This window comes from Harpia harpyja, chromosome Z (genome assembly GCF_026419915.1).
Source record: "Harpia harpyja isolate bHarHar1 chromosome Z, bHarHar1 primary haplotype, whole genome shotgun sequence".
NCBI classification, from domain to species: domain Eukaryota; kingdom Metazoa; phylum Chordata; class Aves; order Accipitriformes; family Accipitridae; genus Harpia; species Harpia harpyja.
The window spans coordinates 39,091,517-39,235,695 of NC_068969.1; the positions used below are offsets into that span (position 1 = coordinate 39,091,517).

Consider the following 144,179-nt stretch of genomic DNA (forward strand, 5'->3'; position numbering starts at 1 on the left):
GGGGACAATCACCTCCCTGCTCCTGCTGGCCACACTGTTCCTGATACAGGCCAGGATGCGATTGGCCTTCTTGGCCACCTGGGCACACTGCTGGCTCATATTCAGCCGGCTGTCAACCAGCACCCCCAGGTCTTTCTCTGCCGGGCAGCTTTCCAGCCACTCTTCCCCACGCCTGTAGCGCTGCATGGGGTTGCTGTGACCCAAGCGCAGGACCTGGCACTGAGCCTTGTTGAACCTCATACAATGGGCCTCAGCCCATTGATCCAGCCTGTCCAGATCCCTCTGTAGAGCCTTCCTACCCCTGAGCAGCTCAACCCTCCCTCCCAACTTGGTGTCATCTGCAAAACTTACTGAGGGTGCACTTGATCCCCTCATCCAGATCATTGATAAAGATATTAAACAGAACTGGCCCAAATACTGAGCCCTGGGGAACACCACTTGTGATCGGTCACCAACTGCATTTAACTCCATTCCCACCGCATTCCCCCAGGGAATTACAAAGAAACTGTGTGGTGAAAAGCACCTGGCGTTTACCTTGTAGCTTAATTCAGAGATGGTTTGGGCTACCTGGAGGCGGTGCAGAGAAAAGCAACACAAATGAGGAACTGGAAGGGCTCTTTGGAGGGCTGACAAGAAAGTCCAGCAAGACGTTGGTGTGCAACAACTAGAGGGAGGAGCAGATCCATAACCATGTAAAGGCTAAGCAGTTAAGAAGAGGAAGGCTTTAGACAAAAGTGGAAGAGGCTCATTTGCATCTGCTCCTGCTGGGACCAGCTCATCTGCAGCGGTCCTGTCCTCCCAGCCACGCCTGGCCTGAAGGGGCAGATCTCAAAACACACAAAGCAGGATGGGGGGGCTTGGCCCATCCAATGCCGGGGAGTGCACTGTGGGCTCTGGGCACTGTCATCCCAAACGTGCTGGCTCTCCAAGCTCCTACTCTGCGTGCTGTCTACTGTGTGCTGAGGCTGCATCTCACGTTGCTGCACGTGTTGTGCATTTAATGTTAACAGATCGCCATATAAACAGTCTGACTTTGTCAGCAAATGGTGATCCAGGGCTTAAAACAAAAAATCCCAAAGGCATTGCAGTGTGTTTTCACAAGGCGTGATTTATTTAGCAATTGTGTATTTTGGCTTTCTGCTCGTTATGTCCAGCAATCAAGCTCTATGGGGCTGCTTTACATTACACATGCCATGTCATGGAAAGCCCAGCACCATGGCATTAGGCATGAATCACCAGGGGTTGGGGAGAGGAAAAAATCAAACTCTTCCATTTTTATTTTTCTACCTAATAATGCCCTCAGTGATTAGTACTGCAACTTTACCTTAGGAATGCCAACTTTTTTTTCTGTTATTTTGCTGAAGCAGACACTTGGTTTTTCTCAGTACCTAAGTGATTAGCTTCTCTAACAAAAGGCAGGGTGTTAATCAATCCTTTACCTAAGACCTCTTTTCTTCAAAATGTGAAATAGGAATTAGCATAAAAAAAGAGTCTTAAACCAGTTATGCCCAAACAGCATTGAAATAATACTTTTTTTTTCAGTACTTCCTCCTTCCTATAGCTTTGTGTGTGTGGACACATTCATTTCTATATATAAGCTAACCAGCTTTGGTTTAGTCAATGCATGACCTTCTATGGTTAAGTCAAAACTGGGGACACATTCTAGGACAAACATGTCCACGCTTAGCAAAAAAGGAAAGGGAGTAGAAGGGGAAAGGAGAAGGGGAGAGGGAGAAAGAAAAGAAGAGGGAGAGGGAAAAGAAGCAACAGGTTTTTTTCGTCTGTGCAGGAAAACTTTTCTATGTAGCAACAAGAGGAAGCCTGACGTTAAAAGGTGCAAATGTGGACTTGAAAGGAAGGAAGGTGGGCAGGTAGGAATCAGGAACAGAACTGATTATTAAGTGATTTACTTGAAATAACCCACCCCTTCATTGTCCCTGTGTTTCATCCCTATGCTATCTCCTGGAACAGACCGACCCATGCCCCTACACAGACATGCTTTTTGAGTAATTTCCCTCCATATCCAAAATACCAGCTCTCCCAACAAAGGGTATTATTTCTTGCACACTCCACATTGCACATGCTAAATACTTTATTGTACTAGATACAACCTCTAAACATTTACAGTAAGTGCACTTAATAGCAAAATTGTTTGCCAAACCTCATTGGCTCTCTCCATACTTGTGAGTGAGAAACATGGTTTTGTTTAAACAGGAAAACAAATGAACAGATTCCTGAGTCTCCCACATACACTTCTGGTTATCAGAAGTTTATCACAGGCAAACGGGAACATTTCATGGAGGCTCTTGCTAAAATCTGGCAGCTTATTAGTGGGCTGGATTTCCATGTACCACAGAAGACAGCAGCATAGTTTAATATCCTTGGGTTTTGGTGTTGGTTTTTTTTTTTAATATCATCAACCTCTTTTTTTCTCCTTGATAGACTTAGAAAACTGGAGCTGGGTGAATAACTTTGTGGAAAATCCTATAAGAGGAGAAAATGGGAGGAAAGAAAAGGAGCCTTTTTCTTGAGGTGGCGTGGCTGCACAGGTGAGAGAGTTAATACTCTTTAAGCTATCTATTGGAAGTGGCCTTTCCAATCAAACAGTAAAGCCTGGGAAATTCGGCTGAACAAATGAGACTGCAGTTGCAAATCCCCTCCATACAGACACTAGCATATAGCACAGACTGACTGCTAATGGCAAGAACTGATCAGAAAGGACACGATAGGTAGACTTGCAATTGCAAATTGCTCAACAGGAAAGCCCTTAAGAGGACCAGAAAGGAAAAGCCTGTATTTGGGTTACATTACTTCTGCAGCAGGTGGAAAAGAGCCAGTCCGCTAAGGCTGACCTCTGCCAGCTCCATCCTGTCTCATGGTCAGAAGAGACCCAAAGGAATGACAGGTGCAACGAGGACGGGGTCACACCTTGGCGTGGGGTGGGGATGATGCCCTAGAGAAACACCTTTGCCAGCTCTGCTTTGCATCACCTTGATTCACAGTGATAGACAGGCTACGGGTGTTTGCACCAAAGCCTCTCCATCTGGTGGTGTCTTCTTTAATCCCACCTGGGGAGAACAACCTGCTGGGTTGGTTTTTATTTCTTTCACAGAAAAAGCAGCATGGTTTTAGTCCGTGGGAACCTGCTGCAGTGAGAACAGACAGAGCTGGTGGTGGCAGTGTCACAGAGAGCAACCCCAGCTGGCTTTACAGTAGTTAAGCCTGGTATCTGGTAGCATTCTTTTGGGGCAACGTGCAGGTCAGAAGCTACAAAACTTGCTTCAAAAGCAGAGCCCACTTGAGTTTCCCATGACAGATTCCTTCTGGGACCCAGACTGGCCATGGCCAATCCCCCCCGACCACCACAGAGGTACAGACCAGAAGACATACTCCTCAGAGCGACCCGAAAAGTTTTATCTCAGTGCAATGCCATACTGGGACAAATTTATGCTGATATTGAAAAGTTACTTTGGAGGGGAAGCAGAACTAAGATACTGGACATAAAAATATATCCTTTCCTCTTTGACACCCAAGTTACCCAGGCTTAGTTTGCACCATGAACACAGCATGCCTGCCCTTTCTTTTTCACCAAGTGACCTATGTCAAGCCTTCGCTGCCAGCTTGTTCAAGCAGTGCCACAGCTGTGACTAGTTGGGAAAGACATAGTTAAAAAAACAATGGCGGATCTTGGGGCAACTATTTAAAAACCACTGTTACTGGTGCACTATGGACAGACAGGTGTGCTTGGTTTTAGGAATCACTGAAAAAGCTCTTAATTGGTCTGCCCTTTCTCCCTGTGCCAGCTATCTGCCCAGCTTTGAGCATCCCAGTTAGCAGCCAGCGTGAAGCTACCAGGAGATCTCGGAGAACATGAGCAAAAAAAGGGTTGACAAGAAATGCAATGTGTGTCAAACACAGAATATATTTTCAACTTTTCATGTAAATGCTGTGATTAACAGCTCTGTGGACCAATGGGTCACCCAGCCTCTCTAAATGTGATCACAACAGGGAGTTAAAATTCTACTTAATAATCCTTTATTGAAAGACAATCTTTTCAATTAGGTTTCAGACTTGTGCTTCCACTGAAAAAACAAAGTAGGAAAAACACATATTTTTTGACCTGCGAATGATTTAATATCAACCATATTTCTTTTAATACACAACTGCCCAACTCTACAATTGTTGAAACAAACACCATTACATTTGAACTTCAAGAGGATTTACTTGGACCAGAGGCAGCCAGCAGCAGAAGAATTTTAATGACTGTGGGAGGATCGTTGGTATTTTAAGAAGCTTCTAAAACCTTTTGAAAGATTTGAGATAAGTAAAAATAAGTGGAGCAGGTTTTTTTCCCCTAAGTACTTTGCACCATGTTTTCACATAGCAAACTGAGTTCTAGAACTGCACAATGAAGCTGGAAAATCTGAACGGAGAAGCAAAAGTTAAAAAAAAATCTAAGATGAAACCAAGTGGTTTGGGAACCACACTAAAGAAGAGAGCAAATGAATCCTTCTATTCCCAGCTCTGGTTTTTATTCTCTTTGCTCACAGCAGCTTTAATTTCATTAGCTTGCAAAGAAACACTCAATCCACAGATCAGATTTCTCAAGGATATAGGGAGATCATGTCAACAAAACAAAGCACTAATTAAATTTTTAAACAGCAGCCACATGCTCAGTGAGTTCCTCCAGTGGAATCGTACAAGCAACATTCACGTCCTGTTGCCTTTGATCGAAAGCATTGCACTTCACCTTTTAGAAAAGAAAAAGCCACCTGCTGCCAGAAGCGCTCCTGGATTAATCTACCCCATGACTGAAATTTAACTGCTGTTAAGCATTCAAAAGGTCCAGCTTCTTGAATTTTCGAGTGCCTCTCTGGAGAAGGGCTGATCGGTGTACCTGGGCAGCAACTCCCACCTGTCGCAGTTACAATGAGAAAAGCCTCTTTGGGCATCCATCTTCACCCTCTGCACCCACCCATGTGTCATGAACAATCACAACCCTGGTTTAAAATTATTCACCCACAGCTTCTCCAAAATCACCACAGTAAATGAGGGTGAATGATTTGCTGCTATTTCTTAACATCATCTTCCCACCCTATCCAGGAGAGATTTGATAAAGAGCATGCAAACAGCAGCAACAAGGTCACTTGGAAAGGGCAACCCTCTCCCCACCAAAAAGTGTCTATGATGTCCTTCTTTTGTGGGGAAATTCGGGACAGGAACAAGTGCTCTCCATGGATCCAGGGAAGAAAGCAACTCCGAGCACTCTGGAGAAAAAGAAATTGTTTTTCAGTCAGATGTCCCCTGTCTTTGGAGGCACTCTTACCCTCTCCTTTCTTCTGCTTACCTGCGCCAGCTCAAACATCACGCAGGCACTAAAAAATTTAGGAGTGGCTTAGTAAGCAGATGCTTTTAAATGATAAAGTTCATACAGCCTGTTCTTCTCTTTCTCAGTAGTTATGTGGATATAAAATGAATCAACTTACATTCACTTGCTCTCAAACACAGTCAGAAAAAAGAGCTGTTTGCCCAAAGCAAGTGCAACATTCAATACCTCGGTCAACTGGCAGATAATACTGTGTTTATCCTCTCTGCCCACTCCCTCTTCCACATTGTCCACACAAATTTGGCTTGACAGTACAGGTGAATTTCAGTTTTACTGAAAGCAGTGGCAAAACTCTCACTTTACTGAGTGGAGACAGATTTTGCTGACTTGCTGCTCTTCCCTTCCTCAGCAAGGAACTGTCTTTTCCAAGCAATTTTATGCTTGAAAGTGTAAAATCCAAGCACCTCTTACAAGCAAGACATGCTAAAAACTCTGCTTTTTGGTGGGCTGACCCTACCCCCTCCATTTCTTCCCTGCCCAAATAGGAGAATATTGTCCCTTGTGTTACATTCCAGTACGGTACATTGAAGGATACACCTCTGATTTTTTTGTTTTGTTTTGTTTGTTTGTTTTTCTTTGTTATAGAGGCAAATTACAATGAGGAAAATGGCCCCAGGAATTTACTATTGATATATTTTACATTGTTAGGAGAACACGCAGTTTCCCAGAGAAAGGTCCCAAGTTTTTTATCAGCAAGATCCCATCTTTGCTCATATTTACCCCTATCAAGGAGTTTTGATTAATGTCACTGCTTCTTGGTAATGGAGATTCACGAGTGGCATTCCTCCTCAGAACAGCCGTATATGAAAAAAATCCATCTGTTAGCTTAGCTATTGATAACGTGTGGCTGTTATATTTAGCATGGTCTAGTCATTTGCAATAGACAACTACCTATGTTGTCTTGACTTTACAAAATAAAATTGTACCTTAGTAGTTCTTAGTAGCCCACTGTTTTTGAAATGAAGCGTACATCATTTAAAAGATACCTTACAAACATTTCTCAGTGCAAAAATGCAGAAGATGTTTTGTTTTCAATTACAAGAAAGGTTCCATAAAACCGCATACATTTTTTTCACATTAAAAATCCCTTTGCTTTCCACCATGAACAAGAAAAGCATTCCAATGCCATAAGTACTTTTTTTTTTTAGATCTATCAACCTGACTGTAGCCCTTTAAGAGCATTAGGGATTTGTCCTACTTTAAGAACTTGTCCATGAAAAACTTGGGACCCCTCACATGTTACACATTTCATACCGCACTTCAAAGAAGGACGTTAAATACCTTGTAAGTAGAGTACTGTTTATTTCATAATCTAAACAAACACTGGAATACAGTCTATGCTTTTCTACTTTCCTGCAGACTTTACAACGAGCTTTTTTTTTTTCATAATTAAAACAATCTGCATACACACAGAACATGCATGCTCTCTAACAGCAGTAATGAAGGTAAGAAGAGTCAGTTTCCATCGTCTTCTTGTTGCCTGTATTAGAAAAAAATACTTTTGTTTTTACTGTAGTTATGGCAGTGTGGCTAAGGATACGAAGACTAGAGCACAGTTTTACTCCCTGCACAGAAAATGTTCATCACAAGCATGCTGATGGTGATAAATATTACATGTCTATTAAATGATAGGCATACTTTTATCCCCTTTACTCCCTTTTTAAAAAGACTAAGTGGCTACATGTAAATGCAGTGAAGCAGGTATAAGCTTAATTAATCAGAGTTGACTCAGACTGGCACCAAGATGCAGCGAAGTCTGACAAAGTCTCAGCAAGGCTTTCCATGGGCTATCGATGACCTCTGCCACAAGGCATCTGCCTTCTACTTTTTGAAAGTAGAAATCAAAGGCCTTGCAGCACAGCCAGTCCTGTGGACGGGATGGACTCCTCCGGTGTGTCGGGCTCCCTGGAAAAGAAGCACTTGTAGTCCATTAGTGTTTGAGAAAACCTTGTGAGTGGGTTACCTTCCCTGGGGCCGTGCACCCCCCCCCCACTCCACGGCGTAGCCTGCTGCTCTTTGTCGGCCAGGCGGCCGGCTGTGGTTTTACACCACTGAGTGGTCATTGCTGTGGACGCCAGCCAGGATGGTGTGGTTGAGCGAGGATGCCGACCGGTCCGAGCCTTCGGTGGGGCCGTTGGCGCTCTCGCTGCGCTGGCAGCAGAGGATCTGCTTGAAGGTTGCGCTCATCTCCTTGTCCCGGTAGGAGTAGATGATGGGGTTCATGGCAGAGTTGAACTCTGCCAGGAGCAGGAAAAATTTTTCATAGGCCAGGACGTTGCACTGGGGACAGCAAACATCGAGGAGCAGCAAGACTAATCCCGGGGTCCAGCAGATTATGAAAGCACCTATGAAGAGAAAGAGTGGACAAAACACAACAAAACCCACAAATATACTAATGCACCATTACTCATCAAAGCACTATGAGAACCACCCAACTGGAAGTGACAATTGTTAATTTTCTCTTTCAAGAGTATCGTTCCCACACTATTTCTTCACCGACCTGATGAGAAGGATGCTTTTTAAAGATCTGTAAATGGTTATGGGCAGCACATCAGAAGAGCAAGACATTCCCCCCCCCACTCACCATGTGAAACTTTGCTTGGCAAATACATTTGCATTTAAAGTTGATAATGAGGAACATTTTTTCCCTTCAGCTAGAGACCTCTGACTAATCAATCTCTTGATCAGGAGAAACAATGCTGCAATTCTCAAACTAATAACAACAAAGAAAACCTTTCTGTGAGTGCTGTGACTGAAGCATCAGTAACAGAAAAAGAGTGGTGCAGGCAGCAATTCTCAAGAAAAAGAAAGCCTGGGTCTTGTTAATCCATTTCAGCCCCATTATGTAATGGAAAGTCCTAAACACACATCCTTCTTGCACTGAAATGCCATCCTTCAACAGATCTACTTCTTTTCTTAGGGCTCTATTCAATAGAAATTCAGAGGCTCCTCAGGCTTCAATAGTGTAAATGCCAAAGAGCCTTACCCTGATTAAAATCCTTCCCCCTCCTTTCTCTGCTTTTCAAAGCTCTGAGGGGAATAAAGCCCAGAACAAAATTCAGGGTTAAATGCAGAAATGAAATCCAATGCCTTGCACTTTATTTGGAGTACTGAGTTAAACGAAGATGATAACTCCTTGCAAGGTTAAAGAGGTTTTAAATATAAGCACTGCTGGGGAAACCCCTACACACCCACCAATCATGCCAGAATGAAGACAGTGCTCCTGAGATTTTCCAGGCTGACATGCTTGACTGAGGTGGAAACCAAGGTCTTATCATCAGTGGGCAGGCTAAGTGCAGGCAGCGGCAGTAAGGGCTTCCCAGCACTACCCAGTGAGTGCTGTTTTCACACAGGTTCTCCTGTCACTGTGGTATTTATTTGTTAACATGCTGCCTCTGTTTTTTCTGCAGTAATGCTCTCTGCAGGTCTAGCAGCTGACTACAGTCAGTTTCCATGGCACACAGACTTTTTGCTGTGCCTGCCAAGAAGATGCCAGCTATTTCCACCTTGGGCAGTGGCGACTGTAACCTATGCAGACACCTTTCTGTTTGGATACCAAACCTGCCTAGATCAAACAGAAGAACATTTTCCAAAGGGCTTTGCAAACATGCAGGGTGTGCCGGACTACAGACACTGGTTGCCAACCAGGCAACCACACACAGGCTTTCTACATATCCAAAAGCACCCCTAAACCGAGCTTGCTTGCAACGGATGGTGCCACAGTGCCACTCAATGCCTATCACTTTGCCAACCAACAAAGGGAAGGAAGCTGGGACGCAAACTGCCAGCTGCCAGTACAAAGCACCGACGTGTTTGGCCAAATGACTTTGTTAGGGTATGGCAGCAATTTTACAGCATAGGGATGAAACTCTCCCATGCTGAGGTGGCATCAAACACATGAATCCACTTCATAGCTTTTGTCTGCAGCTCTTTCAGATTCCAGCAGTCCTAGAAAAGAATACTTGAAACCCATGCAAAGGACTACAGTCTTTTGTCCCTTCCTTGTACCTGCTCCCAGAAGAGTAGCAAACTGCATCTCTTTATTTGCAGGATCGTCCAAGTTGATACAGAGGCTGCCCTCTGCACAGAGCAGCTCTGCTGAGCTGGTTTCTGCAGAAACAAAGCCAATCTTTCAAATTCAACCACTCACTGCTGAAACTGTGCATGTTGTGTTCAACCTCCTAGCTAGCGAGGCAGCGGTGGACTTTGTTCCAGCTTGAGCATGTATTTTCTTCATTACAGGCTGCCTTGGGAGAACAACATCAGAGACGGAAACACTGCGAGTCATGGGATCTACAGTCAAGGACAAAAGATGATGACAGCATCCTCACCAGGCCTGTAGCAGAAAAGTCCAATGTGGGAACAATGGATCTGACAGGAAAGCTCTCCTAGTGTTGTTCAAAGTTGCAACTGAAAGCTTCCAATTTTCCAACAATTTTTTTGGTTGGTTTTTTTCAAATCTGTTGTTGAGAAGCTAAATATGCCAAACAGAACGTTCTGTTGCTATCGTTTTTGGGTATGTTAAAAGCAGCAACAACAAGAAGCAAGTACGGTGAGGCAGGTAGGCATTTACCCCTAAGAAAGCCCCAAAGTCTTTGACAACAGTCCACATGCAGGCCACTGCACTGAACACTGGTCTCAGGTGGAGTTTCTGAGCCTCTCTGAGCTCCTCAGTATCTCATATAGGTCCAATAACCTATATGCTGAGGCTTGATGTGGTTGCACTCAAGAAAAAGTGGATGGTGGTTGAGCAAGCAACTAAATGCTCTGTGCAGCTCGTGCTACACTGAAAAAAGATAAAAACAAAGGCTTGTCTTCCCACTGAGCTCTGGAAGAGAATGGAAGTCATTATTCTGCAAGTTGTCACTCTGCTGTTCATGACAGGCCTGGAGCTGGGTCAAAGACGTGCTGGCAGCCCGGGTGTCAAAAGGAGAAGAAACCCATGTTGCACAGCTCCAGACCTGCTTTGGTAATGTGGGCTTTCTGCTGCCCCGGCCCCCAGCCACAGGCCAGGCTGACTTTCCAACCTGTGTCCTCCACGTGGCAGTGGAGCACACAGCATCCAGGACTGCACCTTTGTGCAAACAGGGCAAGCTTCCAGCTTCTGAATAGATGGCTCACTTGTTATTGGGAACTAAAAGCCATTGAAGCCAGTCCCATTCAGTCTAGTGGGTTTTGTTTTACTTTAGCTGCTGGGATTTTCCTAGCAAAACTTCCCACCATGCTAATGGCTCCTGTGGCTTATTAAGTTAAGTGCTTGCAAAGGGTGACACAAACAATGCCTCAAGTTTTCTCACTTGTTATTTAACTGTGAGTGCCCTGGAAAATACTGGAAAGCATCACTCATGTAAGGGCATGTTTGAGTTAGGTACAATGCAAGGAACATAAAAATGTCAGACTCCTGTTACTTCAGATTTAGGAAACATCATCTGTTAAACATGGAACTCTTTCCCTGGAAGGAAAAAAAAGCTTGAAATTTATTTTTTCTACTTCTTACTTGGAACATTTGTCAAAGTAAAGTGATACTAAGCTAAAAGTGAGGTTAAATTCTTCCCTTTCCAGAAATCTGTTGTGCGTTGATTTCACCAAGAATGAAGATCTAAAAATATAATGTCTAACAGAATAATTAAATCCAAAAGCTTCCTGCTGCCATATACTGAAAAGCCTTAAGCATACACCAAAATCTTGACGTATTTTTCTGCTCAGGAACAAAACTGAGAGCAGTCCAAAGTACAGTGTGAGTAATTTCCAGGTGCATCTTAACATTTTACAAACTTGGTCAATGTTATCCATGTTACAATGCCATACAAAGCAGACTACTGCATTCATTGAATCAAATCTCGTCATCTTTGTGGATGTGTCATTGTCAGGCCATGGTACTAGAAGAGCCCAACATGCACAAATAAAATCACAGATGGTATGTCCTTCGGTGGCTGAAGAGCACTGTTGCCTGGACAGATAGAGGGGTGACACCTCCAACCCTGGCTGTCCTCAGAGGCGCTGGCACCACACAAAGCTGACCAAGCTGTTCAATTGCAGCAGAAGGAACATCCCTGTGGTCCACAGCCAAGGTCTGCCCTGCAGTTCTGGCAAGAGAGGGCCAGGTGAGGAATAATGCCTATCAGACTGAGGGGAGAATGACTAGCCATGAGACAGGAAAGCTTGAGGGAACTGGAGAAATGGCACTGCATCTTTTAAAAAGATTTAAGGAGACAAGATGGGAAGGGTCTCTGTAGACCGAGAAGCATGTTTTACAGTAGGAAATCTGAGTTACAACAAAGCAGTTGTGACACTAATATAATTTTCTGTTACTGTGTGATACCTCTCACCCAGGGCTGAAACTCCAACTCCTCAGGCATAGCCTGTCTTGCTGCACTGTGGCAGAAATCCACTGGGGGCTTTCCAACAACCACAATATGACTTCATCACATCTGTCCTGAACCCTCATCTAGTGTACCAGTGCGAATTGTATTTCCGTGGTAGCTGGATGCTTGGAAACTCCTGGGTAAGCATGGCATGGCCTCACAGCAAGATTTGATGGCAAGAGAGTAAAAACTGTTGTGGGCAATAGGCATATGAAACCAACCATGATAAATGACACAAAAATGAGTGACTAGAAAAACAAAAGAGGAAACAACTGCAAAAACCAGCAGTAGAAAAGAAACAAGCTACATGATAATAAGCACCGATGAACCAGTCATTGATTACTAGGACCCCAGACTGGATGGCTACTCATAAAATTTCTCAGGTTAGCAGGTGAAGCATTTCCTAAGCAGCACTGGTGGGGGTTTTTTTTTGGCCTTTTGCCTTGCCCAGGGTAAGTCTGCTTTTATTCCATGAATGTTTATTTTCCTCTAACTCACAACAGCAACATAAAAGAAGCACTTGTGCTCCTGCTAAGTCACACACCTCTGTCCCTCAGAGGCTGCAGTGTGATGTGGCTTTTGTCAATGCACACCTATTCTGAAACACCCCTTTTCTCCTGCTTAACCATATGGTGTCCCTTTTGTGTGCCCTCTTCCACCCATCTTAGGTGTTGACCCTGACTTTACTGATTTCTGGCATGGCCTTACACTCACCCTGCAAATTCCTCATACGGAGAAGTCTGTATGGAGGGGTAAAATATGGAAAGGGCCTCTTTTAGGGAGTGAGAGAAAAGGGGAAAAAAGATCTCGCTTGTGTTTGCAGTTTTGTTAAGATTACAGAGATAGGATAAGGCAGAGAAGACCCACTCCAGCTGAACTGCAGGGACATTTACATTCTGCTGCTGTTGCCCATCTCCCCTTGTTCACCTGCTGTCCTCTCCAAGTCCCCTCCTGTTCTCAGAATGACACTTGTATAGTGCCACTGTGGGTGGTTACACCATCTCTTCCACTGGGACAACGGTGACTGAGAGAGGAAAGGACACTGAGCATCACTGCCAGCTACCAACAGGGAGAAGGGTCTTGCTGTACTTTTTGCAGGCTGAAAGCAATGCTATGGGGAGAAGATTTGTTTTATTTAAAAAAACCATAGCCAAAACGGGCTACAGAAATGCCTGGCATTTTCCACATCCTGATACAATCCCACCCTCAGCAGGGAAAGCCACTTGCTATGCTAGCTGAGAAGCAAACTCAGCAGCTGCACAACTGCACTTCTTCACGCCCTAGCCATCTGTAAGCTGTATCAATAACCCTCCTTATCACACTACGTATTATCCTGTGCATAGCATGAATAGAGATAAGTACTGCATGAAATAGTGCTTACTTATAGCTATGTATTGTTTTCCCCAGATACAAGTATTAGAGAACGAAATCTAAAATGAATGCTGAATTATTATATATGCAAAAGATCCATGAGGATCATTTATCATGCTGTAAACATAGTGTAGGAGTAATTCTTCTAATTCTAGTCTGACATCATTTTCCCCAATTTTGCCACAACATTACTACAATATAGCTTATAGTTCTTGGTGGATGAAAACACAGTTGTTGCTGTTTTTTGTAGTTTCTGCTGCAAATAGTCAATATTGGGGTAAAGTTTGCTTCCATCCATGGAATTTTTATGTGAAAAAATAAAATGTGACTACCACATATGGACCAGATGAACAAATGTAAAATAATCCTATGCTAAATTTGGTAAATTCTCAGAACTTCAGATACGAAAGGCTTGACTGTCAATCCACAGACTCCAAAAGGCTCGGGGAAGATGACAGTCAAAGACAGTCCTTGAAAAATACCCCAGGTGGGGGAGAGCAACATGCAGTGTGCCAGTAAGAATGGTCTTGTTGAAAAGGCTATCAAAACCCCTTCACTTATTTAAGGTGTCTTTATTTAAGGAAGCTGTATGGATTTTGAATGAGTGAGAGATTCATAGCACACTCCTCCTGCAGTTTTTGATTGAGTGCAAAACGCTGCTTTCTCTGACGCGTGTCTGGGAGACTTTGACGCAACAGCCCCTTTGGGTTTCAAGCCAAACATTTCTCTGGTGGGACTGTGTGTGAAAGGAAGGGGGGATATCTCCAGGAGTGTAAAATAGGAAATAAGAAACAAAGCAAAGCCAAATAAAATCTACATTCATATTCATGCAACAGTATCTTACATGTACTTCTCGTAATATGATTTGGAGCAAGAGGTCCCAAGCAAATACGAGAAAATACACAAGTAGGGGGGCACACGGGAAGATCTGGGCGGTATGAGCTATCAGCCTGTCTTTCACAACACTGCAAGTGCCCCATCCCTGGGCACCTCCATCCAAGTCTCCCCTGAGCTGAACAACTCTGAATGCGCAGGTTATAGATAAAATCCTGACCACAGCTCTTCCAAGTGTCTGAGCTCCTCATGAAAAGTTGACAGGTTTGCCAGATTTTTCAGTCCACTGCACCCATGGTTTGCAAAGGGATCTTTAAACAAACTGTTTCTGCTAGTACTGCATCCATTCCCCGATTTCCTACCTTTTCCACAGCTATATGCACATGCACACTCCAACCTCTTCCTGAATCCTGTTCTGGGATTTTGAGCTGTTGAGTTTGGTCAGACTTTGCACAAAATAACACCTGGATCATGTAGGAACACAGAAATCATGTCTTGCTCCAAAACGTATTTCCCCTTCCCAGCAGGAATACAGTTATGTGTCTGCTTCAAACATCTGTCTTCACCTTTGAACTCCTATGCACAGAATTTATTCGCTGTTTAAGGCATGGCTATCTTTGTCAACAAATCACCCCCTCTCTGAGGCACCTGGCTGCTTCCCTCTTGAACCATTTATCTGTTTTAAAACATGCTAACAACTTAACATGAAAGCTTCCTTGGCACTCTGCCTGCACTCTAGCCGGGCTGGGAGGAGCAGCAAGCCTTGCCCACAAAGAGTGAAGTTCCAGTGTATGTTAGCATCACCTCATTCTGGGCCTTAATATTTAGTATTTCACCTGTGTCTGTTCATCCCTTTAATCCTCCTCCTCATCTTTCCTTTCAGAAAAAATAAAATAAAAGTAAAAAACTCTTCCTAAATGGACATACAGTCTTGACCACAACTGGTAGTCCTGCCAGCGTATAGACTCCTTTGCTACAGGCTGGCCTCTGCTTTTGCTGTTCTCTTCCAATGCTCACATCACCACATTGCTCCTGACAATTTATCATTTAAATACTCACTCTTACAAATTCATCACTAAAATCTTTAGGTCAAAACCCTCTTTTTAAGCCAGACACAATTCTACATCTACACCTGCTGCACATAGGGCCAACTGAAGATACACCTGACCCACCGTGGCATTTCACAGGGTGCTGACAACAACCATTAGCCAACAACCCCATTGGCACCACTAGGCACAAGACTGCTGTCTCTGAGCATGGAGATGCTCAGACAGAAAATGCCTGCAGTCGGTGGGGCTACATCTACAGCCATCACGCCTTCCTGTTTCTTGGGGTGGCTGACACCTTTGGTCTTCTCTTCCTGCTTCAGTTCACAAGCCCAGACCAGAGATTAATAAAGAGCAGGTTTCCCTCAGCAGGATTCGTAAATGGCAGCTGTGGGAGTCCTCATGAGGTCGCTCTCTGCAGCACTTTGTGCTTGCCACCCGAGTGCTTGCTGCCAAGTGCTGGAGGCAGGGTACGCTGACACTCAGCCTCCTGGCTTTCCTTCTGGAGGTCCTATCTGCTGGGTTTCCTTCTACCTGGACCCTGGGTGGCCTTTCCACAGAATGGATGTTTGAGATACCACGTGGGTCTCCAAGCCTTTGCGTATCTCTGTAGTATCTGAAGCTTTTGAGTCTGAAACAGCGACAGACAGAAAAGCCTGGGGAGGACCGGTAACAAAACAAACCAAACTGAAGAGAAAATGAGATGTGGGCAGAAGCAAGCCATCAGAACTGACCTGCTTATTTCATGGGTGCTTGTTAAACTCTAGCCCAGGTTAACGCTTGCTTGGTGTCATTCTCTGCTTGCTGCTCGCAGTCTCTGGCCAGCTGATGCAACCACCCTCAAGTACTCCTTGGCTGACATCTCTGAACAAGAATCAAGTGCTAATGCAAATGGAGGAGACCAGGACTGTTTTTCAATTGACACCTGCAAACCAGAGGTGTTCGAATACGTCCTTTTTTCAAACGTATGCTTGTTGTGGTTTTAAAGAATACTTTGCAAAGATGGCATGTGCAAACTGCTTTCCAAAAAGAAAAGCAAAAGCTGGAACCCATGGCAATTTATCTGCATCCATTTGAATTCCTCAAATCAAAGGTTGCTATGGAAAAACAGAATTCGCCACTGATCTAGTGACTGCAGGAGAGAGACAGTGCTCCCCCCACTGCCCCCTGCAAAAGAAGAAAGTAAGCCTTTTATCTATAAAAAGCACTTTAGACAAAAACAGGAAGTCATAAACGCCAATGGTCAGGATTCCAACTGATTTCTAAATTCATAAAGATATGTGAAGCTAATCTCTGAAGAAAAGCCTGGCTGTTGCCAAAACAATCTGAGTATTTATCTCTGTGTAAAGAAAGACAAACAGTAGTCCCCATGGAGTTTCGCTGTTGCCAAAAACCTGACACACAGAGGAAATTTTGCTGTCTTTTTCAACTTTCAGGCATTCTAGATGAGCCTTCATGCTCTATTGTGGACAGAAATGCTCCTACAGTCCCAAATCATTGGCGGTAGCTTAACTTTAAAACGAGCACAAAACCCCAGCTGGTAAGAGGCTCCTGAGGCTCATGGTACTGGTCTCCCTGGGTCACGGTGACACAGAACAAAGAAAAGCAGGCAACAGATGTCTGGGGAAAATCAGAGGCAAGAAACTGCCTTTCAGTCCATATCTGGCAACCTACTTGCATCTCCTAGTCCAAACTCAGCCAGGATCCTCTTGACGGGCACTGATTGCTTACGGTCATGACTTGGGGTGCCAGGTGGGGGACAGACCCAACCCTGAATGGCAAGAAGACCCTGTCCTAGGGGTCTGGGTGAAGCTTTCAGGTCCCAGACATGGGCCAGCTGGAGGTGACCAGGTCTGGTGGCAACACAAAGGTGCCTAGGCAAAGACAAGAGGTCATCCGAGGCAGGAGCGGGACAGCTGGCGCCCCGCAGGCAGGGCTCACAAACCCAACATTGTTCTGCCTGCCTCTGCAAGGTCTATTTAGCGTGCTTGGGACTTGGGTGTTTCACTGCTTTTCTAGTACCTGCAGTTTTCAGTCACAGAAAAATCATTCACGGCCATGTGGAAAAAACTCTATTTTGCCCACTTTTCCTTTGGAAATCCATATACCCCTGTGGTACTCTGGTACTTTCCCAAGGACGGTCACAATGCTACACTCAAACAATACAGTTTGTTTAGCAGATTTCAAACAACTTTGGTACACAAGATTGTTTAATTGTTTTTTCTTTTGTTGTTAAGGACATTAAGTGTTACTGGTATTATGTTTGGATAAGCTCCAGTTGCAACACAAGTTTCCAAATGAATCATGGGTGGATGCAATTTAATATGTAAAGGACTGCTTTGATTCTTACATAAGATGAAACTAGTAATATTAGAAGGAAAATACCAGCCTCTATCTGCTTCCTTAATAGGAATAAAATTTGTTTCTCCCATGCTAGTACCAGAGTGTGATTAGGAGAAAGTGTTACAAAAAGGTAGAGATACTTAAAATGGCTGTATTAAATACCAGCTCTACCTCAGCTGCAAGAAAACTGTGTGTGCTTTTGTTTTTATATAGCCATACTGCAATTTATCTGATTATAGCTAGCTGGTTGAGCTGTGGTAGACACCCCTCAAGGGAACTGCATTAAGACCAGTTACACGAAACAGTTTTAAGAAGCAGAATCCAGTGTGACAGCTGTGCTCCTCTGGGAAAACTAAGAGCATGAGCTCTGGAGTGAAGTGGACAACAGGGAAAAAGCCCTCTTGGTTAATGGGATGTCACTCCAGAATAAATCTTCCTGGAAAATCAGTCTGTCTTTTGGATGTGTTAGGATAGCCTCCTCCCCCAAAAGACCTTCTACTCTGCATCTGAATGTTAACAAATCCAACTACTGCCTTAAAGCAGAAGCAGCCTTGGACAGACTGTACACAAACAACAGCACTATGGTAAGTCACCTGTACACCTCACCACCCAAGCAGTGTCAAGGCCATATGGACGTTGCTCGGGCTATCAGACTACCAGTGAGGCATCTACAAGTAGCAATGATAGAAACAGACAGATAGCAGCAGACATGGCAATGCACTTCACAAGAGAAGCACTGAGTGAAGAAGCACCCAAATTTTGCTCGTGGTAAGTATATACTGACAGCTTATCAGAAGGGTAAATTTCAGGTTTTAGCACTTAATTCTATATCTACTCTTTTAAACCTGTATAGATGAGGCTGATATAACTTGTGCAGAAAATATGGCTTTTGGTCTATATTTCTACGCTGAAGATGAGATATGGTTTAAAGGGATGCAGCTACCTCTTGATTCTCACAGATGACTCTGAATTTCCTTGGAATATCTAATTTTCCCTGTCTGGACAAGATACCATCATACCGTAACTTATGTCCTAGGTGTCAGGGAGACTGAGAGATTAGTATCTTATCAACTTCTACGAAGCCAGTCTCTGTATTCATTAAAAATACTATCATGCAGAAAGAAGCATTGGAGCAGTGTACAGTAGGTACTTTTTTCCCTGTCAGAAGCGTGTTTGCCGTCCTGCAGTATATAATATTACTGCAGTAATGACAGTATTTCCCATACTTAGAATGGGAAATACAGTGAACAAGTCTGGCAATGTTTTATGGCTGGTGGTAAATATCTGGATCCCAGTGGCAGCTTCTCTGTGATTTCCTTTGTATTTACCATTACAGAATCTACATTGATTTAAAGTCTTCAGGCAAACACAAAAGACAGCAGTGATAAAATTTAGCCTTTATTTCAACTCATAGCTTCAAGAATCACATTACCAAGCCATGCATTACACTGGGGAAAAAAAGGTGTGGTGTGTCTTCAGCTAGCCCTTTCACCAGTACACAGCTGTGGAAAACCCTGGGAACGCAGCTATTGGGGGAGTGATGCTTTGCACAGTTCTGTTTTATGTCATTAGGTCAGGACAAGCAAGCAAAAAACAAAGCAAGAGAAAAAATCAGAATGCGTTAGACACCCTCATCACTACAAACGAGGGAACCCCAGTCTCATCTACTTAAAGGGTTAGCCATTAAAACTGCTTCTGGGTTAGATGAGTTATGCGTCCTCTCACTATTACTGAGTTACCCCACATTCTGTGCATTTATCGGAGATGTGAGTTTGATTTGGCATACTGAACTGATCCTGGTTTTTCAGCTGGTTTTCGGGAACAGCGCTCTACCTTTGGCAGTCTGCTCTCCCATTCTAAATTTAACCCCTGCTAAGCAAAGTATGGCACCTAAAAGTGTCCAAGAATAGTGCTTGCCTTTCAGCTACTGTGTTAGCACCATATCCTGTGTCACTGTGGCTTAAAGATTTCTACATAAATAGCCTCTGAAACCACAAAAAAGAGCACTATCATACTATTTTGAAGGTTGCTCAATCTGCATGTTTCTGAGGATGTGACTCCTTTGACCTCTGGCACACAGTTTGCTCCAGTGTCCCCATAAAAGACTGTAGATTTTGGCTATGATAAAAGAGAACAATAATAATGAAGAAAAAGAAAAGCAGCACTAAGTCTTCTCTTTCAGTTCACTTACTTACTCCCACCTACTCATGAAAGAGCAATTGTATTGCAGCAGAATTCTTAAATACTTTCAACGTCAAAACAGGGCTGATTCCCAGCCACCTTCATTTCTTTCAGGGGTGTTCATGAGAAGTGCCAGACAAAGGTCATTTAAATCTAGACCCTATCTACCAAGCAAGGAAGGAAGAGGCGTTAACATTGCTGCTTTCTCTGTAGCATGCCTCGACTGCAGCTTGGCTTTGTCCTTGGTCTTCTACCACTGGGCATGAAAGAGCCGTCTCTGTTCCCACTGAACTCCCGGCCTCTCTAATGAGACTGCCAAAGATAACAGTAATTATTTTCTACTGTCACCTGCCTTCAGACTAAAGGTGAAGCCAACTCGTCTCTCACAGTGACACAGAGAAGGCAAGCTGCTGCGAGGGCAGGGCTCGTGGCTGTGCTCGGGCAAGCGCTCCCCAGGGACATGCCAGGGAGCGCACTGCTTCTGCAGGGCAAGAACTTGAAAATTTTTCCCTTTTAGCACTCTCTGCTTGCCAGGGACTTCAGTCCTCAAGGGATATGGGATCTAAATGCCATTCAATGTAAAATCTTTGGCAGTTGAAAATGAAACCTTCTAGAAGTTTTCAAAATACAAAAGACATTTTAAACTGTTCTCTGAGATGCTGACCAAGCCGATCTGGTAACAATTCACCTCACCATTACGTATGGCAGGGCAGCACTTTACTTTTTAAAATAACCACTAATAACAGTTCAATCAGATGTGGGAGATCAGCTACATACAGTGCAGGCCACACCAATGGCTGCCAGAGGTAGAAGATACCTGTGAAAGCATTTGCTTCACACTTGGAAAGCCTGAGACTGCATGCAGAGAATGACAAAGCAGTGGCATCCAAAAAGCAAGCCTAATTTGTTCTGCATGCTCTGAATGGCCCTTAGATCTGTCTAATCCCTTCCAATTGATCCCGCATGCTATGCCCACCGGCCAAATCTGCATAGCACACTGCTTTGATCACTCCACGGGAACAGGTTCTAGATGCAGGGTTGAGCTGTCTGCTCAAAGAAAGGGGACAACATATAAGCAGGGAGCCAGCTGTCAAAGAAATTGTAACTCCACTGACTTCCAGAAGCAGTTGTAAAAACAGTCACAAATGGTACAGCTGCACTGAAAGCAGGCCTCTAAAAGAAAAACAAAAGGCTCCTCCGTACTCTTTCTGTGGAAAACCACAAGAAGTTTCTGCAAGGTTATCAGTCCTCAAAAGAAGGTCTTAGTACATCAAGGCCACCTACTGTATTGCATCCTTCTGCTTGAAATAATACAGGGTTGCAATCACGATACAGGTTGCAAAATAGAAAACCTACCTAGCATAACATCAGCTGTTGCTCCCCAATGAAAAAGGAACTGAAGGACTAAGACTGCTACCAAACCATAAAGGCAACTTCCAGCTGGATTACCTTCAGTAGCTGCACAGGTCTGCAGCTCACCTATGGGGCTGAGGAGGCAGCAAAGGGACAGACTAGCAGAAGGGGTGAAACAGGGCCATGATTATTAAAAACCAACATGTCTTCAAATTCCTGCTGCCAGCTTCTGAATTGCTCCATGTTAAAAAAACACCTACAGCACCAAGCAGACAGGTTGTGCCCACCGGCATTGGACAATGGTACCGGCATGTGTCCAGGAGGTGGAACCTGGAGACACAGGAAATAAGTTTTATTGCAGTGCGAGCTAATTAAAGCACCTATACTGAGTACTCCTCCTCCAGCACACACCCAAAACAGTACCTGCAGGATCATTCAGATATTTTAATTCAGCACTGGTCACAGTAGTTTAAGTCAGATTATTTTGGGACAGACACACTGGTATATGAATTCACAAGATTTCTAAAGTTGTTTTTTTAGCAGACATTTGTGGGCTTGCACCTAAAGCAAACAGGAAGCTGCGTGAGATAAACTGAGACCTTTGAGGCGAAACGCCCTCCATTGGGGAATTTTTGGATTTACAAAAAAAAAGGCAAAAAAGCAATTAGTACATTGTAAGCAAATTGCTTGCAAAATCCTTCTACTCAGCAAAGTAACTGCTTCCAAGAAGTACCTCTGCTGCTCAAGCTCAAGTGTTCAGAAAAGAACAAAATCCCCTAATCATTCAGCAACACACTGAAGGAAGCCAATCAGAGCTGACCTCATTTTCTTTTAACCATGAAAGGAATATTGAGGCAACGTTGAAGTAAGCTCCAACACAGCAGCAGCATGTAGGGGAGACACATAAAGGAGGAGCCCTAATACAAAGTCACATCAGCCTTTACTAGAATTTATTTAAAGCTCCTGGTGATACTTGCTAGCTTCTCACCATTTTTCTGCAGAGCTCTGAGCAGTAGCTGTAGCAAAGCCACGCTAGCAAAATTAGGGATGATTATAGCAAGGCAGAGAGACCATCCCAGTGCTGTAGGAAGAGACCGTGCCTCTAGCTGCTTGTCTTTAATAGGCAGGCTTTGTTGCCTGGGGATTGATCACAGCTGTGTCTCAAGTAATAAAGACCCAAACCAACTAGCACAACAAGCTTTGGATCTGTAGGTTCTTACTATCTTAGCTGTTCTGCAAACTATGAGGGGAGGAGAAGGGCACAGATTTTCTGTCTGTGGTACCTTGCTGGAGAGGCAAGCAACAAGGGATGAGTCCACTTGTTACTCCTTCAAAATTAACCAGCATTCACACTTCTTAGTCACCTGGTGATGCCACAAACATTTTTACTGGCACCAGTGCTCTCTCTGCTGTCCTGCCATCTGAATACTGATATTGTAACTGTGTCCATTAATGCTCTATCTTTGTGCACAAGAATACATGGCTGGGAACAGGGTAATGACCAGGCAGGTTTTCCAGACTGACCTACTGCAAGTTTGATGATTATGTGATATTTCCAGCACATATTTTTCTGAAAACACTCACTGTTTATATTTATCATTGACTACACTCCTGCCTTAAACAGCATTTATCAGAGAAGGCACATGCAAGTTTCACCAGCTCTAATGGTTTTAAGGATGCAGCGTTGGTGTACGCAACAAGGCTGAACATAGCTAGAGGTGCAGGGCAGGTAACGTGGTCTGGGCAGGACAGTCTTCACTCCCTGCCAATTTCATCAGTGTTTGGCTGATCTTATGTCTGAAGCCATTTTGCAAAGCCTGCAGCATTGGGATCCCATCTGAGCTGCTTGGGTTGGCAAGCCCCGTGCTCCACTGCATGGGACGTTGTTCCCAGTTGCGATTCAGCTGCTCTCCTCCCTTATTGACATGGCTTACCTGCGGAGTTTGCTCTCCTCCCACCTGACCCACAGCTGGAGAAGCCCACATCAGTGCCCGAACCATGGGGGTTTTGCAAAACCCGAGCCGGGCATGCCTGCGGAAGGGAATGCATGAGAACAGAGAGGCACAGGAGCACCACTGGACCCCGCTTCCACTCCTACCCTCCCAAAACCAGGAAAGTTTCGCCCCAGCAAGTCATAAACAGTGTCAATCTCTCTCAGACAGTGCTGGCTCTTGCTTTTTCTTTGAACTGGGAACAAGGGAAGCTCCCTTGAGATTAAAGGCTGCTACTGTTGCCTGTCGCTGTGACTGTCATCTGGCATCGATGCTCTGTATGTTACTGCAATCGGCCATACATTAAATTCATAAAAGAAAAAAAAAGAAGAAAAAACAGGTGCCTGTAACTGACCCATAGCCTGGATGTTCCTCATCTCCTCCTTATTCTGCATCACAGAATAATACCTGTATTCATCAGGGTCACTTTGGGTAGGAATTCAAGGTTGATGGGAGAGGGTTGAATGCAGAGATCTCCCAGGGTTCAGTCATGGCTGGCAAACACTGCTGCTAGCAGCAGGTCTGAGCTTCAATGTTGCTGCAATGCAAGTGTTTTGAGCAGAAAATTTCAGTCGTTCACAGTAGATGGTGCAAGGTGCAGGCAAGAGCACATACATCAAAAAGCAAGGAAATGAATTTGTCCGCAAAATGCAGTACACACTGTCAGGAGGCTTTGAGGTAAGCAGTGAGAGGACCACATACAGTACAATGAGCACATGGAAGGGGGAATGCAGAGGAAGGCATACCAGTGCCTGAAAGAGTGTTGCACATCACTGCAACAGATGCATGTAAACATTTGAAGATGCAATTTAAAACTTAATCTTTTCCCCTGAAATGTTCTACCGAGACATGCGTAAAACAGATGAAAAGAGACAACCCCAGACGTTGTTTACAGCAGAAGAGGGCCATACGTGACCTGCCACCTCTCCATCCTTCTCCCTAAGCTGTGCTTTCTGAATTTCGTGACACTGTGGAAAGTTGTCCCATTAAGCCAGCATCACAAGAGCATGAGCTGTCTCCTTCCTGTGTGGAATAACCAGCAGCACAAACTTGCTGACAAAACCCTTCCTTGCCACAATTCTTAGGTAATTTTTCTGGGAACATTCATACTTAAAGCAATCTGCAACATGCTAAGCAGGGAGAAGGAAAGGAGTGTGAATTAAGGAATGGTACTGATGGCTCTCTCTGGCTCACTTAGGACTGCATGGCTTTTCAAAAGCATGTTGTTATCACAGGGCTAGAAATTATTTAATGCCACTGTGGCATTGTGTTTGTGTTGCCTTGCTTCCAGAACATCTAACTGTTTTGGGGGTTTTTTTGGTTTTTTTGTTTGTTTGTTTTGAGGAGTGATGAAAGCAAAAACACCAGCACGCCGCCATGCCAAGGGAAGTGACAGGACTCTGTGGGAGTCCTTGCTGGAAGATGCCCTGGAGGGACCAGGAGAAGGAGCCAGAGCAGCCTCCACTTGTGGCTTCCTCTGAAAAAGGCCAGGCAGTTCACAGTGCTCGCCCAGGGAGAGTCATGGCCACCCTCCATAACACTGCCTGGCATCACGGCATTGCCAGGGAGTGAAAAACCTTGCTCATCGGAGGCAGACCCAAGCCCCAACTTGAAGTCTCTACCCCAGCCTTCTGTTGGGGTTCAGAGGCAACTGCTATGACCAGAATTTGAGGGCTCATCTTCCCGGTGCAGACCCACCACCTGTGCTAATGGTTTTTTTTCTTAAGCATTTGTAATGACTCAGGGACAGGACACAACTGGAGGCAGTTCCTGCCAATGCATCATGTGCAGACCAAAGGCACATTTATCAGCTCTTGAGTGCTCGTGACCTCTAAGCAGGTCCTGGAGCCAGAGCTGACACTGCCACAAAGAGGGCAGCTGTGGTCACAGCAACGAGGGATCCCCTGGAAAAACCTCACACCAAGGGCACAAATTGCAATATGCATATACACCCTTTAATCTCAAATGATGAAAATAATCTAATACAAGTCCTCTCCATCCAAATTAAAGAACAATTCATACATGAAGTGAGCTACCAAAAAATTAAATACTTCCAGATACTTCTGTTACTGATATCTCTCATGCTGGTTCAGGAAGTTTCTGAATCTATCACTAGCCTAGCAACTTTTCTCTCACAGCTCTTTAAAATGCTGGCAACTTGCCTGTCTTTTCAAAGCACTTTGTGTTTTATTTTCCTGGGGCATGAATGATAGAGGTATTTAAACAAAGAAAATATACTTCCAAGCTTCCAAGCATGTGGACTTTTTTTTGGTTTTTTGAAAGTGGTCAGTCCATGTCATGGAAGTGGAGGAGATGGTTTCAAGATGTGGTGACACACATCTCTTATTATCACAGATTTCAGCACATGCAGAACTCCACCATATCACTCTATTGCAAAATCGCATACGTGCAGCTTTACAGGCAATTATATCAGGATACTAGTGCCTTTTCTATGCACTGTAATAAGACTACTTTCTTAACAACAATAAAACATAACTCTTTAAAACAGTATCAGAAGCCTTCTGCTTGTGGTTTTTTTTGTTGGCTGTGATTTCTGCTTTCTTACACACATCTGAAGAGATGCTCAATGAAATTGCTGCATCCAACAGACATTTTTCTTTCCTGTTTGACAGCAACAGCAGCAAAAGCAGGCAGTGAACTTAAACTTCAAATGAGAAGAAGGATATCAAAGCTTCTCTAATAAAACCTCTGGCAAGTATAACATTTTCTTTAGTAATTTTTTTTATTTTTTGGGAGATCTGCACTCAACAGTGCAATATGTAATGGAGGTATCTTTGCAAGATTCCCTCTACTGTATGAGTCAAGGGTAACTCTTGATAGTCAGCGTGTTGATGCAGGTGACCACTCTCAAAACTTTTGGGAGAAAAGCATGCTGTTTCAAAGTGAAGTGCATAAGGTACAAAGCTTATGAATGGACCACGCTCAGAGTTTTAACACATTTCATCACCATTTTTTAAGGTCAAGACCAGGTTTTAAAATCTGGTTCATGTCTCTGCTAAGATTTCACCAACATTTGCAGTGAAATCCTGGTGTTAACACAGCCAAATACAGAACTTGTGCTTCAGCCAGCTCTGTATCCAGCTCCCTCCACTCGTGTTAAATGGAGATGTAAGACAATAGAGGCACTGTCATATGCACTCTCTCCTGGAAAATTGCTATGTCTGTGGCTGAACATTCCCCCCAAAGGGAAATAATTTCTTTCTGGATCAAGCCTTGACCAGCTATTATCTCTGTGCAATCTACTTTTTCAATTATTGATGCTCAATCAGGTCCTGAGCTTAGAACTGGAAGTATGTGGCAACCAGGTTAAAATAAAATAAAACAATTAAAAAAAAGTATCTGGTGTTGAGTTTCCCGGAGGAGGCATTATAGTCTTCCTAGAAAAAGCAAAATTTTGGGGAGCCTGGAAAAAAATGTATCCTCTGCACCTCTAACCACTGCTGCGCAGGACCTGTCCCAGCCCTGCTCAGTATCTGTGGGCTCCACTGGACCCAGAAGGAGCTACTCAACCCAAGAAGCTCCCCAAGCCCCCCAGAATCTTAGTAGCAACAGTAAAACGACCTGCGCTGGCCAGTGGCCAAGGGCAGTGGGCTCTGTCGCACCCCTGTGCCCCGCTTCCTTGGACCTGCCCAGCCAGGGAAGCTGGGAAGCAAACGCCTGCCTGCCCAGCTCTGCAGGCAAGGTACTCAATACTCCGCCTGCTGAGGTAGTTCTCTCCTTCAGTCAGCGAGATAAATCAACAAGAGGGCTCAATCGTGAATATTTAACTGCACTATCTTCTAAACCTTCCAAGGGAAAAATTTTAAAGTTCCATATCCAAAATTAATGGGGGATTTTTATCTATCTATCTATTTATTTATTTATTTTTAATTCTTAGCAACTCAAAGTTTCCAAGGAATTCAGAATTTCTTCTGAATGTAAGCAACTTGCAGATGGGCTGCAGGGTATGAAACAAACAATTTCAGCAAAACCAAAAAAACCTAAAACATTTCAAAATCTAGAAAAAAAATTTAAACAGTTCAGCAAAGGCATAGTGCTCCCTGTTAATTAAATCATATTTGCTTGTAAAACCAACATCCATATTCATAAAAGAAACGTAAGAGGTTAAATCCTCAATGCATGTTACTGATAACAAACAGTTCGATTAGATCTACTCTTATGGTTTAAATACACCTATTTTTAATGCACACTGGAAAAACCATCGTATTGCCAGTGGCAGGGTAAAATTGCAAGAAATTATTCTTCCATTTCACAACCTGGTTCCAAAAAGTCAGGAAAATAAATTATTTGCTCTTGTTCCAGGAGTAAATCTCTATACACTGGATATTTATGCCTATGACAACGGTTTGCAGGAAGGTCGCTACAGTTTGCTTTCTGGAAATAGGCCTGGAATTGCTTTTCTCTGCCATGCCACAAGCCAGGAGAGCCCAGCAACCCAGTCTGGCTCAGAGGCACCTGAGATGGGGCCACCGCCGCTGCGGGACAGGGTGGTCCAGGCTGCGATGGCCCCGCCACATCCTCCCACAGCATCCACGTACCGTCCTGGCGGCTGGGCTGCCTCTCCGAGGTGCTGCTCCTGCCTGCCAGCTGAACAGCGGCAAGGCCCAGAGATAAAGTTATAAATAAAGAAAGGGAGTGGAGAGATGGGAACAGAGGGAGGGGAGAGGGAGGGTGGGCGAAGAATCAAAAAAATTTAAATACAAGAAAAATCTCATGGGAAACAGCATCAATCACTAGTGTGTTCTCTGGAATGTGCTTAAAAGGTCACATTTCTTGAGTGCATGCAGCTTTATACACACCTCTCATGCTTACTTGGTGTGGCAAGCAAGGCCAGCACTGTGTGTCTGAAAGCCTTCTCCTCTTTAACACCACCACACAGCAGCACATGGTAATGCTGCGCTCGGGTGTTTGATGGACTAATAGACTGAAAGTTGAAGTGTTCATCTAAAGAATGCTACGTTAATAATTTCCAGTTAATTAGTTCACTTTGTTTATTTAAATTGACCCCTCCTCACTCTAGACGGAACCGAGCCAAGCTCTTCTGCTGGAAAGACAGAAACCAGCACAACTCATGTCATGCAGAATACTGGCTGAACAGCCAAGGATTAGATGCTGATTATCCTCAGTGAAGGACCATTTTTAATCCCCATGGTCTACAGAAGCCATATAAGCCTATTAATGAATATGCATTTCCTTTACCGTTTTTGGGGGGGCATGACAACAATAAGGATGTTAAGCTATAACACACTCCGATATTACTCTCTCCTTGTTGAAGGAGAGTAAATCCAAAATGCAATTGGAAGGCAAAGCCCGTCCACAAGGCTGAGCATCAGGCAGCAAGCAAGCAGCAAGCAATGATCCCTCTGCACCCAGCACCCCTGCACCTATGTCCCACAACATTGCTTCTACCCAGGGCAAGGGGCTTTTGGGGAAATAGGTTGCAAAATGCAAAAATGCACAACAGGGACACACAGAGTGACGTCAACGGGCCGAGCTGGAGAAGGATTTTTTGCAGGTGGCTGTTTCGTGCACCTCCTGTCCCTGCAGCGCAGAGGTGAGCACCCTCCCTGGGGATGGGGACAGTGCGGGCAGGACCCCCCGCCAAAACCTAGGGAGGAGGGGCCAGGGCCAGCTGCTAGATTAACAGCTCTCTCGGGGAGTCTCTATCTTCTCTCCTCACCTGGGGCTGACAGGCTTTTTCAACAGAGACCTCATTAAGGCCGTAGTGTGCCTGAGAAAGAAAAAGGAAGAAACCCCCAGATCTTCATGTCTTCAGAGCTAAATCCTGCGGATCACCCTATATTCTTAGCACTAGAACAAAAGCAGAGCAAGTGAAAAGCCAATTTGCTTCATTTCTTATTTCGCCATGTTACCTAACAAGCACGTATATTGAAACAGTAATAAAAAAAATTGTAATCTCTTTAAGGAACAATGAACCCATTCCACTGCTGTATACTACAAAAGACACTTTCAAAAGATGCATTGTTGAAATAAATTCATAAATCTTCATGCAGCTCACACAAGTTCCAGAAACTATGCCAACCATTATCAGAAATGCAAATTTTTTCTGTATTTCACAACGTACACAACGTTATCAGCTTCCGTTACCAAGGTACTGCGTCTATTCCAATCTCACCTAACAGTGAGAGGTATCTCCTTTTCTCTAATATGAATTATTGACTTGTCAGCTTCAGAACAAGAATTTTAGGCAGCACATTTTCTTGGGAAATGATTCTTCAGTTTCCTAAATGCTGCTTGGTATGAACTGGCATGCAAGGGAAAAAAAAAAAAAAAGTAAACACTTTGCAACTGCATGCTTCAAATTAACCTTGTGGGTAGTCAACCTCTGAAACAAAAGACAACACAAATTAAAATTCAACCAATTTACCTATTCATCTTGACTGAATATAAGACTCTCCTTCCTGTTGCTGTCAACCTTATAGATTTTTTTTTTTTTAGCCTTTAAAGCTTGTGCACCACCCTACCATATCCATCCTGCACTTTAAGATGGGAAACTCTTTCAGTAACGCACTGGCATCTGTGTGGCTTCTAGCAGCACAACCTGCATTTCAGGTGATTTCTGGCAAGTCAGGTTGAAGACCTTCAACAAGTATCTTCCATGGCCCTGAAAGGCACATCCACCTCAATGCAAACCTCCTTCTGTTTTCAACACTCACACCTGCAACTGAGGTAACTTAAAAGTTTCATTTGTGGCCAGTGCAGTTACCAAATGGAAACTGTGCCTTTAGTATGGCACATGCTCAAGAGTCTACAGCAGAAGAGTAGCTGACCAAGCAAGCCTTTTACTGTTCTGAAATTATATAAAAACCCTCCATTTCCAGCTGATGAACCATACGCTTGAAGTGAAGCAATAGATACAAAAATGGAGGCTTAACCCTGAACTATCTAAAATGTGGTCCATGACCTCTCCATCTCCTTCACAGGTAGAAAAGATGATAGAAATTTCTCAGTCTCGTGGAGGATGAGACTGGAACACCTGAGCATGTCAGCAGGACCACAAGATACTATGTTCACCTCTTGCCTTAAGGTAGAAGAATAGCTTGTGGTCTCCTTAGATGCACTCCGCCACTCCTCCAGGGAGCAGGGAGGGCAAAGTTTTAAAGTCGCAAACTGTTAATATGCATTTGGAAAGCTCAAAAGGTTGTTCAAACGAGAAATCTGAGAATATACAGCAGTTGCTTTTGTGTGCAGGGGCATGTAAACAAGAGCGCTACTGGGGAGGGGAGACTGGATAACGTCAGTAAGAAACTTAGAGCAAAGGCTTGTGATTCAGAAATTTAAGAGCCAAGTATCTCTCTGCATTGACATTCTTTCAGAAATCACCCACTGTAAACTAAAAATACACTACATTTTACATGGTGGCAGGGAAGTCCCCTTCATGTTCTTTGGCTTCCATTCAATCCTTACATTTTCTTTTGCTTGGGCACATGCATGGCAAAGGCAAGGGATCTCCCGGAAAATGAACTGGTCAGCACTGAACTCCATTTCACTATCTGCCTCCAGAGGAGGAACCAGAACATGGTGTGCCCTGCTGACATGACTTTGAACATCAAAAACCAGCAGACACGCTTTGCAGGTCTGCCATCTCACGACAAGCAATTTTTCTATCATGAATTTCTGTTTTGACCTGTGCAAGCAGGGGTTAGAAACCCCCACATGTCATTCCCACCCTGCTTTCTACAGCGTGGTACAGGCAGACCGGAGTTGTTACGCATTTCTATTTGCATGGAAGACATGACTTTACTCCTTCAGCCTGTGCCCTTCCCCATCCATGAGGCTCCTTACAGCCTGGAGTTAAGTGACTCTTTGTAGCCCCTTTGGTAATTAACTGAGAGCAGGGGGCTGTTTTACACCTCGCTTAAAAGTTGACAGTTTCTTAGTATGTATTGAAAGAAATGTATTTCCCATTAAACAGTTGTAACCTGAAGGTACACACCTCACTGCTTAAAAGTACACACCCAAACTCACGGCTATGCTAGTAAATTTTTAATTGTAACCCGCCTATGTCAAAAGTAAACGTTGTAGCACCTTTTAGCTGATTAATAGGCACAACGTAATTGACTTCTTAATACTGTTACTCACCAGACTCCTCACTCCTCACTCTGCGTGCCAGCTGAAGAGATAAATAAAAACCAGTCTGTTCCTTCTATGTTTAAGGTTTGAAATGAAACAGGTTTTTTTGTAATTATGTAGAAGTTTTTCCTCCCAGTTCATGGGATCTAACCAAAAGACATGTGCAGTAGCATCGGCACCGAAGCAGGCGGGCTGTGAGGGGCAGCGTCACAGGGGAGAGTGGCAGGCAAGGCTGGGTCCCTGGTGCGGCACCCCGGCCTGTTTTGGGGTGTTAGTACAACTGCTCCAAGTTGGGAAGAGTGAGCACAGTTTCCACTGCAGCCTTTTCTCTTATATAAGCACATGCAGTTATGGTAGACAATATGTCATTAAATATGTTTATTTTGATAGTTAAGGAAGGTAACTGAAGTTTAAGAAAATCCAACACATCATCAAGGAAATCCAGTTACATGTCTAAAGTAACAGTTATGGTAGAAAATATGTCATTAAATATGTTTATTTTGATAGTTAATGAAGGTAACTGAAGTTTAAGAAAATCCAACACATCATCAAGGAAATCCAGTTACATATCTAAAGTAACTTAATATATTTTTAAAAATTTCCTTCAATATTCCGTTTATGAACTACAGTTTTCAATTTTAGTTTGTTTAACAGAAGAAAGTGGCAACAAATCTACAAATGTGCAATAGTTTTACACAGCTTTTTTTCTTTCTCACTATACACACAGTTTCTGCTTGGAAAATTCATCTCTACATTACTCCTTGTACTTCTAGAAAAGTAAAAAGTGGGCACTTAAAAGCAACTTCAAACAAGGGAAGACGAGAATTATCAATGCCATATGTCAGAACAAGTTCTTTCTGAGGTTACATCAATATCAGAAGATGGGAAACAGCTCCCAAAACTGCTTTTAGGAGAACAAGGAAGGTAGTGAGTCCAAGGTCAGAGGAAACGATTTCCATGAAAAGAAGATAAATGTAGGAGCTTGGCAGCTTTTCCTGCTTGTAACCGCTAAATTCCCTCCCTCTTCTTGAGGAGACGATGACTTCTTTCATGAAGGAAGATAGTTCAAAAATCTTAACTGTCCTTGCATATCTATGGTTACATTAGCAAATTCGTACTCAGATACCAAGTACTTTATTGAAGCAGAAAGACCCAAGCCAGATAGTTCTTACTCCAACACAAAGAAATGCAACAGAATTGCACTCTCTCACTCCCCTCAAACTTATCTGAACCTTTTTTTTTTTTTTTAAAAGTACCCTCATAGGCTTTTAGCGCTAACATCAAGGAATTACTATTTCAACCTACCGCAACACACAGAGGCTGCTCTCCTAACATCAGCCCACAGCAGCAGATGTCCAGCCCTGTGGCAGGTATGTCTGGGACAGTTCAACAGACTAAATTCTCACTTCCCCAGTTGCAGAACTTAAGGTCACCCTGCCCACAAACTTCAAAGCACTCGTCCCTGGGCCTGGAAACCAAGTATTTTCACCTATGGTAGTCCCCCTTGCTCCAGTACTTCACTAAGCAGCACAGACTGATGGACAATACTTGAGCATGGAAAACAAATGCTTCAGACTTAACAAATGATGTCATAGATTCTGAAGTCTCATGACCTTCCATACAAGCTCTGAGTCCTTTTACCTGCTCTCCAGGCACTGATGGGAAAGGGTATGTGTCTGCCAGTGGACCTCCCACATATACAAGAAGCACACTTGAATGTAATATCAGTGTTTCTCCATGTGGATACAAGGAAAATGAACTTCAGAGACTTTTTTAGGCTCAGCAAAGTGGAAAGGTGGCATGAAGGTTTCCCAAAAGAGAACTGCAGAAAGCATGGGGCTTTTCTGCTGCTGTTGTTGCTTTTCAGCTTTAAAGAAGGGCACCAAATGTGTGTGTGACAGAAACTTAAGTCATGGAAGGGCTGGGGGTGGGGGGAAAGACCTTTGTCTGAAAGAAAAAAGAAGAAAAGCAGGCCACCTGTGAGCTCAGCAACAGCATCCCCAGCTGTAAGAAATAGGAAAATAGGAAGCTGTTCTGCTAATAAAGCTAGAACCAGAAGAGCTCAGAATCACATTTTTCTTTCACATTCAGGTTCAAAATACATTTATTAAACATGTATAAAGTAAGCTGTTTCCTTGAACACACTTTTCATGCTGAGACTAGGAGGGAGGCACAAAGGCTGTTGTCTGAAGGCTATCTATCACTCACTGCTGACCATTTCCCACTCCACTGACCGTCTGCTGTACCTCAGATGTCTTAGCAAGCCTTTCCACCGGCAATAATTTTGTGTTTTCATGTTAAGAGCCATAGTTTCATTGAAACTATAAAAGGCAAAAATAATTTGGGGTTTAAAATTGTAGTCTTCTGTTTTCACAGATTACCCCAGAAAAACAGACAACCCACAATACTTACTCACACTGCTCATGTGCAATGAAGCAACGCACAAGAAGGAGCACCACTTCTCCTCTCCCACAAAACAGTCTCTTGTTCTCAATGTTTTCCACTGGTGGAAACAAATGATTGTTCAATGCCTCATTGAATGCAGTTTTACAATGCAACAAGTTAACAGCTGGCATTTTTGTTCACGTAGTTCCTCAAGCTGAGGTCTAGCTCTAAGTCTGGCTTAGCATTTGAGCAGTTTTCGCTGGAACATGGGAAGGACAAACGGTATCCCAAAGATGAAAACACAAGACAGTGGCTGGACATGGACATCACCTCTGATCTTCCAGACTGCAAATTCTTTGCTTTAACAGTTATCAAAGATATATCAGTTTTAACTGAGGATGCAAGAAATTTAACCCAGAGTGTCAGTGAAGAAATTAAGCAAAACTTTTAGAATGAAACTCCCCATGCAACTATGCACTTTCTAGAGGAAAAAAATGTTATCTTGCAAGCAGCCATTTTGTAAAAGCATTATTGTTGCCTCCTCTAAAGGATGGATTCCCATCTTCTGTTCCAAAAAATTCAGCTCAAAAAGCCTGAGATCAGTAGGTGTCAGTCATGTGCTGACATTTTACATGCAAGTAAGTCTTCCTGCACACACTGATTTTCAAATTTTTTCTTTGGTAACTATTTCTACCCTGGGCCTTCAGCTTTTCTCAAAGTTTACCAAGACCTCTGTGTTAGAACAAATGTCCCACAACACATCCCCATCTCCACTATTTTGGAGAAGCCCAGGTTAATGAGTACTCACTCATGGATGTAGCACTGCTAAGCAGAGTCAGATGGCAGAGTGAGATATGGTACTAATTCATTTTGGTTTAGCATGGATTTTCACTAAGTGAATTTTACTCCTTGGCCAGCAGTTTGTTATTTCACCTGGATCTGACAGAAAAGGTTGGATTCTATTGCCTGAGGGTAAGGGTGAGATTTCCAAATCCTATTATTTATAAAGAAAAATAAAAATCAATTCCCTTGGCCTTGCTGAGAAGAATACCTACTTCTGCCATTTGAATTCATTTTTAGAAGCCTTTTGGAAACAAGAGACAATGTATGCAAGCAATTACAGTTTTATTTATTTTATTTTTTTTAATCAAAAGCTGAACTTGAGTACAGACCAAGACCTACTCAAGGTTTGTCCCTCTCTGGCCATTCTTGGAGGAATGCAGAGAGCTTTCTTTTGCCCTTTAAATTTATTTCTTCCCTGAAAAGGTAATAAATTATACTGAAATCAGGGGAAAGACTCTTATTAAACAAGGCCTCATTTCCATCATATGTAAAGGAATGGGTTTACTAGAGTGACTTTCCCCCTTCAAAAACAAAATAAAATAAAACCACATTCCTGCCTTGGGAAATGATGGAAGTTCCTCAAAGCACAGTTTCAAAGGACCCCCAATGAAAATAAATAATACTTATTCTTAACTGAAGGGGGAGAGAAGGGGGAAACTTCCAAATGGTTTCCCCAGGGTGAAGCAATGAATTACACAAGGATACCTGGAATACTTTAGAGAAAAGACAGTTACCAGGGACTTATCAGCTTTAGCTGGGGATGCAATAAATTTAATTGGGAGAGTCAGTGAAGAAATTAAGCAAAACATTTAGAATCAGACTCCCAACACACCCCACCATGCTCCAGGTTCAGAGAAAGAGCTGCCTGGATCCAAGGCACCAATAACTTCTGCTTCAGCAAGGAGAGCTTGTATGGGCTTGTTTTGAAAAAGAAAGCTACTTATGAACTTTATCACACAAACGAACTGACCACAGTGTAATTTCCAGATGCTGTGCTTCCTTATTCTTTTTCCTTTCAATATCCTTACCATCCAAGCAGTACTGGGAAGAGATTTGGTTTGGGGCTACTAGACAAAATTCAAAAAGATCAACTGGAATTCATTTGTAGGATTATAAATGACAATAAAAATGATCAGTGAGTGAGATTTAGAGAGACAGATTAACTGTGAGAGAGCACACATAGCATTGCTTTTACTACCAGCATGAAAAAAACAAGCAAGCATGAAACATCCTATGCAAGTCCAAAGGGTCTTAAATTTAAGACATGCTCCAATCTCTGCATAATTATGTACAGATTACAGTTTAGATCCTTAGCAAGTTTTCATGCCTCCATTATTTTAACTGACAGCAGAAACCCATTTTGCTGATGAAATATAACTCACTGATTTTTAATAGTTCTTTGAGAAAAGTTGTCTTTCTTTTATAAAACAGTGCTAGATCTGTCTAATATAGTAACAAAGCTATATTTATCAAGAAAATAAGAATATGAACATTTACATGTACAAACATAAAAATATTAGTCCACTCATTATGGATAACAGACCATGAAAATTCTATTTTTTTGTTATTAAATCTGAATGATTTCACAATTAAATCTTCTAACAAATATAAACAGTAATACGAAGACTTCCATTCTGCTTCACCTACTTGCAAGATGAATGTACGCTGTTTTTTAAGTCAATACCAAAATGTCATTAAGATGCATGCAAAAAAAAAAAAAAAAAAGATAATACATTATAAGTAGTAACAGCAAGCCCTGGAAGCCATCCCCACCCCAACCTGTATGTGTTATTTTCCTCCAAGGAGCAATCACAATTACTCTTAAGGACTTCCACTAAGAAAAAGAGAAAGAAATCCGAGCCATCCAAAATCCTGTAGGATAAGGTGTGCTATAAAAAAAAAATCTTATAGAATAATTTTAATGAAGATCTCACTTCTTCATGCAAATATATGGTAATACAGCTTGAAAGTATTGCCATCACACTGCAGCTCTGAAAGCACTTATTATAAGCCTTCCCTCTCCATACAATGGTAATAAGAATTAATTTTATAAACTATGAGGAGTGCTCCATTTAGACTACAGTAATCAGCCACAATTTCCCAGTTTACTCGACTGTGGGTTAAATTCACAGTTTATGCACTTTTAAAATATACTTACCTAGAAATACTGGGACTGCACATAACAGCACCCTGTGTGCTAGAACAGAAAGTCATTGATGCTCAGACTCGTATTGCCAGCGCCAGTTCCAGAGTTTATTGCCCTGTTTTTCCGTCAGGACTAAATCAATACACAAGTGACATTACTGTTACGCAGGGGTCAGGCAGGGTTGGTGACTCTGAACAAGTCCCCCATGCTGGCCACAGGCTAACCCGGTATTTATGGCTTCACACTCCCCCACTTCCAGAGAAGAAGCTGTGAAATGTGGTGCTCTCATATGAACTCCAGCTTGATCTCATTGCCCAGCCCAGCTCTCTAAGGAAAATGTAATAATGTCAAGGAAAAAAACCAACTGGGCCCCCAAATGGGGCCACGGCTACCTGGTGGAAGGACATCTCCAAGCTAAGATGGCATCCTCATTTTCAGTCATCTCAAAGAAAACGCTGCTGGAGAGCTCGGTTCTCTTCATGCCAGCAGGACTCCTCAGGGAAGAGATGAATAGGTGAAGTTGTCTTCTTCCAGTCACGGGGCTCAGATTTAAACCCTGGCTTCTCCAAAAGATCCTCTTATCAGTTGCATTGCGCTAGCAGGGCTGATGTTTGCTCTGGCCTACCGGAATAGCTTTCCATGGGCAGGGAAGGTCTGCTGAAGTTCAAGTGATGCCATAACCAAGCTCTGTCTAGACAAGATCATCTTCATCTTGGCCCAGGACCACTTACTTGGTAACTAGTGAAGTATAGTTAATAAGGCTTAGGTAGGTCAAAGCTTTACAATTCAGGGGCCAATGAAGATAGGCCACCCCAGTTAACCACCTGACACTGCATGAGGGGTATGGAAATAAAGACATGCCTCTGGCAAAACACAGGGTGCTGTCATTCAGATTGTAGCACTATTTCACGGTCTTATTTTCTACTGAAAATCAAGTGCTCTTACTGCATGAGGGGAGAAAGCAGGAAAAGATGCAGACTGCATGCCAGAAGAGACAGCATAGATATTGAAAACATCTTTTAAAAAATGTGTCTCTACAGAACTTCATGTTTTTGACCGTGGAATGAAATGCTGTGTAACAATCAATCACCCAGAAAGGTTAAAGTTATCAATAATGCACTTTATTTGCTTTAACTGTCTGGCTACAGCATATGTTGACACTCACGTGCATTACCATAGTCATTTGCTGCTTTCCATCCCCATCTGGTACCTCGTTGTGAAAGAAAAGCTACTAAAGTACAAAAATAAGTCTCTCATGCAACTCACAACTGTGGCAGAAAGAGAGGGCAGGAAAAAAATTGTTGCTGGGCAGTTCCACCCTTCCAGATGTTATACTAAACTTCCAGATGTTTTCCTTGCACTTATTGCTTTTTTATAATAAGGGACTGTCTTCAAAAACTGTGAGACTCCTTTAAATTAAAACAGTTTATACAAAAAGAACCTTCACTTTTTTTTATCTGTGCCCACATTAGTTTCCAAATCTTACAGAAAGTGGATGGTCTTACAGGCAGGAAAAGCTGAAGTGTCTTTTTAGTTCCCAGGAACATAAAGGGTAAGCAATCATGAATTCATTGTTTGCTCTGCCTACATCCTGGGGGCTAGCTGTGGTTCTGGGCTCAATAGGCATGCCTAATTTTGGCCAAACACCATTGAGACCTCACCCAACACAGAAAGCTAATTGGCAGGATTGGTAAAATATACATATGAAAGGTTGTTGCTATTACTGTTATTTAAAATTTAGTTATAAAACCTTAACATTGTACTCTCACAGTCTAACTTCTAAATAGAGAAGGATGCCTAAATATGTGTATGGAGGTATAGGGAACACTTATCCACACTGTAAAAACAAGAGCTGACAAGTTAAGGAAGGGTCTTCAATCAGGATTTAGGCAGGCGAACATACAGGCTAACTTTCCAACAATAACAATCTAAGCTGGTAGTTATCTACAAATGAGGGTATATAAGAACCCCTAAAAGACCCTAGCCTTTCATGACTTATTCCAGGTGATGGAAATCCAGAGCAGAGCTAGTTTTTTCCACCCCTGAGCTCTGAAATCCTTTTTCAGTGCTTTCACTGCTTCTTAAAACAGTAGTTAGATATTGTCATCGATTTTGGGGCCAAACCTGCATTTGGCCCAGCCAAATGCATTCAGAGTCTAACTATGACCCCACCAGAAAAACAGTTTAGCTTTGTCCTTAAACGTAAGATAAGAAACCGTGGAGGATGGAAGAGAGGACGCCAACTTTCATCTGTCGTATCTGCTAGGTTTGCCTGTTCCCTCGACTGCTCATTTAAACGTAACACATGGTGGTGGTGAAAGGCAAAGTGTCATTGAACTGCAAGCCAAACCAGACCCGATTTTATGGCTGTGTGCAGTACACAGATCAGTCCTTCCTTAGCCCCAGTGCAAAGGAAAAGCATGCTCTAGAGAAAGAGCTTTATGTTCCTTGTTACTTTTGAAAGATTTCAAAAGCAGCCTTGTTAAAAGAAAAAAGGGCTCAGCTATGAAATCACTTCCTTCTGTTTAAAATATTTTACTCAAGGAAAAAAAAACAAAAGGGCATGAGAAAAAAAAAAAAAAAAATCTGTTCTCTGCTTTTGACTTGTTCCTGGGATTCAGCATCCCACCCGCTCTGTGGGATGACGCAGTGTGCCAGATCCCGACCGCTCCAGCCAGCGCGTCAAGCGGCCGTAGCCCTCCCCGCACAATCACTCTCTTGTCGGAGGCGGCTGGCGTCCGCCCCGCACACGCTGACAGCATCGGAGGACTGCGCCCGCTTCGGGGCGGCTCTTTGCCTCTTGGAGCAAGGCAGCAAGGCGCGAGGAGGGCAGGCCGTGTTAGGCAGCTAACGAACAAGAAGCTCTTGTGTCAATTCCGCCCCCCCTCCTGCCCCCCTGAAACGCAGCGTGGATGGGGACAGAGGAAAAGACGATCTTCTGCTTGCAGCAGCGAGGCTTTGCCTGGGAGTACAGCCAGCAGGACAACTTCAGGAAGACCCGTTTATGGAAGTTTAAAAGTCAAACGACCAGTTCATTGCTGCCCAAATCACAAGGGGGTTACTTACGGCTGAGCAGCATTTTAACAAAGATCCTAAGACGAGGACTGGTTTGCCTCCCTCTGCCAATGCTCATAGGTTTACTCAGACTCCCTGCCCTGTTTTTCCCTGGTTCCCAAGGCACGCTCCCTCTCCTCCAAAATGAATTGCCTCCTTCTGGGTAAGTGGGCTGACACACACCAACCAGCTCCCTACCCCACTCAGCCATGGGGCAGGAGAGGAGGGAGAGGGTTCTTAAGAATAAACTGAAACGCTTCCCTTTCCCTCTCCACCTCCAGCAATAATTTGGTTTCTACCTCAAACAGCAATGTATTACCCTGATCTGCACCATTAAGAAAGGCAGGGGGTCTTTTCCTCTGTGTTACTGAGGTGCACTGATGCAGAAAAAAGCCAGATCACACGAGATAAACGTTCAGCAAGTTGCTTCAACCAGCCTAAGACACCCACCTTCTCTGCATTTCCCAAAGCTCAAGCAGATGAACTCGCAGCACTATGCATTGACTACCTTTGAAGACGGCACTCAGGAAATATGACACTCAAAATTACATCTTCTGCTTGTGAAAATTTTAAGCCAGACATGCAAGCAGACTGCAAGCAATGCCAGAGCACCAGGACACCCGCCTGATCAACAGGCTGTCCGAACCCCTACTCCAAAGTGAGATACCACTAAACCAGCACTTTGAAGCGATGCTTAACTTTTTTTCTTTAGAACCACAAAACATTGGAAATGCAAATTCAGTAATAGGGGGCGGCACTTGCCAGCTGATGACAACTAATGAACGTTTCTTATGGTTCATCTAACAGTCTGCTTAACACCCTGATGCACAAACGTTTAACCTCCAAAAGTCTCTGTGGTTGCCCCCAGGCGTGACTCTTGGCTTCAGGCTATTTTTTAAAATTTATTTAAAAAAACCAAAACAACAAAACAAACCAGCAATCCCACAGCTGTTTCCCAGCCATCTTTATCTTGCAACTGTGTCTCACAGGTGGTAAGGAGGTGAAAGCATTGCTGCTGCTTTGCACTGTAGCCCTATGACTGACCTCCTCCAACCAAAGAAACCACACTGCTTTGAAAAACAAACAAACAAACAAACCAACCCCTTTTCAAAATAATACCAAAGTGGGAGATCCAAATACAGGATCAAGAGTGTCACAGCCTGGGAGTGCCTTTGTTTTCTTCAAGCAGATTTAATAAAATAATACGTTACCTCTCTCTGCAAATGGTGTTTTATGCAGATTAGAAGAGGTGCTAAAGCAGAGTGTGTACACAACACTGAATAAATTTAACTGCACCAGTCATAAGAAATAAGGTCCTGTTTGAATTTTGAAGAAGCTTCAACATGTGCCACCTGCAGTCCTGAAAAATCTTACTCCAAATAGCCCCAATGAGGAATCAGAGATATTACTGAACTGCGTGAGCAGCTAAACTTGAGTCGCCTTCAGTTTGGCTAATGCTACTTAACCTCTGAAGTTGTTCCACTGTTTCCAGAACAATACCTGGAAAAAATAAGGTACTCATTAGGGAAAAAAAAGGGCTGCTTTATGTTCCTTGTACATCTCTACTGTTGTGGCCACACTGTGTGGCCTGTACATCTTCCCTGTGACCTCTGCTCATAGGAGAATGGAGGAGGGTGCAGTCACTAGCAAGCCTTCCAACTGCATACATACCTCTAGTCCCATAAATGCCTGGGATTAGCTGCCACGTGCTATTTATTCAGTGACTGTTTATTTATTCCTACAACTCTGTATTGCACTGGTATAAGCACTTACTATCCATGGACCGCCCCCCCCCCCCCCTTTTTTTTTAAAAGTCTCAGCCAGGCTTTCACCTCACAGGAAATACTCCACTGCTGTATGAACAGCAATTCCTTCAGGAGGGAAAACAAGGATCTATTTCCTAAAAAGACGACTGCAAAACCTAAATTTTCTTTCTGTTCTTAACCTCATCTTGCCTTCTGTGAGGAGGATCACGGAGATGGGGAGGGACAGATTTTGGAACCACCAGGCAGTCAGGAGAGGTTTTACCCACCACTACAGCCTCCCTCACAAAAGTCACAGAGAGTCTTTGCCTGAAGAGAACACCAGGACAGGTAGGAATACAACTTATCAATGGCTGAACAGGTTAGTCAACTACACAGTTCGTATTCTGGTCACAAAGCTAATAACTAGGTCAGAGAGCAACACGTACATTCTTAAACTAACATATGAGTTGACACAGTGATTCACAACAAATCTCTGCAACTATTCTGCTGCGTTTGTGCAGATAGTAACTGCTAGAAAGCACAAGTCATGGCATAAAGCCATGGAAATCAAGATGTCAAAGCCAGAACTGGGGCTAAGTTTTGGGCTTTGTAGACTGTGTACAGTTGCATTTATAGACTACTAAGGGAACTTCATGATGCAACAGGCTACTAGGATCCCAAGAAACCTGTGTACCGTGCTGGAGGACCTCATGGGTAGGAACACAGGTTGGGACAAGGAGACAACCAGCACTATCCCTGCCTGCCTGCAGCTCGCTATCATCTGCAGCAACGAAGAGCAGAACTCTCACCAGGGAATGGTACCCAGCATCCAGGCTGTGCTTTTCCATAAGGAAAGTGAGAGCCCCAGACAAAAGCCAAATACAGCCATTCACAAAAAGACAGGAACCTTCTGACTCCAACGTGTGTCCTGATATTTGCCTCATGTTTTCCTGTTTTCCAAGCCCTGAAGCTTAGGCATCTCCTGAGCAGTGTGCTGAAGCACACCAGTGCCTTATGTGCTACTTTTCTGTGTTAGCAAATTGGCAGATACTCAGATGTGCCAAACATTGTAGACCTGAGTGAACTGTACATGCAGTCCTGCTTAACACGCAAAATCTTTTCATCAATAGCCTGTAGCCCCTCACTGTTCTCTAGACATGGGAGTACTGCCTGAATAAACACGACACCTTTTGGGTGGCAAAAAGGAGACAAGAGGTACTTCAGTGGAAGATTGAGCCTTCCCTGTACTATTTTAAGGTTGCAGCCATTTGGCATCTTCAAAGGTGAAAGGGCGAACATTGCACAGGATAGGCTGCTACAACAAGCTTTAAACCTGCATAGCTGCAAAAAACCACCACCTGACATCTCACGGTCCTGGATTTTCATCAGTTTCGTATTACAGGGCTGAGTGACCAAGTCTCTTACACCCACTTCCATAAACAAGCTTGATGATAGTCCCAACACAGTAACGAATGCTGGGGGGTTCTTATTGCCCCTACCTCTTCTAGTGTCTTCCAAATGCTGCCGACCTCCCAGAAGCTGGACCTGCATTACTGAAATCACCTGGTAAGAAACAGAGGGGGAGAACAGGGGAGGCAAAGTAAGCACTTACCAAGCACAATGACCACAGTCTTCAGGAGGCTCATCATGGTGTCCCGATTCCTGCGGGGTCCAGAACTGTGTCTGGACATTCTCATAGTCCTTTGGCGGACATACCCAAAGATATGAGCATATAGGACCACCATGACTACAAAAGTGACCAGGTTGAAAATAGCCCAGAAGACCAGGTAGGAGTCACTGTAGAGCGGTGCCATGTTGGAGCAGTGAGTGATATCACAAATACAGTTCCATCCGACACTTGGTATGGCACCCATGACAATGGCCATAGTCCAGATAACCACAATTACGACCACTACTCGCCGGTTGCTCATCCGAGTATGTAGCTGCATTCGGAAAACTGTAATGTGCCGCTCAATAGCAATGGCCAACAAATTGGCTACAGAGGCTGTCAGGCTAGTGTCAATGAGACCCTGACGGAGAAGCCAGGTGCTTACAGTCAATCTTCTAGTGTTGGGTCCTGTGTTGAACATTAAGTAAAAGTAGGCCAGCCCTGCAAAAAAGTCCGCAGCGGCTAAGTTGGCCATTAAGTAATAAATAGGGAAGTGGAATCGGCGGTTGACATAAATAGCCACCATAACCAAGAGGTTGGCCAGCATTATGAAGATGCAGACGGTAATCCCCAGCCCCATTACAAGCTTGCTGACAGTGTTCCATTCAGTGGCTAGATATTTTCCACTTCGGTTATAAAAGAAGGCAATGGTTTCATTGTAGTAGCACTGTGGTTCGCTCATGGCTGTGGACTGAAAGAAGAGGGGAAAAAAAAAAGAGAGAGAAAAAAAAAGAATATCAGAACTGAAAACATATGATTGCCTCCATGGACAAGACATGCATAAAGAGCAGGGAGGGGGACAGGAAGGGAACATGCTTCAGAACAAATTTATTTTTTCAGACTAAATGGCATTCCACAACTTGCAAACAATTGCTCTGAGGAGTCTAGTAACAGCAACCAGATTAGAAACAATCAGAAATGATTCCATCTGCTCTGGGAGCTAGCATGATTTCTGACGCAGTTGTAAATTGCATAGCAAATGAGCATGTGGCTAAGCAGACCTGCTGAAAAATTCACTTAAAAAGAAGGGCATGCGATTTGTAATTAAGAAAAGTCAACTCTGTTACAGGACACCTTATTTATGTTACCAGTGCATAAAACTGTTGTTTAGCTGTAGCAGTGTTACAAGAAGAGCTCCTCAAAGAGGAGGAAAAGTGGATTACATTTCCCAGCACATTTTGACTCATTCAGGTCTCCATCAGGGGCATTCCTTCTTGTCCTGTCTTAAACTGGGAAGAACACCCTAAATTAAGCTCATCAATATGCTCTGAGACTGTGAATTTCCAGGGCCACGGGCTATGTCTTTCCATGAAGCATGAAGTGCATTTATAAAGACTCAAAGAAGCAGGCCACTGTATTTCTATAAGCATTCTTCTTTTTCCATCAGTCACATTTCTAAACAGGGTTTGAAATACATCATGCTTTTAAGTATAACTCATCTGAACTGGCTTATTCCAATTTGAAGTAGAAGGAGTGAGGCAAGAAATCAGAAAAGCAGTATTTGACTTAACTAGTGCTAAAAGCCTCAAACCTTATTTCTTGCTTTAAGTATTGTTATGGCTATGTCAGGGAATACATGATTAATTTCCTTGCAAAGTACTCAGCTGAGCACAGCTATGGGGGCAACAAACAAGCCCCATACTCCACCAGAATGTAGAACTTTTGCATAAAACTGTTGGCTAACAAGAAAATGCTTAATGAATTTCCTTCCTCAGTTATAATCAGTTACTCAAGGTGCAATTCCCAAAAGCCAAATCTTAGAAAAAGAAACCCCTCTGAATAACATCCTGGTTCCTTGTTTAGCATGGCTTAAAAACAAGGATGTAAAAATAGTGATTAAAAAAACCAAACCAAGAAAGTCATGCCAAAAAAGTCTCTTCCTAAAGAGGCCCAGCTCTGACACGCTGCTCTTATGGCTGTGAAACTCTACTGACTAAACTTGAGTTTTTACAAAAAGAGGAGCATTTTAAGGAAGAAACTGGGTAATAAGCCCTATCAAAGAACAGATCAACAACACTACAAGATGAGAATTTCTTCCCATTAAAACATGCAAACAAAACCCTATGTTTTGGACAGCTCCAGCCATTCTGCAGGAAATGCTATAGCTAACGTAATCTTCAAGTTGAAACCAAAAATATACAGAATTGGGAAACAGAATTAGTAATTGGACTCCAGTAAAAATAGTATCTGATAAAGATTTCCTTAGAATTACCCAAAGCTATTTCTGTTTCCTTTCGTTTCCCTTTGTTTGTCAACATGATTAAGTTAATTTCAGTAAAGCAATACACAAAACTTTCCACCTATATCCCAAATGCTTTACATGACATTTAGATTTATGTTAAAGAAAAATGTCTTTTTGGAATCATTTTACCTCCAACCTAAACATTGATCAGAAACATTTGCAGACCCAGGATAATAAAATGCTAGAGTAAATAGTATTTCTCAGCACAGTGACTATAAAATTTTTATTGTTCCTCTAGGATACATCAACTCTTAGGTTAGAAACCTTTCAGCCTTAATTATTTAAGAATTTTAAAAGTTCTTATGTAGGATCTCTCTGTTGCATAAAACCCCCTGATTTATAAGGAATACTTAACAAAGGGAGACCTAGCTACAAGACATCTGGCTTTAATTCTTTGGTTAAAGACCATGTGGTAATAACAGGTCAAGTATAGGAACCCTTGAGGGAGAGAGGAAGTCATACAAATGAATTAGTGGCCCTTATAAAAGCTTGCCAACATCTGCATTAATTATGTGAATGCCCTGTTTTTTTTCTCTCTGTAGGAATATCTGGATGCAGTCTTACAGTCTGAATTACAGAGGAGGTCAGGACTCCAGGATCTAGCGGACTTCTGCGATCCTGAATAAATTCTCTCTTTGTCTATATATTTGTCGATCTAAATTTTTCCTTCAGATGGCTGCTGCCCATAGGTAACGATTCCTCCTCTACTGTTGTTCCTGTGGAGAGAGGCCAGCTACACCTGGCAGAACACGTATTTTTAACTCAGATATTTAAAATGTGGTGAATGTCACTTTCTTCTTTTCTTTTTTTTTTTTTTTTTTTTTTTGTGGCTTTGTTTTCACATGGGCTTAGAATGTGAATTATCCCCTGATTTTGTACTATCCTCCCCGGCCTTTTCACATGAAATCTGAAACAAGGTATGATAAAAAAATTTGTCTTATTCACAAAATGCCAAGCCAGGGCTGAATGTATGCAACACAGTATGTAAAACGCTACAGAGTCAGACTTGTTAAATTTAAAAGCATGAAAGAACTTGAGCAATCTCGGAGGAGTAGCATGAGGGTCACTGGCTGCTTCTCTCATTTTGAAGACACAGGAACAAAACGCTCTGTTCACAGATGGGATTTTGGAGAAGTTTTGTTTTTAGAGCCTGCTAATCTAAAACCTGGGATCTCCTTTAAAAGCGATCTTTTCAGTCCCTAAAGAAAGAAGAGCAGAAGAAGAGACAGTTTGATGACAAAAGTTGAAACAGGGGACTCCAGATGATCAGCTTTTTCAGATGCCAGCGTCTATCTTCCAGGAAGGCTTTGACCTCCAAGGTCATGAATATACAAATCCCAAGGCATTGCATTTACCCGTGACGCTGGTATCTGACTGGAAAGGCTTAAGCAGGAGGGAAATGCAACGTACTGCTGAGTAATGAAAGTGTTAACATACCGTAATGGCATATGCAAGCAGGCAGATCCATCCCCTCTCCTGCCCCTGCAGGAAAAGGGGCAGGGAAGTTTATATTTTAATTTCCTGAAGTTTCACTCAGTGTGTTTCATTGCCTGGGTAAGCCAGATGTGCAGTGCCCTGAGATTTACCTCATCCATTTAGTATAACTCAACAGAAGTTTAAAACAAACTGAGCTGCAAATTGCCCATCTTAACTAAACCTCTAGGACATATCTGTGTAGAAAAAGAAAACATCTCAATTGTAAACCATAAAGAGAGATAAAGCAAAACAGAGTAATAGCAGACTAAAAGCAAAGCCTCCTCTAATCATGTGAGGTTGATCTAATACTCAAGACACAGTTGTCCCAAACCAGAGCACAAGAAAATCCTGAGTACATGGAGTTAAATCTTTTAATATCAAGAGACGTAGATAGAACCACAACACAGAACACCCAGACCAGGAAATTTGGCACCAGGACTTAGTAAGTAAAACTCACTCTGCTTCTACAGTCAACACCTAGTTGTCCCGTGGCCAGAACATCACCTTGTCACTGGCCTTCCAGCCACTATCTGCTATACTTGTCCTCTCGGCTCCTCTCCTCTGGTGGTACGGCGCCACGCCACTGGGGTGGCAGTGGGGAGACTGGGAAGAAGAGCCCATGTCAGTAACTTTCCAGTGCTTTCTGTTTGATTCATCTTGCTGCTGCCCCACCTCGCCATCGCAGCTTAAAGAGTGGCATGAGGATTTGGATCCAAGGCATGCAGCAGATTGCTCATGGGATGTCCTTGGATGAGAAGACCGTTACCCCCTTCCCCTCTCGGGGGAGATACCGGAGCGGAGAAGGCACTGGCTGCCCGGAGCAGCAAGGTGAGAGGGGATCTCTGGATCCTGCCAGCTCGGTGGTGAGTGACAGCCCACCTGGTGAGGGCTGTGCATGAAGAGATGCTTAGGGTAGAAAACAAACACCAAGAAGTTTTCAAACACTGCTGATTGATACTGTCTAAACGAAGCATGAGTTAGCACAAGGTGCCTGAGGGGCAAATGATCAGTTTACAAACCCCACTGCAACCCAAGAGTTTGCAGAGTTCCTCAGTCCACCTAACAAAAAAAATGAAAAAGAAAAAAAAAAAGAGGACAGCCACCCCCACCCCAGCATGCATGGGTACATTTATTTCTTGCCGAGAGAAACAGAGCTGAACATTCTTAGAATACTAAGGTCTGACTTTTACAGAGCTTTTAAAACTTGGAAGCCACAAAAATGATTCCATACCCAAGAAAACTCTTAAAAATATTTTAACCCTAAGCTCTCCAAACGCAGTCTGCTCCTCTCTTTTTTCCCTTTACTGAATTAACCTCAACATGCTGCTGATTTCTTACCCAGAACAGAGGGGAGATGAAAAGCAATTTATTTGGCAAGGAAGTCTGAGGAAGATGACAATTTTGCATACAATGAAATGCCAAGTACAAGCCAGAGACCTCAATTTTGCAGAAGTCATGCAACTTGCATGCAGTCTCCTTGAAGTTTGAGAGACGCTGAAGAGACTCATTCAATACAGGACGAGCTTTTAATTCTGAGGTGGCTACCCTTGGATCCCAAAAATAATATTTAGCATTCTCAGTGCTGCCCAGAAATCCAGAAAACATTTCAGAGGAAATGCAGAATTGGGAATGGTAGAATAGGACTCCAAAACAGCAATAGGTGTCTCACAGCTTTACATTTAGTGCAGCAGTGAGTGGAAAACCAGTAGCACTGCTTTCAGTTTAGGTAAAATACTCTGAAGTTTACCAACATATCAGGAAGGCTACGGCTGAAAAACTTTGGGGAACTGCCAACTTCACAATCCCCAAATAAGGGTATCAATTAAGAATATCTTTAAAATAAGCACAAGCAAGTAAGTATAAGAATAATTGAATCAATATGTAAATACTTTCTCAACCCACAGCTGCAAAACCATGAGTTTTATGAAAGTAAAGTTGTAACAGATGAGAAAAAAATTCCAATTTGCAACAAAAATTTCTCCATTACCGAATGAAAAGCATAAACTATTGTTCAAACTGCAGAATTCGAAAGGAACAAGAGGTTTAAAAATAAAGGGGAAAAGACAGTGTTTCCTTTAAAGATTAAAGTAGAAGTTAAGAAGGCATTTACCCAAAATTTAAGTCAAAAAAATCAAAAAGTCTCCAGACAAGGATCCTGATTCATTATAGCCTTATGTCTACTGTGCGTTATGTACAGATATAGTTTAATCTGCACAATGGAAGTATGAAACCCTACCACCATGATACAACAGCTCCTCACATACCCTTTTCAGAATTGCACCTCCCAAAGTAATCGTTCAATGGACTTAAAGAAAAACTTGTATGATAAGATGCGGTGGTTCAGTCACAGCAGGCTAGTTCTTCATTTCACTATACTCATTTTTCCCTTCACATAGCTGAAAAGACAGGAGGAAATGAATCTCTTTGCAAGGGGATCCCTTTAACTCTGCTATGACTTGATAAGGCATAAAGTTACTTATGGATCATGTGGCAATAGCTAGCATATCCAGTAATTTTTAGGATGCTTTTGTAGTAGACTGTATTACTAAGGAGTCTCAGAGCTAACAAATGTCCCAGCTACTAGAAACTGAACTGAGAAGCTCTCTGTATCCTACAGTTTATACCTGAAAAGGGTAACCCAACATACCTACTCAGTGTACCAAAGAGACCCAGTCACCAGCAACCCTGGAAAAAGAAGCAATTTTACTCCTGGAAGGTATAATCCACAAGTGATACAGATCCTGTTGGAAACTATGATTATGACCTCCACAGATTGACTATAAAACCAGGGAGGGTGTTGACCTTCCTTAGTGCTTATTCACTGTTGACTACTACAAAAGCAAGTTCAAAAATAACTTCCGTGGGCTAAAAAAGGAATGGGTGAGAGCAGAAAGTCCAGCTAACTCTAAAAATGCCTTTCTTCTGGAAGATGCCAGGGTTGCTAACTGTCAGGTCTGAAATACCCTGACTCGGCCCTACAGCTTTTCAGGATAGATAAATCAGGAGCCATGCAATTCACTACTGAAATACAAGAGCATTAGTGAAGAGCAGTGAGGGTCAGGAGAATACTGAGCTGGCCAACAGGGGCCCAGATTGCCAGCTCTGTGGCTTCAACTTCTTGCACCTTCTACTGCTGCAGAAAGGAAGCGTGCACACACACATGCACACACACGTGAAATCTCTTTCACTGCAGAATTCTGCAAGCAAAAGAGATTTAGGAAATTAAAAAGCTAGAGGAATTGGAAAAAAACATACAAAAGACAGAGAGTGAACTCATCCCTCCAGCAACCTACCCAATAATTCAGACACTGCTGTATTGTTGCTGTTTTTCCACAGATCCAACATTTTCAGATGAGCTGCATCCCTCGCAAGCACTGCCTACATGTTCTGATGAATGTTTTCCAGTTGAGAAGGAAATGAAGACTGTTTCAATCAGGGCATAGTTCTACATCATCACGTCCCTCCCCCTTACATTGCTAGGATGGCTTAAACACTTTGATTGCTAAAGATTTGTTCCTAGACCACACAACACTTCTCTGCTGCCCCATCTCTGGCTTCCAAGCTCCTCCCAAACGGAGGCCACAACTGCAACGTGGAGGTATTGCAAAAATAAGCTAATTGGCTTTGCCACTAGGAGAGACATGATCAGGCATGTTGAGCCCAAATTGGGTAGCTGAGCCCAAATGTCCCATACAGAGTACAGAAAGGGTTTCTGCAAAGCTCTTCAAAATTCATTTTCTTCTGGGGGAGCTTTCACAACAAGCTAAGCCTCACAAACATTAGTCAAACACAGGTATAGGGTCAACACCTCCTGGCTCTGTGGGAGACAGGAAGGCAATTTTATTCTGTCATCTAATTTAGTGATTGAAATATGCCACCTCTTAAGCTTTCAAAAAAAAAAAATCTGTGTCATGATGCAGACTAGGCTTCTCCACTATCTCGCCCAGTTTCGTCCCCAGTTGCCTACCTGCCTTATCCTCAACCTGAACATCGTAGCCAGACACCTGACCTGCTGTCAGTCCCTGAAGGCTGCTGTGCAGGATGAGTGCAGTGCAGGACAGACCTTCCCCAAAGACGTCAGCCCCGGGGAGAGCTTCCTGGAGACAAATGTAGCATGCAGTCCCCTATCTGTGTCACTTTAGAAGTTGTCAGAGTGGAAGAAACAAGAGGAAAAAAAATAATCTGCACCTCTAACATCCCAAGTGAGTTTCCATGTGTAATTAATTACAACATGCATCCTTTGGGCCCAGTTTGGTGCTTAGTGAGCCAAGCTGGGAATTAATTCTTGGCTCCAGCAGCTGAAAGACTGGACTTTTATGCTGAAAAAATGCTGTAGGCTATTCTGGCTACTTCCACCTCCAGGGCACACCTTCCACCACTCCTCACCAAGAAAACCAGCAAAGTGAGCACTTGGAAGAGTTTAGTCTACAAGCAAAATGCTTATGCAAAACTATGTTAATGAGAGTAGCAAATTTCATTTTGGGCTGGAAATAGAGATTTCCAAATGGTAATAAGAAGACTATCCTGTGTTTACCATGGCAAGTACATTTTTTTCTCAAAATATACATCAGACAGTTTGGGTTTCTTTTGCTTTGATGCACTGCTTTGTGAAATATATGAACAGAATACAGAAAAATCTTTCTCTCTCAGGGGCCTGGCAACAATGGGTTCTCTATCAGTAACTTGTTCCTACAGTACTGAGCAGCTGCCTATAGGGCAGTATTGGTCTACTTGAACAAAACGGAGATGTATTTTGAATCCCTGGGAACCTCATCTAGTATAAGAATTAAAAAAAAAGCATACTGGTATTTAAGCTTCCCCTGTGATGCCTGGATACACTGCTAATCACAAACTGTTTCTTCCAGTCTCACCATTTCCTTTTGTTCTCTTGTTTACCTTATTTACCAGCATGAGAGGTCTGTTTTGGTAAAGAGGTTAATTTGTTTACTCACCTAGAAGGGGAAAAAAAAAAATCCACGCATTTGATGGCTGCAGAAATTTGGGCACCAAATCCAAAATGCAAATCATATTGGGCTTTGTTGGGGAAAAGGGTTACAACAGCTGTGCCACCCCACAGGAGTCTGTTCTGAAGCATGATTATAAAGAGTAAAAAGGTACTGAGGATGACCATTCTGTGGCAAGAATAGTTTAAATCTCTTCCACTCTAATTCAAACAAAAAGAAGGGAAAATAGAGAAGTATTCACTGGCACAGATAGGGAGAAGTGGTTTTTGGCTCTGGCAACCACATGGCCATGAAAGGCCACTATAATGGAAACTGCTCTGGATTTCTCTTTGGAACAGCTGCAAGGCAGTTACTTAAATGTACTCATTTACTTCTAGTATTTGGCTGGTAGGATCCACTGCTGGCAAAAGCAGAAAGAGAATGATGAATTTTTGTTGTTTTCTTGTTTTAAGCATTTCTGAAGCACTGTTGGAAGTCCCCGGTTCATTAAGCAACTGGAGCTCAAATCATTTCTTCTTCAAAGCTTTTACTGCAGAATTCATCTCATGCCATTCACAAAGAGAGAAGATACTAATCACTCCACAGAGTACATTCATCAGTTTAGATCACCACTTGTTATGTTTCCTTTTTGCAAACAGTAAAGCCCTCTGGGACAGTAAATGCTTCTTACAGAATTATTTAACTTTCTGCTTACTGCGTTATCAGACGAATCAGGTTTCTATTATATAATTTCGCTTATAGCTGAGGTATGAAGTCGTCACATGTACCACAAAATATCCCCAATTTAAAAGTCAAAAAGTTCTGATACATTTTGTTTCTCTCTCTTTAAGAGCAGAATGGGTTATCTAATCTGAAATCACTAGATTCTGCACTACAGTAAAACCCCATTGCCAAAAACTCAAAGCATATTCTGGAATTTTTTTTCATTTCACTGACGACTTTGACATATTGTGAATGGTGTTCCAGAACTATTTTCTATTCCAGATTTCAGCTATGGATAGCTAAACTACCCTGAAACTTTACTTATCCTTCACATTTAAACATGACCAAGATGCCTTAAGTCTGTGCTCTTAATCACCACTTCTTACATCTGGTAACAGGATGCTGAGGGGGAAAGAAGATGGGAGCAGAGAGCTTTGGACAGGTCAGTGTACAGGGAGGGTATGAAAAGACATGACTGTGGAAAATGTGTTGCTTCAGTAGAGGGTTGTAGAGAGCACCAAAATCAGTTTCTATGTTGACACACTAGCAATAAGAATATTTTGAAACAGTAACAACAATTTCATACCTGGTATCAAGAAGTGACTTTCAAAAACTTTTTCAAAATGTGAATCTTTTGTTACCTGACTCAGAAAACAAATCTTGAGAAAGATACCATTTGCAATTAAATTAGCAGGAACTTCCCTCATTGTGGTGCTACCACAAGCATCTGTAGGATTCAAGCCCAAGCAAAGACCTGACAGGGTGGGCTTCAGATTGCAAAAGATCCTGCTGAGGTCTCTGGGATTCTCCCCTGTGGTAAATAAGGGTCTATTCTTGTTTGCCATGTGCAGTTAAAGGACTGATGATAGGCAGAGGAATATTTATTACTGAGATGTATACACATATGTACATACACATACATGTGTATACAAAATAGATAATTCTAAGACTAATTTGACGAAATATGAAGGAAACCAACTATCCTGGCAATGCTAAAGGAAAGCTTAAAGATAAAAAAAAAGATTAAAGATAAAGAAAGTTTAAAGTAAGGTAGCAAAACACTTCCTTTTGTAACTGAGATGCCATCTAGCTCATGCAGAAGGCATGCAAGGTTACTTCCAAGTTTAAAAAAAATCGCTTCCTTAAAATATCAGTCTCTAAATGTCTTCTGCAGCACACTGTGGCATCTGCTCAGTTTTAAAAGGCAAAATAATGTCCTCCAGAAAAAAAAAAAAAGTTTTTTAATGAATATAGTTTTCTAAACTGTATCCAAAATTCATTTGTATGTCAACACAAATGTGAAAGGGAAGCCCATGCAGTCCCACTCTGAAAAGTGCTTTACTTCAATACTTCCATCTAACGAGTTGTCTCTTTAGCTATGTGTCTCACTATGTTCTTGCCTGTTAAAAAGCTCTTCCTTAACCTCAGAAACATACACATGGCTCCCAGCTGACTGTTTGGAGCTGTTACTCCTTTGCATAGGATTGAAGACTTATATTAACCATCAGACCCACAATGGTTTACTGAAATCTGTGAGAATTCATGCATGCATGCAAGTCTGCCCATATGGATATCAAATTTGAGTCCATTTTTACAACATGAGGTTGAGACAATGATATTTTTCTACCATCATCTCCCACACCCAGATACCAGTCTTTCCTTTGCTTCCTGTTGCCACTTCTTTTTGGCTCCCAAGTCAAATCTCGTTGAAGCACAGTCTCTAAAACCCAAGCGTGGAGGAAGAGCTGTGTGGATTACCAGTCAATGACCAGAATCATCCATTTATCTCTAGTCTTTGGTCTAGTGATGCAAGTCCAGGGCAGGATTTATTCAGCAGGAAGTCCCTGCAGACACAGGACATGTGTATTTGTGTGTTAAGTACAACAGAATGGTGACTATGCTGATCATCAAGTCCTTGACAAGCGATAGCTTTTCTTCCACCCATTCTTGCAGCACAGTTGACCTTATTTTCCCTTTGAGAAGGCTTTTATCCTGAAGAGCAATCCTTAGATACACAAATTTTTTATACATAAAGAAGGCTCTGAAGAGAGAAACCATGGAGGCAGAGGTACAAATGCCTTTCAGAACATGTGGGGAAATGGCCTGGGGGAGCCTTTCTCCAGAAAGGGAGAACAGTCTGGCAGCAGCCAGGCAGCCTGGGACACAACCATACAGCATCCAACTCCTAACAGGTATTCTATCCTGCTGTAAAGACACAAAATCCTTCTCTGACCGTAACAGGACAGAGACTTGAAAAACAACAAAAATACTTCTAAAATATACTAGTTCTCCATTTGAAACACAGGAGGAAGAGGAGCACAAAGAAGTTTCTCCAAAGCAGATTTTGGATTCAGCTCATTTCACATCACCACCCATTAGTGGACATGTTTTTTGTAACTTCACAGGGTCCAGGGATCTCTGAACTACTGCACTTCTCAGTACATATTGCTAAGAGGTGTAGTCTCCTGAGCCAAAGAATCTCCAGCAAACAACAACAACAAAAAAGCAAAATAAACATTAGATCTCAAATTTTCTGACATCTACCTTAACCAGTTGTGGTGCCCTCTGCAGCAAAATACACATCCTTAGAAGTTTTAAGTTGTAACAGACACTTGGGTGTCTATGAAGTCAAAGGGACTTCAAAAATGCTTTTCTGAGATGAAATCTTGACTGTTATTAACACCTACTTTTCTGTTTGTAGTATTTACTTCACCAGAAAACACAAGTACTTGGTGTTCAGTACACAGAGCTGAAGAAATCACTTAGGTATTTATAAATATCAAGTCTGAAACATGCTCTTTGATTCATGAAAGCAAGATTAGTGTGTTAGTAATTGTAAGTATGTTATCAATTTTATTGCTGCTTTTGGCTGAAAACTTTAGCTTTTCTGATAAGAACACTGAACCTGAAATTTCCTGTGGTATTATTCCAATTGAACCACATTATGACCTTCTTTTACTTTGTATTTATTATGCACAGTAAAAATCAAACCATAGTGCAGAGATCACCTACATGGAGTCAATAAAGATTGTATTTTGCCATATATTTTCTTCTACAAATAGTAGTATAACACAGGAATATCATGTGTCGAAGTATAACAACACTCTTAGCAAATTATGAGAGTCTTTAATACAATACTTCAGGAAAAGTTCCCTCGATGACTCAGAAGTGAGACAGGAGAAAAAGCTAGGATTCAATGAGGAAGTAAGAAAGAGGTTCAGTCAGTTCAGCTGTCAGAGTTCCATCGTGGTCCACTCACCTCAATCACTTCAGGTTGGGACATCATGGAGGACGGCACCAAATCAGTGGGGATATCCATGGTAGCTCAAAATGTCCCTGCTGTCCTTGCACCCTTCCTCTGCACCCACAGACCCTTGGTAGGAACACAGAAGCACTTCCTCAGACCCTAGTCATGCTGTCATTTGCTCCTAGTAGGAAGGAAAAAAAAAATTGTTGAGAATACACAAGAGAACTGGGTATGCAGCCAACACCCAAGCCCCTTGGCTGCTGCAAAACCAGCCTGTGAGTTTGCACAACACAACTTGCTTACATGACCATTCACAACAGATTTGCAGGAGAAGTTTCAACAGGCACATTGGAATTTGGTCCAGAACAGCAAAACAATTCACTTGACCACACAAACCAGAATTCACACAAACTGAATACAGTCAGAAGGCTAATGCACAGACCATGTACACATTTGCAAGGAAAGATGGTCACCTACAGAGCACTGGAATCATGTTAATGTTTTGGGGTGGTTTTTTTTGTTTTTGTTTTTTTTGTTTTTCCCCACACCAAATTAAAAAAAAAAAAAAAAAGCCCTCACAGGAGATTACTCATAGAATTACTTGCTGGAATTTAGGATACATTTAATTCCTCAACATCTATTGCTTACAGTTCCATGATAACATGAACTTTTCTTCTGTGTTACGAAAAATAACTTAAATATTATGACATCCTTAGCCTTAATTTATTTTAACCGTATTTACTATTTTTGCCAGATAGGCACAGATTTGCTGTCAGGGAATATACTGAATTGTTGTGTAAAGTTTGATCAGATGATCCAACAGAATGAACTTATTTCCATAAATATCATGTTTAGCAAGGTTAGATCAGCTTCTGCATATGTTCCTATTCTTTTGTGCAAAGAAAACCAAACAAAAGGGGAGAAAACTGTAAATGGCCAAGAAATTAATCCCATTTAAAAATTCCGGACTAAGGCTACTTCAGTTTTTTTCCCTCAATCAGCTCAGACATATACCACACAACCCACAAATTAGCCACCAGAGAAAGGATTTTGGAGAGACACCTACCACTCTCTGTATCTACCACTTCCTATTCTGTAAGTCACAGCAGAAAACCACTCATACTAAGTGTATTCAGGATCCAACAAACATACCAAAAATGACCCCAAACCTAACTGGTATTTTTCAAACTGAGACCATGGTGTCATCATACAGACAATACTAGTAACTTTCCTGGCCACTTGTTCATTTTTTCAAAGGCAACACTTACTTACCAAGCCAAGAAAGAACAGGTAAGTGCTGTAGGAAAGTTGCACTCCAGATGCTTTCCTGAGTCAGTTATGCTGCCATTTTTTTTAAAATTTTTTTTGTCTTGCTCATTTAGACTCAGTCTTTGCACACCACTGTGGAAATTATTCCTCCTTCTTAAAAAGCATCATCCTGAAATGCCTGGTTCACATTTCAACACATCCCCACATGCCTTACGTCACATGTAGCTGCCTCATCTTCCAAGCCCTAGGATCACTTTTTCCATCTTTATATAGCTTTCCAGTGACCCCTATTCTTTCCTACTCATTTCTTGCTAGTAACCTTTCATTCTTTCCACTCCTTGCTCCAAATCTCTACTACTATACTCATGGAGAGGGCAGAAAATGGAGATTAGCATTCCTCCAAGAAAGCCTTCACTGAAGTCAAAGAACCTAGATACACATCCTTCAGGCTTCCTGTTTTCTTTTCAAAAACAGAGTTTTGTCTGTTTTCTGAAATTCACTAATTTTTCCACTGTGCATGACAGATGAAGGAAACAAATAGCATCAACTTGAAACTACTGCTCTTCTGATTTAGGGAAGCTTTGCTATTTGACCAAGAAGAGATTGAATTTCAGTAAAACTCCATCAACAGCCTCAAGATCCTCAACCAGCACATTTCATCACTGTCTTGTGAGCTGTCACAAATGTAACTTAAATAAGACCTCAGAAGACCTTTGTTTCTGTTCTTCTCAAAACACGCTTAAGTACAGCAGGTCATTATTAGTTTCTTTTAAAATTTATTCTCTTCTCTTAATCCTGAAATGCTGCCGCTTTTGGATAATGAAGATGGGGAACAGATGAAGCAGGCTTTAGGGAACACTATCTAGACCAAAACCAGATGTATGCTTAGAATCCTGTTTTCCACATATAAAAAGGAGAGAAAACGATCATTTTTACTAGGGAGCATCACAGAACAGAAGAGAAAAACTAAAGAAAAAAAAAATCTTAAGTCTGTTCAGCCTTTAGCTAGCTCTGTGTACTCCAGGTAGAACATAAATGTCAGAAAAAGCTTAACCCCATAAAATCCAATGAGCACGTCAACGCAGATGAGAGAAATATGCCTGTAATCATTTTTCACCACCTTCCAAGAAATAGAAAACACAGGATTAGTAAGAAATTCCTAAGCCTAAGACCATTTCACATTTCCCCTTCTGCACCTAGCCGCATTTTCATTGCTTGTATTGCGCTGATCCCTCAGTTTGGCTAGGAAAAGGAAGGCTCTTCTTCACACACCGTGCTTCTCAACCTCCTGAGCACGGCATACACACAATGATTAAGACTTTCTGCCAATTAGGCTCCTAAAGGCATTCCAGCTGAAAACAGGTTAGACTTTACGAAAGGACTCTCCCCCCGATCCCAACCCGCCTCGTCTTCTTCAGCAATAATAAAGCACTGAGGGGACTGTGCTTTCACGGCAGTGCAAAAACAGGCTGACTGCATCCAAGCAAACAAAGGTGGCTCCTAACTTGATACCCGTGTGACTTCAGGGTGCAGCCCCATGTTTTTCAAGAACTGCAAATAAAGGGAACAGGATCCTCAAATGAACTTCGCTAAAGGGCACTATGACAGAATATGTAATCTCTACTAAAAAGAAAGTCTGAAACACAAAAGCACAGGAGTGGCTTCTTACTAATGAGATTTTGATGGCTTGCTGTACTACAAAGCGTTGAAAAAAATACCCAAATCTGGAAGCAGATTCACACATATAATTCCCAAACACTGGAACTGCAGGTGTCACGAGCGAATACCACTCTACATACTCTTCTGTTGATAGACACTGCTGTCTTTACAGACTGCATCTAGAGGACTGCAAAGTGCGGAAACATGTTGGATCTGTATTTAAAATTTGTAAAAGGAAGATCATAGAATTTCTTATCCTCTGTGAAGGTGACTCATCTCTAAGAAATGATGTTTCACCATAAACTACAACATTTAGATAGTCATTTATGGTAACACATTGAGTTTTTGGTTAACGGAGGAAAAATAATAATCAGCTGATGCTCAGCAGAGTAGCGTGTATCTAACACACAGAGCAGGAATGCATCCTCACCAAACAACACATACTGCTCTCCGACATGCTATGATTAAGCATCATGATTTCTGGATCAGCTTTCCGAGACCACAGAAAAGAGGAACCATGCAGTTTTGTCATTACTTGGAGTAGTTAGGAGAAATGCAATCATGCATCACAAAAACATCATCTTGAAGGAACTGCTTCCGGAAAACCCACTACAATGACAAAGATTATTACCCTTATTCCTCCCCAGTTTCTTGCACAGTACATCATGACCTGCAATTGAGGAGTAATACGGCAATACCAACAACTTCTGCATCACTGTGTATCTCATCTGGGCCAACAAATATACAGTGCCTCCGCTAGAGTAAGGTGCTGAGACTGACAGGCTAATTGGGTTTTCACAATCTGTGTCTGTCTCCTGTGTCAGACAATTTCAGGTGTCCTGCATTGTTACCGCCTTTCAGCTTTGGTTTCCTGTACCCCTACCAGAGCATCTTTTCGTATCACAGCTTGACTTCACAGGCTTCAAGTTTCTGTATTACATGACTGAAGATGCTGATTTGGTATGACCTTGAAGCTGTTAAATGTGACTTAGCTAAACAAAGCTCCCTGCACACCTCTAGTGAATAAAGGCCTAACTTACGGTTTCTCAGAGGACAGTTTTAAGTCCTAATTGATCCCAGATGGACAGAACCTATAAACCCATCAAGGGAAATAAAACATTCAAACAACATGTAAAAAGGTGAAAGAGTAATAAAAAGATCTCACTTAAGGGTCCCACTTCCAGATGTCACTTCAGAGACATTCCAGATTTCATGTGGCATCTGAAATCTTGCCATCCAAAAGTAATCATTTGGCATCACTCACCTCTGGCAGCCTCCTTCACTAAACAACTGCTGCCTGTAAGCATTAGTTTGTTCAACACACAAATAAAAGCATGACCCCACCATGGCAGCCTTACGAAGCAAAAAGGCAAACAATCACCATCCAGGGAAGAGCAACAGCAACGACGTGACTGCCTACCACTTCATTTTACCACTTGTTAAAGTGATGGTGATAACATGAATTTTTAGGTACCTACTATGGACTCAGAGGTGTTTTTCTGCTCTCCAGTAACCACTTGGTTAATAAACGAACAACTACAGATAAACTTCCTAGCACATAAGAAAATAAACATGAAAGGCAGAAAAATTTGTTTCAATTTCGTGCTGCTAAGAAAAGAGAAGAGGCCTTCCTGTTACTCCTTCCTTTACTATAGAGACTGCTAGGAACTATTGCAACAATTTGTATTTTCTTTTGCAAGTTACAGAGCACTAGATCTTCTTCCTAACAGAAAGATATTAACTCTTCTGAGTCCTTACATTATTTTAAGTAAAGCCTTCACCACCTCTGATGTTGTCACTTTGAACAGTAGATGTACAGATTCACTTACACAAATGCAATTCACTAGCTTAAAAGTGGTCTGAAAAAGTTATTTAATAGCGACTCTTCAAACACTGAAACTTCTCTTGACATATACTTTAAAGCAATTAATAAAAAACCCCTAAAAACCCCCAGGATGTGTCAACATGATTTCGTAGGTGAGCAGAGGTACCTGCAACTGTGAAACGATAGTCTCAGCAGACTGGCAAAGGGCAAACCACACCACAGAAATGCAGATAAGAAGCTCTTGGTCTCCCTGAAATTGCAAGATGATTCAAACTCTGATGTCAGTATTGACTTCTTTCAGTTAGTTTCAGCAAGCCTTTGCATAAACACAGCACTCATTTTTTTTTTTTTTTTTTTTGCATTGATCAGTTCACTACTAGTTAAAATGAGGGGAAAAGCCACATGCCAGTTCTCTGTCCTGTCACCTCAGGACTTTCCTCCTCTTTCCTTGCATGGCATGTCTGGAGTGCTGTTTCTGCAAAAGTTTTGTTTTGTATCAGGGACCAGACTGCTGAATCTTGAAGTGAGTTTGGTATGTGGTGTACTATGACAAATAAATGTGCAGAATGAGCTGCATAAGGCTCATGAAACTTTGCTGGATGACCTGCCAAAGCGTAAGAACAAGGTGAACTAATTGAAGTGGTTATGACCTCTACAATGCATATTTCCTCTCAGTTCTACCCCCTCTACTTGTTCCAGGGTATGTTCTGCCTGAAATGAAGATAACCTTCTGTGCCCTGTGTTAACTTGCTCAGCAATTAAGAGAGCTGCAATAAGTTAATAGCTGTGATTCAGTATTGGGCAAAAGAAGCAGAAAAGAAATAAAAGAGACTTCCAGACAGATGGTGTGGCCCATTGTTGTACTCTTGCCTTAGAAGTCCTTCTGAACAACCGCAACAAGTCTTTTCCCACTTAATAAGACTCTTTCCCTACTGACTCCCCATCAAATTTCTGATGTCTCAGAAAACAGACGTTCCAGTCTATTGCCTCAGCAGATGCATCAATACAGTTTAGAAAATAAAACAAAATTAACTGTCCCTGTGTCATGGTTTAACCCCAGCCAGCAACTAAGCACCACACAGCCGCTCACTCACTCCCCCCCTCCCCAGTCGGATGGGGGAGAAAATCAGGAAGAGAAGTAAAACTCGTGGGTTGAGATAAGAATGGTTTAACAGTATATAAAAAGAAGAAACTAATAATGATAATGATAACACTAGTAAAGTGACAGCAGTAGTGATAAAAGGATTGGAATATACAAATGATGCACAGTGCAATTGCTCACCACCCAGTGATCGACACCCAGTTAGTCCCCGAGCGATGATCCCCACCCCCTCTCTCTCCCCAGTTTATATACTGGGCATGACATCACATGGTATGGAATACCCCTTTGGCCAGCTTGGGTCAGCTGCCCTGGCTGTGTCCCATCCCAACTTCTTGTGCCCCTCCAGCCTTCTTGCTGGCTGGGCATCAGAAGCTGAAAAATCCTTGACTTTAGACTAAACACTACTGAGCAACAACTGAAAACATCAGTGTGTTATCTACATTCTTCGCATACTGAACTCAAAACATAGCACTGTACCAGCTACTAGGAAGACAATTAACTCTAGCCCAGCTGAAACCAGGACACCCTGTCAAACTTTGTTGACAGTGTGTGTATTTGAATACACACATTTTTACTGCACAAATTCTGCAGCTTGGTTGGTATCGGCCTGGCTCTTTCACCTGACACTCCTCTCCCAAAAGCAGGAAAAAAGTCTGTCATCGCATCTACCATCTATTACTATAGCAATAAGTATCAGAATATATGTAGTAAATGGTACTGATTAAACAGGTTAAATAGCAGTGAATCTGAAATTATTTTGTCAGTAATAGCATGGAAGACAATTATCTATTTCTAATGTCACAGGGACTGATGAGAGCACTGACTGGGTTGTACCACTTTTCATATACATACTCATAGAAGGAAATGGATGCAACTATTCAGCATGCCTTCAGACCAACAACCAACAAATTGCACAAGTTATACCTGTTATTACAGCACATGCAACATTACCCTCCGTTGTCCAGTGAGGACCAGTTATGCAAATATGCCACCTCTCAAAGCCTTCCCATCTGTTGCTTCTAGCCACTGGACAGACTGCTTTAAAGAGCTATGGAGCTATAGCATCTCACCCATTTGGAAGCTTTTAATAAGAGTGAATAAATTCACTGTGAAAATAGATTTGTGAGGTTTTACTGAGGGGTTGTGGAAGTCTGGAAGGGGAGTGCCAGAGGAAAGGGACAACATCGCTGTTTCCCATGCTGGCTGTACCATCACCCCCCTGGAAACAGCCTCTGCCGGAAAAGCCAGACATTTCTTGAGTCCAACTTCACTGTCTAGAAAAATAGATTTTACTGGAATTTGCTAACATATGGAAAGGTTAAGACACAACAATAGGAAATCTCTACCTTGCAAATATTGCAAAAAAACTCAACCCCAAAACCCACAGTAAAACATACTTGATGGTATCTGCCCTTTCCCACTAGCAAAAGTGAGTATCACAGAAGTTACAACCAGCCCCAAGAAACTGGCCGGATTCTTCAGTCTGAGAAGAAAGATCAATGACAGGCTGAAGATGCAATGAAACCGAGCTACTCATTCACTTCTGCAGAAGAAATTGAGATCCTCACAGGAAACGAGGTGAATTTTCCATGCTGAGGTTAGGCTAGTACATCACACAGGGGCAAACCATAATTTTTCACATGCACAAGACAGGCAACAACTATACAAAGTAAAAGATGCTTATGTAAGTAATACTTCATCCCCAAAACACAGCATACACGTTTGCCCAAACTGCAACTGGGAATCAATCCATATCCAGAAACATTTTTCCATCAAATCCCTGTCCCTGTGGAGGATTGACTTAGTCATTTCTTTGCAGTAATCAATGGTTAATTCACTTTGCTATTAAAATGTCAGTTCTTTGCAGGTATGTTTAAGAGATCAGACCTTTTCTTTTGCAGGCTGAGTGGGTTAATCCAACAGCATCAACTTCTATCCAGATAATTTCTGCTCACAGAACTTCTGTTATTGGTGAAGTAATGCACTGTTTGTGCACAAACATTTCCAGAGCAATTATTAAAAAAAAAAAAAAAAAAAAGAAGAAAAAAGGATCATTTTCCAACCTGACACAACAGATGAACAACAACAAAGAAACTGGCTGGACAAAATATCATTAAGGCTTAAAAGGGAGGGAAGGAGGAAGGAGGGAGGGACACATGCAACAAGAATAATGCAGTACTTTAAATGTTTCACTGTCATCAACAAATGACTTGTTAATAATAAATAAACTGGCAACTACAATGGACAATTGAGCTGGTTGGCCCAAAACCCCAGAATCGGTTGGTACTAACCCCTCTCTCCTGCCATCACTGGCTATACGGTAGCACAATAAGATTTTGTAATATTCCATCCATCAAGCTGGGGGCTGCATCCCAATGCCTGGAGCTGCAGGAGCGCTAGCAGAGCTGCACTTACAGGACGTCCCATGTGACGGTGAAGGCTTACAAACATCTGCAAAAGGGTTGGCAGCGAGGTAGGCTGAGACAGCCTCCTGCCTAAGTGCTGAGAGAGACCAGAACAGCCTCCAGCAAGACCTCTGGACAGCAAGTGCAGTGGAGATCCCCTCTTCTGGCTGTTGAAAACATCATCTGCTTTCTGGCTTTTCTCAAGTGTGGTGTTTTGTTTTGTTTTTTCATCTGAGCACTTGTGACTTCGACAACCAAAAAAGAAGAAGGACAAAAACTTTCCCAAGTTCAGATCTAATGGAGCCACTGAACATGTCAAAGCAGATACTGCCTACACCAGTGCTGCTCCAACTTCAGAGTGACAATGTCCTAAACAATTGTCTTGGAAGTGATTCAGTGTCACAAAGATACACCACAGAATCAGGCATTTTATTATTGCTATGGTCCCACGTAAGTAATACATCTGCTTCTATGTTTGTATGATGCCTGCTTTGATTGCACTTTGTCAGCCAAAGCATACATTCCACATAATATATAGCACAACCACCTCTTAGCCACTAAAAGCATCAAAAGCAGGACAGCAGCATGTTTAGCTGTGTATCACCTTGCAGATTGCTTTACTGAACAGCAACAGCTGGCCAGAGCATTCAGCTTTTACTTAAGCCAAACCAAAACAAAATAACAACAAACAACACCTTGGGAAATTTAACCTCAACTTGCCCAGTCACCTGAAAAGCATCTTACAAAATGCAGAAGTCCAAAAGCATATTACAAAAGCAAAAAAAACCAAACCCAAAACAAAACAAAAAAAAAGGAACTCATCTTTCCTACTTTCCCTTCTGCCTTCAGCCAACTCACACCTGTACACCTCAAAGAGTTTTTAAAAGGTGCTCCAGGGAAGTTTGCAACTTCCTGAAGCTAGAAGAGACTTACAGTTTCCACTGCCTCAGTCTTCACTTTCAGGAGTGCAATACAGCTGTTAGCCTTGCTTGTGTAAGGAAAAAGGATGAAGTTTTCAGTGGTAATCCAAGGCTAGTAAGAAAATGATTTCAACACAAACTTAAAAAATTGCCCTTGCATTCAGTAGGACTCTTCCACAACACAATAATCAACAGAGGATCTCGAATCAACGCCATTTGCATTCACAGCACAGCCTGTGCTTCAAAAAAAAAAAAAAAAAAAATTACATCAGTCAAACCTTTTTGAATAGGAGCTCTGTGGCTAATCAGGGAAAGATCATTGTTCTGGTATCAGTAATTAATAGTATGAATACTACAAGACCGCTGCTAAATCTTCCCATGACAGAATACATCCTGCAAGGAGTTCAGCAACAACGTGTCAGGTGGAGCCTCCTTACCCATGCTAAACAGTTTCATGACCTCTGCAGAGGCAGCGTGGTGTGAAACTGTGCCTTCTTCCCCACTGCAAGGTTAAGACGACAATCTGTCACTTTATTCATCTACCACACACTGAACTAATTTACATCAATAAAATAGTACCACTGTGCAGTGGCACTCCCCCCAAGAAATCACCTGCTCTCACAAAGAACACATGGATCAGGAGAGACATCTTCCCAATCATCCCGCCAGGACAGGATCAGAGCCCCTGCCCATCCCCCCCAAAAAGCAGAAGATCAGTCTGAATATACAAAAGAAAAAAAATCCCTATTCACAGATTTTCAATGCAAAAAATTAAGTAGATAGTACACTACCCTGAAGCATTTATCTTGCAGGGAAATCTTTTCCATATGCCACTCTATTTTGCCTGTCACCATGCCTCATACTCCTTTCAAGCATGACAAAAGCAGGCTGACCACAGTTATGCACTGGGTTCCACCAAAGGGCACACAGTTCAAGCATCTGTAATTAACCTATGCATGTCTGCCTTTCTCCTTTACCTCCTCTGATGTTTATCCCCAGAAGGGAACTTCAGATGTTTTACTGTGGCCACCGTGAAGGCTCTTCGGTGAGTAGATTATTCCCCAAATTAGAAACTGTTCATTCTTTCAGGAATTGTTTTTTGTCTTGGGGTTGTGTTTTTTGTTGTTTTGTTTTTTGGGTCTGGGGTTTTTTTGTTTGGTTGGATTGGTTTGGGGTTTTGTTTTGGGTTTTTTTGTTTGTTTATTTACGGTGGCAAACCAAGAGTCTGATCCTGTGCCCATGAAGTTCAAATGCATTTCGTTGATGACCTCCATGGCAGGCAAGGGAGGCAGGAGGACTCCCACTTCCCCAAGCATTTGCTACAGGTCCAACCCTGCTGAAGCCAGGGAGCCCCACCACCATTCTTTCTGCAACACGTACCCACGCAATTTCCTGTTGTTGGTTACTCATGGCAAAAGGTATCTGAGGACATGACGTTACAGCATTGGTGGAAGCAGAACAGATTCTCATTTGGCCCATCGTGACACTTATTTTCAGATTAATGGAAATGACCAGGAACATCTTGAAGGGAAAATAGCTAACATCTTCCCTCATCTGTGTCAGTGGTAGCAAGATGTTCACTTAAAAGCTCTTTTCTAAGGCACATAAACATCCCATCATGAAGGCAGGAAACGAAACATTGCTGCATCTGATTAAAAATAAAAAAGATTTTTCTTGGCCTTTCTAGTCTTCTGTGTCTAAAACAATTAACTCCTTTCCCTCAAGATATTCTAGGGGATTTGTATTTTTACTACTCTGACTTCTGCTGTCAGAAGAAAATGCCACATTTTACTAATAAACAGAAAACACATTTTGAAAGGACAAACCCATAGCATTTGGCATTGTAACATGTGAAATCATGAACACACTCACCCTAAGTCATGTCAATTATGGTACAAACTGGACTCACATCAGCAGCAGGCTAATCCACAAGGCATGCGGCAGCACACCAGGTTTCTCTGCATACTGCTCAGATGGGATTAAAAAAAAAAAATTAAAAAAGAAAAAAATCAAGAGGCAGTCATCATTTTCTATTTAAATCTCAACATTTTTGCTGGAAGTGCCACCATCATGCTGTCCACAACTGAATCATGCTCCTTTTCCCCTTTCAACACAGGATACTTTTTTCTCTCTCTGCTACACATTGAGGGACTTGAAATCTTATTTACCATTGGACAAAACTTCCATTTAGTTTGTGTAGTTGTCTTTTTTAAGAATCCTTTCTGTAACTCCCTGACCTAGGTCAGTTCGCACCATCCAGTGCAATTCTCTCACTTGCTCAACCTCCTTTCCTGATTATTTCCATATTGCATCTATTCCACACCCATCTCTTGGGCAGCATTTTCTTGCTGTTTTAAAATCCAAAATGATACTTCGTCTTCTCTTGAAGCCTCCTACTCCTCTGAAAAGCTTCTTCTGAGCTTTGTCTGAAAAGTCAAAAAAATTCTGCATGGCTTCCTCAGTTTTATAATTTTTCTGCAGTTCCCCCTTTAAAGCCAACACGTCAGGTTGCCTTCCCATTACCATCCAGAACCTCTAGACTTATTTCAGTCGTTATCTATCAGGAATGTAGCTTCTCCTAATGACCTCCATTAATGCTTGCTTGTTAAGGATTGCTTAGAGATGATTGTTGCTTTGCCACTCAGCAAGGCTGGAGAACCTCTTCCCACTCTCGCCTGGGGGAATGAGTGGGCATATGCCTTAATGCAAGGGATGCTGGCTGGTACATGCATGTTTCTTCAGATGCATTAGGACCTTCTTCAACAGAATGATCAGGTCAGCATAAGATAAAATAACCAAACCAAACACACACAAGAATTGCTTTAAAGCATCTGTACTAACCACAGCACCAGCTTCAAAAAACAACTGTACCAGCAGCTCCAAGGGGTTTTTTGAATTAATGAGTGCTGGAACAATAAGATATCCCTTAAAGTGAATTTCTAATTTCTGTTTCAAGTAAAAGCAACGTGAACTAGGAAGACTCCAGGGTAATAATTCATGCCATCATCTAATTTCAACATTATATTACTACTTTAAACTTCAGGAAAGAATCACCAGAATAGAAAGAGGAAAAGTACGGCTAGACAGCAACTGCTGGAAAATAACACCAATCTGCTTAGGCTTACATAAACAAGTAACTACAATGAGGATGGTCTCTCATAGCACAACCACAAGGAAGCTGCTGTCATGTGACAATGTTTTCATAATCTGCACTTTCATCGTAATGACTTCTAAAGTACCAAATACTTCTAAAGTAAGTAATTTCAAAACAGTTTCTGAAACTCTTTTAAAATGGTTTATTTCTACTGACAGATGTTAAATTTGAAGAAGTTAACTAACAGGGAGAAAAGTTCAAACTCACCATGGATAGCTCATCATTTAAGATGCATCATTAACTGTTGCTAGCATCGTGCGTGCATGTGTGTGTGTAAAAGGAGCAAGTATGGTGCATGCTTTTGTCCTCCTCCATTACAAACAAACAAAAACACAAGCAAGGAGCTGCTTGTTCAAATTATTCTTAACGCTAGGATTGCAAGAAGCAGTTTTCACAACACAGAGCCAAGATGGAGGCATTGCCTCACACTGGTAGTTGACAGAATTTAACTCCTAGTGCATTCTCATCACTATTTTGCTTACCAATCAGTATCATTAAAGAAGACAATAGTAGGCAAAGTCACTTGTATCACGGTGTAAATCACCATATAAGATATCAGGACGCTTTCCTGCAGCTATTGCTCCTCAGCAGGAAAAGCAGCAAGAATTTATCTTCTCAACAACTTACAAACAGACATTTAATATTTATTTCCAAGGAGAAAAAACGAAGTGATACAATTCAACACTTCCATGGATCAGCAAAAGAGACTCCATTTGCTAACCCTACCTGACATGCTCCACCTTTTGTTTAAAACTCAGAAAAGTAGTAGTATGCTGGCATTCTTCTGAAACAAGTTTGTATTCAAACATTCAGGCAATATCCTTTTCACTAGATAAAAAACATTTGGATGGTAACAAAATGTCACAATTCTCTAAACAGCTTTGAGGGGGGCCAGAATTAAAGCAAATACTTCTTTTTCCCCCCTTCATCCACAAAACAGATGTTCAATCTTCAGGCCGAATGAACCACCACAAAATAACAATAATCTGGAAATGCTGAAGCCAAGGAAGTCCACAATTAAGCATGCCAAACCCCAAACCCCAAATTACAAATGTACCATCCTAATATAGATCTACATGGGCCCTGACCAATGGTGTGCAAACAGGAGTTTAATTAAGTTTATCTGAAATAGAAATTTGCCAACCACCCCCCACAAAAAAGTACATTAAAGACTGCAAGGCATCAGCTTAACATGGTTCAGGCCAGCACCAAGGCAGACACAGTAACTGTTTATCAACCCCTCAAACTAGAAATAACAGTCATGCTGCTTCAGAAATATTTTTGTAACATCTGCATTAGTTCAACTGATTGTTCTCCAGGCAATTTCTGCAGTGCTGTATTTTGCATAGTTAAGCTGAATGAAGTTTGAAAGAATTTAGAATTGACAATTAGAAAGAATTATCTTAATGACAGGGTTTAAATTCCCTATTCTCACGTCACTGCTTTTTTCCCAAGGCCACAAACAAACTTATCTGATGGACAGCGGTGACCCAGAAATAAGATCTTACCTTTGATCTTGCCACCATGGAGGGGGAGCAAACCCAGTAGCTTGAGACAACAAAAATCCTAATGTTGACAAATGAAAGGTAATTACTTCTTGCCCACCATGCAAATCTCTGGTGTGCTCAGGACAATACACCAGAATTTGTGACTCCATGCTGTAAAATCAGGGCTGGTTACTAGTTTCCTGGCAGACGTTGAAAGGGCTTAAAAGTCTGCACCATATTCCCCACTGCCTACAGCATCCCAACCCAACCAGTTGGGGTTTTTGAGGAACAACTTTTAGGGATGATCAGGAAGTAACACACTCCCCAAAATACCCTGGGAGCAGCAGCAGCTGTCAGGGATGCTTAGTAGAGAGCTGCAGCAGAGTACTGGGTTTTGGCCTCAGGTAGCTCATGCTGATCATTCCATGAATTCAAGATTTATAAATGCAAAGCAGTTCTGAAATGTGCCCTGAAAGGAGACAGATGAAAACACCAAGATTTCATCACCTTTCTCTCCAACCCTTCCCCTTTCAATTATCAAGCGAAGTTTAAGGCAACTTAGGCTGCTGCCTATCTGAATAAGCAGGTAAACACAGAGGATTAGCATGCAGCTTGACTAATTCACTTTAAGAATTGACTTGGATTAACTCTGAGTTAGTTTAGCAGACAAGCTTTTAGTGCATACTAAAATGAATCAAGTAGGGTGTTGTAAATTCACACCATACTTCAGTGATTGCTCAACTTCTCTAACTAGGTCCTCAGCATCCATACTACCCAACAGAAACAACAAATATTTCAATCAAAATATTTAGGAGAAGCTGAGAATTCAAGTGGAAAACGAAAAGCCAGGAGGCAGAATGCAATCAGTGTAAAAACACAACAATAACAAAAAATCTTCTAACACATATGATGACAGAAAAGTTAAGTGTCTAAGCACTGTCTAGTCTGTCTCACCACTTTTCAGATACACTCCTTTCACACATCTTTTAAAGAGCAAAAAAGAAGGAAAAGCAATCCTATTGGAGAAAAGTGCAACTGAATAGCAATGGATTGATTATCCTTAAAGAAAAAAGAAAAACAAAACTAAATCGTAGTTTGCCTCAAACTCTCCCCTTGGAACTCAGTGCACATTAGCACAGGCATGAACATTAAATGCACACACACTTCAAAGCCTCCTTAAGACAGTTTGTAACAAAAGCATAAGCCATAAAGCATTACTTGGGAACCACTGAGACTTTTTTTTGTGACTACACAAACAAACTAAGAAGTCCAAGGGATCCAGGCCACAAAAGGAGAATGTATGGAAACCCACCCACAAACCAGATTTTTTAGGCATCCCACAACTGCAACCTACCAGCTATGTCCACGACACCAAAGCTAAAGGCCCATGCAGAGCTCCTCTGACCCCTGACAAAGACCACTTAGGCATGCTGGGTCTGATTTTTGGTCTCTCCCACTGCTGAGCAGCCTCTCCTACGTTGGCCACCCTTACACAAACATGTGTCATGGCGCGCCGACAGAACTGACACCGTTTTGGAGAAACCCAGTGCCTGCTACTGGGTCAGCTGCTGTGTAAGGCCACTGCTGGGTCCCATCTGCCTTCGGTCCCACAGCAGCCACCTTCCAAGGATGCTCCACTTAACCCAACAGGCAACACTGCCAGCTGGAAAGAGTAAAGCGATATAACCAACCAAATCCTCAAAGTTTCCCAGTATAGCCATACTTGCATCCCCCTCTAGTGGAGACGCAGCTTACACCAGCAAGAGTCCCCACTGCAGGGTCTGGGTGGGGGGGACGTTCATCAAACCACAGTCGGAATGGGCAGGGGGAGATGCGGGGCACACGATGACTTCAGCACAGTTACGGGATGCAGATGCACAGCACCTTCATGTTCAAGTTTGCTACCGATTGAGAAACCTCATCTTGGTAGCTCCAAGGAAAGTCCGTATTTTCTTTCTCTCCTCCACATGCCTGTCAATGCTGTAGCACAAAGGAGCTGGGTGTGCCTTCAATCCCGCAGTTTTGTGCCACTCTCCTGAAGGAAAAAGCAACTGCTTTCCCACAATAATCATACCAAGGGTCCCTTCACAGAGTCTTCCTGGCATATTAAGAAAAATTTAGAGAGGAGAACTGAAAAAGCGGTAAACAAGTCTCTCAACCAGAATGTTGTCATTAAAATCTGGGCAACAGGCTTCTGTTCATAAGAGACTTTGTGGAGGAGATGCTGAGGACGGAAAGTTGCAGGACCACGGCAGAAGCGTTTGTTCAGGCATATTAGTTTTAAGGCATTTATGTGTTCTACAATCATGTAATTCCCTCCTGTCATCAGGTTGTCATCAGCTTGCACGCCTCTCCCTGCATTTTTTTCTGTAGGCTGAACCGCTTCAGATGCTTTTGTGTGTGAAACTTAAGCAACCCAAGGCAGGGAGCAGAAACATACCGTACGTACTTCTTGGAGAACCAGGCACTATGCTATGCTATTCCTATCAACTGCTTGCAAAATTGCAATAATTCTAGAGACCTATTTTAAGTCTCTTCACTAATTACCAGAATTGCTCTGATCACAGTAATACCGTGAAGTCTCAGTCAGCTTCCAGTCTCACTTGCATAGGCTATTTGAAATAGGACACTGCAACTGCTGTAAAAAAGAAGCCGAAAGACTAGGGGAGCAAACAGATGAATTTGGAAAAGTCTTCTCTAGTTGGCAAGGTTTCTGTACTGGGAAATGCACTGCTCTGAGGTGAAATTTTCATCAGTTCCACCCAAAGCTTTAGGAGGAGCAAAATGAACCTGACGTGTTGCCAGCCACATCAGGACAGCTCTCAAAGTCCTGCGCAGAAGCCATGCTCACGGCACGTCAAAGGCACCCTGGCTCATCTCCACAGCACTGCTCTCCATGTCTGCCACATTTTGGGAGGGACAGCCAGCAAAAGGAAAGACGACTAAACTCGACAGGCATTTATAATGGTATCTGTCAAGTACAACATGTCGCATTCAAGACGGTATTCCTTGAACATTGAGTACCTATCCAGATATCAATTTGCCTGAAGTTGGTTACCCCACTGCAACAGCTCAGGAATGAATCCCATTTCCTTGACAAGAGGAATGAGGGAGCAGTGACCCTGTTGGAGCACTGGCCTTGTGTCTGCAAGAGTGTAGCAGTAAGTGGGGGGGACACGTGGATAGAAACAGCTGAACACCCAAAAGAATCCTTCACTGAAAGCCAAGGCTTCACTCCTTGACCGAATCTAACAATTATGCGGATGGTAAACACATGCTCAAATGTGACTTCTAGCACATTCTAGGCATTACCATCGCATATAGGACAACACGCTCTTAGTACCTTGGCTGATTCCTCCTGACAAGACAGGAGTGCCCAGGGACATTCTTGGCATGGACACAGGGAACATTTAAGTTATTCTCCTGTACCAGTCACTTGCCAATCAGACACTTCAGCAGTGTACACATTTGCAAAGACATCTTCCAAGTGCAATAGTAAATGACATGCAATGCAGTATTAATACAGAATTTACTGTGCAGCACTCTCCTTTGGGATTCACAGGCTTATTGTCACCAGTCTGAATCTATTCTGGTCTATCGCACATTCCCCTACCAATTTCCCAAACGCTTTTGTACTTCAGTAATTAGTTTTATACGTTCAAGACTATGGAAACGTACTTCAAAGTTTAATCCTGTAAGCACAGCCTGAGGCAAAGTAGCCAAATTGCGCCTTTACATCCTACATTACAGCTTCATTACCACACCAAGCAACACCTTACCACCACAGCTTGTCTCAGGACTGTAAAACTACTGACCCAATCTCTACAGGGAATCACTGAAAACATACCTGTCACAATAAGCATGCAGACAGCAACTACACAAAAAGTGTGTAATTTGCTCCTACTAGCTGGGTTGTCAATGAAAGTGCTCAGAAATGTCTGGATGGAAAAGCAAACACACACACGCACCCCTGCCAGCCTTTGCTACTACTTCTTCTTTGGTTAAACGTAACTGCAAAAATGGTTAATAAAATTACAACGAAATCTTAAAGGTGCTAGGGCCCAAGAAGCGATATCGCAGCTGCACAGTACAGAATTGGAAAAAAACCTGGGAACCAAATGAATACCGTATCTAGACCACAATAAATACCACCACAGTCTGCCCCAGTCCAAGGCAACTTCTTCTAGGGTCAAGGTGACCTCCTCCCGACACAGCTGTTGGCTTGAGATATTAACCCACCGTCCTCCACCAAGGTCTCCTGCCTTCAGCCAGCCAGTTGACCGCCAGCAGCTGTAGCTGGCACCACTGCTTGACAATTTGCTTCTTCTGGCCCCAAAGCAGCAGGAGAGCAGAGGTGCTTACCACCCCCCAGGGCTGCTGCACTGCGAGCTGAAGGGACAGGGACCGCCGCACCGGCAGCGTCCCCGGGGCAAGATCAGTCCTTCCACCTTGCTCATTGCCAGCGAAGCTGATTTGAAAATGAGCAGCAAAGAAACTTGGGCTTCCTTCTGCACCAGCATCCCAGTGACACCTGTAGCCTGGCTGGGGACGGGAAGGGAAGGCAAAGGTGCATTGCCCTTCACACGCTGCAGCTATGTAACACCCTGGTTCCCTCACACCGTCACCTGCTCAAGGCTTCGGGACACCGTCCTGCAGGTCTGATGTCCACAACAGGTCACAAGCAGATTGCACTATCTGTGACTAAACATTTAGTGAAATCCAGTGGCTACAGACCCTCTACCAATGCCCCATTGCAACAGACAAAACAACACTTGCCATGCTTGCAAGGTAAATAGCTATTTCCTCCTGAGAGGTTAGCAGTCTTTCTCCTTTCCTGCAAACACCAACCTGAAGTATAACTACCTAACAAATAGATGTGACCTGTACAGCATCTTCCTTGACTTCTCAGATACCAGTAAGTCTTTGCTGGAGTTCTTGTTAAGCTCAGTGGTCTTAAATATTCACCCACCCATCCAAAGAAGATACAAATTTCTCTGTGCAGTAAACATGCAACACTCACCCAACACTTTTTTTTTTTTCCCCCAATTTAAACAGAGCTGCAGCTAACTTCTTCACAATAAAAAAATGATACTGTTCTAGTTATACCTACATTTTTCCACCCAGGCTGAAAACAATCATCCCCAAATGGTCAAAGAACATCTAAGAAAAGTCTCTGCAAACTGCTCCCTTAAATAATGTACTGGCACCATGTCGTATTTCACATACACGCCCTAAAGAGGGGGAGGAGGGAGGGAAAGGGGCTCACAATGAAAAACAGTATGCATTTCTTTTGCCAGATTTTTACCACTCTTAAAATCTCCAGCATTTTGTACAGAAAGATCTTGCCTTTGATGTCAATCCAATGCTTTTTTGCTTGCTCCTGCAAGCACTGCAGTATGCAATACATTTTCTAGCTGGCAAAGAAACGGATGTGCTGTCTAGAGAGCGCCTGTAAAATTCACCCTACTCAGGAGGTCATTGTGGCACGTAAATTCCTAAAGAAAAGGCTAAATGGTGTGCAGGCCTCACGTTGGCATATTACAGTGAGTTGAAGTTCATCATACACAACCATCAAACTCATCAGCACTTTTTCCAGCAGTTTCAAAAATCCACTTCAGGAGATACTTACCTGTTATTTACAGCCAGAAGCAAAAGCAGAAAGATAGTATTAGGCTCACATACTTGGCACCTTTGTATTTTTAAATAGAAGGTGAAAGCATCTCCGAATTTTATCTAGAGTATGCCACATGGAAGTAAAAAAAAAAAAAGCCGTTCCAATGCCTCTCAAGTTAAAGTAATTTAAAGTAAAAAAAAATCCAGCTGGCACAAAACTGTAACGCAGTTCTCACCTATACAGTACCTGTGCCCTCAAAACATGTTTCCTCCTAAAGGAGATGCAGCCTTCCCACTTTTGCAACTAGAAGCATTTCTTGTGCCACTGATCCATGCTATTTACCACCACCTCAGCAGCAGACCATGCTGTGATCTGTGAGTGAGGAATGGTGAGGGGCAACACTTACCTCCCGTTTCCCCAGCAGGAATGACAGCCAGGTCATCATCCAACTCCACCAGCAATAACCTTCAAGGTCTTCGGAAAGCAAAACACTCTCCACACGCCCCAGCCCAGGACACCGTCCAGGCTATTCATCCCAGGAGTGGCCTGAGGAGGAAGGACGTGGTTCCCCCCGCCCCCCCCCCCCCCTCCCAGCAGTGCTGCTGGCAGGGGCACGCATGCCTTACCCAGACTCCTTGAACCACAGTAGCCACACAAGTCTCTGGCTGTTTTTGCCTGCCAGAAGCAGAGAAAGAAGGTTCACTTTCTTTTTAAGAAGCAATGCTTCTTTACCCTGGGGTAAATGTGCCAGTGCTCACCCATTTATGTGCACTAACATAACTGCCTACATGATGTGAGTCAAGAAGCAGGCAAATCAGTAGGAAGTAGATGCAGGACTGAGAAAAATGTGTTTAACAAACTACTTCAGGCTGTGCCTGTCAGGAAATTCTGGAGACTTTGCACTGATCCAAGCAAGGCTATTGTTCCTCTATACAGAAATGCAATGCCTTAACCACCTCAAAAGGTCTTTTTCAAGGGCTCGTTAGAGAACTGCAGTGATCGTGGAGCTGCCATGTGGGATAGGGACACACATATACTACCCAGACTGGGACTAAACAGGCTCTTTTCCTTACTGGTGCTAAGTGTTGTGCAAATAGAAACTACATTTTCAAGAATAAGGGCACCAGTCATTAAAAAAATGAAAACTGATCCTAGAGTGCAACCTTCAGCCAAACAATGGCCAAGCCTTTGCAAGCCAGGTGTGGTTTTAATCAGCTTGGGTGTGGGGGAAGAGTGTCAGGCAGTCAAGAAACAGCAATGGATGAGTGAAGGAGAGATCTGGATATACAAAGTCTGGCACTTCTCAGAATTCTCCTCTAGCTTCAATAAAAATCAAAACAAGGCACCAGACCTGCTTCAGGTGTTCACTGTCATTTGCTTGAGTACAGGAATGAAGATGCAAGAATGCACAAGCAATGCTTCTACTTGTTTTAAAGCAACTAAGCTTGAAAGGTAAATGAAGAAAACCAAAATTCAGGTGCCCTGAAATGTAAGCAGAACAGCACCTCTTATTCCCTCAATAGAGCCTTCCTCTGCCCTGGGAATAATTTTGCATTTCTGTCAAAGCAACACATGAGCCTTGCGCCTGATCCAAAGCTGTTCAATACCCATACAGCTTTCACCATAGACATCTATGGGCCATGGATGAAGTCTTAAGCTTCTGAGTTAGCTATGAAGGAAACTCAGGGAAAACACAAAAAGTGTAAGTTCAGCCCTAATGCCGCACCACTGAGGAGTGTCACATTTCTACAGTATCACCTCGCGATGCATGGAAAAGCAAAGTCAAAAACATACATCAGATGCTACATAATCACTACCAGTTCAAACCATTACCACCTCAAGTCCCTCATGATCAGATCCTTCGGGAGAGCAGTGGCCAGTGTTCTCCCTCCAAATTATCATTAAATCCTAAGACTTCAAATGGGGACCTTACCTGAGCAGAAAGCAACCTTAAAGAAAAGGACAGAGGAAGGAAAAAGAGTGCAAATAGTTTTTTCAGGTATTAGCATTGCCTTTTGATAACTCCTGTGTTTTTGTTTATATTTTAACAGCCATACTGGTTACTTTTTTAAAAGTTTGTCTCCTTTTCATACTACTAACCTGTTAAAAAAAAAAAAAAAAGAATATAACCCATTGTGAAGGAAGAAGCAGTGAAATACACTACATATAAAGAACTAATCCACAAACTAAAGATGCTGAAGGGATCAAATACTGTTTGCTTTACCATCCTTTCAGTAAAACAGCTCTATGCTTCTTTTCCCTTGCATTACTCTTAGCAGTTGCAGTTCAAATAACCCATTAAGATGGATTTAAACTGAATTTAAGCATCCATTAAATTATAGGCACTTTTCCTTATGAAAGGGGTGAAATCCCAAGAATGTAGCAAATTCCAGTTTGGTGGGGGGGAATGATAACGAAAAGCACAACAGCCTCACAGTACAACCTGTTCCTGTTCTCAAATTCTTCTAGGTGTCCTTGGACCATCACCAAGACCATGAGTAACAGCTGTGAGAGCTCCTCATCCAGCCCTGTTGGCAACAGGGCTGCACTAATTTTTCCCCTGAGCCCGTACAATAGAGAAGCCACCTACACAGCAAATGACACAGTAACAGTGCTCAGCAAGCGCTGGCAGGTCACCAGCTAGAGGTGCTCAAAGCCACCTCTTCAGACATCTGGAGGAGGCAGCTTACCTCTGAGAGCAAATGCACAAAACTGCTGGGTACTCAGAGGTAAGATGGTGGTGGTCTCCCAACAACAAAGGGTACTCTGAAGAATACTTGCCTTTCGGTTTAAACCTCTGAATATCAGACAAAACAAGCTCAATATGAAGAGGCTACTGAGAAACAATCAGCTGTTCGTTAAGGTGTTACTAATGGCTCGTCACAGCAATGTAAAAGCCAACCCTATGTAAGTCCTACCTAAGTTTCAGCTCCAGAGCAAAACACTTTCTTCAATACCCCCTCCTGGATACTCCACACGGTTTCATTGTGTGACACTGACTACAAGACCAAGTTAAAGACAGATTTTTACTTTCTCCCATTTCTTAGCAGAGAAGGAATTATATTTTAGTTACAATCTTCCAGAGACACTGATGAAAACCATGCAGCCGTAAGTATCTTTGCACACAGTGATAAGATTGTCTGTTACTCACATGTTAAGTTCACATATTAAAGCTGGGTACACAGTGTAGTGTTACTTCAATTTTGCATTTCCCATGTGTTTTGTCTCAAAAGCTGTTTAACCTTTCCACCCTCAATATTTGTTTTGAAGAGGGGAGGAGAAGAAAGCAGACACCAGTCAGTATTTTCCTGTCTCCAACCAGCACCATTACTGGTAACTTCTCAGAACAAGGTTTATAGCAACCAAGGGTCTAACGAGTGTGACCTGTAATAGGGAGTAATAAGGACAACACCATATGAGCATGAAACAGTATTTCCCAGTGTTCCTAAATAGCATTTCCTTAGTTATTTGCAGCCTAAAAGCCAGAACAACCACAGTTCAGGTACAACTGCACAGGATGAGACAGTGTCAATCTTTCCTGGAGAAAGACAGCATTTGATTTGTGTAGTTAATATTTAATAAAAAGAACAGTAAAACACAGGCCTATCAAGCTGCTTTGTAAGTCCGAGCACATATCAGTTAAGGAGAAACATATGGCACGCCTACAGCCAGTATTAGCGAGCTGCAGGTCAGAACTTCACTTAATGCCTGTGCACGCAAGAGTACCACTTCAGTCCACTGCTGAAATTGTCAGAACATACTATTTTAGCACTACAGTATACCCCATCCTCGCACAAGAGTAACAGGCTGCATAGCACACAGTCCTGGCTGCCAAAGAGAAACATGATTCTTAGACCTGAGAGTGACTCATTTTAGACCAAATGGTAAACCACACAAAACCTGACTTAGCATGCAAGAGACTTTCTTTGAAAAGAGAGAGTTGCAGCAGTTTTCAGTAGTAAAAGACTGAAGCTACCCCAATTCCCCAACACTTGGGGAACACAAGTTGCCTACAGAGGCTCCCACAAGCTATCCTGAATCTTCAAACAACTTGCAGCAAAGAAGAAAAAAAAAAAGGAAGGGGGGATTTGAGCAGCTTCTGATTTATTCACACCCAACTGAAATGAGAAAGGTGTGAGCTTGTTTCACAGAGAAATCCACAAGAAAAAAAGGTTTAGACATTCCAACATTTTTCTGATAAAGGGCTATACAGAAAACTTTTCACACATTTCCGTAGGGAGAAGCTTTTTGGGAGTGGTGGGGGTGGGGTGGGGGTCCCATTGTGGAACTATTTAAAAAGAACATGCAGAAAGGAGCGCGAGGAAGAAACTTGGTCCCTCTGGTTCCACCTCTCTCTTCTCACTTCAGTTTGCTAACGGCTTTTGTCCTAAAGCTTCCCTCCTGCTCCCCACCCTCCCGGTCTTTCTCCAATGCTCCGTACCCTTGTGCTTGTCATTCATCCTCTCCCTGTTCTTTACCTTTGTAAACACCACGGAAACACGGCCACAGCTCCCATCCGACTTTAGAAGGCTCTTCGTCCGAAGGACTGAAGAAGTCAGGAGAGAGAGGTGGCGACCATTTTTTTAGCTAGGACTTTTTCCACTGCCTTAATCTGGTATAAATAAATCCAAATGAGACTTCACGGAAAAGGGGGGGGGGGGCGGGGAGGCAGAAAAAGAAAAAAAAATCAGGACAGGCCCTAAGTAAGTGAACAGTGGCAGTACTGTCAGTGCCCCTTGATCAAACAAGTGTCCATTACTTATTCCAGGCCAACCTCAGAGATGTTAGTCCAGCAGGAACAGCAGCCTGACCCGACGACAACAGCCGATCAAAACCCATCCCCAACGAGTCCTTTGCCGGACCCTGCCGCTTCCGAACGCGCGCCTCCCCCTTACACTCCTGCACACCCGCGACAGTTAGCGCTAGTCTGAAGAACTGCTGAAGAAAACACCCCAAAATAAGAGGAAAAGAGGCCCCACGGACGCGGAGCCCCCGGGGAAAGAGGAGCGGGCACCCTCTCCCGAGCGGGGACGGCGGGACCCCCCGCTCCGCTCCGCTCCGCTCGGCGGGGCGCTTACCTGCGGGGGCTGCGCGGGCGCGGCTGGAGGGAGCGCGGCGCCGCCGCCGGCGCGCACAGAGGGAGGGATGGGAGAGAAGGAGGGAGGGAGGGAGGGAAGGAGGGACGGGGAGGGACGGGCTCCCTCCGCCCCCGCTCCGCCCGCCTCCGTCGGGCGGGGGCCCAGGTGCGCCCCGCGCCACCGCCCCCCCCCGCCGCCGGCGGCGGCCCCCGCTCCTGCCCCGCCGGCGGCCCCCGGCGGGGGAAGCGGCGGGGAAGGCGGGGAGCGGGGCGGCGAGCAGGGAGCGGCAGCGTCCCCGCTCTCCTGCCGGCTGCGGGGCTTGCCGCTGCCCGCTCTTCACTGCAGAGCTCGGCCGGCCGCGAAGGTTATCTAGGGTAAAGGCTGGGGGGCTTCGGGGCAAAGGCTGCTCGGCGGTGGCATGCAGATGCTTCTGGAGCAACCGAATTTTCTCCGCCTGCAAAAGTGTTCGGGCCTCCTGCCGGTGGTGGCAAAACCGTTTGGGAGCCCCAGTTACAGGAAGAATCCATCTGTAGGTTCACCAAACCCTTATAGTTGGAAAGGGGCAGGGTTGCACAACGGATAACGTTTCCAGACTTGGAAGAGTTATGTTACTATACGAAAACAGGTTCCAATTCTTCTTCGCCCCCCCCCCCCCCCCATCAGTTTTTACTGTGAAATCGTCTGGTTTAGTTGGATTGCAGTAGCATCTAGAGGCCGCTTTTGCATGTGCATGCATCGAGTGAAAAGTGCACAGCGCTTACTGTTCAGTGGCTGAAATGGCTAGGCATTTCTAACCCCTGCGGAGAGATTCCTAGAGAGATTACTTATAGCATACAAGCCAGCAATGCCTCCAGCAGTGCAAAAGCCCGTAATGAAAGACCAAGCCTATTTCAAGTACTAGTGTTTCCCAAGGAACCAGAAAGCAGCAGAGATAGTTCCCTTCACGTCAGATCTTTGCTTGTCTGCCATCAACACAGTGATGACGCTGGCTTCCATAGCTACTGACAATATCTGCTGTATCACAGGTATTGTTATTAGAAAGGTTTTCAGCATCCATGTGAGCAGATTTCTTGCTGTCATGGCTGGTTAGGAGCTCTTTCCCTTTAGGAAGCAGTCAAAGGCTTTTTTTTGTGCGTATCAAAAATCATTATGTATGTGTATGTATATATATTTCAAGAAGACAGATGTTTTGTCCCCCACACAGCAGCGGACCTTGTTTTTGTACTCAGCACTGTGATTTCACACAGAGACTAGGCTTCAAAGTGCTGAAAAGTCTTGTAAAGTATGCAGCAGGCCGTTAACTTCGTAAAATGCTTGATTTCATCTTCTACCTGTTTCCAAAGCAAGCTACCAAGTATTTGCAAGGGGTGACCAAGAAGCATGTTCTGTTACAAGCTTTAATCCTTGGTTTAGCATCCATACACTAAGTACTGTGAGAGGTCTTAATAGTTTCCTATCTATGCACAGGCTGCATCCAACTTGGACAACTGCAGGCTTGAAACAGTGGTCAAACCGCACACATGTCCTTCCCTGCTGGTAGAAATGGGATGACCTGCATGACTCACTGGTTCAAAATCAGCACTTCAGAATGTAAAAATGATTCCTCCAGTGCTATGGCAATATGTTATTCTTCTGTAGCTTCATTATAAACCAGGTTTTACTCAGCTTTTTTGGGACAGCAACTGCCTGCACATGTCTACAGTTCCTGTCCTTTGCTTAGCCAGTTACCCAGATACCGCTATAACAACCAAAATTAACTTTAAAATAAACAAAGCTTCAAGCGAAGGTTCAGCTGACAGGACTTACATCTCTGTGGTGAGACCTATCACCCCAAGCATGCAGGAGCATGTTTCAGTGGGATGGTGTAGGTATGAAGATGCTTGGTGGGAAGAGCTATCACCTCTGCAAATTGGGAATTACCACTGCCTAGCCTCCATAAAAATGTCTCACCTAGTGTGGTTACTCAGATTTGCTGGTTAGGACCTTCTCAGTAGTGACTCTAGCTAGTGATGCTTGAAGGAAAATAGCAGTCCTGTGCTCATGGGGAAAGGCTGATCTGTGCATGAGATGGAATTGTATGAAGGCAAAATGATGACACACATTAAAAAAAGTATTTCTGAGTCCACCTTCAGTGACCCGATGTAGTTAAAGCAGCAATGTTTTTTCAGTTGCTTTGGTTTCTGTTAGTGATTTCAGACATGCTTGCTCAGCCCTGAAACAGTGACTTGTTATTTATTCAAGGCTAATATAATTAATTCTCAGTCCTCCACTCTTGCTATAACTAGAAAGTATACGGAATCTTCAGCAAATCTTAGAAACAGCCAAATATTGAAGGTCCAGGGGAGATCACATGGTCCGACAAAGTTTAATGAATGTAACTTCTGTGAGACTTGGCTGTGCTGCTTCGCGGTCTGAAATGTGTTTATGTAATCACACACAGATGTACTGAATCGTATTAGATAGGGAAGTAGTTTTCACATCCTTCAGTCTGGAAAAAATGCCTGTTTCCAGAACAAACCATGTGCTCAATTTTGTGAATTGATTCAAATCATAAGTATGCTTAACATGTACACATATTGATATATTTATATTTAATTCTCAGCACTCATACAGTTTCAACTGAGTGTCTGCAAGATTAGTCATACAGACCCAGAAAAGTTAGACATCTAATTCCTCTTCAGTCTGGGCCTGGAAAGTACCTCTGGTATTTTTAATTAAAAAATAAAATTTCAGGAATTTACAGTTAAGATGTCTCTTCACTCTGTCACTGCTCTATGCAGCATACTGTCGTGTTCTTTTAACAATGGATAATTTCATTTCAGGTTGGAAATGTGCCGAATGTTTCAGTGCAGCGGATGCTTTGAAGGAAGTGTTAGATGAGACCACAATTAATAGTACCTTAGTGGGGGGGGTGGGGGAAGGCAAGCTTCAGCATTATCTGAGATAGGAATAATTGGAGAACTTGAAAAAGATTTTCAGTGTACAACTTTTATTGATCAGCTTTTAAGTATGTTCCGATTTCCTAAAACACCACTGTCCGTAGTGCATTGCTAAAGCATGTGTTATGTTATGAAGAACAGCTCCAGCAATGCATGCAGAATAAAGCGCCTCTCTGGAGTTTGACTTTTTGCTCATTTGTTATACACGGACTACCCTAAGCCCAGTGCTCACGTATAAGGGATCTGTTCAGAACGGGATGCGGAGGAATTTGAGCAAACAACAACATTACCCACAGTCGGAAAACATGCTGTTCTCCAGAGCAACTTCAGACACATCAGAATTCCCACAGAAAGAAAGCAGGCCTATCCGTAAAGCCACAACATCTTTGTTCCATTGCAAGTGCTTCTGCCCTTGTTCAGTCTCCTCTGGCCTCCCGCTATGTATTTACAGCAGCAGCGCACAACGTCCTACAAACCATGAACTCCTCCAAAACCTGGAAAGCTCTCAAGGCAGAAAGTAGCTTTTTCCATGCAGTCTCTCTCTCCCTGTCTTGGCCTCATGCTGCTCGGACCTGAGCTCATCCTAATCCTTCTGTGGCGTAGCTGGTTGCTGAAAAGCTAACAAGACTGTACTGCTCCTGCAAGTTAAGCTTTGGCTTTTCATGGCTTTCTGCCTGTGCCCAGCCCCTAACAGCAGGACTGCAGGGCTATGACTGAAGGAAAAGCGGGAGTCCATGGGTGCCTGAACATATTGAGGGTTAGGGATGTACCCACAAAAGCAGAGGAGATGGTTGTTCCCCATAGTCTCTGTGGCAAGATCTGGGTCAAATCAGGCTATTTAGAGTAGCCTAATGCCAGAAACAAGAGCAGCATCTGTCCAAGTGACCAGTGCATCGGCTCTTTGTGAAAGGGGCTTTGGGTTTGTCCTGGCACTTGCACCATCCAAGTTGCCCTGAGATGGTTGTGGCAGGGTTTGTAAGATGCTTCGGGCAAATTATTGTTAGAGGTGCAAAGGAGTTCATTGCATGAGTGACAAATCCAGTAATAACTCATACAGGACCATAAGCCTCAGCTTTACTCTTAATAATCTTATGACCCATGTAGCATCAGGTGCTGGAGCACACGAGAGTTGATGGCTGTGTGAAGCGTATGGTGCTTGTTGGGGCGTGGTCATGGGGGCAGGAGGCTGCCTTTTAGGAGGGGAGGCCGGGAAGCTGACTGTCGCAGCTTCACCACAGTGGGGGATGTGAGACAGCCAGGGGGAACTATGAATTTTGGGGTAAGGACAGAGATGAGGATGGCTGCAGCTTCCATGTGGGGAAAGCGGCAGAGGGATGCTGGGGACGTGCATCTCCCGTGGGAGGGCAGCAGCGCTGAACAGCCCTATGTGGCATCTGTCCTTCAGCTCCGAGGTGCGGCTGGGTCACCGCCGCTCTTTTGGGGAAGCTGTGCATTTACACAAGATGCCTAAAAGCTCAAGTAGCCGCCTGGACATTTTGTTTTCCAGGTTCTCTAAGAAATGGCACTTGTTTGTAGGGTGTTGAGGGAAGACTGGAAGGTCAGCATTGCTCTGATTTGTCTCTTCATCAAGCACAGGGCCCCAGTCTGCCATGAAAGGAGTGAAAACCCCCTTCTCATGAGGATACAGGGAGACAAGGGAAAACTTTACCCCAGCAAGTGCAGCAGCAGCTGGTGGGCACGCTGCTTTAACACACCTCTCTAGCACCTGCTCCTCTGGCTGTGGCTGCAAGGTTCAGCGAATGTAAAATCCTGCCCCAACAGAGATCATTAGCTAACAGAAAGCATCTAAAATACATAATTTATCCTGTCTGTGCCCTTTCACCTGGAACTGAATTATATTTTCCCACCAATACCTTGAATGCCTTACTCATTTACAGGACTTGAAAAAAAAATAATTGCTCGGAAGAAGTCTGATGGATGCCTCTGTACTGTATATAACTTTGCACGTAAGTTTGGTCTGTTTAAATGTCAGATATTTGAAGAGTTGCTGGAGCTACCATTTGAAAAAATTAAATAATGGCAAGTGAAAAACTCAGTCCTAAACCAGAATTGCATTTCATTTGAGTGACAGTATTTATCACTAGTGTCTAAGTGTTGTTATTTTCCCTGAAATATAATTTGCCCCTTCTCTCTCTTCCACAGCTTCGGCACCGCAAACCACTAAAACTTTTCCAAGAGGTGCTGTGTCCACAGTGGGATGGGGAACACGCATGTCCCCAAAAAAGAAGTGGTGTGAGACTGAAGATTTAACCAAACAAAACTGTAAAAAAGCCCTTCCAAAACACAGGATAGGACCTGTAATATTAGCTGAACAGTAAAGAATTTGGATATATTTAGTTAATGAAAGCTCTTGCTTGAAGGTAAGATTGGGTCATTTATGTCTGCACAATAACAGCCCCAATGCAGAACATATGAATGCCAGATGGCTGGAACTGTTCCATTAATGAACTGATGCTTTCATTGTTCTGAATTTGATTTTGTAGCTTTTTGCTTATAATGATTTGATTGCACCATTAAAAACCTTCAATAACATCCCAATAAATTATTCAGTCCTCAGAATGCAAAAGTGGAGATGCCGCTCAGTCTCCACTTTCCACTGGCCTTAAATGGGACCTGCAGGTGTGCAACACCTCTGGCAGTCAGGCTGATGAATACATTTCATGCTGTTTTCTTAGTGCTGCCATTTAAATAATGTACGCACATGCACAATATATTCTTCTAAGGCACAGGAAAATTCATTCCAGGTGACACTCCTTTAGAGTCAATGAGGTTATCCGGTGATGAATATGCAGGACGAAAAAAATCATAGGTGTGTGTTTATAGGAAGAAATTCCTTCCAGATATGTGAAAATATAGGAACGATGTTAGCCACTGAGAGATACACTCTTCACCCAGAGTACGCACCTCCTTCATTAAACATAATTCCTATTACAATAATCTTCCTGGTCTCCAGGTTTAATTACTGAGCAGTCTAGGAATCCAGTTCTTGTGTATGTTACCACAGGTACACGCATTTTTCAGGCTTACACACCTCCTTAGTAAGCTTGCTCTCAACTCCAACACTGGCTGCATCTCCACTGGCTCTGCAGCCACCCTTTGTCACAGACAGACCTGGTGTAGTTAGGTGCCAAACATCTCTCTCCTCTGTGCCTCATCTCTGATCCCCATGTCTGAACAGAGCTTATAGACAGGGAGCCTGGAAAAAGAAAAAAAAAAAAATTTAAATCCGAAATATTAGGTTAGCAGTGAGCAAAGGCTTCCAACTAAAGCTGGACTTCTGCTGTACACCTACCTTTCAGATGCTGGAGGGGCTCCAATCCTTAGCACCAGGAGTGAAGCCAGGTCTCTTATTTCTTCTTTTACTTCCATTTCTCTACTTTTAAGGTTGTGCTTATTAAGCAAGCTAAAAATAAAGTAAAATAAAATAAAGAAAATGGGGAAAAAGAAGGAAAGTAGAGGAGTGTGGATGCAGACTGCTCTCAAGTCCCTTGGAGACATGCTCTGCTTCTGTTCCCTGGGGCCGCTGTGCCCCCTTTTTCACCTAGCTCACACAAACCTCCCCTGGTGTTGGTAGGGATTAGTTATCTCTGATACAGCTTTTTGTGGCAGGGCTACACCAAGAAAGAAACGGGTGTCAGGTGGCAGAGGGAGATTTTGGTGTCCACCCTTTTTAGCATGAATGCAGGAGTACAAAGGCAAGCTGGGATGGGGAGAGGTAGGGATACCAGGTATCAGAGCTGGCACACCTTTTCCCTAGGCACCCCTTTTCCCTCAGCAGAACACAGGTTTTTCCTGGGGTGCTCTGTGCAGTTTGCTCCTCTTGAACTTCAGCATTGTATCTCAGGGATACTAAAGGCAGGGGCTGACCTCCAACCTGGAAACCATGTTGTAAGGATGGGATTCACCCCACCATCTCATTCCTTGTTCCACCAGAGACACTGTGGGTTATCTAAGACCCGGCCCCCAGGTGTTGAGTGCACAGGGGAGCTGCGGGAAACCCTCCTGTGTCTTTCTGGAATAGAGGGAGAGGACGCTCTGGGGCATCCGAGATGGAAACAGACATGTAGGTACGGATCCAGTTCCCCACCAAGGAAGAGTGAGCCAGGGTGATGGAGACATCTCAAGGCTTTGCCCACGTCCACGAGAGCAAAGCCCACATAATCCAGAAATGCAGCTGCTGCACCCTTACAAGTGCTCTGCTGGCCAGCTGCCACAACACCACTTTCCGATCAGGCTGATGCTGCACACTCAGTGAAATGCCCCCTTTCCCACTCACATAAGCACAGAGGCAAGACTTGGGGTCAGCTCAGCCCTGTTAGTTAATAATTGAAGGCCTGGTTGCCTGCTACTATCTGCTGCCATTTAGGGTTGAATTACTGCTTGTGTTTGCAAACCCACACATAATATTTGCAGCATTTGTTTGCAAATGTTCTTGTAGTTCCTTTGTGCTGCCTTCACAGGGCGGGCAGAGTAAGGGCTACAATGAAAAAGAAAAGAAAGCTATTTGTTTAATGCCAGTGGAGTAGAGGAACAGACCCCTTGACCTCATCAGTTAAAGCTGCTTTAAACCTGATGAAAGTCTAACCCTATATTTTTAGCAGATGAGCACACCTTCCTTGACGTCACATCTGCTTTTGTGAGCAGTTGCCAGAAGTTGGCTGGCTCGGACAGTGGTTTTCAAATATTTCTGAATGCCCACTTCTCATTTCTTTTAGTAGGAAGAAGGTGTCCAAAGTGCAGAAGGAGGTCTGGTAATTTCCATGGTAACTCTTTGGAGATGTGTTTGCCCTGATGGTGACCTCCTCAGCACCAAGAGAAACCAGAAATAGCTCCACTTCTGGTTTTGAGCTGTGCCATAAAACAAACGTGGGGCCACATCAGATTTTCATTTTTAATTTTTGATTTCAGGAGTAAAAAGCCTCCCAGGCAGGGCAGAGCAAAGAGTCACCCGAGCAGGGGCAGGGAGGAGTCTCAGGAGGGCATAAAGCTCTAAGGGGACACCAGCCTATGGAGGACCCCATGCTGGGGCAGTGGAATCAGAAACGAGAAGAGCAAAAGTAAAGGAACAACAATGCATCAACCCAGACCCCTGTGCCACCTGCTGCATCACCGAAGGGGCTGAGTGCAGCAAAGAGAGCAAAAAAGGAGGAGGATAGGTGTCAGGAGCAAAGCTGAGATGTTTCTCTAAGTGTTTGTTTACTTGTTTTTATTTCTCAGTACCAGAAACAGTAACTGGAAGCTTGTTAATTGGCAATAAATTAAACTGGTTGAAATTTTCTGACACAAAACTGGGGTTTTTGGCCTGTGACAGAAAGAAGCTGTCTGGTAGGCAGAAAGATATGGGTTGCTGATTCTTATAGTTTTGTTGTTGGAAGTAATGGATGTCAGGTTGTGCAGGACTAGCAATACCTGAATTCAAGTCCTTGCTCTACCATGGCTAAGATCTTCAAGCCAAGAACATGTAGATGTTTTTATGGAAAAGATGCTTTGTCAGTCATCAATTTTGCACACAGAGTAGCCAAGACAACGTCTGTGGCAGCTATTACACTTAAGGTCAGACTTAATTACTTTTCCCTGAGCCTTCAGATATGTAAGTTGAATGAAAAGGGCCAGCCTGATTCTGCATCAGCCTGGGCAAGAAACATCCTGCCTTCCAGAAAGCAATAACTGTGTTAAATGGAAGGGAAAAAAAGTGTGCTGCTTTACAGGAGCAAGGCACTGACCTTTCCAGAGGTTAACAGGCAGTGCACAAAATGGAGATTTTTTGTTCATTAGGAGGAAACAGGATAGTGTAATTAGAAACAGACCATGCTGTATGGCTTTGCCTACTACTACTATTCAACACAGTAGAATAGAGGAAGGTACCCACTAGTTTGGGGACTGAATTAACAATTGGAAATTTAACAGTGAGTGATTAAAATAGGCACTTATTTTTTCCCACAGAAGTTAGGAGACAGACCTGCAATTGAGTTTAAAATCAGTTGAATAACGGTAATTTTTAAAAAATGTGATTTTTAAAATTATTTGATAGTATAGGTAATGAAGAGGAACATACATGATTCAAATATACCATTAGGTGGATGCAACAATAAGAGGCAATAGGAAAACTATAAGCGTACCACCTAAGACCGATCTATTGAAATTGTCCTGGAACCTATTCACAGAGACCTTGAGCCAAAATTCAGTATCCATCTCACCAGCTGTGCATGAAGGCTGAAAACAAAGACTTTTTCTTTCTTTGAGGTAGGTCCATACACCCTGTGAAGGTTAAGGGGAAGTGCAGAAGCATTTGCCCTACAGGAAGGTGGAGATAGAAAAAAAACATTATTAAAATACTGGACCAGAAGTTTGGTCCTTATCACCTACAGCCTACATGGATCCATTGAAATTATTTGTTTTTTTCCTTCTCAGCAAAAACTCTAATGAAAGTTGTAAAACATTAAGGTTGAGCAGGAAGAAGTACGTCAGGGTGCAAGGCTGTTCAACTTCATATACTGGGAGCCTTACCGCTAAATTGCACACGCTTGCTGCTACGTTCTTAAGCTACTTAAAGTAGAGGCTTTAAAAATCTGGCCTGTCTGGACCATTTTCTGCTGAAGCCCATGGCGTTGTTGCTAGTCAGGAAGAACTTCTTAAGCCAGGGGTTTGACAGAACCTCTTCGTCATAGAAATGACTCCTGACTCAGGTGGCATAATGCTTGAATCACTGGAAACAGAAGTGTCACTGTGCCTCTTTCCATTCAGCTGGTGTCTACAGGACAAGATTCATAGCCTGAAAAAGACCAGAAATTCACCTCCTTTTCAGACAAAATCTTCCAGGTACCATTTTGAGGCACTTGCTTTATGGTCACAGATCCGTCATCCCAGCAGTGTATCTTACTTTCTGACACACAGTAAAAAATATATGTGTTTGAAAATACCAGATTGCAAGGACAAGAAAGAAGGATTCCCTTTATGTGAATGCCAAGAATCAATCTTTCTTCTTCAAGGCACATTTGAGGATTATGAACAGGTGGATGAGCCAAGTGAAATCCACTCCTCACCCTGGGTCCTTCCAGGTGAGGGTAAACACAGGTACATGGCAGCAAATCTTCCTGCAACTCAGGCAAGGTGAATTTACATGGTCCCGTAAGCACTGAGTAAGTGAAGTTACCTATGGTGTGAGAAATCTGAAAAATCCTGAGGCAAAATGCTTAATAAACCTATTTATGAGAAGACTAGTGTCATGTGTAGTCTCTACATTTTAAATAACAATCTGTATAATGTGCTAAGTAAGCTTTTCAAATACTGTGATTTATTACACCTTCATGAACTTTGTTGGGATAGCTTTTAAATTTGTTGCATTAAAGAATATATTCTCAGCCAAACACTTCTGGACCCTATTATTCTCTTTTGCCTTTTGAACTGTGACCCATTCTTTGTCCCTAGTGTGATTCAGCCAAGCTTTTATTTACTGCAGTAAGTGAAAGATTACATTTTGTGGAGGCCTCATACCTAGCAAGAAGATGTTGATAAAGTAATTCAAACGGTAACGCACATAACTTCTATGAACTCCAGAAATCAGTTACTGCCCCAAAATATACAGGTCGTGTGGACAATGATGAGTCGAAGGTTGAGGTCAAAATCAAGTTCTCAGTGTCAGGAAAGTGCTGACATAAGTGAAGCAGCTTTAGCTGAAGTAGTCCACACCACTGTATGCATGCCTAGGTAGCTCGGCCTGTGGCTCTCATTAGCACTTGAAAGGAGTGCAACACAACAAAATCCCTCATCTTCAAAATGGGAATACACCCTCGTATTTTAGCACATTCCCGGGAAGCCTGGATCAATGCACTCCTTGTGACTTGGAGCGGGTGGTTTCCAGGTGCTCTTTTGGTCAGTCAGTCAAGCAGGGATTGCGTGCAGTGCTGCTCTTCAAATTGCAACCCTCCTCACGCTGCTCATTCAGCAGAACAAATACCCATGCTCCCTGGAATGAAGTTTAAGAATAAAAGGCAGCAGGATTTCCCCATTCTGCTTCTTACTGAGTCAGGAGCTTGGGCTTTGTTACGCCAAGATTTATTGGCTTTACATTGCTGGAAGTACAAGAAGACTCTGGGTACAAGAAATAGCAGATCTTCTCCTGGAGTAAGGATGCTCCCTGTACAGAGCAGGAAGAGCTCCTTTCAAGCATCCTTGGCATGATGAGAATATGCCTCTCTGTCTCCCATCCCATTCTAGTTTCCACTCTGCCTGAACAATAAATCTGCTTGTCTTCTACCCACACATAGATTTTGTCTGGAGGAGGGTTATCTTCAGGCAGATAATGAGGGGTCACCTGTAAAAAAAGCATCTGTCTTCTAAAATACCACCATCCTTAGAAACTCCCATCAACTAGGAGTGATGGACATAAGGCTGGAGGGAGGAGAAGTGGGGGAGGAGGTTTATCTTCAGGCAGATAATGAGGGGTCACCTGTAAAAAAAGCATCTGTCTTCTAAAATACCACCATCCTTAGAAACTCCCATCAACTAGGAGTGATGGACATAAGGCTGGAGGGAGGAGAAGTGGGGGAGGAGGGTGGCATGTGCAGCTCTGTAGTCCATCAGTGAGCTGGGCACCTGCTGCAATGCAGACCAGCTGCCAGGATTTCTGGAGGAGCTCAGGGTCAGAGGTTTCAAGGAGGGTGAAACTGAGAACAGAGTCCCTCAGGGTATAGGGTGCAGTGGGGAGCTTTGAAAAACTCTGAAATTAATCTCTGCAGTCAAAAAAAGATATAATGCCTTTTACTCTCATTTCAAATGCTCTTTTTAAAAGCATCAGTGCAGAACTTGGTGAAAGCAACAGCAGGGACTGTAAACTCTTTGGGGCAGAGACTGGGTTTTAACAGTCTCTAGCAGAGCGAAACATCCATTTTGAGTAGAACCCACCAGTGTTGCAGTTAAAAAAAACCCCAAAACGCAGTTGATACACTGCTACCCCATACATCCTGGGCTGTTGGAAGCATGTGACTCCTGGGTTTGAGTTTCAAATGACATAAAAAGTACATTGGCATTGAGTATCATTACTACTAACCACATATCTTGCCACCAACTCTTATTGATGCAGACATTGTCCCGGTTTCACTTAAGCTCTATGTAAACTTGCATTTCACTGCCATAATGTCACAGACATGAATTAGAGCTCCTTGATGACATCATAGCCACGAGACTCACCTCGCTTTGCTAACTGGCAGTGGAAATGTCATGCTTGACTTTCAGTGATGCAGAAGACAGTACATGCAGTACAGGGGCACAGAACAAGGGGGTGAAATAGGGGCCTCTGGGACAAAAGGATGCCAATCTCCAACAACAAAACGAAGCCCATGCCGGGATTTTAAAACAATCATATCACAGCTTGGAACCACCCTGTAAAAGCTCCACCCACCGCTGTGCAATGGCAGACTTGACGGCTTGTGGGTGGCAGAACTGTAAAAAGCCAGGAAACCATCAAATAAGCACAGCTGTAACCCATAAAGTCCCCCCTCTACCCTGCAGCAAATCTGAAAACAGCCTAACTTTAAACATCCCTCCTCCTCTTGTCCACAAAGCACATGAGATGTTGATAGCTTGGGACTGGTGACTAGGAGCACCAAAGATGCAGACATGGTTATCAAACCCTTTTCTAACTCCACCATTGTTAGTTTGGCTGCCGCCATTCAGAAAAACTGTGCTAAGGCGATGCACTTGATTGAATTACAGAGAGTGAAAAGTCTGGGCATAGACCAGAAATCTTGGAAGGCTGTACAATTTTTTGAGATTATAAAGCAGAAATTGATAAAAAGACAGGAAGAAAACTGGATTTTGCAAAAAAAATAAAAAGTAGCATAAATAATAAACCCCCTTTTGTCTGCAGTATCATCCCATGGGTTTCATTGTTTCCTCTTGCAAACAACATTATCCGGAGAACAGACAAAATTTCCGTTTAGTCAAAGGACTGTGGCTGTCTCCATCTTACAGTCATCTATATGCTACAGGAATAAGAGGGCAGCACAGTTGAATTGTATTTTAAAAAAAAAAGTTTTCCCTGTACCTGAAAACCTCCCCTAAGATGAATGTTTTAAAAGCAAGCATAGTTCTGTTTCATTTTTTGTGAAGACTAGAGTTGTCAGTGATGTAATAAATTTGGAAAATAACCCTCCATCTCTCCTGGCAGCATTAAAAGACATGTTTTGCCCTGTGGCCATAACTGATTTTAGATTTCATGTTAAGATGTGATCAACACATTATTAGTGTATCTGAGCATTTCAGTGAAAAAAAGGCAGGTTGGCATTCAAAGGTTGAGGTGACTGCTTGAAGCAGTAATGTACTCACACAAGGACACACATTCCTCCTCCTCATTTGGGTCTCTTCCTTTCAAAGTACATATGGTCACTGACATCCTTTGTCTCTTTATCTGTGTCTACTTAAAAATGCCAGTCAGTTTAGGCTGTGTAAAAGATTTCTAAGCTAAGTCTGATGAACATCTCTCTCATCCTGAATATTGCCTGTAATAAGTTCTTCAGTGTGGTTTACAGACAACACCAACTTCTTGTGGCTTTGAGAGGTGTGCACAGGACAGAAGCAACTACTACTCACCTTGCCAGAATTGAGCATCATCAGCACAGTGGGAAAGCCATTATTCCTTTATAACAAATAACTGCATAAATAAAAACAAGTCATAGCAGTGTTAAAGGGTTTGTGTCTAGGTTGAAAAAACCACATCTCTGCTCTTTTGTTTAATCTTAAAGTGTGTAGCACTTGCCTTGTACTGAAGTGAGCAATAAGTTGCATGAAAGCTCTTGTGGCTCCTGGCTACTCAAGTGCTTGCCTCTTGCTCACCTGCTTGCTTACCCTTCACTGCATCCTAGTCCTTTACTGGTGGATCTGGAAATTATTTCTACTGCAGCAGCACCTCCTATTCTCTCTCCTGCCTCCCAGGCTCCACCCTCAGGGATCAGGACTGTATTGTTTCAGATATGTATATGCTAGAACAGAAATTCATGGTGTCTATAGCTTGCAATCTAAATAAGCAAGACCTGCAGAGAGCAGGAGGGAAGGAGGAGTTATATTCCCCATTAAGAAATGAGAGATATAGTGATTTGCTCAAAGTTGTGCATGTAATTGCTGTCAGAGCTAAGAATTGAAAACAGGACTCTGGAGCTCCCAAGTGCCAGAATGAAGAAACTGGGCTTGTGCAAAATTTGCTCAGCTCTGGTTAAAGGAAATAAAAATATACCTTACAAAAGAAAACCAAAGGTTTTAGGTTTGATATGTGGTCTCTTCTGTCAGATGGCTGGAGATAGGACAAGAGGAAATGGCCTCAAGTTGAGGCAAGGGAGATTTAGGTTAGATATTAGGAAAAATTTTTTTACTGAGAGGGTTGTCAAACATTGGAATGGGATGCCCAGGGAAGTGGTTGAGTCACCATCCCTGGAGATGTTCAGAAAGCGAGTGGACAGGGTACTCCAGGACATGGTTTAGGGGGCATGGTTAATGGTTGGACTCGATGATCTTGAAGGTCTTTTCCAACCGAAATGATTCTATGATTCTGTGATTCTATGATTCTAAAACATGCACAAGTAAAATCCCTCCTTTCTCAAACCCCGATTCTGTGTACAGACACATGAAGACCAATTCAGAGTTTAAGTGGGTGAAGTTTGGGTTATTCGCCTGGAGCTGTGCCTGTTTACATAGGGCTGAACTAGAGGTGCTATGTCTTTGACAATGTACGCCATTAATATTTTTGTACATATGCATCTGCACCACAATCTCCAACTGTTGTCTATTACTCTGTTTTTCAGTTGTTTAAACTTTTCACCTTCCTGCTGAGTTCCTAATGGAACAGATTCTTAATGCTCTGGTTTCTGGTTTCTGGTGTGGTTGGTTTGTCTTTTCTTTTTTTTTTTTTTCCCCTTTTTCTTTTTTTTAAGGTTTGCACAGATTGTCCAGCAGTTTGAGCAAAAGCTTTAGGAATAAATATATAACAGTGGGACCAATCTTTTTGCCCTTCCTCATTCTGAGGTTCCTCTTTTGATTTCAAGAGCAGAATCTGCCGAGCAAGACACTACTCAGCACAAGTAAAGTTGGCAGGAGGAGCCGTTAAGCAGAAACAGAACTCCTGTCCTTCAGCCAGAAGACATTATAATTTCGGTGACAAAGAAGATCATGTTGCACTGTTGTTCCTACAGTCACAATAAGAGGAACAGTCAGTTCTCAGAAATACGTGATTTTATTTTAAGCAGTTTTGCATAGTAGAGAGAGCTGAGCTAATATTGCAGCTAGGGTCCTGCAAAGAAAAATCAGAAAAAAACCTTGAGAGTCAGATCCTCTCGCCTCTTTTGGTCCTTAAAAATACAGTTGGAGGGGGCTGGGAGTAGCACACCAGCCAGACATGACTGCATGAGGTTTGCACCCGCACAGGTCAGTCTGAAATTAACATCCAAAAATGTCTCCGCAGGATGTAGCCATGGAAAATGCTTGATCAGATGCTTCAAGCATCAACGTTCGGATTTATTCTAAGGTACACCTTCTTGTTCCTACAATATAAAGGGCACTAACTTAACCTGCCTGGCACAATGACAAAGCAGGTTCTAGGAGATCTGTGCCATGCTAACCACCTTCTTAGACTGAATGTAGGGACACACCTTTATGACCCCAGCTTTTCTTCTGAAACAGGATCTAAACCTTTAGAGATGAGGGGAAAACACCATGAAAAATGCAGAGTAGATACAGTAACATGAGCATGTACTGAAAAAGACAGACAGTGCTGAGAGAAGCTCCTACTTTTCTGAGGAATGGATTTGAGAGGAAGGAGAAAAGGCATACTGGAAGAATAGTTGATATTATCCAGAGACAACACAATTCAAGCTGCATGCGGAACAACTGGATACCTACCCAGTGAGCAAGAACTGGAGAAGCTGAGAGATGTGGAAAACTTCTCAGGAAAGAAAAGAACCACAATGAAAACTCCAGCAAAGCTCACTGAAAACTGGAGGTGGGGGGGAAGTGTCGAAGGAAGCAGTCAGAGCAGGGAAAAACAATGCAAAAAAAGGAACGTGAAGACCTAATGATTGAAGCAGAAACTGCAGTAAAGTGGGAAAATGCAGAGCCTTCTGCCAAGTGACAATCTGCAAAAGAAGAAATGGGCCAATCGAAAGCAAAGATGGAAAACATCCTCAGATTTGGGTAGAACATCACAGAAAACATAAAAAAAAGTTAAAGGCACAGGATTTCCAAACAGAGTTAGTTCCACCTTAATACACCATCTAATGAAATATGGGAACTTAGCCAAAATATTGTTAATATCACTCCCATAAAAATGTCAGAAATACAAGTTGCAGTTGAGAAGATGAGAAACAATAGAGCAGCTGTCAAAAAAAATCCTAGCAGTAATGCTGAGGATATGTGAGTGACATCCACCACTTAAAAGAAACCAAGGCATACCGAGACAGCAATGCCTGAGAAAGAAGAGAGATCCCTCTAGCACACTAGAAACACAAAATTGTTGTCAAAATGCCCAAAAATGGGATTGTAGGAACCATGATGTCTAGAAACGAGTTATGAGCTGTATTTAATCTGAAAAGTTTTCAGCAATTGCTGCACCCTACGGGGTAAAAGAAGCAGTGGATGGAAAGTTTTGGGAGCAGTCTGGATATAGGCTCAGCCCTGTATAGACCAGGTACAACCACTTAGACCACTGTAGATGTATGCAAAACAAATCGCTGGCTTTCAAAGCTCCCACAATAGCTTGAAGAAATCTTTACTATGGAGTGTCTTTTGATCCTAGAGAAGCTCAGCTGCTGTTATTAATAACACTAAGGAAGACAAGAGTGAAGTGCTGTATCGGAGAAAGAGTAAACCGTGATTTGGCACGAACACTCCTACAAAACATGTCTGCGTTTCCCTTCCATTGATGTTAGGACTTGGCAATGGATGGACCATGAGCATGTGCACTGACAATACAAATCCTACTAAGTGTGTACTGGCAATAGTTGCTGAGATGACCGAGACTTCATTGCTGACATGCTACTGAACAACACCTCCAAGGAGCGATGAATAAAAGCAGAATGCCTGGAAAATTAAAAACAGGTCAAGCCAAGCTCAGATTCAATTATGCCAAAGAGATTCTCCTTAAATACTGGCTTCTCAGAAGACAACATGAAGAAGATAAAAATTTTACCTAAGTAGTACAGTAATAGCTAACAGAAACCACAAGAAAGATGTGAAATTAAGAACAGAAAGATATCTGCAGTATTCACTCAGCTTAACACAGCAGTCTCCCAGAGGCACAAGGAAAGGAAGGTGTGTAGGAGAAACCTTTAAGAAGAATTTTTCCCAGGGAGGACAGGTGCCTGACCTCATCTTCAGAAGAGACAGAATCAGTGGTTAAGGAGAAAGCAAAGCTCAAGAGACAAGTTTCCACATTCAGCAGCAACGTCATTTACAAGGGGACACTGCCTCTCCACTTTTGATAGCACAAATGTCCCTAGGCACACAGCTCATTGCCACAACATGTCATGGTGTCCAAGTTCTCAGGAGTTCTGAGAAAAGCAAAAAAGTCTAGGTGCTTGCATGGCTGCTTAGACTACAAGCACCCTAGATAGACTGTTCTTTGGAAGATATAAAAATAACCACACTAAAATTTCCAGCCTTTCTGTCAAGGTGATGGGACACAGTGTTATGCCATGTCTGTGACCTGTGATCACACCTGTTTTGTTTGCTCAACACATCTAGTAGATCCCTGAAGGGTGTAAACCACCGTACAACCTCAAGTTGACTGCACCACACATGTGTGGAACTAAGTTCCTGAATGCTTTGAAAGGCCTCTGGTAAAAGCTGGGGGCAGACCACCACCAGAATAACAAATGCAAGTTAGTCCTTGCTGTCCTCTTTTTCTCTGTGCACCTGACAGCAGGCTGGATGTATTTATCTTGTGGCAGCAGCACACTCCACATTGCTACCTTTGTCGGGAGTCCTGTAACTCCTCCTTATTCACATAGCAGACTCAATGTCTTGTTATAAAATATTACCAGATCCAAATGAGACTTAAACTGCAGCTATTGTTAGTTGATTGTGTTGTCTGCTTTGCTCTGTCAGGAGCAACGGGAGTCAGCTGCTGCTCCTGGAGAACACTCTCATAAGCACACCTCCCTGATTTCCTTACCACAAGCAACTGACAGATGAGCTGCCATACCTTCATGGTGGGTCTTCAGCCTCACCTTCACTGCCTCTCAGCCAGCTAGGCTACAGAGCACTATTGGCAGGGATGCATTCCTTTTGCATCCATCCCACTCCTTTTCCTATCCATTCTGCAAGGTGGCATTCTGATTTTTTGGTAATTCCCCATAGCAAATTTGGGATGTGATGCTCAGCTTCTCATATTTATTTTGCATTCACTTCAGTGCACCAGGGTAGTTAACTTCTTATCAACGCATTTGTAACAAGGTCCATAGTTTTGGGGAAAGGTTATCGCAACCCTTCTGCTGGTGCTGGTTACCACTGGAGGTCTAAGTTAGTAGCAGGTTGAGATTCTTGCAGAGTTTGACTCAAGGATGTGAGACTCCATTGCCTCCTGCAATATGGACAGGAAACATTTACAGATGCTCCCAGCAGAGTCTTCAAAGGGTGAGCCAGGAAAACACGTGGTGAATGTGTGGACTTGGGTGGGGGGTGGTTCTGCTGTGGTGGATATTTTTCCTCTGTCAGCTTGTTGTCATACAGGCAACAGACCCCGAGGGAATAGTGGGGCCCTGCCTAGGAGTGTAAGCTCCAATTGCACTGAAGCAACAGGCAAAGATGCCATTGCAACCATTTGCATTGCCAACAGCTATAAGCCACAGATTGGCTTTAGTGGCACAAACATGGTATCACAAGGAAAGGTGAGCAAGTTTTCTAATGAACATTTCCTTGGCCTTGAGTTTTATCACTTTGTGGAAGCTTATGCAGCAGAGGGAGAAACAAAAGGAAGTCCCCCTGCTTTGCTTCACTGGTTTTTGCCAAGGGCTAATTATCACTTACACATTGCAGTTGTATAACTGATTATCCCAAAGTGAATTAAATCCTTGCAATCCTTAGAACCCCAAGGAGTTTGGTTGCCATACTTAACCGTTGTATTTAATCAGTCCGTAGCAGAAGGAAACTCTTGTTTAGAACAGAGTATGCTCTGAATTGCTCAGCCTCTCCTTGTATCTTCTGATACCCAGGGTCTTAAAGGAAAAACTCCTTCCAGTTTGCCAGCAGAAGTCATGTAAAGATCCCTTCTGCTTGTCCTTCATGCAAACAACACCACAGGAGTCCACACTGTGCCATTCGTGACTCTGCACTGAACATAATGTGTACCCAGAATTATTTTATGTCTCTGGCTTATCCCGTGCTTGGAAGAAGCAAACTGTTCCTTTCTTTCTTCCTTAATCTTCAGCTCAAGGAGCAAAGCTTTGCCTATTGCATGCATACAGAACTATTTCTTATGTACTCACATGAGTCCAGCTGCTTCTGCACAGCACAGTTTCACAAGAAACTTTGTGCCATGGCTGAATTGAAACAGGATTCCAAGACACCAGGAAAATGTGAAAACTGTGCAAGTGCCTTAGCAATATTTTCTATACTCAGTCAAAAACTGGGAAAGTTAGGAAGAGGGTACCAGTTGTTAGCATGAAGAACTGTTGTACCCAGCAGAGTGCTGCACGTCCTTCTCTATGACATGTGTAATTTTCCTCCAGCAAAGAAGCCATGTCTTTTTCTTCCTTTCATCAGCTAAGAAGGATAGTATTTTAAAACGCATGTGCGTTAGCCAAAATTGTCTCAGTATTCTCAGAAGTGAGAAGAGGAAAACAAGGCCAAATTTTTTCATGCACAAAAAAGTTAGAAGTCTGTTTCTCTGGATATTGTTTGTCTCAATGATGCAGTCACTTTGGTATGAATCTGATGGGTTTCATGAGCAAAGTAACAAAATGTTGGCTAATGTACACTACTTCTATTGTGCAGCAAAGTAGAGAAAATAATTGAAGATGGCTCCTTCTCATTTACCCCGGGGTGACTCTTGAGTTCTGGCTAGAATGAAAGCCAGGAAAAAATAGTAATTTTGTTGCTAAAGCATCCAGACATTAAGTTTAGACCGGGCACAGAACAGGGAGGAATGGGGGTGACACACTTTTCATGTTCCAGGGTAAAGCCACACTCGAAGCAAAGCAAGCATAGGATAAACTTCAGAATCTGATTCCTGGGTAGGAGCTGAGATGTCTTGTAGGAACTGTGATATTCTGGTATTTTGCAGCTGGTCAACAACACTTCTCAAGTACTGGGAAAATCAGAGATGCATGCAAGTAAAACAGAGCGGGGAAGACTTGTGACATCTGGGAGGGTCATGAGTAAGAGTGAGCAGTATGCCTTCAGCACTGAATTACCAGCAGGTCAGAGGTAACAAGTGTAACAAATCACAGTTCCACAAATGCTTTTCATGCCATTTAATGTCCCACTGCTGCGTAGTTCAGTGAGGACATGGAGCAATTGCACAACAGGTGAATACAGCAGGTTTTCCTCTGACTTCAGCACAGATTTATGTATGGCCTGGAGTAATCTGCAGCCTCAACACATTTGAGTTGTATTTAAAAAAGCACTAAGGCATCCAGATGCTTAATGGATCCTTTAAGTCTGAGGAATTGGGTTAGGGATGATGCATACAAATCCTTCCTTGTCAGGCTTTTCTATAAGGCTAATTTGGCTGGAAGAACAAATTGCTCCTGTCTAATGAAAACAACTCCCATCTCTGTCTTCATATCCTCCTCTTCAAGTTACTCAAAAGATTCAGAAAACCCTGGGAGAATTCCAGATTTCCAGCATGGGAGGTCTCTCCTTTGAGTACATTTAGTTTCTTTGTCCTATTAGAAGTCCAATTCCCTCTTTACTTCCCTGGATCCTCTTCCTCCAAAATTAATTTAAAGTCTTGCAGAGCCTGAGCTTGCTAGAAGCATGTAATTGCAGCCTCTATATAAGAAATTCTTCAGAGAGACCGCTGAGAAAACTGTTAGTATGAAAATAACAACCTCACCAATATACCCACTCACAATCCACAACTGAGCAGCTTCATGACTAGTATATTCTAGAATCTTTCTTTGCTCCCCGTTTAGCCCTAAAAGTTTATAGCCAGAGTTCTAGTCACATCAGAAGCTTTTGCTAAAACCCTTGCAAAACCCAAGAGGTTTCTTTTAGAGAATAAAAATCTGTTCCATTCAGATTCTCTTGCCCTGTGTGTATGGCACAAACCTTTTCAATAGAAACAACTTCTACAAAATCAACCCCTCTTTGGACTGGTCTGGACTCAAGTGGATACTGGGGGCAAACTGTCAGGGAAACTCTTCCTTAAATTGGAGATATGGCCCCTCCATCTTCATCTGTAGATGGAAGTGTTCCCTCAATACCAAGAAAAAATTACTCTGAAGATCCAATTCACATTCTCCATGCAGTCAAGAGGAGAATAATTTTCAAAAAAAAAAATTGAATTGTGCCAAATAAAGGCATTAGTTAAAGAGAATGGGTCAGTTTCATGATGCTGATGTTGATAAGGGGTTAAAACTTCCACTTTTTGCTGGAGTGAAACAATGAGAGAAAACAAGGGCCTCAGGGATTAAAAAAATCTGGGGTTTTAACCTGCTGTGTCACATGGTAAAGAATGTAATTGCTTGCAGAGTTGTTTAGAGTATGTAAATCCAGTAGAAAGTTAAGGTCTTTACATGATTGATACCAGTGCTTTCAAGGAGGATCTCAGTAAGTTGTTGCAATCACATTACAATGAACAGGTTGAGAAACAAGTACAGAAGAAATGCAAAGCCTACACCAAAACTTTTGGGTCAAAATAGAAGGCTGCATGAAAGATGGCATGTTGGAATCTGTTGCCTGTCCAGGCTTCCCCCTATTTAAAGACAAACATACCAGTAATCTCCACCCATACAAACCATAAAGGTAAATGATGAATCTCTAAGCATTGCCATCATCTAGTATACCTACATCTATACCAAATGTTACAGATATTTCAGTTTTCCTTTCATTTCACTTATAAAAATAAGAAGGTTGACTTTCAGAGAAGTGCAACAGAGCTTCCGTGTCTTAGCTAAATGTAAAGGTAAGGTAGCGGTTTGCAGTCACAGTTTGGCAGAGAAGAAACTGAAAGCATTTTGCTCTGCAAATTGCATCCAGACACTTCATAACCATCTTAATCATGTTTGCTTTGGAGCTTGAAGACAGCTTTAGAAAACATAAAGCAAATACTAGAGCCAGGTCTTTTGGGAATTTTGCCATTTTTTTCCATTAGGAAGCTGTGTAGCATTTTCCACTATTGAGGATGTACTTCGCTAAGGGCAAGTTTTGTCCTTGTGGAGTTAGGTTCTGCCATTCCTCTGACTGCAGTTTAAAAGTACTGCTTCAAGTCCTAGAGAAACTGTGTGGGCAGTTCTTTATGGGGAGTACATAGTGTGTCCATGGGGTGCTCCACACCAATCCATGTGTCCCCGACATGTTTGTAAAAAGAGAATTTTGCCACTTTGTGAGTTTTCACTTTCCTGGAGCCCTCATGGCAAATAGCTCATTCTCAGACATAAAAACAGCATTCTGGAAGCTGCCACAGCTTAACCTTGTGGCTTTCTTAGAACACCTTCTTTAATTTTTTATAATTCAAATTCAAACCTACCATACCAAGAAACAACTTACTCTAAATGTAGCCTGAGGACTAGTCAACAAAATGAGTTTGGCAGAGTAATTTCTTCTCTATAGATCATTTTTATCTCTCATCCCAAACCCTTAACCTAAGGGTCTGCCTTCCCATGACATCCTTACTGTTGTTGTTCTGCTTCTCCTTTAATGTACCTGAACTAACCCTAGACTTAGACTTAGCTCAGTGATACCCAGTGGAATTTGTATGTCTGTCTCTTGGAAGCTAACACCTACTGTCCTGAATTCACTGCTTGCTCCTCATTGCTGCCATAGCTCTTTAGATCCCACTGTACTAGATAAAAAATATTAATCCCAAGCTCAGCATTGCACGGATTGAAGTGGTACCCCGCAGAATGAAGTTTCTAACTGTCCCACTTGAAGGACCTTTAGGCCAGAGGTCTATGTTTACTGTGGCCTACACTTGCAAATGCTACTCTTGCAAATGCATAATTTACCTGTAGAGTTTAGACTTCTGTTTTACTGCACTCTCACTCCAACCCTATCCTCAAGAGTAGATTTAGGAACTTTGTGGGGAAGGCTTTCCTAATTTTGCCAGGGAGAAGTCCTGTGGCTGTTGTCCCTTTCCTAAATTAATCTGGAGTCTGCTTTCCCCTGGCAAACATTTCTCAAGCATGAACTCAAACCCCATCACTTTGTTTAGGCTCAGACTTGCCTCAGTGACACCCATAAAATGACATTCCCAATTTTATCACCAACAAAGCAAACAGCTGTTGACCTAAATTTACTCAGGGCAGCACAAATGCCACAGCGAATACACCCCCTTGCTTCAGCTTCACTGAATAACCCTTATCTTAATGCTTGTCCCTATTCACAGACAGAAAACTATGAGAAGTTACTCAGAAACTCTAGGAAAGAAATCTACTGTCCTAAATTTTGGGGGGTTGGGCTTGGGGGCATCTCAAAATGCCATTGTTACTATTTATCTTTAACTTCTGCTTTAAGGAACAAGTTTTCTCACCCCAACCTTACTAGTTACCAGAGTGAGACTTAGCATTGTTCCTAGGGACGCACTTCTACCATGGAAAAATATCTCTATTTGTTTGCCATTGGTTTTTCAGTTACATTCAGTAGGTTTTAATACAGTGAAAACTTAAACCTAAACTAGGGTTAAGATAAGAATTTAAGGAATACACTACCAGCTTAGGCCAGTGGTTCACCTAACCCAGTTAGGTGTTGAACAGTGGCATAACTGAGGAAAGCGTGCAAGCCTGGCCCCACCTTGCAGCCCGTGCCCCTTGTACTACTCCCCCAGCATATCCACTCGTGTCGGGAATGTTCGAGAGCACTTCCCTATGCCTTACAGAACCCACTGACAGACCTGTCATCTGTGAATTTGCCCCAATCCCTTTTTGAAAATTTCCTGTTGTTCTCATTTAAGGAACTTTCCAATTTTTTAAATGTCTGTGTTTTCCTTTTGAAAGCTCCTTAATTCTATAGACTGTGAACTATGAAGGGCTTGGTTTGCTTTGTTTTCTTTTTGAGTTGTGGCATACAATTTACTTTGGCTTCTAACACAGTATTTCTTAAATGCTGCCTGGCTGCTTGTAGGCTTCTTATTTTTTTTCTGCCTTAGATGTTTTCATTTGCTTTACAGTTTGCTTCATTTTTCTGCAGTTGCTTTCTTGAAATTGAGCAGCTTCACACTACATTTATTTGGCACACTCTCTTCTGCTATAACTTTAAACTTAATGCTGAAACTTTCAAATGGAGTTCCTACTATAGTTCCTGATCTTGTTATTGTAAGACCTAAAAGTTACCCTCCTGAGCTCATCCTGTGCAGTCTTCTGACTGGCATGCTGATTGCTGCTTCCTGAACTCTCTTCCTAAATTTATGGTTCTTCTAGAGCCAGAGATACAATATGGAAAAAAATTTGTAATTTTTTCATTGCGAAATCTAGTGGCTGCTCTCATAAACTTAATGTGGATCTGCTTTGCAGTGGCACACTTGTTGTTGCTCTACAGCCCTGACATTCGCAAGCTGCAAACTAATGTTAATTCCAGCCATACGCTAAGTAAGAACACTCTCACTCTTTAGCTGAGAAACCTAATGTTGCTTGTCCCAAAAATACTCTGTGATTTGCTTCTAAAGAATTGAGTTTGACAGATCTTTACTGAAAAAGATAATTGGGCAAATCAACAGAATGAATACAGTTACTGAATACTGATAGTTAATGAAAAAATAACCAGGAAATATATTTTTATATACAGAAGGAAAATAATCTTAGTAATTAAATTCCTAGAAGCTTTTAAATATTAAGAAAGATCACTAGTCTTTCTACAGCTGTATCTTTCCCTTTTGCTGAAAGGAAACAGGGGTCTCAGTGTACCTGTTGGTGAGAAGCTCAGCATGCAGTGAGCCTGAGGACAGAAGAACATTTTTCCAGATGAGAGGAGGTTTTTCATTGTTTAATCACTATTATTGACTTGTGTTATCACAAGTGGCTGTACTTAATTTGTTACTCTTTTTTTTCTAGGAAGGATGGATCTATGTTTACCCCAATTTTTGTGTTTCGTGCTTATCCTCACCAATGTCATTTTGTTCTGTGGTCAGTTGTAGCTGGGCAGCTATTCTTGTTCCTCTGTCTCCAAGCCTCAGCCTGCTGGGTGCTATCTACATAACCTATGGAACAATAATCCTCATTTTCTCCCCGAGAAACCTTATGGATACAGTCCTCAGTACACCCGAGATCCATTGTCCAATTGCAGTCTAATTCTCACTGTAGAGCTTCTACTTTACTAAGCTGTAAACATATTGCTTTATCAATAAACACTGCTCTTGTGAAGGTAACGTATGGAACAGGTTTTCTAAATTTTTTGTCAACATCTCCAGGGACTACTATGCCTAAAACTACAATGGGATTTGCTTTCCAGCTGCCCCCTTACTTTGATCCAGACCTGCCATACTTTGCTGGCGTTGTTCTCATGGGTGATGACCATTCCTGTTGTGACTCTTACTTCTTTGCATTTCCACTGCTGCAGCACCTGAGCATCTAGTGGATTTATTCTCCTACACTTTTATGCGATCCTACACTGCCGCACTGAGACTTGAGTCACTTTGCCATGTTACAAAGGAAATCTGTGCCAGCACAAGTAATTGTTTCCTATCTTCTAGATCTAGGTGCCTCCTGTCTTGGACAAATGAAATCCTTTGAGTGACTTTGAGGGACAGCCATCAGAAGGGACCCTGCTAGTACTGTGCCCTGCAGCTTTGTGACCAGGCAGGGAGGATGGACCCTAAAGGAACAACTTCTCCATGTAAATTTGTTGCTCTTTACCCCGTGCTCTCTGTTGGCAATCTATCCATTAAGTGCTGCAGGAGCCTGTTCTGCAGTCAGCTCCCTGCACCCAGTGAACCATTATCATGAGCACTGCAAAGATATCTCTGGAGCTGCTGATGATTATGCCTTCATTTGATGGTCTCACTTGGTACCAGATTGCTATGGCTAAAATCAACACTTTTGAGTGGTGAAAGCTTAAAGTGAATTTGTCTTTGGGTTTTTTAGCAGTGGTTAGTGTTCAATTAACACAGTAATTTAATTGCTGAGATAGATAGACCATTATCTTGACTGAAGCATTACCAATATGGCAAATAGAAAACTGTATGCAGTCAACCTCAGTTATCTTTTCCTGTTCGACATTCAGTACTATTGGGCTCAGGGAGGCAACTGTCTGCTCAGTGCTGTGCTGCACCAAATAATGCTTTGAAAGAGCATAAGCTAACACAACCCCTGACATCTCTGTTGACTTTTCCAGTAGCACTTTGGGAAGACAAATTTGCCTAAATGTGAAGTGAAAGTAACTCGGTACTTCCAGGAAGCAAATCCTCCATCATCACTGCTATACTTGCGTGCTCCCTGCTGAACGGCGTTACTGGGAATGGGCTGGGACCCCCCAGCTCCGCTGGACAAGTCACAGCATTCCTGGGAACACAAGTGTATTACTGAAAGCACACATATGTACCTCTGTGCACAAGGCAGGACATTCACAACTTCCACATTCCAACAAAACAAAAGCATAACCAACGCTCACACAGTGAACCTCCTGTAGAGTTGCAACTCTGAGCTAAGAAATGATGTCACACATCACAGAGTATTTTTTTGCTTTGTCCCCTGCTTTTTAGGTAGGGATATGACTTGAGGTACTCCACATATCTATGTAAATTGCAGCTGTTCATGTATTTATCTATACCAGTCTCTATGAGGCAAGATTTCGCTTAAGATTTTCAGCTCAGCTGACCCATCTGAAGCACAGTGACCTCTCTCACCACAGGGGCTGAGTGCTTTTATGCCTGTAATGTCACTCACCTCACAACCCCTCATGCACCAGAGCAGTACCACTGCCCCTCTCACACAGGCAAGAGCGGGAGTGCTGGGGGATAAAATCCGTGCCTGAGAAGTCCACAATGTAGGCGAGCACCTTGTCCATGTACAATCCACATGTCATATTCTCTAGGTACTGCATTGAGACTCAGGATCACTGCAACAGCATGCAGTGACTGAGCATGCGTCAGCTCAGGTTTTGCTGCAGTGGCCAAACCTGGGATGGGGTTGTACTTTGTTAAAAAAGTGTCAAAGCGTTGATAGATACTTCTTTTTCTCATCTTTCCAGGTATGTGTATGAGGTAAGAAAGAACTGTGTGCTGGCTTTGGCAACAGAAGAGGAGCGCTTTGCAATTCAAGACCCCTTATCCCTGTTTGCTTTCTTGTTTTTTACAAAACACTAGGCTACTGAAAGGATGCATGAACCAAGTTTTCTCCTGCTATGTTCTTTTTCTCCCATCACAGTTTCAAGATATTCTTCACAATAAAATGCTTAAGGACAACTAAATGTCTTTCCAAACAACAAGATAGTAGCCATAGGCAAAAAGTCCCTTATTGTCCATCTCCAGTGAGAGCTTTCAGACTGAGCCTCCTCTTCTTCCTTAAGCTCTGGGTTCCGCCAGTGTCAGGTTTGGAGCATCCAGAGTTTATTTAAAAAACAAGAGAGTTTAGCCCCTAACAAGTAAGCCATACCATATTTACACAGTCAGATGCAACAGCCATGACTGAAAGGCTGGAAACCCTTACAGCGAGGGACCTGATCGGTGCTTTCAACACGTTATTTAAAAACAGTCTTTGTTGGTTTTGTAGCTTTTGGCTACATAGAAAAAACACATCCAGTTAAAAAAATAAAATTAAATAAAATCTGCAAAATGTCTAGTGGAGCTTAGGCTCTTCCCCTTCCATGCCTTACTCCTGGTTAACAGGACTAACTCACAAAGCATTTGGTATCCTTGCTGCTCTGGACACTGAGATATTCCAGTGCCAAACTGTCCCTGGGGGTTTCTCTAGGCCTCCTGACACATAACCATAGTTGTTCTGCTAATGCAATAAGCCTAATTTGTTCCTCCTCTTAATCCTACTAATTTACTTTCCACTTCTCTTCTTGTCATTACTGTACTCAGCAACCTTTAGTTTTGCAGTAGTAGGGCCACTTTCTTCCATATATCCTATCATTTCTTTGGCCACATGAAACATGAATATTATTTAATCTGTCTCCTTCAATATAAAAAACGCTGCTCAAATCCCGTGGCAACCCTACAAAAACACCTGTTAAAACAGAAAAAGAAAAGGAAAGCTAATAATAAATAAATAAATAAATTAATAAATTTTAAAAGTCTGTTATAGGATACAACAAAATGATCAGAGGAAAAGCAGTTTATGTGTTTTTTTAAATAAAGATTTGGAGATGCCTAGCCCAGCAGTTATCTTCCACTGGCTGTTTGCTGGAGAGGCACAAATCCACTTAGCCAGAAAAAAATACACAAAAGCACATGTATCAAGCATGAAACCATTCTGTGGTTGTTTTTGTCTATTCCATCAGGTGTTATTTGGTAGGTCCCACATTGTGGCATTTTGGTGTTTTAATGCTGTGGGGTACTTCAATGAGCTGTTGTTCTGCAGAACAGTTCTGTCAATTTATACTCTTGTAAATATCTCTCTGAAATCATGGAGAGCTAGCTCAAATTAAAATCATATGTCTTTCCAGTTGTAGCCAGTAAATGAGGATAAAGGCATTCCTGAATCCCATTAGAGGATCCCTGTGGTATTTCAGACATCTTGAAGTTGCTGTCATCAAGCCTGTCCCTACTAAGGGTCACTCCAGCGCTGTAAGAAGCTCACCCTTACAATTGTCATTACTGCAGTACCAGTTGTCCTAGGAGGTGGGCAGTCACAACAAAAGCGAGTGCTCTCTCTTGCTCCTGCAAGCCTGAAACAACAGGCTGCTCTGCTGTAAATAACCTGTGCTGGCGGACTCCTAGAGCCAGGTACGCAGCCCATGGGCATAGGAGCAAACCCCGGTGGACTCCCTGCTCGGGTGCAGGCTGCCATGGACTCAGACCCATGTTCAGGAGAAAGCCCAGAGGATGAATGAAATACATCAGCAAGGACAGAAAAGCAAGGAGAGAAGGCAGCAGAACTCAAGTATGAATTGTGGACAGACAAGTTCGGCACGTGATGTGAACCACAGAATTAAGTATGCATAGGATATTAAGCATATATAACCTGATATATATATGATATATAACCTTCCACAAGAGGAAGGAAGTAAGGCTTTAAGTCCAGTAGATAGAGATACATAACGTCATGCAACTCTCTCCTTTAGGCACATCCCGTGAATTTTGTACGTTTTTTTCAGACTCTATAAGCTATTTCAATTTTCCAAGTGTGCTATCATCATTTGGTAAATTACCTGGCATCTCATTTGATTACTAACACCAGAGAACAAAAATGGCTTTCATTTGCAAAATGAGGTATGATCAAGCAATTGCTTATGGTTATTGCAAGGCCACTGTGGCCCTCCCACATACAGAGCTATGCTGCAGCGTGAGACTTTGCACCACACAAGGCAGCTTTGTGCCTCTAAGCCCTCAAAGGTTCAGGTCACGTTAGTTATTGGTTCCTGTATCAGTCTTGCTTCTGCGGTCTCTCGTCTCAGGGTAGGCACACTTGCAGCTGCAACGTTGAACCATTGCTCTCAACCGTGTGGACCGGTAGAATAAAAAAGGTTAGTCAATGTGGGCAAAGTGTTCCTCCCCACTCACCTCTGACTGCTTGACCTGGTGGGAAGGGAAGCAGTTTGCCTGGTAAAGCTGGAGGCTGCAGTTGCTGAGAGCTATAAGCTGTGGGTAAGGATGGAGGGTGTGTGGTGTGAGGGAGTAGTGCCTTCCCTGCCCCTCCATGCATGGCCCTTTCCAAAAGGCAGCTGTCCCCAGTGCCACAGGTCTGCAAAATATTTCAGAAGAGGCAGTCCTCAGCCTGCACCACACTGCCAATCAAGCTTGTCAGTAATAAGCTTTTGCCTGTAGAAACACAACTGAAGGACAATCTCTGCCCCAGTCTTCCTTCTGACGTGTCTTGTTGAACCACGGTTCCCCTTTTTATATGTGAGGGTAATGTCTGCTATTGATACTCAGTAAGTAGCTGTGTGTGTGCAAGCAACAAAAAGCTATTGTAAATATAAAGAAATAAGAATTTTTATTGGCGGGTGTGACGCTTCCTCCTCATTTTCCCCAAGGAATCCAGTGTGTATTCTGGAACAGAAAAATTTTCCTTTCCACTAATCTACATTATAGGGTTTTTGCCTTCTTCCTGGCTGAAGGCATTTTCTTGCCTCAGCTGCTAAAAGTATTCAGCTAATGATTTTCTCATTAGCCACCATTAACACAGCTAAATGGATGCAGTTAAGTCTTTCACCAAATTTAAGTTGCAAAGAAAATGCATTGGTTAGTCTTTCATCCCATATTTTGCCAAGCCTAAACAAGAAAGTGCTTTTCTGAAAGAAAGCCTGCAAGGCTGAGGTCACAGGGAAGGTAAAACCAAGGGCCACAGGAACTCTAGATTACACACAATATTAAGAACAACAACCAAACTTTTAGAAAATTATGATAATGTTTAGGAATATAAATGACTTATGGAATCATGCTTCTTGAGGTAATACAAGTTACATGTTCCCCTTTGCACATATTTTTCAACCAGACTATAGCAGAAATGTTCTTCAGAGAACAGGGTGACAGAATTAGCTACTTTATGAGGATCTTGGGCCTCTCTGAGGCATCACCTAGTCCTGGGAGGTAGGAATAGCATCTTCTGTGGTTTTTTTTATCCTTCTGGTGCAAGACCACCACCAGTGGTGGAGGTCACCACCAGTAGGCAGGAGATGGTAGCAAAGATACATGGGAAAAAGATCCCATGGGGAAAGGAGAGGAAAAAGAGAGGTTTCAAAATACAGCTTATTCCCAGACTGGAGTTTCTCGTGTATGTTTTCTAACTTCATGTTCTGGGAGGTGTTGTTTGCATGAAAAATGCTTGTGCCCCTGTATCACTTGCTTTGTGCAGATGTTATTTTCCAAAATATAATTCCTTCTTCATTTCCTGAGTCTTGCCATGCTACCAATACCATAGCTCTCAAAGGTGGCATTGAACAGTATGCTATGCAGACCATATAACGGCATTAAGTCTAAGAAATTAAAAGTATGTTAAGCATAATGAGAAGTGTGCTTTTAAAAAATAATGGCTTTTCACATCTCTGAAAACAAGAAACCGTACAGCTGAGAGAGGCTTGAATGACAGGGGTCAAGCTCAAACTGAGACTGCAATAACCCCAAAGAGTGGTGGTGTTTGGATGCAGAATTTTCCATTAAAGCATTGCTACTGCAGTGAACTCTGAATTTAGCTGCATATACAGTACTGAACTCTCTTTAAATCTCCTTTGGATGCAAAATCTCGGTCTGGGTCCATCTCTGTTGAGCAGCTCTGGCAAATCCCAAGTACATAAAATTTGCGCTTGGTGAACTTTGTGTCGATTTCTGCCCTCTACTGGAAACGAAGCTGGTGGCACTTATACAGTGACAGCAAACTGGATATGCAGTTGCTGCCAGAAAAATATTTCCTTGCACGCACACATAGGTGACACCACTTATTTTCTGCTTTTGTGACTGCTGAACAGTTTCACCTGTAAAATCACTGTTTTGGGTGACAATACAGGAACTGAAATAGTCTGTGAAATTGTAAGTTTGAAGCACTCTTGCAAATACAGTGAGGATTTTAAGACCATGGGGAAAGAATAAAAAAAAAAAATAAATCACACAGTGCCATTTTTAAATTCTGCAGTGCAGTCTACATTTGTTTCTTCTGGCCCTACATAAGAGGTGTGGCAGTCGCACGTGGGTCATTGAAGCAAGTACCTATCCTTTCCTACTGGGGTGGCTTTCAGGAGATGGCTATCACAGGCTTGCCAGTGATTGCCAGATTTCTTCTAAGTTATGATTATCATTATATGACTATACTGGCTTGTGGGTACGTCAGTCTGCTTGTGAATGGGAGACAGTCGTTTGTTTTAGGCCTCTGGGAAAAATGGAAGTAAATCTGTTCAGGAAAAAAATAACTGTGAGAATGTAGATGAAATTATGAATGACACTATAAAGTTAGACAACATGAGTGAATGGGGCTGTTGCAAAGAGAAGAAACTTCTAGCAAAGTCGTTCGGGAGCACCACCACCCCAGGGTGAAGAGATCACCTATAGATGCAAAGTGTTCGGAGCTGTCTGCAACTCTCTCCCTTGCCTTGTCCTATTTGTGAGGGTTTTCCCGCTGCCGCTCACGTCAAGGTGCGCAGGCAGAATTGGGCACAGGAGTATTGAAGCAGGTGAGGTAAACTACTAAAATGCTGTGACAGTGGTAGATGGCTCATTTGGGGGTATTAAAAAGTACAGTGGGATAGAGTGAGGCATGTTGTCTAACAAAGGACAAGAAAGCATTCTGTGGTGAGATATATCCCGGTAGCCTAGTCAACTGAAGTGAGAATGTCAGTCCCCTTCACGATCTCCCTGATTCCCCCTCCTCTTTGATCATTAAAGGATTTTGTATTGTGGGAAATCTAATTAAGGACTAATATTTACAACTTATGTTCTTCCTCCCTCCTTTTTATAGGTCTTGTCCACATAGAGAGCTGTGCCAGTATTGCCTGTTGGGTGTTTTTAAGTAAACAATGTTAAATCAATTTACATCCTTTGTGAATGTCTAAATAAGAAGGATGGAGAGCCTCTGACTTATAAACTTCCTAATTCTTCCTTCACCACTTGGAATGGCTGCAACAGGAGAGAGAGGGCAAAACCCAGCACTTCTAGACTGAGCTTTTGTGTTCGACTCTTGCTCATACTCTGCTCTTTTGCTTTTCTTTTCTTATTGTGCCATTGCCCCCCAACAGGCTTAGGGAGCATCATACACTCAGAGCAAGAGTATATGATCCAAGAGCAAGTATTCACTGCAAGGAAAACTGTCCCAATCTAAAGAGCTGCTGTATGAGCAAACAGCTGTAATATACTTTCCTATTTAGGTTCAAATCAACATTATGTCTATTTACATATATGATACTGTTTGTCCTGACAAGAATGTAGTATGCTACCAAACAGAAGAAAATAGCATGGTTTTGTATCTAAAAGTCTGAGTTTGTATTCTTTGGGGTGTCTAGAGCCTTAGGGATTTCCTCTTAATTACTGTATCCTGCCTTGCACAAACTGCAGGTTTTCCCCATTTTCTTCTTTAAAAAGAAACTCCACTCAGCCTTCCTTTCCTTCTTTGTGGCTCCTCACCCTTCTTTCTATCAGACCTTGCAGAGGTGAATTCTCTTGCAGGGAGAGTGAAGAATTTCAAAGCAATTAGGAGGTGGGTGGTTAATCTTCATGAAGCTTCACAACTGGTGTCACTTAGCATTACTCTAAAACAGCTTCAGCATAATTAGGCTAGTGCTTCTGGCTTTCTGGTTTGACTTCTGCTGCTTGTAGGTTTAAAATATTTATAGGAAGCTTTAGGTTTCCTGAGTTGGTAGCAGAATACGTGTTCAAGCTGATGTCTGCAGTGAGCAGCCTGGTGGAAACAGGCAGCAGGCAGGCTGTTGAGATGACTTGTGTAAAAACTTCAAGCCCGACAGAAACCCACAGCATACTTTCCAAAAGCAAAACCCCAACAAAACCTCGCTGGCTTCACAGTCTGACCTTTCTTCCTCTGCAAGCATCATGAAATGCAGGGGAGAAGGTGACTCTGTCTACCACTGCCTGCAGAGCTGTCCTGCAGCCCTAATGGTGGTGACGGGGAGGAGACATGGGTCTGAGTCACACTGAGTTGTTGGCAGTATCAAGCTGTGGTTCAGGAGGAGCCTTGTGCAGCACAGCTTCGCTTCAAGTGGCGTGCTCTCATCATTTGCAGTTGTGTCAAATGCCTTGTAAGATCTGTAATTTTTTCCCTGTTCCCAGGGAGGGAGGAAAGTGACTGCACTACTACACCCAGACACAGCTTCACCACCTCTAATGAATGCAAATAAGGGGTCAGCCACAGTTTGTGTGAAACACCAGGGCACTTTGTCCCCCACTTTAGGGCACTGAGAGCATGTGCGTGTTTCACAGACCTGTGCCCAAACCATTTGTCAGCAGTTGCTCCCCTTGTCCCCAAACTGCTGAACATTTCTACTTGTGCTTCCGCCACTTTAGCTGCTGCTCCACCAGTCCAGTGTTGACGCAAGTGTCAGCTTATCCCTGAAGAGATGACACTTCCTTGTTCAACTTTTTTCACTTTATCTGGAACAAGAATTTTCCTTGCCAGATTTTTTTTTTCTCTCTCTCCCCTCTTCACCCCATCCCAAAAAGGAGTGGAGAGGGACTCATTTCCAGCTGTGCAGGGAAGGAAAAAGAGGAAAACAATTCACAGTGCAGCCAAATTTCAAATGAAAGATGACATTGCATTACTAAGCTGTAAATGCAAATGAAATGCTGCTCTTTTACTAAGGAATGGGGAAAGGGAAAGCTTAACTTTGTCAATATGAGTAAAGACAGCTGCAATACAATGAATTTAACAGCATTTTGCATTATAGTATGGAGAATGCTTAGCCCAAGATCCAGAAGATGAAAGGGCTGAAGCAGGACAAAATTGCCCCCACTTCTGCAAAGAACAATTCATTCTGGGTAGAATCCTGGGCAAGAGCTTCTTGTTTGCATTGGGGTTAGAAGAAATCCAGTCTTACACAGATGGGATTCACATGACACTGACACAACAAACAGCAGTGTTACAACAGAAGGAAGCTAGTGGAAAGGTGTATGCTGTTCAACAACAAGATGTGAGGCACACTGGGGAAAACTGATCGGCACTTACAGTTGTAATTTTGCCCTGGACAAATGTAGAGCCTCTTTAATTCTGATTTATACTGAGATCTGCCTGACATAAAACCGGTCCCTTTTTCTCTTTTTCCAAGTTTTAAACTATGACAGCATCAGGAAAATCAGAGTAGACCCAGCCTTCATTTCAGCCAGGTCTTTCTCTCTACTCCTTGATTAGGATCTACCCTAACAGAGAGGGTGCTTGGCTCAGGAATTACATGCTGAGCGGGGATTTGACCACCACTTGGAGCTCAGTTCCCAGTCTGTGGGTAAAGGCAATCTGCAGGACTTGGAGTGATAACATTTCAGTCAAAGCCTTCCCTTCCTGTCCCTAAACTGGGATTGTCATTCCTCACCTTCTTGCCTTTTGCCAAGCTCATCCTATTGCTCCAGGTGCTTTGCAGGGATCTCCGGACCGCTCAGGTACAGAGACATCTCCATAACCCTGATGCAGGAAGTATTCATCATTTTTTATGCAGAGGTCAGTGTGCAAGTGCAGGCAAACCCAAATGACCACAGCTTGGCCAAGCGTGCAGGAGCTAGTGGATGGCCATGTCACACTGGCCCTGAAGGCCACCCTGCCTTTGGACAGGAATCCCTCATGCCTATGGGAACGGATCTATGTCTTTGCTTCCAGACTGACTTCCTTGTCTGTAAGGCAGCATCAGTTCCCAGAAAACTGCACGTGGCTGTGGCTGAAATACCAAGAGTGTGAGTCTGTCTCAGGGATTTGCTGCCTTCACGCTGCGCTCCAGCTGTGCTTTCATGGCAGATGACATCAGCAGCACTCCTCAAGCCCAGCATATAATATTCTCAAAGCAATACAGAAACTAATTAATTCCAAGTGTGCCCCTAATTTCCTGACACAGCTTGTATCTGCCTTTACTTTTGCACATGCAGGAACCAAGCCGCCTTCTCTCTCCTCATCCTAAGTGGTCTTGAAGTAAGTAACATTAAATAAACACGCAAGGTTGTATATATTCCCTACAGACGGCATGGGGTTTTTGCAATGTGGATCTCATTAAGATCAAATGGGCTAAGGGAATAGCAAACCTGGCACTGAGTTATAAAATAATCATGATAGTCCTTGTGTAAACCAAAGCTTTCAGAGGAATTTACCACCAAATTCAACATTCCAAAAAGTGTCCTTTAATTTTGCATGTGCAACTAGAGCACTTCATCAATTTCATAGCCTGACTATCTCATGCTGAATACAAACTAATAGGGGCCCCAAAAATCAGGAGACATCAGTTTCATGCCAGTCCTGCAACTGTTTGTTCAAAACTCAACAGAGTCAGTAAGAAGTCTTTTCAGAAAATTCAGCTGTTCCTAGATCACATCCTAAAAAAGAATCCCAACCAAGACTACATTCTTTTTAGGGATTATTTCAGATCCAAATCCATTTGAACCACTCTTAAGAAAAGTTAAATATCTCACAAAGGTGTTATACCTGTTTTAACACAATAAGAAATGGACTTGGTTAAATTGGTGTAAATTCACCAGAAGTACACTGTGGCACTATGACCCTGAGCTGATTGCCCATCGTCACAAAAGGCAAGTTTGCCAACTTTTGTGGAGCACAACACTCAACTGTGAGTTCCTCTCTGCTCATAAGTTGTTTCTTGAACTCCACGGACAGCTGTAGCACAAGACCATGTATTGCTACTGCCATTGTAGCCTTCATAATGACATATAGCGGCGGGCAAAGGTGGTTAATAAATTTTCTCCAAAATTCAGATTGAAAATGGAAAGAGAAATATCAATTTGACTTTAATTTTGGTTTTTTTTCTGTATTTTTTTTCCATCAAATAGTTTTATTTCTCTTGCTCATCCTGTGTTTCATTCAGCTGTGTGCTTGAGGCTATACTGAATGAATGAACATGAATGAAGCTCCAGGAAATGCATTTTTCCAGAGTTTCTACTGTTCACAGTGGTGCAAAAAAGCTTAAAAATGCAAGTACAGTGATTGCTACAGGGTTAATAACAGTAAAATAAAGAGAAGTGAAGGCACTACATAGTACCAAAAGTTGTTCAGGGTGTTTTCTCCTAAGCTGAATCCAGTCATCCTGAGGCACTCACTCAGAATTTTGAGGTGTTTTGGAATGACTACTGCAGCAAGTCAGATGGGGAGACACTTGAAAAACCTGGGGAGACCAAAGGAACACATCAGCTGATACCTGCTTTACCTGCCTTCTACTGTCCCTGCCTGTAGTCACTCACAGTTAAGAGGATCCTTTCCATGAGGCTACAGCACATTCCTACGCAGCTCACTCTGCACAATATGCATTTTGTAGGGTCAGTCTGCAAAGATGCTTTAATTTAGGTCACCCAGCCTGAAGCCTGGATTTTTCGTTCAATTTTGAGGGGTTACTGATGTCATGATCTGGGGTCATTCTGCACCATAAAGTATCGGTGCAGCCTTCTACATAAATCATGCCATTAAAGATTCCTTTACTGCTTTTGGGTTCAAACACAGATTTTCCAGCCACCACAATCACAATGCCTCCAGGCCAGCTGTGAATTAGGTGAATTACCTCAAGCTATTAGCTGCAGCACATCTCCTTCCAAGTAACTAATGGGGAGGAGGGAAGAGATGTTTTCCAGACTCCTGGTGTGAGGTAAGAGTTGGCTCCTCTCCTTTTCAGTGCAGAAATGGCCAGAGAGGTACCCGCCTACACGAGCCTCAGTTAAGTGACGTGAGGTGCAGGCTCCCGGCCAAGGGAGCAGCCTGTTGCACAATTTACCCCATGTCACTTGAGCATTAATGAAAGAGAAGGAGAGGGGAGGGTGAGGCTGAGACCACGCTGCCACCAGGAAAGGTAGCACATCTTGTTGGCAGCCAGCAGCTTTTGTGGGAGAAGGTATGTAATGACAACCCCATCATCCAGCACTGGGCTCCAGTCATGAGGCACCAACTTCTGTGAATTTGTTGCAACTCTTAATTGCAATTTTTTATTCCCCCCCCGCCCCCCCCCCCGGTTCTGCATCACGATGAGCAACATACTTTGCCAAGCACTTGTTCCATGTCCGCCTCAGGCTGCAGGTACTCTCGGGCTGGGATTTTCCTTTGGTCACAGTGCCAAAAATGCCTTTGCTTGAGTGGGAAATTACCATCGAGCACAGGAGGGTCTGATCCCATGACTGGGACTATTCCTCACTAGAAAGATAAACAGTAACCTCAGACACACCAAACGCTTCTGTGTGAGGTGGAGAAAAAAGTCTCTCTCCATTCCACTGGATTTACCAATACCCTTGTAAAAAACACTGGCAGATGTTTTAACTACACAGACACAGCCCAAACTCACATCCCTCCTATCCAGGTAGGTGGTATAACATCTGTGGGCTTCAGAAAACTCATGAGCCGGCCCTGAGAGGACCACCACCCCATTATCCGTTTATGAAAAGATGCATCCAAATGGGTAAGGAGCAGGATGAGTGGGAACTGTCACCTGTGGATCTGGAAGTGTCACCTCCCTGCTGGTCAGAAGGAAATCAGCAGCAACAGTTCAAACATCTGAGGGACACAAAAGTACAAGGCACAAGCAGGGATTAAACTGGTAATAAGGAGGAAAATATAGCAAATACTTCTGGGCACTTTAGGTACAGTGGGGCCCAAATTTGAAAAAGAATTAATTGCATTCAGCAGTTCAAGCACATAGATAAGTGATCTCCAAGGTTTTATCGCACTTCTACGCTTACATTATTCTTTATTCTAAACCCACTATTTTATGAAACCCTTAAACAGTTATTACACACATTACTTTATCTTATGTTCAGTCTTCCATGAATGCAATCAAGCCCTAGGCTATGCGGTATGTTAAACTTCAGCTGGGCTTACTGCTTCCTCCCTATATTTTTCCATTTTTTGCTGATGCTATAAGTTTTGGTTTTCTTTCCCTGGAATCTTATTATTTTTAATTAAAATAAATAGCTTCAATGCATCCTAGCTCAAATAATGCAGACTATCTAAAGAATGCTAGAGCAGTAATTTTAATTCACTTCCTTCTAAAACTTCCATTGTAGTTGGAACATGATTTGAGTCACTTCTGAAATTCCTGTCTAGTGCTTTCCCTCTTGAATATTTTGCTCTATTTCCTTCATTGTTTCCTTCCTCAAGAGCTATCAGGCAGACTTTTCAAGTCTGAGGTTAGTGCAGATAAGACTTCTTTGTGTCTTTCAGGGGAGGACTGCATGTTATCAATGATCATTCTGCCGTTGTGCTGGAGCACACCTGCAACATCAACAGGTACCCAAGGGATCTCCTATGGTGGGACATGTCACAGAGGTGAGACCATTTTCTCTCATTAACACATGCATTCAGCATCAAAATGCTGGTGACATAGATATTTTAGGTCAACAAAGATAGCAGTCTCCATAATTTCTTCAAAGCAAGAGACATGCTGCAAGGCACAGACAGTATACCTATATAGCCTAAGTCAGTCAGCCTGGCAGACACTTTCAATGATTTCATTGGGCATTACTCATGTCCAGTCTCCCATTTCTTGGCAATATCATTAATTCAGTAATAACGTGTAAGTCCGATGTCAGCATCTCCTGGCTCTTCCACCACTGTTTCCCACAACCGACTTCTGGCTGTAAGCACTTTGCAAACCCCTATAGTCCAGTTTGATATCATTGTCTGTGGATTCATGATCTGTTGCAGGGAAACTACGGACAGACCCCAATTATATTGAAAAGATATTTGGGCCATCTAGCAATGATAGCAATTGATTTGATTCACTCCTTGCTTAGATTGCAGATAATATTTACAGGCCTCTGCCCTTCTATACCTAAATCACCTTTTGCCTTTTTAATAGGTATGAAATTATTATATCCAAGACATGCACAGTTTTCATCTCTGCTAACCACCCCCCATCCTACATGTGAAACACACAAAGGCAACACAGAAGTTCTAAAACGTTACACCGTTCATTTACGGAGTGATATAAAACTGTGCAATTTAGGTAAGTAAGAAATGTTTAAGGGAATACTAGAGACAGTACAAAAATATCCTGACTTTGAGCTGCCACGGAATCTAAAATTGATGAATACTTTTGCTGAAGTTTAGAAGCAGCGTCTGACTTGGGTCAAACTCAGGCCTGTTGTCAGAGACATAGTTCATGCTCTTTTTAAAGCATTGCTGAGATTAAAAAAAAAAAAAAAAAAGGTGCGGCTTGGTGTTTACAAAGCTTTCCCATGGGATTTTGTGCTTGTCTAAAGCTGAATTTGAGGTGAAACTCGTAGGAACCCTGGCCAGGTAGGAAACATAAGACATAAGGCTGAAATAATTGCTGATTGCAACTTGCTGAAAATGCCAAGAATAGAGCTTTTTGAAGCTATTAGCAATGTTCAATTCAGTTATAATTCCACATCACTGAAAGTTTTATCTAGGAGTTTCCTGAGATTTCTGAATGTAACATCAAGGACTCTGATAATACAGTATAGTTTTAAAGAAATCTGCACACTAGTGATGCTTCTTCATTAACACCTGGAACTGCTTGTAAGGACACAAGGTATCAGCTAAAAAACCAAGGAGGCCATCATAGTGAGCTACTGATTGAAGTGACCAGTCACCTTCACAGAGTGCCTGGCAGGATGCAACCCAGCAACAGCCCAACTCTGGAAAACCTCACGGTCTATACCGTGGGCAGCTGCAAGCGTTTCATGATGCTAACCACAACTCTCTGGCCTCAGAGGCAGACAAGCACTCACTCTCCAGCTCTGAGACAGTCTACAGATTCCTAGCCCAGTCCTGACCAACAGGGACCCAACCTCGTGTTCAAAAGCTGCTTGAGGCTCACTGTGCTCTTGTCTATACAGGCAAGGCAATGTTGGCCACCTCTCCCTCCTCCTGCTTCCCAGCTGCAGCTCAGGTTGCCTCCACCCTTGGGCATTTCTTCTCACTCCCCTCAGACCCTGGGTCTCTCCCCACCTTTCCGAAATGTGGGTTTTCAGCCCAACCAACTGCACCTTCACTTGCTCTAAATGCCCTGGCCCTTTGTACCATCCTCTGCAAGCCCCAAGAAGTCAGTGCAGGAAGATACCACAGCAGCACCGCAGCTCCTTTCCTGCAAAGTGGTGAAACCACAGTTTCCTTCCTACTGCCTCCGAGAGTCCCTCCATCAGCTTTGTTAGATCCCCCGTTCCACCTCCTGGGGCGGGCTTTGTATCTTGAGTTTTCGGATGAAAATGAAAATTATTTCCTCCCATCTCACACCTTACCACATGCACAAAATGACTGATCATTGTACTATTTGTAACCTGTTTGAAGGTTTATGTGCCATTCTACCTTCTCTTCTCTAAACTAAGCACCCCTAGTTGTCTGCAGAAGAACCCAGGTAATATTTTCTAACTATCTTGTGGATCTTGTTCGGCTTCATCTTTCATAAAGTGAAGAGGTCAATGCACGTTCCTGCAAGGCCTCCTGAGCTCCAGGTAGGAAATTTGAGGGATGTGTCCCCCAACTGAATCTGTTTAGTTTGAAGTGTCTTCTCTCATTATTAACACCTCCTTCAAACTCTCCTGAAAATGCTGGCATAAAATCAGGCCTCTGACAGTGCAGTTGAATGGGCTTGCTTTTCTGGAGGGGAAAAAAGCCACTGCTGTTTGCCAAAAAGGGCTTAAATGCACTCACTCTTCACAGAAATGGGGCCACTAGACCTTGTAGCTGCACTGGAAAAAAATAAAAGCAGTAGTTTTATCGACAAGGTAAATATCACTCATTATTTGGGAGTTAAATATCACTCGCAAAGCCATCCCCATCTTTAAAGGGCTATCTCCTCTGGCCGCAAAAATGTAACTTTTATGACCTCTTCCTGCTGTCCTTTTTGTAGGCAGCAGCTGCTTCTGATTAGCCTGCAGGAATGCTGTCCCCAGGCTGGTGCAGAAGTGAACATGCCATATGAAACCTGCAGCCTGCATGAAGAAGGAAAAGGAGTATCCTGCAAAGATCATTGAATAATGATGACTAATGATCCATTTCCTACCTACATGATCTATCTGGAGACATCTGATTGACTGTTTTTTCAGCTTCCCTTTTAAAACAAATGTGTTTTAGAGCACAGAAGCCACTGGGCTGACCCAGGGAGAATGTGTGTTACACTATTCTTCTTCTTAAAGCTGTATTAAAATTATCGACAAAATACAGTCTTCCCCACTTCAGAAATGACTGTCTAGAGGCAAAAGCTAATTCCCTCTGTGTCCACTCCCAGGTGTTAAGAGTCCTATAACCTTGTTGACATTGCCCTGTGCCACAGACACAAAATGTCTATAATTATGGAAATGAGATGATTAAATGCATTTCCACATGCATTTAACTTCCAGTCTGTTGTTCCTGTTTCAGACATACAGAAAGGCTTGTGTGCTTGTCACCTGGTCTGTTTTTTGGTCAGTACTGGATCAGTTTGTCTAATAAAAGGTAACAACTCTCCCAGTAAACCTTGCATTGTTAATTATCAGCAAAGTACACTGAGGTAACACATACTTAACAGCAGTGGATCCAAACACACATGATTTTGTGAAAGAGAGCAGACCAGTGGGACATGCCACACATATGTTTAATGTATATGGGAATGTACTGAATAGTCAAAAGGAAGAACATTAATTTTCTTTTTTCTCACATATGAAAATGAAGATCTTTCAGACATAAGATACAGACTTTATGGATGGCTAGCTTGAATTTGGCTTTGGAGAGGGACAGTCAGTAGAGGATGGGAGAATCCTTTTTTAAAACTGAATGAGTTAAAAAGTTCCCTTAAGCATTGTTTTCAAAATGGAAAAATGTAATGGGTATTTTATGTCTACATGTTTATTTTTCCTGTATTATTTCTGATGTTTGAAATAGGCAGTTTTCAGAACAGAAGTATACATACCAATTTTAATTGTCCACAGGCATAAAACCTGCTAAGTCTAAGAGTGAAAAAGTAACACAGGAGAAAAAAATAGCAGGAGAATTTGCAAGCTAAGAAAAACAAGAAAAAAGGAAGTTTTCTGCCCTTGCAGATAGTAAATAAGCTAAAGAACAGCTGAGAAATAACAATCCTTTCTTCTGTTTTTACAAAACTTTGGTATTTTCCCCCCTGGAAGCTCCAGATGCCTTGGGAGGCTCCCGACAGCCTCCCCAGGGCATGGATCGGTCAGGCTCAAGTGTCTGAGCTCTGCAAACACACCCACATCCAGCTCTCCCTTATAAGAGACCTGAGTGGGAGATCAGAGATCACATACAAGCTTAATAATGGACAGGCATATTTTATGCATCATCATTATTCTCCAGCTTCAGGAAACCTGGCTTGGAAAGTCACATTGAATCTCCCTAAACACAGTTTTTCTGTTTTTGTAAGTAAACCATCTGACTAAGAGAAGTGTAATCTAGACATGGGGCAGAGTCCTAAATATAAACTGGCTCTAGGAGAGGTACGCGGTTCAACGAATTGGTTTCAGTGGGTTTCTTGGGGGTTACCACTGACTGCCCTGTAAAAGAAGTTATGGGGAACAGACCATCTCGTCGGACCATTTGATTTCTATTTTGAGCCATGGCATTTTGTCAGCTTCCCAAGAATTTATGCAATGTCAGACAAATGCTATCAGATCCAAACAACTGATGATCAGCCTTTTTCCGGACCAGTTTTGGAAGAAGACCCTACAGCTCATAACCATTCTCAGAATCATCCTCTGGGCACCAAAGGACAAACTTCAGACAAAACCATTTTTCTCCAATCTTCTCCTAAAAAGGCTGCATTTTGACTGGAATGGCTGTCCAGTGTTTGAACACAAGAGGATGGCTGCAGTTTTGAGCCTCCGTTGCCTGCATGATGTCCAGATTCACAGCAGTAATGAAGAGGTATTTTCTTTCAGACCCTGTACATTGTAAATCACAAAACACTAAGACATCACTGTCTGATCCTGCTCCTGTTCCTCTTAACTACTCCTCTTCACTACTGTTCTCTGTGACAGCAAAATCTGCCTGGAAATGTGTGTATTTCAGATACACCTGGACTTACAGGATTTATCTCTAAGTTGAAGTGATAGACACTTCTACAGTGGCACAGAGCTCATTACCTCAGACATCACATTCACAAACAACCAAAATGAGAAGTGAAACAAAGAAGTACATTTCACATTTTCTACTTGTAAGGCATTTCTTCTTCCTACCAGCAGGTTTGATCATCTTCCCATTGACATCAATAGCATATTTGCTATTATTTCAAGATAAAATAGCATCAAATGTTTGTATGTGTATACGTGTGTGTGCATGCATGTAGTCAGGCTTTTGCTCTGAACAAAAAAAAGATGTATATGATGGTAAGACATTCAGGCACAGGTCTTCTGCCTTGCCAAGGTATTTTAGTGATGTTCATGAGGCTGTTTTAGTCTCATATAAGGTAATGCGGTCTTTTCTCCAAGAATCTATGGCTATATTTTTGTTACACATCCAGACTTTCAAAAAGCAACACACAAGGAACCACAAGGCAACCTGCACAACTGCTCCCAAGAAAGGTCATGCCCCCTATGTAACCCTTTGAATACTTACACACTGGGATCAGCAGTTGTGCATAATATCTGTGAGGTATTCCACAATGACATTTAAGGTCATATGTATTTTCAGGCTTAGAAGGTAATCTCGTTATCAGATTTCTAAGAAATACACAAGCACTTCCTCCAGGCTCCTCTGTTCTTAGAAAACAAGTTATTGTTGTCTATTATTTGGCAGCAGGGGAAGATGACACCTGTCATAGGTACTGGAGATAAGGAAAAACTTCTCTTGGGAGAAAGTAGGTGTGGGACAGTCCGTCCAACAAGAGGAATCTTTAAACTCGTTTAGTAATGAACATCAAGGCTATCCAAAGCCCAGTTTTGCAAAACAGGAATTACGTAGGAACAGCAAGGAGTGTATGATTCTCCCAAGGTTGCGCACATCTGCAGCAGAGCCAGAGACACGGTCTGCCTGATGAACCAGGACAATAGCAGGGATACTGCAGGCATGCAGTGGCATCACCTAGCTGCTTGCTCCTCCCTCCAAAATGTCTCAGGGAGAGATAGAATAGGGAGTATGCCAGCCCTGCTGGAGGCTTTACCCCCAGACTTCTGCCTAGCAAAGGAAAGCTATGTAATAATTATCAATGAGAAAACGAAACATCTAGTATTACCTCTCCAGCCCCAGCCATCCAAATAATACAGGAATATTAGAGATATTACTAAAACCACTGATTCAAGTTCATTCCTGGTGTAACTTCGCCACAACCAATGGAGGCAGAGCTGCAGTAGCTGAAACTAACTTATTATGTCCAAAACCCAGAGCTAATAAGGTATACAGAGTGTTGTACTGCATGGATCTCGCAGTTGGAACTCCTGTCCTTACCTTATAAAAGAACAAATAAACCTGATAGATAGAGTGAAGGCCAAAAACATTAATGCTAACTAAAATGACACTCAAAGCAGACTATTACTCCACTGCTCAGGCTGAAATGCCTGCTCAATGGCAACTTCACCGAAGGAGCACCAGCCCACGCTCCTCTGGCAGGAGTGAAACTAAACCGATGGTGCAGTTTTGTCTGGTTATTGGAGAATGCCAATGAATGTTTTCACATGCACACTTTGGATCCAAGCTAAACCTTCAGTTTTCCTGCAGCTGAATCTCCCATCGAAATCGTGCAAACATCCTCTCAAATTTCAGATGAATTCTACTTGTGGCTGTGATCTGGCCCAGGTTCATGTGAGACAGCCAGCTCTGGCTCTCCAGAACATGCTCACAAAGGAGACCTTGTCAGAGTGCTCAGTTGCTGGTCCCAGCAGCTAAGGTGCAGTGCCACAGAAAGGAAGAATAAATCACTCATGACCTTGCCTGTTTCTAGCTGGTATTCCAGTTCCAGTTGTGCTGCAGAAGAGATGAGAGCCAGGCAGAAAAGAGAGGTTTCAGTGTTATGCAACAGGCACACATCTGATGTCACAAAGGCTGTGGACTGCTGCCCTTAAAAGTGATTTTGTATGTTATTCACAGTCAGCACAGAGGCTGTAGATAGCAATTCAGAGGAAAGCAGACTGGGAGTTTTACTGCCTGCCCTCACCGTAGCTTAGGCAGGAAAACCGGTGCCGGTCCTGCTGCCCAGACCCACTGCTCCCCCCACACCGCTGGTCTTGCAGTCTCCTGGTGCAGGACGACAGCAACCCAAAGTGGAAAGCAAAAGCTTTTCTATTTGTTTAAGCTCTTCTATTTGGTTAACATATGATTTCCCCACAAAATCTAGTGAAATCTAGATCTGTACATAGGCATGGTGGGACTGCCCCTGCCTTGAGGTTGTTCCTCCAACCCAAAGTGGAATCTCCCAGGTGTGGCTCAGGACAACCTCTGACTCGCCCCACTTCTCCTGTTCTGCCCTCTGTGAGGCACTTCCCTACTCTCCCATCAGTGCCAACAGCCAAAATCACAGAATCACAGAATCATAGAATCAGTTAGGTTGGAAAAGTCCTTCAAGATCATCGAGTCAAGATCATCGAGTCCAACCATCAACCATACCCACTAAATGCCTGGCTTTGCCCTGTTATCAGGGGATTGCCATGGTGTAAACTTTCACTTTTTAACAGAAATAGTCCAACAACAGCCTTTTTGCAAGCTTGCGTGCCCTAGCTTCCCTTTAAGATTAGCCTGCCTTGGGGAATACCTCACTCCACACCCTTTCTCACCCTGCTGAACCTGAAATGTTTTTTCCAAAAGGCAGACAGAATTCTGAGCTCAGGAAGGACGCGCAGTTCATGGAAAAGCAGAGATGCTGGATGTCCTGAGTCTGAAGTCCTGGGTGAACGTCAGCAGCTGGCCAGTTTGGCATCTGTTTTAAGTCAACACTTATCTGCTCTCTGATCCCAGGGTTCAGTTCATGTTTGGCCCAGACGATGAAAGGGAGAGATGCCGCTGGACAAAAACAATATTCTGTATAAAATTGTGTATAAACTCTGTGTGGAGTTGTCCTTCCACATGCAGCTTAGCTGGAAGAGAAGGAAGTTAAATGTGGTAAGAAACATCTGCTTGTGTTGGAAATTAAATGACACATTGAAGGACAGTACTTCAGTATTTCACAGAAGTATCACAGGATCCTAACTTCATCTTTATTACTTGGTAACACAGGTTTTGGAGTGGGGGAGGTGGGTTAAGTTTTTTTCCTTTTCCTTATTTCCTTTTTTTTGATTTTTTCCTTTTTTCCTTTTTTCTCTTTTCTGCTTTTTTTTTTTCTTTTTTTATTTTGTCATGGATGGAGCTTTAAAAACTCCATTGTGATGGTAGGAAAATCCTGGTTTTGGCAAGCCCAATGGCTTGACAGGGCAACACACGTGACCTAATTTTACAGACAGCTTTGTGTCTCTTGTTTAACAGCTTGCAAATGAGTGCACATGAAGAAAAACAGCAGCCAGTGGAGTATGAGTAATCCAGCCGGGAATGCGGTTTGTTACAGGGATGCAGAGAGTGCCTGTTCACAGCATGCATCACCCACAGCGGCAGCCAACAGCATGGGACTCCCCTCCCGAGGGGGGACGTGAGCTGGCTGTCACACTGTGTCCCTGGGGCAGACGCACTGGTTTGTGTTGGAGGGCAATGGCAGCAAGGAGCACAGGGGTCGAATGACCACCTACTACCAGGCCCTGCTCCTTCCCCTCATCTCTTGCACCTCTTTCTGGGAGGCACCTTGTGGGCTCAGCTTTTCAAGTTGCTTCCCCCACCCCACCCCGGAGGGCTTAGAAGCTTCCTTCAAAGCTTACTGAAGCGAGAATGGCATCTCACCCATCCTGGTTCTCAGGTATCCACAATCAGCCGTGATTCTCCCCTCGTACCACTGGTTATGAAAATAAATCTCACTCTTTACAGCCTTTCTGCACTTGGGGAAGACTCCTGTCATGTTGCAAGTCCCAGCCTTGCTTCTCCTGCTTTCTACAACTGTACAAGCACATTATCCTGGATAGGCTTGGTACTGGCACCCAGCCTGTCATTTCAATGACAGTGTAGCTTGGACTACACTCTTCCAAGAAGCAAACAAACCCAAACCAAAGAAGAGATGTGGTGAATGCAGAAATGCAGCATTACAGGAAGAGAATAACCAAGAATACCCCAAAACTACTCTGCAATATCTTAGCAGTAGTGGTCCATTAGTACAAACTTTGTTGAGTGCCACACAGAGGACATGAGTAAAGAGAGATATTTCAATATATTTTTAGAGTGAACCTCTTAGATGTTAAGGCCAGATAGCATTATTAATCTCTGTCACCAAAGACACTGTCTAGTTTTCTGGTGTGAGGATACAGCATCAGATAGCTCACCAAGGGGCATGTGCCCTGACCTCTTTTGCTGCCAAACCCAGCCATGCTTTGGAGTGCTCTCAGACACCTTGTTTTTCTGCAGGACCTGCATGATTCCTGCAGAGGCTCAGAGCTCTCCAGGACATGGAGGAGCCTTTCTCTGGTCACCAGCAGTTGTCTGTGGGTCATGGGTGCTGTCCCAGATTGAGGACTGAGGGCTAATCTTTCCTGAAGCCTTATCCCATGTGTCTTGAAAATTACTATTTTTCTACTTTATTATTTTCTAATACAGACTTGTTGCTCCTAGTTGCCCAGCAACTTTGTGACTATTGTCACAGAAATGGTCTGTAATTTAGCATGGCCACAGCAATCCTATATCCCTCACCTTTCACTCTCTGTCCATGTTGGACATCTTAAGCAGCTGTGGTAGAAGTGAGGGTGACATTTAACATGCCCCTGTCCTGGTAGGAATGGTGGCTGTTTGACTACAGCAAGGCACATTGGCCCCCTGATTTTTGGTAAGGTGGTTACGTTACTACTGTACTAGGTGGGTCTACCATGTTGGCTGGTGTTGCCAGTGCAGTAGGCTGAGGCTTAGGAGTCATCTTAGTATGGGCTCCAATCTTTTTTCTCTCTTTTTAAAAAGATTTTAGATGCTTGGTGTTATGGAGGCTAAACTTCATATTAGAGTTGGGGTTCAGTCTATGGGAAATTCGAATTCTGGTAAGTGTTGGATAAAAAAGATTAATTTAGGATCTTGCACATGCATGGACTTTGGTACATATTTAGTTTTTTCAGGGTCTCAGGTTTCATGTCAAAATGTAGGCTGAGAAATAGGTCCTCCTTACTAGAAGTCCCCAAATTATGTTACCTGTATAGTACAACACCTGCCATATAAAAAAATTGGCAACTGTTTGCAAAACAGGTGTATGCATTAATTTTTAAACTTAGAGTTTCTAGATATCATTAGAATGTGGAAGAAATAATAAAAGCCTTAGGTTAGGGTTCTGTTTTTCAGAATTAGTTATACTGCAAAGAAATACTAATAATATCCTGGGACCTGTTTCCAACAAGAGCGCTTGCAGTACTTTAACCTTCTGTTTTCTTATGTTATAAGACTCAGATAGGGGCTAATGTTTCCATAAAGCATGAAGATGTTAAAGAGGGAAGTTTGTGACTAATCACAACATGGGTCTCAGTTTTAAATTTGTCATTCATTTGGCAAAGCCTGGATCCCTAACTAGCATTCAGTTTCAAGTGTGTTTCTGATAAGGAGAAATGGGCCACCACGCACAGTGGTGTGCTTTTCCCACCATTTGTTTTAAACCCTTTTTACATATTGAATTCTTTGTTTATGTTAAATTAACTCTGGAGTTCAGAATGTTGATCTGCTTATTAAAAGTCTCTGGCAATGAAAGGTGGTAAGTGGTCTACAATGAGAATTTGAGGATTGAAGTCCAAACGGCTCTTTGTTGTATTTTTAGACTTGAGATTCCCAGCTGCCTTGAGACTAAAGTTATATCTAGGGGTAGTATGAGAGTTATGTGTTGTTTTAAGACCGTGATGAACAAAAATCCTAAGTGTCATCAGTATCACACCTAAAGGCCATTTAATTAAATTAAAAGCTCCTTCAGCACTTGTCTTTGGGTGTTTTTACATATCTTTAAATTAGTGTTGGGCTAGCTAATTTACAGCTAGGGTCAGAAATCAAAGTAAAATGTTGAGCTGGAGTTAGAATCGGAGAATATACCATTAGGCTGAATCAAGGGGTAGTGCAAGAGCTAGTCCCCTTACTACTTTCAGTCCACAAATATTTGGGGATCAAGAGGCTCATTTAGCATTTGGGTTACAGTTAAGGCCATATGGTTATGGAAAAGAGTGAAGAGAATCACAAAGTACATACACTGCAGCCTGCTACCTACATGAGGCTGTGGTGCAAGACCAGCTCTCTGGCTTCCTGAGGGTCTCCAGGCACAGCAGGAGAGAGCTAAACTGAGGATTAGGAGGGGTTTACAGTCAGGGCCAAGAAGGACTATAAGCTATGTTTATAAGCGGGTTCAGCACGGATGCCATCCTACCTTGTGGTTAACTTCTAATGTGGGTTTATGTATTGCTTTTAGGCCAGATGCCTGTAGGGCTAACTTGGTTATGTTTAAGACCCAGGGCTCGAAGCAGGGTCCAGACTTGAGGAGTGCGCTAGTAAATAATACATTCAGGACTGAGAGACAGCCTAAAAGCACAGCTGGTCCCAGCATACACCACCAGCTTGCTTTTAGTCATTGGAGTCAATGGGTGTTACTGAAACTGGAGTTAGAAATCTGGTTAGGATTTTGACTGGGGTAAACTGAAACTCTGGAGAAGCCACAGGAGGAGCCAGTACTGTTAGAGCAACTTAAGGACAGCAGAGGCCCATCTCAAGGCATGCTTTGAGCTGCTGTTGATCGTGAACCCAGACTCATCCCCGCTCTTGGGAGGGCATCTGACTCCAGTCCAATTCCCCTTCCCTGGCTCTCCTATGCCTGCTCCTCAGCAGAGCCCAAGGCCATCCCTGCCTGGGCCACTAGCACCAGCAAGGAGTTGGGAAGAGCCATGGGGCCACTTGGAGGATGGTGGGTACTCAGGCTTAGGCTTCAGAGTAGGAGAATGCAGCAAGAAAACCCATCAGGCCAGGTTCAAGCACTATCGACAAGCTGCTTGACCTTGTCTCTTTGTGTTTTCTGATTTTGACTTTTGTCGCCCTTCACTTTCTCCCTTTCCTCTTCCTAACAGAGTATCACCAATAACCTAGGACACAGCCTCACCCACCCCACAAACTTAAGATTTAAAAATATGCAGCAAGCCACACAAGGTCCTAACTTAGGCTACTAGGCTTTTCTCAGCCTTTTTTTTCCCCCGTTTTTTTTCTCCCAGCCTGAATTTCAACCTTAATCACAGCCCTTGTTCTAGCTACAGTTTTAGATGTGGTCTGGCGACCTCTGTGAAACCCAAACCTCAACACCATCCTGTGTTGAGGATTTTTAGAAACTGAAACTCTAGTTCAATGACATTAAAGCAGAACCTAACACTTCCTCCCTGGTTTCTTCCTTCAAATACCATGATACTGCTAATTCCAACACTAGCAATACTCTAAATCTGAACGCTAGGCCATTGATAGCTATGAACCTCAGGTCAAAATAGCTTGGGAGTAATTATAATACCAACTTTCAAAGTATCTGGTGACCTCTTTTGAACTTCTTCCTCTATCCAACTATTTACCTGAACCAACACCTAACGCTGTTCTCAATCTAAGTCATAGAATAGACATGAAACCCAGATTTAAATGTAATTGTGGGACCAAGTGTTACTGCTACCAGTCCTAAAACAAGATTATTTGTCAATTTTAAACCCCTTTTTTGCTTTAACTTTTTAGTGTTTTTTCTTTACCCTGATCCCAGTATATACATGAAAGGTAAAAAAGTAACTGGGGGATTACTCTAAACACCTCCGTCACCCCAGTTCTTCAATTTCTCAAAGCTTGAATCCTAATTATAGCACCCAGAATTAGCTTATGGAGCACTAAAAATGGAAGACCTAAAACCATCCCTGTAACTGATGTGTATTTCCTCTCAGCTCCATTTGGAAACTTGTCCTGAACATTCTCATCAGAGGTGACCATTGATTTCTAGCTGCCTAAATCCCATTCAGATGCTTGGTCATTGTCCTGTAACACCAGTGATTTTCTGAACAAGAAAATGTGGACCCAGGCTGATGCCAGCTCTCAGCACGGCACAGCTGATCCTTCCTGAATTCCCCATTTCTCCATACCTCTAGTTTTTCCCCATCTCCATAACTCCTAAAAGTAGCTCCAGGGACTTGTGACAATATGAAACTCAAAATTGTAACATACTCTTTGGACACATTCAAGCAACAGCCCCAAATGCAATCTGGTCTCAGGTCCTTCCTTCCCCTATATCCCATCCATATTTCGCAGACTGATCCCTCACCAGAGCTACAACCCCTGTCCAAGTTTTAGTCTTAATGCTAGGTCTCTGAACCCTGTGAAACTTTGGGCTTAACATTCCCAGTTTGCACAAAGGAAAAAAAATTAGGACTCCTGTGAACATATTACCTTTTATTTCTTCACTGGTTTGCCTCTGAAATCCTAATACTGGTCCCAAATTCTACCCTGGTACTAGTCATAGTCCAGCATCACCTATAAATGTGAGACATGACTGTTTCTCTGAGAAGGATGACTAACCAGGTTCTCAACCCCAGCCTTAGAATAAATCTCAAAATATCTGAGAGCCCCAAATATAAAAGAGTTCAGCAATGGGTTTTTGGTCAATTGCTTAGTGCAGCAGTCAATTGTTCTCTCACACTTGTACCTTCAATTCTCATTCAATGCCTCACTTTTCATGCAGCGGGGCCTCTACATAACATGATAAAGTTTATGTTAACGGTGTAAACCATTTATGTAAACTGTGATACTCTTGGTGGTTGCTTCCTTACAGTACAGGAGCTTGCACAAAATTAAAAGGCAAAGAAAGAAGGCTGAGGCATCCTATTCATACAGCTAGAACAAAAGAAAATCTCTGCTGCACATCAGGAAGGCCTTCTGGTAAGAAACGTGGAAATATAAATTGCCCTTTAGGCAGGTACCACCACAGAGAGAGGTCTGGAGAGGTCCAGCACTGATTTCTGGCTTGCTGGCTATAGCCAACTGCCCCCTTGGAGCTTGTGACTCTTAAAACAAAGGGTTTGACGTATGGCCTTGACATAATTAAACAGGCCACAACTCAAAAGGATTGGAAGTACACAGGAAGTGTTATTTCTGTGTTGCATATGACAACTTAAAGTGACACAAACTGACGTGTTAAATATATTTTAAAATTTGTCATAGAATAGAAAAGGCATCCTCTTCTCAAATTTTCAACTAAATGCTTGAAGAAGGATATGGTATTGAACTGTAGTAAGTGACCTTTACAGTACTTGGGAAGAGAAAGATGGGAAATAGTTTAAAACTTAAGGAGATCAGAAGGATTGACTTTGGAAAAATTGATCCAGTAAGCTGTTTCATTTCTCTGAAATGCTGAAATATTTTGACCGATCCCATCCAGCTACATCCAATACTCACCTAAAGCTTTTGTGAATCTGACACAAGTTACTTCACAGGGAAAAAGCATACAAGCATTTGCGATGGATGCTAAGAAAAGATGGTCTTCCAGATATTCAGATCAGGCACCAGAGAGATGATGTAGTCCAGCCACAGGAAATCTCTTTCAAATGTTCCTTCCCCCAGGACAGAAGAAAAATTGCTTCCTTTTCCTATGCCCTTGTCATCCAGAGGTCAGGGAGAAAGTCTAATGAAAGGAAAGCACCCCTGGTTTACTTGCATTTACCACATTTAGCATGCTCATGTTTGGATTTGGGCTATGCAATATGTCTTCTCTAAGGTCAGTGCTAGAAAATTCTCTATATTGTCTGGACAATAACATAAGCTTTTGCTTAGACAGACATCTTATTGTGTAAAGTAATTTACAGAATACTTATACAGTTTCACTTTCTTCATCAGTGAGGTACAGTTTACTGACTGTTTGTAACCACAGTGAAAAGGTGGTGGTATTGCCTATAGCTGTTGAAAAAATGTGGGTTCTTTATAGCAACATCGCTCAAAAGAAAATTTTCAATGATGACTGAGTCTTTAATTCTATTCCATTTGGAGGCTGTCTTGTAAATCAAGTTCAAGGAAAAAGGCCTATTTGAATTTTACATTTTGAAAAGGTAAGCTGAAACTGAATAGGAGAATTTACCAAGTGTATACTTTTGAGAACAGATACATAGGAAATTTAATTTTGGATCAGAACTAAAGATTTCCTGTTGTGAGTCTCTACATAAGCTTGTTTGGTAGAGTGAAACAAAACTTTCCTCATCCCATTCGTTAACGTGGGGAAGAGTAGATCTCATCTTTCCGCTTGGTATGAAAATAACGTCCCTCAATGGAAGAGTCTTGTCCTGTTGGCATAACATGTGGAAAATCTCTCTCCATTCTGGTTAAGACTGTAAAATAAAGACAATTGCTGTCCCACATCTTTCTGTGAAATGGACAGTCTGGTTTCTGTGCAGCCCTGGAGGAAGCACCCTGTTGCACATATTCAGCAGACATCTTCCCTCTAAGTTGGCAGTGCGACTGCTGCAAGCATGACCTTCTGCATTTAGGCTCATATCCATCAAGCAAAACTTGATGTCCAGCTCCTAAAGGTTTCAATGGGAGACAGAGGCAGAAGCACCTCCATGGTTTTGGAGTTTGTTCTTTATCTCAGTTTATATGAATCTAAGCTTTTCCTTTGGGAAATTTTTTATTTCTGTTCCTGGTCACATCAACAGGGTGACATCACTGAACCTACACAGCCATTTCAGGCAGATGAAGACAGAAGATAAGATTGCTTCCCTTGTACACCTCAATGTTCCAGCTCCTGTGTTACAGCAGTGCTGGTTTTAGTTCAGCTGATCAGATATCCAAGATGCATTTGTAAAAGTCAAACCTGGATAAAGACTGGGTTGTAAATAATTCTGCTGTTTGGGTGAATTGTGATACCAAATATTTATTCAAGCCTTATTTCTCTTTTTCTGTGCTGTGTTTATACACATACGCTCCAAGAAGTTTCAGATGCCTGGTAACACAAAAGGCTTATTTCAAAAGCCATTGGATTTTCCTTCCTCCTTCCTTCTAACATTGTGTTTGTTTTATGCTATCTGATGCAGCCAATAGATGCGCCAGTACTACAAAAAGACGCTGTTCTTCCAGATTTGAAAGGAAATGTAGTCACTGCCAGCTTGGAGATATGAGCACATTTGCTAAAAGAAACATCCACCAAACTCGTATATCTTTGTCATTTCAGTTAAGTACTTCATGAGTCAGACATCTGGTCCTCACTGGATGCCTCTGCATAAGATCTTTGTTCAGTGGGCCGAAACAGTCCCAAGGCTGTTTGTAAAGACTGTGCAGAGCAAGCCTTGTCCTCTCCATCTGGGATGACAAAAGCATGCACAAGCTGAAGTTCCTTTCCCTGACATCGTACAACACAACCCAGGGGAGATTTCTCTGAGATAATTCATACATACCTCTCTTGTTTAGATTACTATCCTCTCCAAGTAATATAATGCAAAAAAGAATGGGAAAAACCTACCAGTAGCGTTTTCATTCAGGAATGGAAACTTTTTTCTAGTGATCCCCAGAGTGGATTCAATGTCAGTGACTTTTCAGTGTTTTCAAGACAGAAACTAACAATGATAAGGACGACAGACGTACCCCTCCAACTTTACTGAAAGAACTATTTTGATTCAAAACACTTAGGCTGCATTTATAAACCACTTACTGGGGCCTGATTTCCGTTGCTTTGATGTCAATGTGCTTAGTTTGAAACTCAATGTAAATCAAGTCCCCTTTCAACCCCAGGAAACATGGGGAAGGTGCCAACAGTGGAAAGTTCCTTGTGGGCTCCTTGGGAAGAGCGGCTGCTAGACCAGGACGCATAGAGAAATGGCCTTTGCAGCTCTGGGTGGGTGGATATGATGTTGATAAGAGGGTCTCAGTATGATTTAACTTTCAGTATTTGAGCCAGGAGTCCTGAAGGAAAGCTGAGACACCAAAACTTGGCTTTGAGAAGACTGATGTATCTTGGGAATTGGAACTTTGTTTTCTCAACAGAAATGGCAGATTCTAACTCCAGCCCCAGCTTAGCCACCCTTATGAACCCTCCTCATGAGTGTATTGAAATTAACTTTAACTCTTGCCAAAAATTATCCCCTCACCACACCTACTGAGGTGGTCTTCCCTGGGACGACAGCAGTGCTGAGGTTGACAGCTCCTTCCCATCCTCTGCCAGATCAAGCCTTAGACATAACCACCATTATTCTAAATGACCTTTAACAGCCAGAGTAGTGTGATGGCTGAACTGAGTACCAGGATGTTCTTGCCCAGGCTGCAGGTGTTTCATTGAAGAATTGTGCATAGAGCAGGAGCATGTTTATCTTGAACAACTGCAACAAGCATCTGTTTGGCATGCTGACCTACTATGAAATGGCCAGAATCTCACTTCCCATGGCATGTGAAACATGAGAAGGAAAAGTGGCCGGCTGCGTGAGACAAGTTTCAGGGAAACAAGTGCGTGAGCACACACCTCTAAATATTGGATACATAGAAGGTGGAGGCAAACACCAAACACACTGAAAGATGGGCTAGACACCTCAGCTCCGTGTCAGCCAGGACTAATTGCTTCATAAATACTTCATACCATCCTGCTTTTGTAAGCCTACAGGTTAGAGGGGAAATTCAGCCAGAATGGAGGGAAATCAGAACATTCCCTCTAATGAGGATGGGACCTAAATTTAGAAAACTCATGATCATTTAGGGAGCTTGGTTTCATAGAAGAACACGAAGTCCCCTAATCTCAGTGAAGAAAAACAGAGTGCAGGATCTGGAGCCTTCTAGAAAATAGTGTCTCAGACCAACGTGACAAGAAGAAAGCATTGGTGGGGAGGCTGTACTTACTCAGATCATCTGACATGCAGTTAACCGGAGGGGGAGACCGTTTGTTTCTCCCAGGCTGTATTCCACATATTGCATGGGAGACACAGCGCTCTGTTTCCCATTGGTGTGCAGGTTTAGGCTGGGATATGTGCTTGTTATTGTGACAATATCAACTTGTCATTAGGAGAGCTTCAGCAAACAGACCCTCTGACGCTTGTTTACAAGTGTGGAGATGAAAACCAAAGCAGTAATTCTGCTGTTCACTTCTGTTTGCTTGGATGCACTAGTGCTGATTGTGCCTTCAGCAGGGCATAAATCCTTTTTCTCCCCTTTGTGACTCCACATCCACAGAGGCAGAAACAAAGCTAAGAGTGTCACATTTTTTGCTATTAGTCTCTGCTGCTGGCATGGAAGTACTTATAACTTTACATTTTAATGACCACACTCAGACCATAAGACCCTGACTGCAATGTTTGCCGGGTTTGTCCCTACTGTGGGAGCCCACAATCATCCATCACATTGCAGCAATCTCCACTCCACCCACAAACCTGATCAAAAGCCCAGGGAAGTGATCACAGCAGTGATCCCATGCTCTTAAATATGAATTAGTGGCTTTGATGGCCAGGAGGTCGCAACAGATTCTCAGGACATACCCAATGGCAGCTAATTGCCTTTCAGCATGTTGAGAGGTTTTGACGACTAGACGCAACAGGCAGAAATGGGTTTCTTGGGGAACTACATCAGTTTTCTATTCACCTGTCCTCTTCACAAGCTTGTGTGTTTGGATGTACAAAGGATATCCCCATTCCAGACCATTAGGTGACTCGTGACTTTGTTTGGTCCAGACATTAAGGAAATGAAAGTTTTTACAAACACTATATAAATTACTTTATTATTTGCAGATGTTCTTGTGGTATTAACAGATACTGTAACCATGGCAGTTATTTATTAACTATAGACTAATATATTAACTACACTAAGTATAGACTACAGTCTATGAAGAATACATTAACAATTAACTTCAGACTAATATATTAACGATATTAACAATTATCGATTGTATATCAATTTCTGTCTAATCTGATACACTGAACAGATAACCATTCAACAAGCGTTGGATTTAAATTCTTCAAAACCTCTCACAAGGTGCAACATTTAACATTGTCCCCTCACAACCACTAGCAAAATTACAAAATAAGTGATGGAGTAGTTCTAATCACAACAAAACAAACCCCCGCAACTATTATAAATTAAAAATCCTATGCCTGTGTACATAGATACATGAAAAGCCTCTGCAGCACTCCTACACAAACTGTCCCCCAAATAATAAGCCAATTCAAAGCTTGTATCTGATTCAGGTGCAATCTCTTTAAACCAGGTGTGGGCTCTAATGAAGTGCATTTAGCACACTGACAGTGCCTGGTAATTCACACCTCTGATGACTATTGTGGGTGACCTTATTTTAAAGGCTCAGCATGCTCATTTTCAGGTGGAAAGCACCAGCAACACCTGTGGGTGAAGTGTCATGGGAAGGAGGTGTTTTAGGTGGAAAAGTTTGACCTCTTGAGGAAATGGCACTGAGAGGGGTAAAACTGGGGGACTGAGAGGGAGTTAGGTCATGGATGCCAAAAGTACAGCTTATTATCCTGACTGATGCAGTCTTGCTGTTTCGCAGTCTTTCCCTGGTTGTGCCCATTTGTGGCTTCTTATCTCTTACTTTCATTTTTACCTCTTGACCTTGATTTTTACTATGTGCTTCATCCAGCATTGCACACGGTGTGGATCTAGCCCATGAAAGAGACTCTGGGGCACTGGCTTTATACAGAAATCTGCAGAAGACTGACACCTCTGCTGACCGAAAATGATGCCAAGCCCTGAAAAATCAGCGTCAGGCCACAGGACCCCTTGGTGCTCATGCCAACACACACCTCTGCAATGGTTTCTTTCCTAATTGCAGAAGGAGATGCAGATAATCAGGCCTTTAGCCTCACTGGTCTCTGGATGCTGTCCCCACCATAAACACTAGGATCAATGAGGATGTCTATGAATTACTGCTTAAAAGCGAAAAAAAAAAGCCAGGCGAATGAATGCAAATCATAAAACAAACACAGATTTTGCAGCTACAGATACATTTCAATACTCCTGTGACTATTCCTAAATTTAAAAGTGGCTTTTCAAGCAGTTCCATTGCTGCATTGTGGTGGCAGCTCCTGAACCAACTTCTGAAATAGCAATATATTAACACTTCCAGCACAGCTCACTAATGACTGAGGAGCTCTGAAGAAAAAATAATATTTTTTTCCTTTTTCTGGCTATGCTGTTTGCCAAACCTGTATTCCCAAACAGGTAGTTAAGTGTACTTCAACCAGACAAAGAATCCCAAGAAACACATACCCAGCTTCACTTCCTGACATGCTCTGAATTGCTTTTAGTTCTGTATTTCTGTACGAACACACCTAGTGGCTAAATTAGAGGATATGAGCTACAGCAAATTACAGAGCATGTTTAGACTCACAGGCCTGCTCCTCATAGTTAGGGGGAGGTTTGCTTTGAAACAGTTCCAGGTTTTCCCTCCTTGGTCTGCATTTTCTTTTTCAAATGCCCCTTTCACCTTTCTATTTATACCTCCCTCTTCCCTTTCAGAACCTCAGCAGCCCCTCTTATGTTGCAGGAGGGAGCACAGAACAAACGTCCTCCATTTGAAAAAGTAAAATAAAAAGGCATCCAGCTGCTTTCCTGCTCTGCCTTTTCCCTCTGGTCCTCAATCCTCTCCGTCACCCTTCCCACAACCTGCAGTTTTCTCCTTTTCTCCCAAAGTCTGTTTCTGCTGGCGCTGCAGCTCTTTGCAGCCCAGTGCAGGTGCATGCACAGCATTTGCAGCAGGTTTGGCAGGCGGGAGGGCCCTGGCCGTGGCTGCTGGACTTGGCTGGCACGTGCCACCACCAGACCCCTCAGCACTTGTGGTGGGACAGGCAGTGAGGAGGGGCAGGGAGAGACAGGCAGCCTCTTTGCTCCTGTCCAGACTCATGTTGCAACCACACATCCAAGGACAGCCTAGTGCAAGTCCCTCGGTGCATCCCTCGATGGTGGCATCTTCTCTGCTCAGTCACCCGCACTCAGCTAGGGTGGTCTGGAGAGCCATCTATCCACTTTGTGTTCACAGCAAACATGAAAATGCTACAGGAGTACAGAAATGGCACTGGAAGTCCAAATTTGAGAAGCAGCTACTAGACATTGTATGGAATCCTTGTTACAGGATACAGTAAAAATACCTGGTTTAAATGGTTGTTAGCCAGATTGACTTTAACAGAAATGCAATTTCAGTTTAAAAAAAAAAAAAGTAATGTGTAGTCTTTATAGCTCATTCTTTTAAAATATTTTTCCTATGACCAAATGGAGAATAAAGACATACAAAGAAATATCTTCATGCATATTGTAACCATGGGAACTTCCCTAGAAATAGCAGGCAAAAATATTGTCATTTTCAGTAGGCTTTGAGTCTGAGGTAAATTTTAAGATACTTTTTTTTTGCAGGTCTTCAGCTATCCCAGAACACTAAATGAAGTTAGAGGTGTTAAAAGGCATTTTTCAGTATAGTCTCTTTCTAACACTATGGGAACCTGAGGTCCAAACCAGACAGAGGGCTATTTAGAACATCCCGAAGACAGCTTTAAGTCACATTTGTTCGTACTCAGAAGTTTAAATATCAGAGACTAACAGAAAATCATTAAATTTTGGTGAAGTGCACTCCTATGACATTCTTTCCATCAGTAGAAGAAGCTTTTCTCCCTGCCTGGTATCAAGGAGTTGCAAAGCAAGAAGATTTGAGCAGAGAAGTCAAGCCCAAAGTGGGCCTCAGAAAAAATGTTGCCGAGCACTGTCGTCAGTCCAAAGAGAAACACTCTTGTTTTCAGTTTAGACCACTACTGCAAAGAAGAGCTGTGTGAGTCCAGTAACTGTGTGGAAGGACAACAAAAAAGAATTACTGACAGTCAAACACAAAGCTACAGTCTTGAAAAACAGATGACAGAAATCTAGGAGGAAATTGAGAAATAAAACAAGCAGGTGTGGTCAATGAATGTTAGTGGAGGGAATGGATTTTGTCAAAACTGAAAGTAATGGCACATTTCCAAGAAGTTATTTAAATCTATCTACCAGGACTGAAATGAGCAGTGGCACCACCAAACAGAGACTACACTTTACAAAATGTGAATGCCACCTTGATCATTTCGAAGAATCAAGGTGTGAAATTAGCAAAGGGCTCCAAGAATGGTTCCTAACACAACAGATGTGCACTCATGCTTGTTAATAACAGGGTTTCCATGAGATGACTGCCAAATGGTAGCACTTCACATCTAGCTGCCAGCTCCACACCCACAAGTCGGCCTGCTACATGTCTAAGTGCTACCCTACCATCCACTGAGCTTCAAACTCACATGGGTCAGTGGGCTGAGGTGTAAGTGGTACCATCTGCATCCACTAAAGTGTTGCAGGAGCAAAAGGGTTGAGAAATTAATGATACAAACAAGGTAGACACAAGTAATTTATTAACCCTCTATCTGCAACCACATGTCTCCCTCTTGAAAACTAACCCCTTCCTCACCAGTGTGGCCTCTTGGATCCAGAGCTCCCAGGACACTTGCAGATACTTAAAGGTCTGCAAACACTTGGGATGTAAAGAAACAAAGGAAAATACAGAAAATCCAAGAACTTGACTGATGGTTAACACATGTGTACATTCTGTACATGAAAATAAAGGAGAAAACCCCCACAAATGGGTGGATATAGGCTTCTCACAGACCTTCTCTTTTTGGGGCTAGGATTTCATGTCACCAGCATCTTTGCCAGTTGGATCTGATGATCATATCCCTTTTTTTTTCAGTTTCCTTAGTGCTCTCAGAAATAGCTATCAAATGAAATTACTTTGTAATTACATAACAGGCTCATAAACTGTCCATAATGATAGTCTGTTATCCATTGCTTTCATAAGCATAGAGTTAACTTTGTCATATCACTGTGCCCCGTGCAAGTACTTCACCCACATTTGTTTGTACTTTGTTCATTGTCGTATGAGAAATGAGATTTCATTGACATCAGCTTGGGGACTTCGATTGAATCAGACTCCCTGGTCACCTTGAACTTTACCATGGCAGGAAACTATTGTGGGTGAAACATGGTATTTTGCTCCACAGAACATTATATTCTTTCTGGGGTTACTAATGGCCAGACACAAGAGTCCAGCAGACCTGCAAGTCCTTCTCATGGGCATACAATTCAGAACCACTCATCCTTTTCTCAAAGACAGCAGGAGCAGAAGTAGGTTACCCTATATATGTGCCTGATGGGATTACATAAAGCTTGATGGGCTTAGTTCAGGAGCCTTCCTCTGCCTGGATGAGGAAGAGTGAGAACAGGGCAGCAAACGAGCTGTGGCTGAGGACCAGTTTGGGGAAGCGACATCCTGATATGCCTGGGAGGTACATGGGGTGTGGGGGGTGTTGGCACTCCCAGGTCCCTGCTCCAGGGCAAGTGGAGGGGTTTGGCAGGGGGGCTGCACAGCTGTGCTGCCCGCTCCTGCACATCTGGGAGGGGAGATGTGGAGGGCCCTGTGCTCACTTCTTTGAAGCCGACTCAAGTTAAAAACATGTAGGAGGCTGTGCCACTTTTCCCATGAGAGGACGGAGGTCACAAGAAAACGAGGGGGAGAGGAAAATAAAAAGAGAGAGGGGGAGGTTTTCTCTGTTCACCCCTGTCCCTCTCCTTGGTTTTCAATGCTCTTTCCTTAATTTCTGAGAAGGATATATTAAAAAAGGGGAAGGAAAACAAGAACAAAGATGAAAAGCAGATTTTTCTTTTTTTTTTTTTTTAAAGTTAAGAGAAATGAAAGGTTACATTGTCTTTTTCTAAAATGGGAAAAAGGACTGTTTTCCTGAATTTGAATTGCTTTCATAAAACAAAGAGTTTTGGCAAAGCTGCTTTTCTCAAAGATGCTTTCGGACAAAAAGTATTCATAAGCTTTAATAGTAATTCAAACTTTCAACACCTATAGCTAACAGTCACTCCCATGTGAGCTGTGGCAAGGGAGACAAGAGCAGGGGAATTATGAATGAGTTGGACTCAGAGACAGACCCCTTGCAAAACCTGCTCCCCATTGCACAATATGCAACTACATGCTTGAATCAGAAAGGACACTGTGGGAGAAGGATACTGATCTGTGGGCTGGGTACGGGGTCTGTTTCTCTGGCATGCAGCCATATGCGCAGCCACCCGACCTGCCAGCAGCAGCATCTCCCTGAAACTAGAAGCGCACTGCACCTCTGTCCTCTCCTCTCTGCTGTGGAGGTAGGGTCATTCAGTAATTATTGGCTGCTCTACATGCAACAGAGGAGCAGGAATAGGTCCTGATTGTTTCTTTTCTTCTAGTTGCGGATAAAGCCTGCACTCTAGTGGATTGTCTCTATAGGAAAGTGTAATCTATTTATTGATTTATGCGCTATAAAGACTGGATTTCCAGAAATGCTGGGCTCTGGTCTAGCTCCACCTCTTCAGAATTGTGAGGACAGCCAAGTCAAGCAGACAAGTGCTTTATAAAGTCTTACCCCTACCCCCAACCCCAGGTTCTCCAGAGAACCTCAGAGATTTTGGTTGTTCTAGTGCCCTAGGCTGCGCATTGGGGACAGATTAGGTGTAGATAGCTGTCCATATTTACACACAAAAAGACAGTTTTCCATTGATTACTTAGCTAAGGAGGCTTAGGAGTATAATTCATTCTAGCAGAAATATTACACATAGTAATCTAGTTCTTTGGCTATCCTGGTTATGAATAGCTCCTCTCAAGTTCATGGAGTCCGTCTGATAAAAAACAGATGAGGATTGGTCCACTATGCTCATTGAAACATACCCCTTATTAGACCCAGTCAAATCACTCATAGTAAAATATTTGTTTGACACTTGCAATTTGCTTGTTATGCAGTTTGAAGTCTCCTTCTGGCAAATTTCCACACTGAAGTAGCAAGGCTTGCTCTTTAATGGTCTGGTTTGAAACCAAGTATGTCAACATAACTCTTTCTGTTGACTCCAAAAGGCTTTGGAGCAAGTTCTAAGCCCCTCGTTCATGGAGAGTTCATGCCTATACTTAATGGTAAACATGTTAGGTTTAAAAAGCACTGAGGATACTAGGAAGTAAACACATGCTTTGCTTGAGGCTTGTCCCTAAGTCCTTTGCCAAATTTGGGCTTAAAATATTTACTAATACAATGGGGAGCTGGAGACAGTCAAAGCGAATTTGTTTTAAACTCTAAATGCTTAAGGAACCATTGTTATACTGTCTCCTCAGCTCTTACTGCTGCTGAAAACCGCAATGTCAGGCATGAATAACGGGGGCCAAGAGCTAAGTGTTGTACTATTAAGTATCATAGGAAATGTTTCCCTGTGTGCACTTAATTTCTATTAAAAAGTGGGCAGGAACAATACTGTTTCCATAGTGTACAGGTCTCACTGGCAGAGGTGACCCCAATTCCGTTTTCAAAGATTTCAACCCTGGCACAAG

The 144,179-nt window shown here is 42.8% G+C and overlaps 1 protein-coding gene across 3 annotated transcripts; it reads right to left on the reverse strand.

Annotated features, from left to right (window-relative positions):
* Positions 1–2,074: 2,074 nt before the first annotated feature.
* On the reverse strand, positions 2,075–80,089 carry LPAR1 (lysophosphatidic acid receptor 1). 3 transcript variants are annotated; one of them, XM_052778017.1, is made up of 4 exons: positions 79,972–80,089; positions 55,471–55,639; positions 42,771–43,518; positions 2,075–7,731 (listed from the first exon to the last, which is right to left on the reverse strand). In XM_052778017.1, the coding sequence occupies exons 2-4, from the start codon at positions 55,528–55,530 to the stop codon at positions 7,430–7,432; spliced, it is 1,110 nt and encodes a 369-aa protein (XP_052633977.1). In that variant the 5' UTR covers positions 55,531–55,639; positions 79,972–80,089; the 3' UTR covers positions 2,075–7,429. The 3 variants fall into 3 exon arrangements, with proteins under 3 accessions (XP_052633977.1, XP_052633978.1, XP_052633976.1); XM_052778018.1 differs by lacking the exon at positions 79,972–80,089 and adding an exon at positions 74,300–74,323 and having other exon boundaries at positions 55,471–55,636; XM_052778016.1 differs by lacking the exon at positions 79,972–80,089 and adding an exon at positions 63,201–63,221.
* Positions 80,090–144,179: the final 64,090 nt, after the last annotated feature.

Excerpts from the sequence above, each read along its gene's own strand:
- LPAR1 (XM_052778017.1), bottom strand. The coding sequence starts at position 55,530 with ATGGATATCCCCACTGATTTGGTGCCGTCCTCCATGATGTCCCAACCT. Across the intron at positions 43,519-55,470 it reads CCCAACCTGAAGTGATTGAG|TCCACAGCCATGAGCGAACC; the intron begins GTGAGTGGACCA and ends CTCTTCTTTCAG. Across the intron at positions 7,732-42,770 it reads GACTGTGGTCATTGTGCTTG|GTGCTTTCATAATCTGCTGG; the intron begins GTAAGTGCTTAC and ends TTCTCTTCATAG.